Source organism: Chrysemys picta, chromosome 3 (genome assembly GCF_011386835.1).
Source record: "Chrysemys picta bellii isolate R12L10 chromosome 3, ASM1138683v2, whole genome shotgun sequence".
In the NCBI taxonomy this organism is placed as follows: Eukaryota; Metazoa; Chordata; order Testudines; family Emydidae; genus Chrysemys; species Chrysemys picta.
In genome coordinates this window covers 152651267-152779537 of record NC_088793.1, presented here as the reverse complement: position 1 = coordinate 152779537, position 128271 = coordinate 152651267, and the positions used below count along the sequence as shown (strand labels likewise).

Below are 128271 nucleotides of genomic sequence, written 5' to 3'. Positions count from 1 at the left end.
TGAATTACCAGCTATTTCAGTGTAATAATTGTTCACACATTGTTTCTCTGCCTTTCACTGGCTTTTATAATTCATGCTGTGCAGTCGCCCACTTGACATTTCCCAAACCATTCTAAAGCACAGCCTTTTTCTTTTTGTCAACATGAGAGAAGTGTTTTCAATCACCATACAACCTTCATGTTTTCCTGACAAAAGGTTACCTAGGAATTATTCTTAGGGAAAATATTTGCTTGTTTAGAAAGGGTGTGTGTGTGTTGGAGTTCGCATTTACTCTGGTTATTTAAAGGATTCTGAAATAAGAGCTTCGCACCCACTCACAAGGGGACGAACTAGAGCTATAAATGAAAAGACATTATTTCAGGCTGAAGGGAGTTCAGAAATGCCCTACGTTTCTGTGCAAAAGGTGACAGGAATTAAAAGGAAGAATAAGGCCAAATCCAGGATCTCATGAAAAGGGAGTTAAATGGGCAACAATGCTTTCTACCTCATTCAGTGCTAATTTCTAACACTCTTTTATCGACAGAAGAGAATCATTTAACTAGTCCAGAGAGCTGATCATTTAATTAAACCGTAATAACCATCTACTGGTGTCACGGAGTCACAGTCTCGGTGCTCTGGAACCGCTCAGAATGAAGTCAGACAGGACTCTAGTGTACAGGGCCGGCTCTAGGCACCAGCCGACCAAGCACGTGCTTGGGGCAGCACTTCAGAAGGGGCGGCCAATGTTGGGGTGGAGGGGGGCGCTCGAGGGTTTTCTGGGTTTTTTTGTTTTGTTTCGGCTGGGCAGCACGGGGGTGTTTCAGCGGCGCGGTGCTGGAGGGGGGCGGGGGTTTGGGCAGCCCGGCGCTCCGGGGGTTTGGCCGGCCTGGCCTGGCACTTCGGGGAGCGGGGGTTTGGGCGGCCCAGCGCGGCGCTCGGGGGTTTGGGTGGCCCGGCGCAGCGCTTGGAGTTGGGAGGTGTGTGTGCCAGGTTTGGGCAGCCTGGCCCGGCGAGGCACTGGGGGGGGGGGAACGAGGGGGTTTGGGCGGCCCAGCCCGGCGCTTCGGGGGTTTTGGCGGCCCGGTGCGGCGCTGGGGCAGGGGTTTGAGTGACCCGGCGCTCCGGGCAGCCCGGCGCGATGCTGGGGTTTGAGCAGCCCAGTGCTCCGGGGATTTGGGTGGCCCGGAGCGGCGCTGGGACGGGGGGGTTGGGCGGCCTGGCGCGGTGCGGTGCTGGCGGGGGGTGGGTGGGTTGGGCAGCCTGGCGCAGCACTGGGGGGGTTTCGGCGGCCCGGCACAGCGCTGGGGGGGGGCGGCGGTGTTACAGGAGGGTGGTGCTCTTCTTTTTTGCCTGGGGCAGCAAAAAAGTTTGAGCCGGCCCTGCTAGTGTAGTATGTCTCCCCTCAGAGCACACTCTCATGAGGGCAAGAAGCCTCCTCAGCTTCAGTGCCTCCTGGGTCTGACCTTGGAGCATTCAGCACCCCTGGTCACAACATGAGCTTCCCGCAAGGAGTCCACCTGAATGGGACACCTGGGGAAGCATTACACCCCCCCCCAAAGGGCAATGCACCCCACTTCACAGTCAGCAGTGACCCTCAGCCAGCATTGGTTTATTAGTCATCGGGAACACAATGCAGAACAGAGCTTGTTAGCACAGAAAGCAGGATGTTACAGCAAAGTCCATCTTGGGGGAAAGGGGAGAATCCAGAGCGCAGAGCTCTGCCCCTGGGTCCCAAACCAGGAGACTGACCAGCTTCCAGCAGCCCAGCCTCAGTCACGACCCCCTACCCCGTCTCCATCCTTTGTCTCTTTCCCGGGCAAATAGGTCACCTGGCCTGCACCTTCAACACCTCCAGCTGATTCTTGCAGGGGATGGGCCCGAGACATCAGCTGCCAGGATACAGTGTCAGCCATTGTCTGTGCCCAGGCAGCCAGACAGCAATCACACCTGCCCTCTTGGGGTCTCTGCAACAATCACACACCCTTGTCCCACCACCGAGATACTTGAGTAACACATAGGGGAAACTGAGGCATACACAGAGTGTTTTGACAAAACATTAAGAACATTCCCACTTCATCACATCTGGCCAGAAGATTGCACTGAATGATAGAATCACCATGAAAGATTAGTTTGTCCATCCACTCCTACCAGGACAGGATAGCTTCCTACAGGATGTTCTCCCCTGCTTTTTCCAGTCTGCTGTTACATGACTAGCTATGAGCCAGATCTTTCAAACACACAAATGAGTAGCATTACTCACAGGAGTGGCCCCATTGCATTCAGTGGGACTATTTGCATGAGTAATACTACTTAACATGCATGTTACAGGATCAGGACCAATGGGGATTCCACCATTTCCCTGAGGAGACAGTCCAACCAATAGCAGTGGTGCCCAATCTTTTTGGGCTCAGGACCCATTTGTAAATATTCATGGCCTATCACAACCCAGTAAATAAGTCTTGGGGTGGGGTCCTGGGGTGGTTTCAGTGGGTCCTGCCCCTCAGGGGAGTTGGGTCCTGCCTGACACTCACCCCACAGTGGCAACTCCTTCCCTTTGGAGCTGGCAAAGCTTGGCTCTCCACTCTGGGCGTTGCAACCTCTGGGGTTGCAGTGCTGCTCAGGTTTGGCCCTGCCCCCCGACTGGATCAGATTTGTGCGAGTGGAGTTATGACCTGCCTCATGGGGTTGCAGTGTCACTCACTCAAATTTGGCCTACCTTGATTCTTGTTATCATGACGGCTGGGCCAAACCTGAGTGGCGCTGGGATCCCCGATGTTGCAGTGCCCTGCAGCAGGGAGGCAAGCCCAGCCAGCCCCGCGAGCCAGGAGCTGCCACGCGACTCTTCAAAATGTTCTGGCAACCAATTTTGGGTCCTGATCCATTGGTTGAGAAACCCTGGTCTATAGAGTCTGCCTTGCTGTGGATGAATAACTCTGGTGTTTGCCTCTTTCCAGTGTTGCACGGCCCCTCAATTCCTTTGTATTCTTTATTTAGATTTATCTAAAACACGCCCCTTCATGGCTCTGAACACACGGACACTTTTTCAACCCTACAGATATAAAAACAAACTAAACAAATATTCACCGATAAAACCCTCTCTAATCAACTCAGGCCATGTCCACACTGGGATTGTCTTGAAAAACATGTTCACTAACACAATGTTGAGCACATTTTAGCACCTAACACAGACCCAGGCAAGTCATGATTAAAACATGTTAGCTACTCTTGGTTAAAGCCTAGAGCCACCATAGGTTTCTTCCTAACCCCCATCAGTTAGAGGTTGGCTTATGCCCTAGAGCATGACATTTTTTATTCAAATGAGATTGCAAAACTGTTTATAATCCTAATTATATAGTGGTCACCTTCTGAGAACACTACAGATGTGGCAAATGGCAATGACAAGCTATCAGAACATGGTTGCATACAATGCATTAGATAAAGTAGTGTGTGTTCTTGTTTGGGTGGATTTGGGACTAGGTCCCCAAGTGGAATGAAACCTCCTGCTCTTTCCTGAACTGGAACAGAAACTGGAAAACCTGTAGTTTGCCACTCTGATCTCTGAATGAGGAAGGTATCATTCTTGATTTCTGACAGTCTCCGTTCACTGATTGACGCTGGCTCATGTGATCCCAGCTTGTGAATGGAAGATTAGAGAACACCAGGTGGATGGAGTTCCTACACGTGATAGCTGGTTTGGGTGGTAGTTATAATGATGGAGGAATTTCTCCCATGTGCAGGTAGTGGGCTGAATATCCATTTCTCTGCTAGAGGGATTTCTTTGGGTTCAACTGTACTGTATTTTAAAAAATGAACAGAGCTGTAGTCTGTAGAATTTACTTCTGATCCCCAAAAGACAACCTCTATATTTGTTATCAGGGAACTCCATTACCATGGTGCTTGTTACTTTTAGACAGGATACTTGTGGCAGGTGTTTTCGGCAGTGATACTGCAACCCCATTGTGACAGAGACGCCCATTTGTGGTTCACTATTCTGTGTCAGCAACTCTTGTCAGGCTGGACATACTCACTACACCTTACAAACTGGTGTCATGATATACATACCCAAAAGGCAGCATGTAACAGATTACTGGAAAATTAATAACTCATGCCTTGCATGATGTGTGTACGAGGTGTGTACAAAGAACTATGGCTGTGTGCTAGAATTACGTACTTAAAATGTTTGGCAAGCAATGCATAAGCCCAGTCTGCCCTAGAATGTGTATCTGCTTGGCTGAGTAGCCGCTCTCCAGGCAGAGACAATGAAGGTGCACTTACATAAAAGGTAAACAAAGACATCAAGCTAACAAGGAGAGGAGGTAAGGACTCAACTATCACCAGCAGCGAAGGAAGTCTTCACCCGACTACATGGCATCTCTTCCCAGAAGGAGAAAAGGAACTTTAATTGAGAATACATTTCAATGATTTACTGCACTATAAAAAGAGTAAACCAAATGATAATTAATTGAATCAGCTGATTTATACAATGGTACTCTATTATAAAAGTGTATCAGGTAAAATCTTATATGAAAGCTAATGACACACTGGTGATTAATATCATTGTAAAATGTACATCTTAACACTGCATCAGGAACTATGAATACACACTGATGATATGCTTCAAAGCATATGACCAAAGGGATAAACAGCTTTCCTCCTAGACAGGAGGGAAGGAAGCAATTTACCTGTCACCAGTGAAATTAAGCTAGGTGTGACCAAAAACAATGGAAACCCTATTTACATACAAATCAACAGGGGGATGGGCAGTCCACAGGAAGGGAAGAACAGCATGAGGTCAGTCTGAGTCTGGGGACGAAAGACTGAGTTTGGGAAGATTAAAGAGACAGAAGCAGCCATCTTGGCTCCATCACTGACAGGGCCGGCTCCAGGCACCAGCCCAGCAAGAAGCTGCTTGGGGCGGCCAACGGAGAGGGGCGGCACGTCCAGCTCTTTGGTGGTAATTCAGCGGCGGGTCCTTCACTCGCTCTCGGACCGAAGGACCAGCTGCCAAAGACTGAAGTAGCGGGCGGTAGAGCTGCCGCAGATCGCGCTCACGGCTTTTTTTCTTTTTGCTGCTGGGGGTGGCAAAAAACCCTGGAGCCGGCCCTAATCACTGGACAGACACAAGGGACAACAGCTCTTGCAAACTGAGAAAGATGGGTCCTTCAGCCTGGGGGGGTTGAAGTCTCTGGGAAATGAAGATAGGTGACAAACCTGCAAAGATCTCTCACTTAAGATGACAAAGAGAATCAGCACTTTCTACTTATGTGGAAGGTCTTGACTCAGAGAAAGTCAGACATGGCTGCAAAGAAAGGTAGGTGAGATATCAGCTGCAGCTAATTAAGGCTTAGACACTAGAAAGCAGAATTTACTTTTGTTTGCTTGTAACCATTTTGTCTTTTCCCCTTGTGCTCAAACTCACTTAAAATCTCTCTCTTTTTGTTAATAAACTTGTTTTACCTTTAATCCAAACCAACCCAGTGCTGTATTTGAATTGAAGGGATTGTTAACTCCAGTTAAAGCAACAAGCTGCTGTGCTTTTGTCTCTTTAAGGAACAATGGACCTTATTACTCCTCCGAATCTTACAGGAGAGGGCTAGATGTTTCAGTGCAATTGGTTTTGGGGAAATTAGGGACTGAGGGAGCATTGGGGTCACCCTGCAAGTAGTAACCAAGGCTGGGGGAGACCAGAGTGGGGCTGTGGTGTTGTGGGCGGGCTGCTGGGGTCCAAGTGCTGAACCAGGGCTGTGCAGCACACAGCCACTCAGGGAACTGCTTGCTTGCCTGCTCGCTGTTCCCGGACTATGAGCCACAGCAGCAGAGCATTTAAGGCACCCAGGGTTACAGGGCAGGCGGTGGTACAGTCTCTCACTGGTCTGAGTTGAACCCCAAAATGTGACACCCAACCCATTTGGGGTCTACCGTCGGCCCTTCACCGCTTTCCAAGTTCTGCTTTTCACCCTTTTGCTCCCCCTTTGCTAGCCTGCATATTTCTTCCTGTAAGTGGCCCAGCTTGCATTTGTCTAGGCAGATACTCTAGCTCTCATTGGATTAGTTCCCTATTTGCATGGGTGTTCACACCACTTCTAACAATATATGCAGATTTTGGGTGTGATCACGAGGTGCTAGGCCTCCTCATGGTTTGACTTCAGATCTCTAAATAATAATAATGCATTCAGGTTTCTCTTCTTTCTTGCTCTATTCTTCCTAGCATCTCCATGCTCTCCAGCTGCCACATTACTCCTCATGCCACTTCCTTTTTATGCTCTCATCCTAGTCCTCAGTACTGGTTTCTGACGGTAGCTTCAGCTGCTGGTTCACACTCCTCCTCCTTCTAGACAACAGAGATCCATTTGCCCTTCAACCATACTTACCCTCCTCTGCTGCTCTAATAATACATTTGACATAGCACCTTTCAGCAGAGGATGCTAAAGCACTTTCCAAGCATAAGATGAAACCCTGGCCCCATTGAAGTTAATGGGAGTTTTGCCATGGATGTCACAGGGGTCAAGATTTCACCTGTTAAGGGCCTGGCTAGACTAGAGAGTTTACAGCAGTGCAGCTACACCAATGCAGCTGCGCCCTTGTAAGCTCTCGAATGTAGCTGCTCTAAGCTGGTGGGAGAGAGCTTCTCCCGTTGACTTAACTGCTCCAGCCCCTGCTAGCAGAAGCAGCTCTGTCAGCAGAGAAGCTCTCCTGCCAACATAGCACTGTGCACACCGGTGCTTGTCAATGTATTTTATGTCGTGTGTGTGTGTGATATTTATTCACCCCTCCAGAGTGACATAAGTTATTCCAACGCAAACTGTAGTGTAGACATAGCCTTAAACAGAGGTACAGTGATTAAAATGGAGATAAGTAACTTCTTTGCAGAGATGTCGAGAGACTTAACAGGTGGAACGTTGACCCCCTGGACATCAGTGGCAAAACTCCCATTAACTGGGCATTCCTAATGCCTACATTCTGATCTTGACTCCCGTGCCTGAAGTCAGAGAGAGAATAGAAGTCAAGTTCAGAATATAGGAGTTACTAATACCCAGGCCTGAGTTTAAGCCACTGGCTCACACTTAGCACTTATCTGAATGACTTGAAAGACAGAAGAGATACTGCAGCTTATCAACTATCAACACATCACAGTACATTTCCTTGTATGACTGCTTCTCAAAAACAGAAGCCAGAAAACACAGTTTGCAGGCAGAGCTGCTAATTTTCAGAAAGAAAACGGTTGTATCCGTTTTGTGGTGAGAAACACCTGAAGCTAAGGGAGCTGTTTTAGAAGCAAGAACAAAATGGTCTGCGGTGCTTACAGCTGTCGCTTTCAACACTGGAAAATAAATCAGCATTTCAACAGACCCCAGCATAATTACATACAATAGCCTGTAAGAGCTGCTAGGGTGTAATTGGCTTGCTGTTATGAATCTGCCTTGGTTGATGTTTCTTAAAGACTGTTAGGAAGGTTATTTATGGTAGGGGGATCAAAAGGTTGATAAGCAAGTTACAAGCCTTACAGATTCATTGTACCGTTTTGTTCTGACATCAGAGAAACATCACTCACTTCCTATCATGGGCTTATAGCACTGCCAACTACTTTTTGAGGAAATTCCCACGGACAATATGCTGCTGCTTCCAAAACAGAACAGATGCACGACCGTTCTAAAAGGGAACTATTTCGCTAGTAGATCACCATAGCTTCTTGTATTGTTTCACTTCACATTACTACAATTTTATTTATAGAGCAGTGCGCACAGCTCTGTACAAAGACAGACATGGCTCCTCCTATAAGGAGCTTGCACTGAGACTCCAGTCCTGCAACTGACTCCAGGCAGCTGCAGGGCTCTGCCCACACAGTTAGCTCCAGGCCCAGGCCCTAAACCAGACAGACACTACAGATCAGCTGATAGGTTACCATCAGGGTGGGCAGCTTTGAAGGATCACTGATGAAAGGCTTTGTGAAAAGTGCATCCCGAGGATAATTTGAGTGAAGGTGAGGATATACTAAAAGAAAAGGGGTGATATAAAAAGATATAAAACGAATACGCAAAGGGGGAGCAGGAGAAGGGCATGAAAGGAGGAAACCTCAGGAGTTCCGACTGCAAGAGGAAGTAAACACAAAGATATTGGTAAGGTAAAATTGTGCTGTGCCTCAGAGGGGAGGATGAAAAGCTTGAACTTGATCTAAAGACAAGGGGGTGGTGCTGTGACAGGGCAGATCAGGGAGACGAAGCTAGTAGCTGTGCTCTGGAGTTGGCAGGGAGCATGGGATGCAGAGTCAAAGGAAATCAGAAGCTATTTTCAATTAGAGTGCCTAGAGGGTACCCACTTCTATACTGCAGAGTAAAGGCAAGAACATCTTCCCTCTAATAAAGATGTAATAAAGACAGTTCACACAGGCAATGTTCTCTCTTCAGAAACCATCTGTACTATATTTACACAATAATATTGATAACTGTATAGGGGGTGTTAAGGGTTGAGATGTGTCAATTACACCTGTCTCTAGGAGTGTGAACCTGGTACCTATGAAAGTGAGGGGCTAGTCAGATTAGTGCAGATAAGCACTATGCAAGTTTCTCCTGATCTGGAATTTCACAATTGCTGAAGTCCTGGGCTCCCTCCATACAGTTCCGCCAGTGCAGATCAGGTGTGACCTGCAGTTCCACTATTCTAGTCTAGGACATTCTTGAGAAGTTGTGCCAGAGTGGGTCAAAATGTATGATAGTTTGGGAGAACAATCTTATTTTCACTTGCGATCAAAGACTAGATTTGAAGCCAGGCTCCAAGTGAAAGACTAGTCCGCTGAACTACAATTAGGCTGCATTTTTATTGAGTATGTCTAGTGAAAACATGAGACTGAACCTAGGTTTAACAGGTCATCAGAACCCAGAAACAATGCAATATATTCATGGTGGAGAGTATACATACACATGTATATACATATAGGCACACACACGGGGATATCAGAAAAAGAGAACTTTTGACATTTCATTGCACTCAATTTCTCTCATCACAATGCTGAGAGCATCTAACGCTAAATGTCACACTTTTAAATTAGAATGTAAAAGCTTGTAAAAACCTAGGGCATTTATATAACTATATTAAATGTATAATTGTTTGACTTGAAACAGCAGAATGTGTTATGCAAATTATCAAACGAACTGCTTCATGCACAGAGCTCCAAACCAAAAGATCTTGAAGTCAGCTGGCCAGATATTACATGCTTAGAGGGCTTTGGGTATGCCCTATAAATTAAAATATATTTAACAGGTGAATACATAACAGGAAGTTTTGTAGCAAGGGAAAGTGATTATGATAATGAGGTAAACATGTGGCAGAGAATACAATAATCATGTGCTCTGCACAGGAAATGGCAGCTTTGGACAATTGGTCCTTGAATGCTGGAGAAAGCACTGTATCCTGGCCAAATGTTGACACAAGCAGCGAGAACAAGTGTGTGGATACTGTAGCTTACTGCAGAAGCAAAGACCCCTCTCAACAGCTGGGTGGGTATGAAATCACTCTTCTACACCAGGGTTTGATTTTAAAGCCACTGGCATAAGTGTGGGTGAATTTTCAGCTTTATTAAGGGGGGGGGGTTAATTAGGAAGGGAACACTTCAGAGGTCCAGAGGAAAGGAATTCGACATAATACAGCTCATAGATGGAAGAGGCCTATGACATAGCATTTGTCTGTGCTTCGCTAGCTCCATCTGCAGGTATTTTCTCCTTAATTATGATTTTGAAAGAACTGGTAAGAGGACACTGATGTGAGTGGACTTTGGTTACCAGGGAGAAATACTCTCAACTAAGTGGTGGCTTGAATAGGGGAATATGAAACGCATCTGCCCAAACACACGATGCTGAAAAGACAGAAAAGCCGGAACTATTCTAGACATCCTAGAAACATGTCTGATGAAAGAGGAAGGTGAAGAGACATGGTCAGGATAAAATCCATATTTTTAAAGAAGAATTTCCTTATGCAGAATACAAGCACCACTGTAGCATTTTATAGAGCTATTTTACATAGGAAATGTTGGACTGGCTCAGACCTATGGTTGATTTAATCAGGTATCTGGTCTCTTGACAGTGGCCAGCATCAATGCTCTAGAACAGTGGTGGGCAACCTGCGGCCCATCAGGGTAATCTGATGGCGGGCCGTGAGGCATTTTGCTGACGTTGACTGTCCGCAGGCACGGCCCCCTGCAGCTCCCGGTGGCCGCAGTTCGCCAGGTTCCCGGGCCGCAGGTTGTCCACCACTGCTTTAGAAGAAACTACACAGTTGGCAGATGTAGGGTAATCTGCTCCCTTCAAGGCCTCTTCCTAATCTCTTATAATTTGGAATTATTTTAAGCAGCAGGTTTTGTATTATATATAAATTAGGTATTAGATCCTTCCAATACTCTTTTTCAGCATTAATTTTTATAATTCTGGATATTCTTGTTATCTATAGAAAAGTCGAATCCCTCTTTAGTCCTCACTAAATTCTTGGCTCCAACAACATTCTGTAGCAATGAGTTCCACCATCTAATTATGCACTGAGAGAATTATCATCTTTTATCAATTCTGAATGTATCATTTTTCAAATTCATCAAATGTCCCAATGTTCTTGTGTTACGACACAAGGAGAACAGAAACTCTTATCTCCCTTTTCTAGAACATTCATTTTTTAGGGGATTTTATCATGTCCCCTCAAATTTATCTCTTTTGAAAGATAAGCAATCCAAATATTTTCAATTTGTCTTCATAGGAGAGTTTTTCCATGCCTCTAATTATTGCATTTTTCTCAAGGTTTCCAGTCAATTTCATTCTCTGGTTTTCTTGCACTATTCAGTGCTGAAATGCTTGAGTTTCAAAGGTTGCGAAGGATTTTTTTTTTTTTTTTTTGGGTGGTTAAAATAGATTTCCTTTGAAATAAAATGTTTTTATAAAACTTGAACTTTGGGTCACATTTGCCCTGACAATGCCATTTTAAGTATAATTTGGAGGCAAAAAACACTAGTGTTCTCATTTTTATTGGATAAAACCAGCTTGGTCTCACCTCATCAAGCTTATAAACATAAAGCCCATAAACATAAAGCCCTTGCAAGTCTAACATACTCACACTGAATACAACGACCAGGCCAACTGCAGAAGGAAGAGGTGGAAAAATTTGTGTGCAAGGCTCTGGAATCCTTAAAAGTGTTTTAAAAACAAAGAACAAATGCAATGCTTGAGATAACCGTCCGAATTGGTGCTGATGCCATTCAATCTGGAACAACATCCGAGAAGCCAACTCTTTCAACCTTCACTCAACTCTGTGCAGGAAGCTGTCCAAAGTAGCACGCTCCCTTAGACCTCAGAGCCACTGCGTGGGGAAGTAGCACGCTCCCTTAGACCTCAGAGCCACTGCCTGGGGCCTGTGAAGCTTAATAGCCATATTTTTCATTCAGATGAGTCTTGCCATCACCGCTTTGACCTGATTGATAAGAGACAAAAAAACTATATATATATACACACACACACATATATACACACGTGCTCTTCCAAGATCGACTCAGAGCAAAGAATGAAACGGTCTACAACACAGAGCATACGTTCAACAGACGGAAAAGTATACCAACCCACACGATGGATACTAAAATACTAGTCTCCTTTTGATACGTAATTCCTGACAGCTGGGAGTCATAAGCCTTTACAAGACTACATAATATCTTTCCTGTTTATTTGGTTCCTCCAGTGTCCCCATTATGCCAGCTCAGACAGGAGACAAATCCTCCCATTAGCAACTGGAGACAGGAAAAGAGAGCTCCCTCAAAAAAAAAGGAAGCTGGCTAGACACACCCAGGTCAGCCCGTCTTCTGGTCAGCTGAGCCAGGAATTTTGCTCTGGTTTTTACTAGTGCTAATGGAGTGCAGTCCTTTTGTTCACTTAACTCTGGGTTAGAGCTCACCTCCCTCCCTGTGAGGCTCAGCAATGTTTTAAACCTCTAATTATCTGTAATTTTGAGAAAGAGTATCATGAAACCATATGAAATCTAATCTATGCACTTAATATGAAAAGCTATATGCATAAGCCATGCTCTTATTAAAAAAGTATAATTGAAAATTCATTGCATCATTAAAAATAACCAGAGAAGGTTAAATCAAAACGATTTGAAGGTTAATTAGAAAAAAGTTAATCTTTACCTTTCACCCTCCACACAAATTGGATTTGTGCCCCTATTAAAAGTCATTCCATATCTCTGCCACAAGAAGTTAATAAGGCTTGTCTCTCCAAAACATGTGATATGAATTGTAGGAAGGTTTGTGTTTCAAAGTTTTGGTCAAAGAGTCTTCAAGAAGTTTTAGAGAACCATTCCATTTGTTGCTGAATGTCCCAATGACTTCAGTGAAAGTTGAGGCTGCTCAAAACCACACAGGCTTTGATCTCCCTTTCAAATAATAAAACCACCACCATACTTGGTGTAATGAAGCCGATATAGAACTGCAGGAACGAATAGTAGCATATCTAACAGCGTGAAAAGTATGTGTTTGTGTTCCACCCATCCCAAATACCACGTATGTGTGAAATATCCATACTGGTTGATTTTTTTTTTTTTGGCCACACTTCAGTGACCTCAGGACTATTTTGCAAATGGATTCCTGATTTACTGGCGTAAGAAGTTAGAGGAAATTGCTTGGTACCTGCAGGAGGCATCCACACACAGTAGTCTGGGTCATCTTCTGGGTACTGCGAGGAGGAAAGCGCTTGCTGGAGCTGCAAAAAATAAAAATTGAGCTGATATTTTTAAAAATACAGCATTCCTAGCATAAAGGTTTCAAGTGTTTCAAACAGTCAGTTTTAAGCTCACGGAAGTGGTGTGGAAGAAAAAAAAGCTACTGAAAGGTGGGAGCAGTTTTCCTACTGTGAAGAGTCAACGAGGAAACACAACAGGAGTGCAGTGGACAGGTAACGGAGCAGGTCTCAGAGCATAGATCGAAGGAGGACGACACCCTCCGATACAGCCATGAAATCTCCAATGAAGTCAGAAGGAGCTGAGTGTACTAATGAGGGCAGAACTGTTTGTTGCACTTAACAGTATTACAGATAATACAAAACACAGGATTATAATAATAATAATTAATGGAGATATCCCATTTCCTAGAACTGGAAGGGACCTTGAAAGGTCATCGAGTCCAGCCCCCTGCCTTCACTAGCAGGACCAAGTACTGATTTTGCCCCAGATCCCCAAGTGGCCCCCTCAAGGATTGAACTCACAACCCTGGGTTTAGCAGGCCAATGCTCAAACCACTGAGCTATCTCGAGGTCTAAATATGGAGATAGCAAGTTAAGGTCAGGTTGAAAATTTAGGTGCCACCAGACTCCTTGTTGTTTCAGTAATCTTTTAACTGCTTTCATCTTTTACTTCCACAATTATGTAGTCAAAATCTAACAACTCCATAGTGAAATACTGAAATCAGTTAAAAACCTCCCCACCTATATTTAAGTCTTTAAATCATGATCTGAGGACTTCAGTAACTCAACCAGAGGTTAGGGGTCTATTACAGGAGTGGTGGGTGAGGGTCTATGGCCTGCAGTGTGCAGGTCAGACTAGATGATCATGATAGTCCCTTCTGGCCTTAAAGTCTATGAATCTATATTTTATTTACTAAACATTGAATTTATGTACTGGTTATAAGCTAAAACCTTAATACAGATATACCAGCATGACCAAAGCAATTTTTCAGTCCCTCAAATCTGTTTAATTTTCTAAAATTAACCTGGATTAGAGACCTCTAGAAGATCTAGCCTCCTGAAAAGTGTCAGCATGTAAAATTCAGCTATTTTTATTCTTGTGCACAAAAAAGTCAAAATCTTTTCAGAAAGAGAAAAGACTTTTTCCATTTTTGCATGACTCAACAGTGTATAAAAAGATTTGTTCCTCCAACTTTTTAAAAAAATGCTACCTTTGGGCTGAAACCTACTATGGAAAATATCAACCAAAAGGAGACTTTTAAAAAGATAGCATGTGCAACAAGTGATTTGTAATGGGAACGTGAAGATAATCTAAGGTATTTAATATTATGAGAATGCTAGAATAATAGACTGCTTGGAGTGAATTAGTGCTGGTTAGAGGTGCTGGGTTTGACAGCCCTGGAGACTGATACTTTCTAGTTATCCACAGAAGGGGTACAGCATAGATTGTAGCAGTGCAAATTTATTGACACTTCCCTCACTAATATGCTTCAACCTAGCTACGGAGGGACAACCTCTGAAGGATGTTCCCATTCAGTTCTTGGCCCCTCTGCTGGGATTGCTAACAATGGAATCAATTAATGCCAAAGGAAGTATTTTTTTGGATTAGCAGATCCTGCTAGTGCCTGATGGGCATTATGCCTCTTTGCTATGTGATGCAGTGTATTTGCACAGCATTCCATCAATTACAAAACCTACAACCAGAATGTGCTGCGTAGAAATGGCCACACTTGTATTCCATCTAGTCCAGTACCCTGTCTCCAACAATGGTCAGTACCAGATGGTTTAGAGAAAGGTACAAGCGCCCATGATGCTAAATTATGCAGTAATATGCACCCAGGAAAACGTTCTTTCTAACTCCAGGCAGAAGTGGTTATCTTTATGCCCCAAAACATGGAGGGTTTATATCCTTTACAGATTTTTATCCTAGAAACAACTCTGTCCTCCCTGTGAATGCACTGAAGGACACTTACACCTTGGGTCCCCGTTACAGTAAATTCCACAACACTAATAATGGCCCCTTTCCCAAAAGGATGAAGTTATATTAAAGGCAAGACATGTGGACTAGAGAGGTGGTCCCCAAGTTTTCCAGACTAAGACCTTTGCTGTGTAAACCAGTGCGTGCAACATTCCACGCTAATCAACAAGAAAGCTCTACAATCACAGGTCTGGGCCTTGAAGCATGCCAATTTTTAAGGCAAGTTGGAGCACATACAAGTGAATGAGAGACCACATCACTGTGACCCAGCACAAAGTGTTATCAATACAGTTGGAAAGGAAGCTTTGATGAATAGACTGGTGGTCTAGTTTGCTTGTAGCTTTTACAAATCTCTGTCATTCCTGAAATGCTAGCTCATAGCTTCTCAGCAGGCACACTCCTTGGTGACTTGCAATAGCTCTCTATGCCTACTGCAGCAGTAGTGCATTAGAACAGTGGTCTCCAAACTTTTTTGATCCCGCACCCCTATCAGTAAAAATTTTTGGAGCCTGTGCCCCCTGCCACGCCGCAGGGCCAGCTCTACCATTTTTGCCGCCCCAAAGGATGCTCTTGCGCACCCCACTTTGGAGACCACTGCATTAGAAGACTAGTTTCATACACCATGGAAGAGACATCACTGTCACAAAGCAGTACTCCAACCAAGTCACCAGCCCATTTCACTCAGAGGGAATCTTTTAAATTAGATTGTTGACTTCTTGGGGCAGGGACTGTCTTCCTCTGCGTGAGAGAGCTTCAGGTATCATTACTTACCCTGCTTGGGCCATTAACTTTCGTCTTTTTCTTGGGGCTCTCTTCAAATGTCCTGCATGTTCTCTCCGACGCTGGGAAGAAAGAAGATCTGTTTTATAGCACACCGTATTGCTCCTACATCACGAACCGGCAGCTTTATCAGAAATAAGTTTACAAAAGGCCCACTTAAAAATAGACCTGTCAAAGGAAATGATTCATTAACCTTGTTGTACCAAAATTCAGTTCTTTTATCTGTTGAATAGGATCTTATGGTTATTAATTTATTGAGATTAAATACATTTAAGTGACAACTGTAGTTTAATGTATTCAGTCCTCTAGCTGGCACTCCATATATCCACACTTGTAAGGGGTTAGGATCTAATAGGTCTTTTCCATCTACAGTTACTATAATGATAAATTCTAGTAGTCAAGCAATCGTCTCCCTGCAGATTACAAGAGGATATAATACTGAAGCTGGAGCATGGAAATCTTGGACTTTGGCCATCAAGGGTCTATACATTGGGCCACGAAGACCAAAAGCTACTTTAGGAAATACATGGAACCAACATACAAAAATGCCACTTCACTGGGTACAGGAATATCAGTTAGTGAAAGAGAACAGTGACGGAGCATGTGACATGAATAGCCTCGACTTGCCTACCATTTAACCTAAGTGACTCAAGATCTCAATCTCATGCGACATCGAAATTCACCCCATGAGACAATAAGAGGACAGTCTCCCTGAGGAATCTTAGGCTGCCATAGACTGTCAGGTGGGAGAGCAGAGCAAAAGAATTCATACAGATCTCTTCCAAATGTTTTGCTTGCCAAGTCAGGCCTTGATCTTGAGGATCAGATGGATTTTTGTAAAACGCATGGCGACATCTGAGCAGCTCAGTGTGCATGCTACTGCCAGCCATATGTTACTTGAGATTTGTATGGTACAAGTCTTCACACGCACTTCCCCTCTGACCAATTCTTAAGACAAGGAGGAGAAAAAGGGGGCATCATTTTTTACACTTGGTTCTTCCTCACAAGATCCTGCTGTCAACTCTATTGCATTAAAATGATTTTGTATTTACACAGTGTCTTTCATCCAAGGAACTCAAAGCGCCTTACAGATTTGGAGGGGTGAGGAGAATTGAAACAGAGATGAAGTGACTTGCCCAGAAGTCACATATTTAGGCTGTGGCAGAGTTGAGAATAGCCCTTACATCCCCCTGGATTCCTAGTTCCCTGCTTCAGAAACTAGACAATGCTGTTTCCTTTTGCTAATTTGCATAGACAATAGCTCCTTTGGATACATTTTTAAGTCCATAATCTCCTGCACAATTGCTGAGCCCCACATTGCATTGCTCACCTTGAGACTTCTCTTGTGATAGGTCCACCTGATATTCATTCTCTGGTGTCTTTAACTGCTTGCTGATGGGCTGAGACTGAAAACCAATCCCTGTGAAAAACAGCCAAAAAAATCTACAGAATACATTTATCAGGCATCCTAAGAAGTAGAGCACTAGTATCACTGAAACACAAGACACTAGAGAAAACTTAGCTGCATTCATTTCAGCACTGACATTCAAATAAAGGGACAATTCTCTATAAACACCCAAAGAGATTAAAACGTAGAAAGACTATTTCAATGCAACATTGGGAAAGGAGTTTAATTAACCCATAGAGCCAGTTTAAACTAACAACTTGGCCATATTGCACATGATACTATACATTAAGGCAAGGAGGCAGAGTTGCAGATACGAGGGAACAAAATAACTTATTGCAATGTCATGGCTGAGTTTTCACATGCACAGAGTTGGTGAATGCAAAAGGCTTTGAATTTGGATATAAGCTCCATAGAGACAGTCAAGATCTGGCCATTATGGCTTTTAAAATATTTTACCTCCTCAGTTTATAAACCTTCAAAGGTATTCTTACTCTGAAATCTGTTTTCTTTTTAATTATGTTCCCTTACAACAATGCCATGTACTAGTTTGCTAGTAAGACACTCAAGTGCTGCACACCCTGGTTAACAATATGGCCTGTCACAATACAGAAAGATTTCTTTTCTTGTCTCTTTTTTAATCCCAAAAGGATGGGAAATTTGCTGTTGTGCAGAGCTTTAATACAAAACCAGGTGAAACTCAGTTGTGTCTTGGATCTGTTTGTGCCCAGAATGCTGAACTCATAGGCACAAAGCTGTGAAAAGGAAATCTGCAAAGTGTCACATGAACATCTGTGAAGCAAGTCTCCATAGTTTTGTGCAACTCTGAAAAATCCAGTAGTTTATACTCACATAACCTAATGCAGGGAAAAGGAAAAAAAGCGGTCACTGTTTACCATGGGTAGGTTCTAGATTCTTACTAGGAGAACTGGCAGGAAGACTCGTCTCTTGTTCTACTTCTTCTCCTGCCATTTTCGTCTCTGTTTTTTGTGTCCCAATGTTTGCTGCTTTGATTTCCTGCTCCTCATCTTCATCCTCTTCTTCCTCCTCCACTTCAGGCCCATCATCTTTCATTTTTAACAAGCTTTCAGGGATATCTGGACGCCTGACAGGCAACTTCTGTGGCGTAAAAGCAAACTGATGTAGCAGTGCTTAGGCAATCTGGTGATGAGTACTATAAAAAACCCTAAGATATATAGACAGGTTGATACAGAATGGCCACAGACAGACAAGACAGGACAAAGCAGCATGCATGTTCCACTCATAGGAAGAACTAGGAAAGTACCACTAAACGGAGGACGAGCTATTCTGTCCTAAGGAAAGGTGCAGGTGAAAATTAAGAGTGAAAAGAGATACAGTCATTGTCCCCAGGAGAGCAGGTCATAGTTTTTTGATAGTCATATTGGGAATTAAACCAATAATGCATTTGAATTTAACTAAAAAGCCAAGAAGAATAGAAAAGAAAGTGAAGGGGAAGCCAATGACCTAAGGAAACAAAAGCAAGGAATACCTTAAAATTGCTCTCTTCAATCATACTTACCCCTAGGTTTCCAGTTTTCAGTTTGAATTTTCTTCCTCCCTTCATTGCACCAAAGAGAGGCAACGTTAGCTTTTTAGGCTTGCTCTCTAGTTCCAGACCATGACTCCCAGTCCTAACAAAATTAGATACAAAGAAAAGCGATTAGCACATACAAAGCCTACAGTAAATACCTAGGCATCAATCTCTTCTATTTAAGAACAGAAACATTTGCGGAACAAAGGTGATGTTATGGAACAAGAACTCAAACCTGTGCTGTGTGATCCTTCTACATGAAAGGTTATTAAGAAACACCACTGTGCGCGTGCACACATACACAAAGCAGGTGCTGATCTTACTGCTTTAACTCCATTGTTGCTGCATCTCTCTGTAGCATTCCTCTAACATGGCAATGGCACACTGACATGCCAAAGTGACATCTCAGACATAGCATAAGAGATGGTACCCACTGTATATTTTGCTCTTTCTACATTTTGGTAGCATTCCACTCACCAGGACAATTTCATATGGACAATACAGTGATTATTGATGTTGACTCACTGGGGCTTCAGCTCTGGCAGTTCCGCAGGTTTAACAATCTTTATTAACCCTTTCAGTCTCTGCTGTTCTTTCCTCAATTCAAAGGTCCGCAAATGAAGCTTCTTCCTCATTACGCTGTCTAAGGAGCAGCCTGATTTTATTTCAGTCATGAATTCATCCAAGGAATCCTGAGAAGCCGGCTGGGGTTGGGCTGGGCAAGATGATTGCAAAATGCACATGGTAGAAGGGGGAAAAAAGGAAAAAGATGAGTCTTATATCCACCAAATTTAACCTTAAAAGATTGTGAAGTGCGTGATGGGGCCATATAAGTACCCAAGACAGATAACTAGCTAATATACCACCCTTTGTGCAAAACCCTCCTCACTATTCAGCTAAATAATGGGCCAAATTTGTCCCTGGGGAAGAATTCAACGGAGTTCCCTAAAGGATTAATTTGATTCAATACATTTTAATCTGTGTAAACCCATTTCTGAATTTGTGAACGTTAACTCAAGTAATCACCCTCTTGAAGTCTGTAAGTATTTCCTATCTTACCTAAAAATTACTTCATCTGTGACTCCTGTTCAGACAGCCTTACATACTGTTGTTACTTTGCCAATGTTTTCTAATTGGGAAGGCTGATGTATATTTGGGAAAATAAAAGATATGGGTTTTTTTCCTTGGATTTTGACAATGCTACACAATTTGCATCCTCTGAGTTATGTCAGAGGCAGACAATGAAGAGAACTAATTCTGTGTTGTCAGAATTTCTGAGCCCTTTGTTGTCCGGTAAGAACTTCTGCCTTTTTTTTTTTTTATTATACGCTATGCTAAAATTCACACAAATTTAAATCTTTGTAACTGTATGATTAAGTGTGCATGTAGATATGTACGTGTGTCTGTACACAATTATGTAATTTGCAAATTTTTAAATCCCAACCCTAATTATAAGCCAGCCCTAAGTATTTTAAATTCCAGCCCTAATTAACTCAGCCTTAATTATAAATCAGAATTGGTTGAATGTAATTAAAGATGATTTCTTTTTTTGGCTTTGTTTAATTTTTTTGTGATGAGTATCTGTTTGAAAGTGATTGTAAGGAACTATTAAGCATTTCTTCTAGTTATGCAAACATTTATAAAAGGCCTCCGTTTATAAACTGGATATTTCTGATATAGAAGAAAATACAGTTTCACAGTTAACAAACACACAAAAGCTGTAGCAGCATGTAACAGTAATTACTCAAAGATCGCTTAGTTAATAGGATGCAAGGAATTATTATTACTTGGTATGCTATCTGCCCTAATGTCCCTTAGGAAGACGATATATCAGCATTAATAAAATTGTATTGTAAGTAGTCCAGCCAAAGGAGCTCTCATTAAGTCTATTTCTCTCATATATAATTAATAACTTTACACAGAGTGTGAATCAGGACAAAAGCTACCCACAAACTGACTGTTTGAACCTTTTAAAAGATAGAGATACCATATGTCAATATTCTCCCTTATTATTACTATGCCTACAAAATAACCTTGAATTAAAAGTGTGTATATAGACACACACACAGAGCACTTTTACTACGAGACTTACACACATTCTGCACTATAAGATGGATTAGTCCATTCTTAGAGAGATGTTTAGCATACCACCAGATTAAGTATCTGAACTTTAAAGTTAGCCAGCGAATAGGCATGCTCTAGACTCAAAAAGATCCTGACCTGGGAAAAACCTTGAAGAGTCCATGGGAATTAGGTGCTCAGCACCTCACAGGATTGGGCCTGAAGTTGGGCACAATGGACCAGCCCGGAAAATGGATACATATAACCCTGCCCCAAAGTAGAATGGCTTAGTTGTCTCTGCCTAAAGTGCTGCCACCATTTCAACATAGAGACTCAGTAATGTGTAAGTGGATTTGGCAGTTTCAGCATTGGGTGGCAATTACAGAGGGCAGCCGTGTCCCAGGTAAATACAGCTTTGGACAAACCAGTCTCTCCTCTGGTGAGCAGATCCACAGTAGGATCTATTACCTCAGCATCACAAAGAGAATCTCTACCCCACTGCTGGGAGGGACTAGATTTCCCAAGCTCAGGCTACTGAATGCAGTTCACAGTCTTTCTTAGGATGTGATATCTGCAATAGCACAGAAAATTGCTGGGGAGACTAAAATTAGTCATCACTAGGAGCAGGATTAATCATGGATATTGTATTTTATGTTATAGGGACAAACGCTCTAAGGCCATTTACTTCACTATTAGTTTGTCCATGAAGAACATTATTGCTAACAAAAAATAAAACTGAAAATCTCTGTGTATTTGATTTTCATTCAGCTGCACCGAAGTATGAGAGAGTTATCAAGCTTCCTCATCAGTAGTTAGTTCAAAATGAGTTTAGGAAGCAATCTGTAAATCTCTATTGATGTCTCTCTGACAACCACTTAATCTCTACAAGTGCTGGGTAAGAGATGCAGTAATTCAGCCTGTCACTCACTCATCCATCCTTCTGGAGTGCTGCTCTTAGAGGCCAGGCATGTAATCACTTAGAGAAAGCCAAAGCTTGATAAGGTTTCACAACCTTACGTGCTGTAATAGTATTGACAGACTATCAATACAACGATAAAAAAAAAATCACCTGTCATTAGTGTACATGCTCTAAGAAGCTGTAGGCCAGCACCTATGGTTAATGTGAGCTACCAATTTAAATTACAAAGAAAAAAAAAAGCAGCCAATATAAGGATTAAAATAGACTGGCAAGTGATACAAGATTAGTTATAGTCTATCCTGGCCCTATGTGGGGAAGGCATTGTTAAACTGAGGTACCAAAGTAGCCCCACTACTGTTTCAAAGTAAGGTCCGATACCTGGCAGTCTGACAGGTCTAGCAATAAATGCTGGCATTCCCAGTTTTCCAGGGCTATAAAGGATTCACATCCACCTCAGTGAGTCATGACATGCCAGAATTAACAGTACTAAATGCTTTCAGGTTCAGACAGATTTTCCAAGCAATGGTCCTGGACAAATGACCAGAAACAAAATTGTTGATCCAAACTAGCACTGGTATTGGGTTGATTTACCGAAAGGAAATAGCTGACCATATCACGCAGACATAGAAGTACAGCTACCATAAGTTGAAATATATTACCACCTGGAAGACGCTACAATTTTCAGAGAAATCTTACTCACACAGGGACGCCCCATTCTTTGTTTATGCAAACTATTTCTGGTAGAAAATGTATAAACACACGCCTAAGTACATTTCCCCCAGATATCACCTGGCCACACAACACAGCCTACAAGTACATTTTGTCTCAACTTTTTCTGGTGGACTTTTTATGTGCCCAATATTTGTTTTGTTTAAAGAGACAGTCAATTTGAATTTTTTGAAATTCAGCTTACAATTTAAAGGCTGTTCACTAAAGATATTTATTTTTAAATTCCTTTTTGATAAAAAAGAGGGGAGGAGAGTTTGCATTTCCTTGCTGCATTATCAGGGTCTTTGAGTGGGCCCAAGAGCAATGCCACCAAATGTCCTTGGGAATGCACCTGCCTGCTGCCTCTTCACTTTAAGCTGTTGCTAACAATAAATACCTGCTTGCAGAGCCTGTGGAAGAGTATAATCTTCTCCCTCCCAGCTACAACATCTCATGAGAGTGATGCAACTGACCATTAGAAAGCAATGTGACTGACTACTCAACAAGTGCTGTCAAATTCACAAAGTAAATCTGAAAAAAAGACAAAAATATGCTTTCCCCTCTGATCTTTCATTCTAGTAACCATAGCAGTTACTATAACAAAAGTTTATATATATGTATAAAATTTGCAGATGGAAGTAGGATTTTTGAGTGACAGCATCCTTTTAACTACCTCTCTGAAATGCAAGAGCACATGATTGGCAGACAAATTTAACATACTTACATACACCTATATTCAGGGGTCATTCCACAAGGAACCCTGAAGACAGAACCTTTTGTTTCCAAATATGTTTGCAGGGGATGAGGGGATTGGTGAAAGCTCTCTAGGATCCCCTAACCTATTCCCCACAGAGTCTCAAAAGCTTTACCTGACAGTGCTCCTCTCTTTGAGGAAGGTTAGATCTGACTCAAGTTATGGAATATGACCATCTCACCTGACAGTAGCTTTCCCCTACACAATACACACCCAACCCAGAAGAGGCTCCCCACCCACTCCAGAAGAGCAAGTCCGGAACCCAAACTCTGACCTCACATGGCAGCAAGTTGCAAATTCACCAGACAGACACAGGGTCCTAAACTTCAAGTATTGTCACTGTGTACTTTTCAGTTTTTCTTTCCTTTAAACTTTTACATCTGCAGTGACAAAGATGACCTGAATAGAGATCATCTGCAATTGCAGAAGCCTTTGGTCTTTTGTTTCCTGCAAAAGGATTTGGAGGTTGTGGAAGAATTATCTTCAAATAGGGTTGGTCTTACAAACATGGTTAACACCAATGAGCACTAGTTTACCTTGTTAAACTCATCTAGCTAGTACACCCGCCACCCCTTACCTTAGATGTTATGTACTGTTAAGATACTCATTAATAACAAATGCAGGGAAACTACGCCCATATTGTATACTGATGGATCCTGTGTACTGGATTAGGTACTCTCTTTGGGACTGGGGTGAAACAATAGCCAGCAAAATGACCTGCAAGTCCGCCTGCTTCTAGGCTCCACTCCTCCATTTTCATTTAGCAACTGTATGTTAAGACATGTGTACGAACTCTGCCCTCTCCCGCACAGCGCTCTCTAAAGCTCTTCAATCAGGGATACTTGGTGCCTTACCTTTCCCTGAAACCTTCAGCTTCTCGGTTATCTCAGAAAGTTCTTTTTCAGCTGCATTTAACTTTGCAACCTACAAAGAGCCACATAATTAAAAAACATTTTCATTTTAAAGATGTTTTTAAAATAAGTTATTTTTAAAACCAATATTCTACCACATTATCCTGTCTTTACACTACTGATCTTTGGCCAGGAGGTTACTGGCTCAAAGGACTGACTCTGCTCCTAAACAATTTCTCATCTCATTTTCCTCCTGAAGCATCAAGATGTGCACATGCCTGGGTAACCATGTTATATTATTGTCACCCTTGTCTTTCCTTCTCACCCTCCTTGTCTGAGTATGACCCTAACTTGTCAAATCACGTTCAATCCAGTTTGTATGGTCTTTGAAACGGGGATCGGATCATCTTGTTTTGGGAGGTACCACGTGCACTTTTGACACTTGGAAATTATTTTGTGATGGCCTGAAGCTGTTTGTGTGTCTTTGTTCTGATACTCAATTCACCCACCTCTCTGCACTGTCTTGTCAAGCAGAAAAAAAAGCTGCACAGGCAAGCACAATATAGTACATTTCCCTAGAATAGAGAGTGTGCACTACATTCTGGTAACTCATTAGATGAACATTATTTTCACAGCTCTGATCAATGAAGTTGCAAATTCCTCTTGCCTCCCCTAGTTTGCATGTGTGAATTTAGGGCTCATGCTGGATGACTGATTGGCCTGGGGACTGAAGTCCTCTATCCAGAGCAAACTTCCGCAGTACTGCCTTCCCTATATGCCTCAACCTTAAGCAGGAACAGTTCTAGGATGAGAAGGCTTGTTCTCCATGCACAATCAATCCTGCTCCTTTTTGCTGAGGCTGCTAGTAGAAGTTAAGTTATACCAAAAGTGGTGGCAGTTTCTGTGTTCACTCAGTTAGACTGGGACCACCAACTAAGTGCACACACGCTACTGAAGTGCTGGTAGCAGCAGCTTTCTGACGCTTCCACCCTGTGCTGGAGTCAAAAGGTTCCATGCATACACCAACACCAATCTTCAACCCTCCAAGTCTCTTGTTCTATGGACACTGAGCCCTACTGACTCCACTCTAGGCTGATCAATTGGTAATTACAGGCCTGAGATGGTATCAGAGCACTGTCTAATACAGAGACATTTAAAATCCCTTTGATCTTTCTTTCCAGCAACTGTGTATGCAAGACTGATTATAGCCTGAAGCCAACAATGCCCTGTCTGGCTGTTAACCCGAGGTGGTTCTTACCAGTGAATCAAAAGTCTCCGGCTTCTCTTCTATTTTTCCAGCTTTTTTCATTCTGTTCAGTCGTTTCTTTTCAACAACCCCAGTTCGGTCAAGGAAGGTGTCATCATCACTGTCATAAAAGTCCTCCTCTTCCCAGTTCTTTGCTTTCCTTTTCCGGGATACTGAGAAGGGTGAGAGGGAAAGGCGAGGAAGCAAAAAAGAGTTAAAGCTCTTGAAAAAGAGAACGGTTTGAAGCTAGTCATTTACATCATTGATTTAAGCCTACCTGGTCTAGTTAGTATCACACAGTTGACCAAATATGTAACACACACACTGGAGAATGCAAGATTGTTTAAATTAACTCTAGGCTTATGCAGCAGGCTCAAGCTTTCTCAGCAACTAGAAGCCCTCCCTCAGAGAACATCTTCTAAACAGTTACAAAAGAATGTGACCAGTTACTAACCTGCCTCTTGCCGCAGCACACCTCTAGCATCCAGTATTCGGCAAGCTTCCAATGCGCACTGTATCATTGCTTCCTTTTTCTTTCCTGAATGGATAGCTTCTGCCACCAGCTGCTTCCCTGATGCATCATCCACAGGCAACCTGTTCAATTCCGAGTTACACAACAGCTCTGAGACACTACTAGGCTCCTATGTTCTTTGCGTTGGACATCACTCTTTCCATCCCACCCTATTCTCTTTTTTGGTAAATATTTTCATATTACATTTTTTTTTACAACATTAGTCAAACCAGTTAGTTTCCACAAAACATTCAGGCAAATCTTTAACTAGCCTGAGGAACAGGACTTCCTACATTCAATCCCAGGTAACGGCAGAACAGCACTGACAAGCCAAAAGGAACTAATTTAGGCTCCAAAGTACTTTTAAGCACCTGTATCTTGCGAATTACCAATGCTAGAAATTAACATTATGCCATACTGGAGTAGAGATTCTCAAAATGGTATAAGCCATTCCAAGCTATTCTATTTGGTCATAAGATATCAGACCTTAAATGACACGTCATTCCAAGTACTATCTTGCTTTCCCCTCCCCAACACCAACATGATATTAGTGGCCTCTCTGAAGAACCCCTGAAGCTAGAAACCACTGTTTTATACCAACTGAAAGGCAGGAATCAGATTTCAAATAGTATAAAGCATGAATTTCTATCTCCATTGGTTTGTGAGATACTGCTAGCTAAATTCTTCCTCAGATAATATTTCAAATAGTTGCCTTTCTCACAGCAGGGACAATTGAAAGCATTGTCACAATTTGATGTTCCTGAAGGATGGAAAATAGCAAAGCAAGAAAGACTGGGGGAAAAGAGTACAGACAGTAAACTGGGAAGTGATCCATCTATCATCCTTCTATTTCAATTTCAGTGCTTAAGCCTAATCTCATTTTGGTCTCAGCTGCAGATGTACCAATCAAGCAAATTACTTTCTCCACTTCTGCTTGTGAAACTGAAAGGAAAGCCTCTAATTTCAGAAAGTCAATGCACAATATACCTACTTAACCCTGCAGAGCCAGGTATTGTGTCCATGGTCATCATATTCATACTCTAGTTCTTCTCCTGCACAGGAAATAGAGAAAAAAGTTGATGCAGCTGCCCACGTTGTAATAACCAGCAACCACTACTTGTGGTAGGGGACGACAGCGAGAGTTAAAAGGAAAATAACCCCTTTTCTGCTTGATACTCCCCTGCTTATACATCAACAGATTGGATTTGCTCTTAGCCACCACATCATCCTGGGCAGTTGGTTATCCACTGTGACCTTAAGTTCTTTTCTGAGTCATGACTTTCCCAAACACAGTCCCCCCTTCCCCTCGACCCCATCCTAAGAGCAACCTGTATTCTTGGTTCATCGTTTGTGACCTTGCATTTACTTGTATTAAAACATATGCTGTTAAAATAAGCCAAGCTTACAATGAGATCCAGATCTCTCTTTAGAGCCAAGCTGTCATTATTTAACACTCCACCAATATTTGAGTCATCTGCAAACTTTACCAGCAATGATTTTAAATGTACGTCAACTTGTCACTGCTGCTCTATAATACTTTCCCATAAAACCTCATATCACAACCACCATCCCCTAACCAGATGGGTCTGAACTATGATGCCTCTGGATCCCTTAAACTTTACTTTTGAGAGCTGGTTGTAGAAGGAGTGTCACTCAGGAATGATGCAAGGTGCTTACACAATTCCTAGCCTGGGAGCCAGAAACAAAGTTTGAACTCTGAACTAAGGCCCTGGATCCAGAGACAAGAGTTTCAATAATAAGGTAAGAAAAGCCATACTGGGTCAGAACAAAGGTCCATCTAGCCCAGTAGCCTGTCTTCCAACAGTGGGCAATGCCAGGTGCTTCAGAGGAAATGAACAGTACAGGTAATCATCAAATGATCCATCCCCTGTCGCCCATTCCCAGGTTCTGGCAAACAGAGGCTAGGGACACCATCCTTGCCCATCCTGACTAATAGCCATTCATGGACCTATCCTCCATGAACTTATCTAGTTCTTATTAGAACCTTGTTATAGTCTTGGCCTTCACAACATCCTCTGGCAAAGAGTTCCACAGGTTGACTGTGCGTTGTGTGAAGAAATACTTCCTTTTGTTTGTTTTAAATCTGCTGCCTATTAATTTCATTTGGTAACCCCTAGTTCTTGTGTTATGAGAAGGAGTAAATAACACTTCCTTATTTACTTTCTCCAGCCCAGTCATGATTTTAATAGACCTCTATCATATGCCCCCTACGTAGTCTCTTTTCCAAGCTGAAAAGTTCCAGTCTTATTAATCTCTCCTCATATGGATACAATACACTAAAGGAGAACAGAAAAGTTCAGTTCCTACATTCCAAATGCAAGGCAGAGTGTGACAAGTATGGCATCGCCGCATGCACCACTATGGGGAAATCCTCAGCTGATAAAGGACAGACACAATACACATACCTTCCCTGTCAAAGAAACCCTGCAGCGCCTTCCTAGGGTCCTTCAAATAAAAGGCTTCTTGCTCCTCCTGAAACTCAATGGCAATAGGATTTTCTTCAACCTCATCTTCCTCGGCATCTTCCCCTGGACGAAAGCATACACAGAAGTGCAGATGAAATAGGAAAGGAGGTTGGGAAGAGATGCAAGTAAAATTCAGCATTCATCAGTGTGAAAGATATGAGCCACAATTTAGAAAAATCCCCGTGTAACAAGTTTTGCTTAACTTTTACATTCTTTTGATAAGTTACCCTCACAGATTCAACCTTACTAACAAAAGACAGGTAAGTATATAATAGTAGTTTATGTCTTTAAAATGATACTTTAAAGTATTGGAACTTTAGCTATTTAAAACTATGGTCCACTTTGTCAGCTCTGATATGCTGACTTGAGGGGTTCGGTTTTCTCGAGAATTAAACCACAAAAATTAGAAAACCCAACCCTATGGCCAAACACACAGATGCAAAGAAATTCAGTTAGGACTAACTCCACTGTGTAGGGGTCTCAAGCAATTGTACACACTACAACTATTTGTTGAAATAATACGCACAACATAGCAAAAGTTAAGGACAGAGTGTAAACTTCAATTCTTAGTTTCTTGCCTTTTTGGTTTGAAGTCAGACCCTTAAAGTTGTGGGATTTGGGTTTTTTGGGGGGCATAGATCTCCCTTTGTCTTTTCCACACACAAACCTACTTACACCAGCAACCTTTTTGTAAAAAGAAAATGATTATTGTCTTCAAAAAAATCTCTCACTCATAATACACCACTGCAGCTGGAATTGAATGCTTAGTTTTCATCTATCTAGTTTCCGCTCAAAAGACTTTAAGCTCTTATTTTACCAACTTCATTCAGAGGTACAATATCTCTTACCCATTCCCCACGAGCAACTCATATCGTTACTCTGACTGCTCTCATTTCTTTTCGCTTCCTTTTCTTCTTCTTCTTCATCTTCATCTGAGTCCTCGCCTAACATTGTCTTCTCTAACTTTTCCTGTTGCTGCTTGCGCAGAGCCTTCAGCTGAGTCACAGTTAGTTCCGACTCAGACTCCTGATCCTCCTCAGGTCCCTGCAGCACAAGACACAGATAATACCTTTAAAAGTGCATCTGGAAAAGATACCATTTTGTAACAGAAAAGCAAAATTATTATATGATACCGTCAATCTCTCTGTATAGTTTTTTTTAATAAAAAGTTCACTTTACCGATTGTATTCCACATCCCTAAATCCCCTGCTACTGGACACAGTAATTTGCACTTCCTGTCTACAGAAGAGCAACATACAGATGCAGCGTTCAATCCCAGATGTGGCTGTATTTTAATGGTAGGACAGGTGACCCCTATATATCCTTTAATTCACAAGGGTGTGGCGATGTATGAGTAACTAATGCTCATTAAGTGCTTTGAGGGCCTTGAAAGAGCCTGTTATCACAACTTTTAATAAAAATTTTCCTGGGCTGTTAGGCATTAGTATTTTAACTCCTAGAAATACGATACTGCTAAACTAGAATTCAAAATGAAACTGATTGCGTTTGCTCTTTTTTTCTTTAAAGCAAAAAACACAACCTCCCGCCCCAACAAAAACAGATCTGAACTCTTAAATTTGATTCTTTAATTTAGATTACTTTCATAAACTCTGCATTTGCCAAAGCAGCACATGCAAGCTTTTCTGCAAAAATGATATGCATCCAATTCTTCCACTGCAAATTATGTTGCAAGAACTAAACATACGATGAAGACAAGAAAGGCATTCCTCATGTAATTTACACTACAGGACCATATAGCTAAACTTGTCACTTTGGAAAAAACAAATACTAAAACAACAACAACAAAAATGTTCCATCTAGTTTGATGCTGTTTCCCAGCAGTGAGAGGTACATCATGCTTCAAAGAGTGATTTTTTCCCCCAGTTAATAATCAACCAACCCAATTATAGAGCATTTTTACGGGTGGTAAAACAAATTCCTGCCCATTTCCCACAACTCATGAACTTAGTTTCTTAAGTTGCTGAATAAATAAGTTAAGCTACATGAAATAGTGTCCTTAAAAGGATGCTGTCAGTTTGAAAGCTGGTCAATTTCAGGGTTGCTAACTCTTGCAACTTTATCATAGCTTTTACAAGGGTAAACAGCGAGGTGGCAAAATTTGCAGATGATACAAAACTACTGGAAGGTTTGAAAGCTAGAAGCCTCTGGTAAGTGGCTGAGCCTTCATCAGTGGGCGGGGCATTCATACAGGCCAGGGCTTTATAAAGCAGCGCACAAGCGACCAGGGGCTGCTAACAGGGAGTTTTGCAAGGGAGTTCTCCAGGTGAAGGAGGAGCAATACAGCACCCTTTTGGGAAGGACCGTGTGCTGTGGCTGGCAGTTGGAAGGTTTGAAAGCTAGAAGCCTCTGGTAAGTGGCTGAGCCCTCATCAGTGGGCGGGGCATTCATACAGGCCAGGGCTTTATAAAGCAGCGCACAAGCGACCAGGGAGCTTTGCTAACAGGGAGTTTCGCAAGGGAGTTTGGAAGGGGAGCAGGAAGGGGGCGAGGGTCCCTTGCCAGTTCCATTGGTTTTCTCTTGATTCCCCTTAATACCTATAAAGCAACTACATTCATAACTTTTTGCTTAAACAACCCTTTCAGCTGACAGGGGGCTGCAGACGGGAGTTTGACAGAGGGAGGCTTACGATGGTTAGGAAGACCCGCAACACCTGTGCCAGCACTGCTACTGTCTCCTCCACCTGTGCCTGTAGCCAGACAGAGTGCCTAAGCATGGATGCTTCTACCCAGATCCTGGTGTGGTTTTGCAAAGACTGTAACTTGCAATTTCCACTTACTGATATCCAGGCTGGGGGGACCATCCAATGTGAGAGGTGCCTGCTGGTGGAATCTCTCAGGCAGCAGGTGGGAGAGCTACAGGAGGAGGTGGCTAGGTTGAGGAGCATCCGTATCCACGAGCAATTCCTCGACAGTGTCCATGTGGAGACAGCTGAGGTAGCTGTCCCAGTACACAGGATTGCTGATACACCACTGGTGGAGGAGGAGATGGCTCAGGGTGGACACTGGCAGCTGGTTACTTCTGGCAGCAGGCAGTGCTCCACCCTTGCTCCGAGCCCTCCTGCCGTGGTTATAGGTAACCGTTATGCTCTTCTTGATACAGGAAAGAAGGAATCACTCCCTACAGTAAAGGAGGAGAAGCCTCGTACCCCTAAGGCTGGAAAGTCTGCTGCCACCACTGCGAATAGGAAACGTAGGGTAGTGGTGGTCGGAGACTCTCTGCTGAGGGGGACGGAGGCGCCCATCTGTCGCCCTGACATTTCATCTCGGGAGGTATGCTGCCTGCCGGGGGCCCGTATCCGAGACGTTACAGAGGCATTGTCGAGGATTATCCAGCCCTCTGACTACTACCCCATGCTACTCATCCATGTGGGCACAAATGATACTGCGCGGTGTGACACTGAGTGGATCAAGAGTGACTACAGGGCTCTGGGAGTACGGGTGAAGGAGTTTGGAGCGCAGGTGGTATTCTCTTCAATTCTTCCTGTCAAAGGTAGGGGCCCGGGCAGAGACAGATGCATCATGGAGGTGAATGCCTGGCTGCGAAGATGGTGTCGCCAGGAGGGCTTTGGCTTCCTAGACCACGGGATGCTATTTGAGGAAGGACTGCTAGGCAGAGATGGCGTTCACCTTTCGAGGAGAGGAAAGACCCTATTCGGACACAGACTGGCTAACCTAGTGAGGAGGGCTTTAAATTAGGTTCGACGGGGACAGGTGAGCAAAGCCCACAGGTAAGTGGGGAACATGGAGACCGGGGAGATGGGTCGGAAACGAGAGGGAGTGTGGGCTATATTGGCAGAGAGAAAGGAGAGTCAGGACAAAACTGGGAGGAAAGATCAAACCAGTATCTTAGATGCCTATATACAAATGCGAGAAGTATGGGGAATAAGCAGGAAGAACTGGAAGTGCTAATAAATAAATACAACTATGACATTGTTGGCATCACTGAAACTTGGTGGGATAATACACATGATTGGAATGTTGGTGTGGATGGGTACAGCTTGCTCAGGAAGGATAGACAGGGGAAAAAGGGAGGAGGTGTTGCCTTATATATTAAAAATGTACACCCTTGGACTGAGGTAGAGATGGACATAGGAGACGGAAGTGTTGAGAGTCTCTGGGTTAGGCTTAAAGGGGCAAAAAACCAGGGAGATGTCATGCTAGGAGTCTACTACAGGCCACCTAACCAGGTGGAAGAGGTGGATGAGGCTTTTTTCAAGCAACTAACAAAATCATCCAAAGCCCAAGATTTGGTGGTGATGGGGGACTTCAACTATCCGGATATATGTTGGGAAAATAACACAGCGGGGCACAGACTATCCAACAAATTCTTGGACTGCATTGGAGACAACTTTTTATTTCAGAAGGTTGAAAAAGCTACTAGGGGAGAAGCTGTTCTAGACTTGATTTTAACAAATAGGGAGGAACTCGTTGAGAATGTGAAAGTAGAAGGCAGCCTGGGTGAAAGTGATCATGAAATCATAGAGTTTGCAATTCTAACGAAGGGTAGAAGGGAGAACAGCAAAATAGAGACAATGGATTTCAGGAAGGCAGATTTTGGGAAGCTCAGAGAGCTGATAGGTAAGGTCCCATGGGAATCAAGACTGAGGGGAAAAACAACTGAGGAGAGTTGTCAGTTTTTCAAAGGGACACTATTAAGGGCCCAAAAGCAAGCTATTCCGCTGGTTAGGAAAGATAGAAAATGTGGCAAAAGACCACCTTGGCTTAACCATGAGATCTTGCACGATCTAAAAAATAAAAAGGAGTCATATAAAAAATGGAAACTAGGACAGATTACAAAGGATGAATATAGGCAAACAACACAGGAATGCAGGGGCAAGATTAGAAAGGCAAAGGCACAAAATGAGCTCAAACTAGCTACGGGAATAAAAGGAAACAAGACGACTTTTTATCAATACATTAGAAGCAAGAGGAAGACCAAAGACAGGGTAGGCCCACTGCTTAGTGAAGAGGGAGAAACAGTAACAGGAAACTTGGAAATGGCAGAGATGCTTAATGACTTCTTTGTTTCGGTCTTCACCGAGAAGTCTGAAGGAATGCCTAACATAGTGAATGCTAATGGGAAGGGGGTAGGTTTAGCGGATAAAATAAAAAAAGAACAAGTTAAAAATCACTTAGAAAAGTTAGATGCCTGCAAGTCACCCGGGCCTGATGAAATGCATCCTAGAATACTCAAGGAGCTAAGAGAGGAGGTATCTGAGCCTCTAGCTATTATCTTTGGAAAGTCATGGGAGACGGGAGAGATTCCAGAAGACTGGAAAAGGGCAAATATAGTGCCCATCTATAAAAAGGGAAATAAAAACAACCCAGGTAACTACAGACCAGTTAGTTTAACTTCTGTGCCAGGGAAGATAATGGAGCAAGTAATTAAGGAAATCCTCTGCAAACACTTGGAAGGTGGTAAGGTGATAGGGAACAGCCAGCATGGATTTGTGAAGAACAAATCATGTCAAACCAATCTGATAGCTTTCTTTGATAGGATAACGAGCCTTGTGGATAAGGGTGAAGCGGTGGATGTGGTATACCTAGACTTTAGTAAGGCATTTGATACGGTCTCGCACGATATTCTTATCGATAAACTAGGCAAATACAAATTAGATGGGGCTACTATAAGGTGGGTGCATAACTGGCTGGATAACCGTACTCAGAGTTGTTATTAATGGTTCCCAATCCTGCTGGAAAGGCGTAACGAGTGGGGTTCCGCAGGGGTCTGTTTTGGGACCGGCTCTGTTCAATATCTTCATCAACGACTTAGATATTGGCATAGAAAGTACGCTTATTAAGTTTGCGGATGATACCAAACTGGGAGGGATTGCAACTACTTTGGAGGACAGGGCCATAATTCAAAATGATCTGGACAAATTGAAGAAATGGTCTGAGTTAAACAGGATGAAGTTTAACAAAGACAAATGCAAAGTGCTCCACTTAGGAAGGAAAAATCAATTTCACACATACAGAATGGGAAAAGACTGTCTAGGAAGGAGTACGGCAGAAAGGGATCTAGGGGTTATAGTGGACCACAAGCTAAATATGAGTCAACAGTGTGATGCTGTTGCAAAAAAAGCAAACATGATTCTGGGATGCATTAACAGGTGTGTTGTGAGCAAGACACGAGAAGTCATTCTTCCGCTCTACTCTGCTCTGGTTAGGCCTCAGCTGGAGTATTGTGTCCAGTTCTGGGCGCCGCATTTTAAAAAATGTGGAGAAATTGGAAAGGGTCCAAAGAAGAGCAACAAGAATGATTAAAGGTCTTGAGAACATGACCTATGAAGGAAGGCTGAAAGAACTGGGTTTGTTTAGTTTGGAAAAGAGAAGACTGAGAGGGGACATGATAGCAGTTTACAGGTATCTAAAAGGGTGTCATAAGGAGGAGGGAGAGAACTTGTTCACCTTAGCCTCTAAGGATAGAACCAGAAACAATCGGTTTAAACTGCAGCAAGGGAGGTGTAGGTTGGACATTAGGAAAAAGTTCCTAACTGTCAGGGTGGTTAAACACTGGAACAAATTGCCTAGGGAGGTTGTGGAATCTCCGTCTCTGGAGATATTTAAGAGTAGGTTAGATAAATGTCTATCAGGGATGGTCTAGACAGTATTTGGTCCTGCCATGCGGGCAGGGGACTGGACTCTATGACCTCTCGAGGTCCCTTCCAGTCCTATAATCTATGAATCTACTCAAGATAGTTAAGTCCCAAGCAGTCTGTGAAGAGCTACAAAAGGATCTCACAAAACTGGGTGGCTGGGCAACAAAATGGCAGATGAAATTGAATGTTGATAAATGCAAAGTAATGTACATTGGAAAACATAATCCCAACTATACATATAAAATGATGGGGTCTAAATTAGCTGTTACCAGTCAAGAAAGAGATCTTGGAGTCATTGTGGATAGTTCTCTGAAAACATCCATTCAATGTGCAGCGGCAGCCAAAAAACCGAACAGAATGTTGGGAATCATTAAGAAAGGGACAGATAATAAGCAGAAAATATCATACTGCCTGCATATAAATCCATCTTGAATACTGCGTGCATATGTGGTGACCCCATCTCAAAAAAGATATATTAGAATTGGAAAAGGTTCAGAAAAGGGCAACAAAAATGAACAGGGGTACAGACCAGTTACCACATGAGGTGCGATTAATAAGACTGGGATTTTTCAGCTTGGAAAAGACAACTAAGGGGAAATATGATAGAGGTCTATAAAATCATGACTTGTGTGGAGAAAGTAATTAAAGAAGTGTTATTTACTCCTTCTCATAACACAAGAACTAGGGGTCACCAAATGAAATAATAGGCAGCAGATTTAAAACAAACAAGAGGAAGTATTTCTTCACATAACGCAGTCAACCTGTGGAACTCTTTGCCAGAGGATGTTGTGAAGGCCAAGACTATAACAAGGTTCCAATAATAAGAACTAGTTAAGTTCATGGAGGATAGGTTCCATCAATGGCTATTAGCCAGGATGGGCAAGGATGGTGTCCCTAGCCTCTGTTGCCAGAAGCTGGGAACGGGCGACAGGGGATGGATCACTTGATGATTACCTGTTCTGTTCATTCCCTCTGAAGCACCTGGCATTGCCCACTGTCGGAAGACAGGATACTTAGCTAGATGGACCTTTGGTTTGACCCAGTATGGCTGTTCTTATGTTCTTACAATGTCTAGTGCATTTCTTAATGCTCCAGCTCCTGGAATCACGTGAATGTGAGAGACTCTCAGCTCTTTTAAAAAGTGAGTTTCTTGCCATCACGATTGCAAAGCAATGCCTGAAAATGTGACCCAAGTGCACCCACAAAGGCTGAGAAGCCAGAAGACCAAGAGACTCCCAAATATTTTTGCAAAGTCATGAATTTCAAGGGCTTAACTTATGATTTTTGAACACATGGGTTTGACACAGCTGTGACTGCAAAGATAGAGTCAGACTCTGTGTACACTTACGGAAGCATGTAGAGCACAGGAACAACTACCCACAACAGTGAAAGGCAGGCTGCATCCCAGGGTGGATAAAAATCAATGATTTAAAAAAAAACACAGATGTTTTTGATAAAATGCTTTTTGAGGAAAAAACCTATCTAAAGATAGTTTTTAATTAAAATACATTATAGCTCAAAGATATCTCATCATGGAACAGGGATTATAAATTCAAATTCTATAGTATGAAACAATATATTCATGTAATGTTTAAGAAAAGTTTTGTAAATAAGTTCCAATAGTTCATGGATTAGGGATCCAATTTTATAGGGTTCCAGGGGCTTCTATATAGATTTATTTAGGTTAATTTTTCTATCTATTCAATGGGACTCAGTGCTCAGTCTAGAAGATACCTGTGGATTTGTGTCTCTGGAGATAACATGCTTGTTAACAGCAAAAATGTTTTTATATATAATATATGAGAGAGAGAGAGAGAGAGAGAGAGAGAGAGAGATGAAAAATAACAGACCTCAACCCTATTGTCCCTCACAAATTTATGTACACAGAATCAATCCCTTACCTCTGTCTAAAAACGCAAAGTTTCAAAAAGTTCAATGAATAGAAGATTGTTAGGGCAGAATAGATCTGGACAAGAGGAAGTCTGGAGATAAACGTGAGTTCTCAACACTGGCTTAAGAGAAATGTTGAACACATGCTAAGTACCCTGAAGCCTATTTCTGTAGCCTTGAACAAAATGCAGGGAAATAGCTGTTTTATTGCTGACGCTGTTGAAATTTGGAAGGAACTGAGTGAGATCTTAAAAGAGAAATATGCAATGACAGAGTTAAATTACAAGCAAAAAAATAAATGGAACAAGCACTATCTCCAGCTCATTTTCTTGCAAATATTCTCAATATTCGGTATTAGGGTCAAACCTTAACTGCTGAAGAAGAGGAATTGGCTATGACATGGACATCCAGCAATCATTCCTCCATAATGCCAACTATAATAAACTTCAGAGCTAAGGGTGAACCACTCAAGAAATATAGGTTTGCTGATGATGTTTTAAAGAAAGTCACACCAGTGAACTGGCGGAAGTCACTTAAGCACTTGGATTCAGAGATTGTTGAATTGATAATCTCACTTTTAACAGCAGTAGCTTCTTCTGCCAGTGTAGAAAGAATATTTTCTTCCTTTGGACTAATTCATTCCAAATTGAGAAATCGTTTGGCACCCGAAAAAACAGGAAAGCTTGTTTTTCTTTTCCAAATTATGAACAAACAGGAAAATGAAACGACTGAATTAGCTGCAGAAGCCAATATTTTAAGTTTCTCATGTTGACCTGGCTGATGTAGTCGATTTAATTTTTGCTTTGTTTTTTTAAATATTTCATTTAACTATTTTAGTTAAAAACAATTTTAACAAAAACAAACCTGATTTTAAAAAACATGAATGTTAAACTAAATTCAAAAATTCATATGCTTGTTTTGTTAAAATATTATATGTTTGCTGTTGAAGAAAAAAATCCAGAATACATAACATTGTTGTTTTAGTTAAATAAAACAATTTAAATATCTGTCTGATGATGTTCTCCTCCTAATACAGCATGGCAAGAAAATCCTCAAAATATTAATGATTAACCTGTTGAACTGGAGATAGTTCATCTCCCAATGACTTCATAAATATCTGCTTCAAGTACCTTTGGTAAATTAAATAACCAATCATTCATTTTCTGATATAGGTGTAAAACTATTCTGAAAAGTTTTCAAGATAACTCACTTTAAAAATGTATAGTGTGTACCTTCTAAAAATGAAACCTACATCTATCTCGGAGTTGTGAAGAATATGTATTATGGTTATAACAATCAACAAGAATGCACTTTTCTGTAGAAATCCATGATTAAATCGAGTCTTTCTGACTAGGTGCACGGACCCTGCTGCATCCATGTTTGTCAGATGGTGTGTAGCTACAAGGGTGGCAGTAGGATGCTACACAGCAATAATAGCAGCATAGACCTGAGAGGCATGGTTTGGGTGGGTAGAGCCCTGCAGGCAACTTACCTAGGTTCAGGTACATAGGGCACTTTGCTCTACTCCCTTAAGCAGTGCCTACACTGCTGTTTATACCTGTGATAACTGGGCACACAGTCTGTACTCTGCACATCACTGCAAGTGCAGCCCCACTTTCAGAGGCATTTTCAGGTGCTGCCCCTGGACAGTTTTGGGGGTTTACAGTCACATTTCTCCGTTCGGAGACAGGCTGCCCCAACCTGCAGGCAGGGCGCCGCCCCCAGAACCCCGCCTCCCGTACCATAGGGGTTGGTACTAGGGGTGCACCGCACCCCCTGGCTTGAAGTGGTTTCCACCATAGACAGGGTTTACAGTTTGGGTCAATGGCTCTCAGCGCCCCCGCTCCGCACCCACCTGCAGCAGGAAGAGGCGGGAGCTGCCCCCGAAACGCAGCGCGTGCCCCACGCGCACCCGGCAGTAGGTGCGGGGCGGGAGCCGGGCCTTGTTGAGGAAGGTGCCGTGGGTGCTGTCCAGGTCGTAGACGTAGAAGCCGGGCTGGGCCTGGCCGCGGTACTGCAGCACGGCGTGGTGCCGCGACACGGAAGGGTGCTCCAGCGCCAGGGCGCAGCCCGGCAGCCGCCCCACCAGGAACCAGCTCCTGCCCTCCAAGCGCAGGGTGCCCACGATGACGCCGCCCTTCAGGGTCTCCAGGCCGTAGCCAGCCTCGGCTGGGGGAGCGCTGCCCCACGGCGGCTCCTGGTAGCGGGGCTGCGGGGCCGCGGCGGGGAGGGGGCCAGGGGCCGAGCTCGGGGCCTGGGGCTGGGGCGGGCTCTCCGCCGGCGGCTCCCCACCCGCTGCTTCCCCCTCGGGGTCCCGGGGAGCGGCGCCCACCTCCTTGCCGCGGAGCGGGACCGCCGGCGGCAGCGCCGGTCTCTTGAAGGCCCCAAACTCGGGTCCCTCGGCCACCGGCTCCATCCCTCTGGGCTCGGCCGCTACCAGCCTAGCGGGTCCCGCGAAACCAATCCCCCCCGAAACCTGCTCCACGGCAGCTCGGGTTCCGCCCACGTCTCAGTGCCGCAAGGGCTCCGAGCCCCGGAACCAAACAGCGAGGTAGAGGAAGAGCGCGGCGAACACCCCCACCCTCCAGGCAGCGCGGGACTCCGGGGGACCATTTCCGCCAACGGAACATCGTTTACATCCGGGTCAGAGGTCAGCGGCTCAGGGGTGATCGGAGTCCGTCGGTTGCGAGGTGTCAACAGCACGAGGCTGCCGGCGTCTGTTGCGGGCCGGGGCTCGGTAAGGGCGGGGCGGGATCCTCTGCGCCGGTCCCTCCCCCTGTGCTCCCCGCAGGGCTCAGCGTGACCTACGGGCGCTTCCCCCCGAGCCGGTGGTGTCTCCGCTCCCCGACTTCCCTCCAGCCGGGCCGCAGCGCTCACAGCTCCGGGGTCTGCTCCCGGCTTCGCCACCGACTCCTTGCGTGGTCCTGGTCCGTCCCCTCTCAGCAATTGGGGGCTGCTGTCCCCAGCACGGTGCAGCCGCAGGAGGGGCCCAGACTTCCCTAAGGTCTGGAAAGCCTATGGGAGCCTGCTGGGGAAAGCGCTGCACAAGTTCAAGGCGCTGCTGGGAATAATACTTTGTGTCTCTGCACCCAGGCTGGGGTTCCGTCTCCTGGGGGTGTTATGGACCAGTTCAGGCTTGCAGCTGAGTGGGGAGTAAATTAAAGCAGTAAGTCATATGGTTTGTTCTGAGTTCTTACTGCTCTGATTTACTGAAGAAAGATCTGTGTGGAGTGCTCAGATGACTGATCACTGAACACCCCCAGGAGCTAATTCCGTACACACAGTGGACCCATTGGACTTGTAAACTTCTGAAATTTCTCCTAGACAAGGCAAATTGGGTTGTCAGTTCTCCCTCACCTAAAGAAAGAATTCACAGAAGAACTAAAGTCTGCATTATAAATGTGAAACAACCTTACAGCTGTCTTTCTTTTTCTCTAGGGGCAGCAGCCATGTAATCTCTTAAGAACAGCACCCTCTTGCAAGTGTTCTGAAGATCATACTTCTTCTCAGCATGTCCTCGAATGAGAATTTTTTGCTGTTGATAACTGGAAGGGTGCTTGGAGTTTCCTAACTCCTTTGTTTCTTCTATCAAAAGCCCACCGTCTTCTCAAAAACCTTTCTCTGTCACTTTAGGTGCTATACCTTATTTGTGTCAAAATGCTGCGATATTGGGGTGAGATTCCAGTGTCGACCAGTCAGGCCAACCGTAGCTCCTTTGATTTGCTTCAGCGTGAGTTTCGCACTGTGGAAGTCCAAGATCCTCCATTACATCAGCCCTCTGCAAACAAGCCCAGGCCACCCACCATGCTGGACATCCCCTCGGAGCCCTGTAGCCTCACCATTCACACTATTCAGCTCATCCAGCACAACAGACGACTGCGCAGCCTCATTGCCATGGCTCAGGCCCAGAACCAGCAGCAAGTGGAGGGCATAAAGACAGACGAGAGCGAGCCTCTGCCATCCTGTCCTGCCTCCCCACCCCTCCCTGATGACCTGCTTCCTCTGGATAGCAAAACCCCCAAAATGCCATTTCAGCTAAGGCACAGTGATCCAGAGAGCGACTTTTATAGGTGTGTTGATGTCACTTTGGATTAAGTCTCTGCACGCAACTTTATATGTACAGAGGCAGTCAAGGTGGATCCTTTTCCGGGGAGTGGCTGTCTCAGAGGATCATTAAGGAGGGAGGGAGACTAAGGTATAGTGATTAGAGAAGGAGACTAAAGTCGGAAATCTTGAATTCTACTCTTGCCTGTGTATTCATTTGCTATCCGTAAAAATGTGTTTAGCAATTCTGATTGGTCTCTCAGCAGGGTGAGGCTTAGTGTTTGTAAATGTGTTCTGACATCTGCTGGAAGGAGCTGTAGAGGTTCAATGATAGTTTTTGATCTTTAGATTCCTCATTTAAATCCAGTTGCTGATTCAAATCCAGTTTAGAGAATTGTATGGTTATAGACACTGAATTCCCTTCTCCCTAAAACTGGCTTTTCCAACTGAGGGCTAGTGGGACAGTTTGTAGGAAACTTGCATTGCTTCTGCCTCTGCTCCACCTGTTCTTTGGGTAAATAGGGGTCCAATCTCTGGGGTTTTCAAACAGCAATCTTTATTTTGCCAGCACTACATTAACAAGAGAGAGTGCGTTTTCTACAGGATGCCGAGGTGCTTTACCGACTGTATCGTTTTATTTACAGAGATCACTGTCTCACCATTATAATACAGTATGCTCTTAGGTGGAATAAGGTAGACACTCCATATATGTTGTAGGAGAGAAGAATAACTTCTATTGAAATAGGGGGAATTTAGGTCAACATAAAGTGATTAACCAATTGTGTTTGGATAGGACCTTAGGGTTAACACCCTTTCTTCTCCTGCTGTGGGATCTTTAATGACCACAAATGGCTAGGAATTCTACTTTCTGTCTCACTTGAAAGTAGAGCAGGGCGACACTTTTCAGCCAAAACCTTTTCCAGTGAGAAATGCAGATTTGGCAACACCAAAATGTTTTGCTAATTTGTATCAATTTTGCCAAATTGTTTGGTTTAAAAGCAACAACAAAACACATACAAAAATGAGAAAAAATCAAAATGTTTCGGCACTTTCAGAACAATATTGTGTTATTTAAAACAATTAAAACTAAGTCCAATGTTTAAAATGGTCTAAATCAAAACAAAATATTTTGATTTTGTTGAAACCAAACAATTTGAAATGTTTTTTTTGTGTTTGGATTTGCTGAAAATTAAAAATAATAATTTTTTTTTTTTGGTTCAACCCAAACCAATATTTTAAATTGCCAGTGAACCATGTTGGGGCACTGTTTCAATAATCACTTTGAAAGAAAAACATCATCTTGTAAAGAAGAAAAGGTCAGCAGTATAAAGATAAGATTGGGAATGCCAACTATGTCAAGAAAATAGTTGTTTATATCATCAAGTTAAAATAATAATAGTCATGTGTACTTCAGTATGTTGCCTTATACCTCAGGACTTCATAGTGGTTTGTAAATATCAGTGAATCAAGTCTTGTAGTACTCTTGCAAAAACAGGCATCATCCATGTTTTACAAATGGGGAACAGAGGCATATGGGTGAAGTAGCTTTTCCAAGGTCACTCAAAAACTCATGTTCCCTGCTAAGTCATAGAGCCTAGATCAGGGATTGGCAACCTTTGTCATGCGGCTCGCCAGAGTAAGCCCCCTGGCGGGCTGGCCGGTTTGTTTACCTGCTATGTCCACAGGTTCAGCCGATTGCGGCTCCCTGTGGCTGCGGTTTGCCGCTCCAGGCCAATGGGGGCTGTGGGAAGCGGCTTGGGCTGAGGGATGTGCTGGCCGCTGCTTCCCGTAGCCCCCATTGGCCTGGAGTGGCGAACTGCGGCCAGTGGGTTCTGCGATCGGCCAAACCTGTGGATGCAGCAGGTAAACAAACTGGCCTGGCTTACTGTGTGCCAAAGGTTGCAGATCCCTGGCCTAGATCATGACTTGTAGTTATGTAATTTAACCATTAGATGCAATTAATGCATTTGCCCTACTGACTTCCTTTTTCAGACCTCCTCAGGTACCTAAGATGAGAAGTCAAGTGAGGCTTACTTGGATCTTGTTTGCACGCAGTTTGCATAGCTAATTCATTCTAACTTGTTTCATTTCATGGATGTGTTAAGCTTTTTTTTTTTTTTAAGTTGAGCTTTCATTGTAAAGGTTCAAAATGTTTTTGATCAGATTTCACTTTGGTTTAGACAAATGTTGTAAATCCCTTTCATGTTTAGAGGGAATGAGTAATTAAGATAGTTATTGATAAAAACAGAACCTCAACCCTCTCCTTGTCTACTACAGTCATTGAAGATGGTCTAGGGCAGGAGTTCTCAAATTGGGGTCAGGACCCCTCAGGGGGTTGCAAGGCTATGGGGTGGGGGGGGGAAATGTGTGGGTCGCGAACTGTCAGCCTCCATCCCAAACCCCGCTTTGCCTCCAGCATTTATAATGGTGTTAAATATATTAAAAAGTGTTCTTAATTTATAAGAGGGGTCACACTTAGAGGCTTGCTATGTGAAAGGGGTCCCCAGTACAAAAGTTTGAGAACCACTGGTCTAGGGAAACAATATTTATAACAGTTAGCCACCTAGGAAATCTTAAGGTCAGAAATGTGAAAAATTGGTGCAGTGCAACTTGGGAGTGACATGTTTTGTGGGTTACAAAGAGGGAGTTTTTAATGGGCTTTGGTGAATTTGGAGTTTAATGCAAAATATGGTTTAATTGTGTGCCTCACAGATTAAACTGTTTTAAACTCTTGCAGGACAGGAACTTGAAGGTCCATGTAGTGTATGTTTTTATTCAGTTCTAGGATAGAATAGAGAAAATCTCTGTGTTGAATTGACATTTTATGTGACTAAAAATAGCAGCTGCAGTTACACTAGCTAGAATAAAAGTACAAAGGTTGTCAGCCCTCGTTCTTCAGTGATCATAAACAGAGATAGGGAAGACATTTCCTCTTTATGATACGGTTGGCTTTTATATTTTCCTCTGAAGCATCCATTGTGTTCCACTGCCAGATCACAGTATCAGACTAATTGGATGACTGAACTATTCCAGTTCCTTTATTCACTGTAATAACTCCCATTCTAGAGGAAACAGAGTGTGTATATACTTACAAAAAGAAAGACTAGCAGGTTTTCATTGGTGTAGGAACTGAAAACAGAGGGTTAAGTTTTCAGCATTGAAAGTTTAATGTACAGCAGATTTATAATTACCATCTGAGCTGGAGACTTCTACCATAACATGACTGCTAGTTTTCTCTCTGTCTGCCTCCAACGGCTATGGAATCATCTTCAAAAGAGAGACAACCTACTCCCTCACTCTTTTCCCCCCCAAAGCATCTCAAATACTTTTTCTCACTTGCCGATAGAGGTTTCTTAGCTGGCCTCCATTGCTGTTCTCTCTGACTCTGTTAGTGGCCTCCCTGACCTTCTGGTTCAGGTGCAGGCGCCACACTCCTCCCAGGCTGGGGAATGGCAGCAGGCAGGAAGTACCCACTAATGGTTAGGGATTGATTTTTTTTCCAATGGAGTTGCAACTTGCATGGGGAGAATGTGCTGAAGATCAGGATTTCTGATAGTAGAGATTGGGGGATGCAGAGCAGATCAGCTCTCTTTCTCTGGACTAGTACAGCATCTTATCCTCAAATCCCAGCCAGTTTAGGTATAATCCACCTGGGAACTTTTTCCAAGGGTGAAATCAGCACTAATTATACCAGTTCCTGGCTATCCCTGGACAACCGGGCGCAGGCAGATGAAAGACAATGGAGACACTTAAAAAGAGGTGTATTCAGAAAGGAAAAAGAGGATTGGCCTTCACAACACCCTCTGGCAAAGAGTGTTGTGAAGGCCAATACTATAACGGGGTTCAAAAGGGAGCTAGATAGATTCATGGAAGATAGCCATTGATGGACCTATTAGCCAGGATGGGCAGGAATGGTGCCCCTAGCCTCTGTTTGGCAGAAGCTGGGATTGGGTGACAGCGAATGGATCACTTGAGGATAACCTGTCTGTTCATTCCCCTTGGGGCACCTGCCATTGGCCACTGTCAGAGGACAGGATACTGGGCTTGATGGTCCTTTGGTCTGACCCAGTATGGCCGTTCTTATGTTCTTAAGAGTCCCCTTGCCCAGCAAAGCTCTCCTTATTGTAATCATTGTGTTCTCCAGCTCTGTGGCTCTCAACCTTTCCAGACTACTATATCCTTTTCAGATGTCTGATTTGTTTTGTGTACCCCCAAGTTTCACCTCATTTAAAAATGACTTGCTTACAAAATCAGACATAAAAAATACAAAGGTGTCGCAGCGCACTATTACTGAAAATTGCTTACTTTTTCATTTTTACCATAAAATTATAAAATAAATCAATTGGAATATAAATATTGTACTCATATTTCAGTGTATAGTATATAGAGCAGTATAAACAAGTCATCTGTATGAAATTTTAGTTTATACTGACTTTGCTAGTGCTTTTTATGTAGCCTGTTGTAAAATTAGGCAAATATCTAGAGGAGTTGATACACCCCCCTGGAAAACCTCTGGTTGTGAACCACTGCTCCAGCACACTTTGTATCTAATTTAACCTTGTTTTTCCAGCATCATCCTTTGCTCTTTTGCATGGGGGGGAAATGGTTCTCAAGTGATGGGAATTTTTGCACCTCATTTGGTAAAAATCAGCTCAGCGGTGTAATGTTTCATAAAATTGAAGTGCTCATGAGAAAATAATCTTTTCTTTCCCTAGACCTGATGCTAGTTCAGTGCTCACCTTTGGCAGACTATGACTTCCTTCCATTATTTTACATGAGCCAACCTCAGTTGTTGCTCCACGTATTGAATTGGCCCAATTACCTTCACTTTAACATGCTAGTTAAACAGGAAATGGCCCACCAGATTTTCCTTCCTTTAAAGGAAATGGCCTTGCTAGAGAGCGGCTTGGACACAAGAATGCTTCTGATTGCTTCATATGGGGGCAGTAGATAGATGGCATGCTGTCATGTTAAGAGACTGCCACAGAAAATGTGCCATTTTATGAGGCTGGCAACCTCATTTACTCTGAAGGCTAAGTTTGATTGATCTGAGTTGGCAGATTTGTCAATTTGCTAAAGTGATATTCTGTACATTTCGGGCCCATTGACGGGGATGGGGAAAAACCAGCATTTCAGTTTATATATTCTTAGGTTGGGTAGATGGTTTTTCCTCCATATCGTCTACCGCAGTGGTAGTCCATAAAAATGTAGAGGTGTTCATAGATCTTTATGTAGATCTATGATGTAAATGAGGATCTATTATTGTCAAATGGGCCAGTATCTCATAGTATTTATGGTAACTGAAAATAGCCTGGATACTCTTCTGCAGAGATGATCGAAATCTAAGCCACCAAATTACACACTTGCAAGTCTGGGACTTGCCAACCCATGGTGACTAAATCTTAGGGGTAAAGATTCTTCTGTTTATTCATAGCTACATGATACTGATTAAGTGTTAAGCAGGCTCAGGTTTGGTTGGTAGCTGGATGGGAGACTTCTTGGAAAGCATTAGAAGCTGTAGGAAGTGGCATTCTGCTGTCAAAGTCAGTAGGGATAAGTGTTTAGGAGTGCTGTGTTTCTGGAGATGCCAAACTTTGAATGAGGTGTAAAGCCAAGGTTCTTACTAGTTATGGTCATTTAGAAAAAAAAAAATCTTATGGCCTTTTTTGCAAAGGTTTGTTGCTACAAGGACACCTTCAATGTAAAATTCGCTCTTCTGTCTGAAAATGTTTTTCTTTTGATACAAGCACTGGCAAATATGAGGCTAGCTCAAAGGAGTTGAGTGGGGGAATGTTCTCTCTCTCTTCCCCCTCCCCACCCCCCCCAAGTCTGTTTACACGGGGCGTTTGACAGCACTTTGTGTATAGGAAATTTCACTGTTTCCCCTGTATAACTAATTCATTAATCACCTTCTCCTGTTGTTCCTGTGAGGAAAAAACACCAAAACAAAAACAAACAAAAAACCAACCAGGAAACTGTGTTCACGAAACTACAAAAATTGGGATGGAGAGACAGAGAGAGGCACTGTACCTGGGAAACTGTCTGTTTCTGTCTCTTTTTCTCGCTCTCTCTCTCTCTAAATGGATTAGATTTTATATTGACTATATTCCTTTGACCTCAGTGTCCTGGTCACATGGTAATTAGGTTCTTTTCCAGCATTCTTCTTTGCTGCTAAATGTTGCTGTGCATCGTTAATCAGTAGCTGGAGGTGGTGGTGTACCTCAAATGGGCTAACTGAATTATGTCTCTAGTGTTTAAGCTTGCAAAGTGCCTCATTTGACAGCTACTAACTATATTTAACCATGCCTCTCTACCCACCTAAAAAGAAAGGACCAGTCCCTGGCTTTGACAGTGGTTCTCTTCCGCTGTGGAAGAAAGTGGAGAACGAGTCCCCCTGTGCTGATATTGTAAGAGGCATAGGGCTCTCCGTGAGCTACTGAAGAGTATGGCAATACAAAAAGGGTACAAAACAGCATGGATGATGCTTGGGCTACAGAGAAACCAGATGATCTTTCAATTGGTGTATCAGAGCCTGCTTTCTCCATTCTAAGGCAGATGGCATAATTAAATAAAAATCCAGATGAGTCACTTCATAGAGATTAATAACTAGGAGGAGTTAATGACCTGGGGTCCACACAGCTATTCTTATTTCCCCAGGTAATACCCTGATCTGAGGCTTTTCCTGTACTATTAATTGTTTACTTTAACTTTATTATTTAAAAGAATTTCATACGAGTGAAAAATGTGGTGTTGAGAGCCTGGCAAATGAAGCCCTCTACTAGGTATCCACAGAAGGGTTTTGGTACCGATAGCAATAGTGCATGCTTCCCTCTCACTATGTGACACACACATACCATGGCTCAGCCCTGTTTTGCGGGGGGCCTCTTTAAGGATCAGAGGGGAGTTGAAGCTCTGAGGCCATGCATTTTTTTCTGAGACTGAAAGGTGCCAGTTGTGATGGTATGTTCTATGATGTAGACATCTGCATTCTAGGCATTGCAGTGAGACCAACCTCTCCTCTTAAGCAAGCCACTAAGCAGTTAGCAGATGATATCTGTAAGGTATCAAGTGGTGGCAAGTTATTGGAAACATTTGGTGGTGCAAGTGTTTGTGGAGGAGGTGAGGAATTAGGAAGTTGGGTTTGTAAGGAGATCAGAAAAGGAAACTGATCAGAAACTGAAGGTGAAATTAACTGGTCTAGTTTAACTGCTGGAACTGAGTGAAGTATTAAAAAGCAAACAAAAAACATACCAAGTGAACAGAATTTTAAAGTCTGTTGGGCCAGGCATATGCTCTTTTGTCTTTCAAATTCCTCAAAACTTTTCTTTCCCCTGTGAAACTCTCAAATACTAACCCACCTCAGTAAAAAATTATCACCCACTCATTACAAGAATATTGTAAATGTTGTAAGCCAGTGGTTCTCAGCCTCTCCCATACCTCTCCTACCCTCTGCTTCCCATCCAGGACCCCATCACCCTCAATATGAGGAAGGGCAGTGTGGTCACAACCCCTAAGCTATGAATCCCTGTTCTAAGACAGCGCCTTTCTCTGGATCTCCCAGCATGCTTTGTGTTACATTGCAAATTGTACTGTCTCTCTCTTCCTGCTTCTTCTATAGTACCAAGTGCATTGCTTAGAGGTGACCTGGAAAAAATGGGCTTGTACCTTTTTGTGCATACTTCACGATTTAACAAAGTGTGTGTGCTCTGGTTGTTTTTTTTAACATTACAAATTTACATCTTGTCTGTCTTGGAAGCCTCTGTGGATGACTGGAGAGCTAATAGGCCTGTGACATTAGAGATAACAAGGAAGTGAAACCTGATTAACTGAGCGGGGAAGAGATTTGCATTCAGGTTGTTAAAACTCCTTCTTTTGTGTGTGTGTGTTTAGCACCTGTTTAATTCAGACCTCTGGGAGAAAAGCTCTTGGTTTAATTAAGGGCTGAGAAAGCTCAGTCCACATTTGAGTCACTCAAGGAGTCTTCCAGCATAAAAAAGAAAGATGAGATTCTACATTTCTGATATTTGTCAGGAAAAAAAATAAGCAGCCAATAAACCTTCTAGGCCTCCTCCATACATAACAGAGATGCCCTAAAGGACCCAAACCCAACAGCTTTTCCTTTGCAGGTCACCTCTGCAAAATTAATGGCACAGATCTTTTAACAGTCAACAGTTTTTTCCTCTTCCCTATTTTCCTGAGGTGCGCGAAGGCCTGCTCATGTTGTCCTCTCTGCTTTTAGAGGGAAAGGGGAACCAGTAACTGAGCTGAGTTGGACCTCCTGCCGGCAGCTTCTCTACCAGTCCATGGCCACCATCCTGGCCCATGCGGGGTTCGAGTGTGCCAATGAGAGCGTCCTGGAGACCCTGACAGACATTGCTCATGAGTACTGCTTGAAGTTCACCAAGCTGCTGCGCTTCACTGTGGATCGAGAAGCTCGGCTTGGGCAGACGCCTTTCCCAGACGTAATGGAACAGGTGTTCCACGAAGTGGGCATTGGCAGCGTGCTCTCTCTGCAGAAGTTCTGGCAGCACCGCATTAAGGATTATCACAGCTACATGCTGCAGGTAAGGATAGAGATGTAAAAAATGCTGCTTAATGAAAGACACTCCCACTGCAATCTCTTGTTGCTATACAGAGAACTGTCTGGATCAGCGAGTTAATGTCCAACTAGATCTCTTATTTTGGGGGGTCAGGGAGGGTTTTAGTAAAAACTACCAGAAGGCGAGGCTAGGAGTGTTGTGGTAGTAGCATGCCTGGCCTTTAAGGGAGGAAACCCCTTAGCTGTCTGCCCCTTTGCCGATCTAGAAATATGTGGATGGTTGGCCCGGGAGGAAGCTGTGTTTCTGTCCAGAAAAGTGGGTCAGCCCAATAAAGGAGGTAAGAAAGGAAAATTGTTTGGACCTTCCCCATCTTCTTTTCTCCAACAGAAGCTTCCACAACTTGTTTAATATTGAAGAGTTCTATTGTTTGAAAATAGATGATCAAACAAGTAAATTCTTCTACAGAGAGAGCCTATTCAACCAGAGAATTTGTGATTAAATTCCCTGCAGTGATAACATAAATTTATATTGCATTTTTCACTCCAAAGAGCTTTATCAAATCCAGAGTTGTTTCACCCAGAACCAGGAGTTGTTTCAGCATCCTGGATCCATAATTTATCTGATCTTCCATGGATTTGTGTAAACCACCCAACAACAGAAACAGGATACTTTGATTTCCTAATGTTCTCTAGAGTCTAGTTGAATAGAATGGTAATCATGCAGTGAGTGAGGAGATATGCATAGTACTAGAAAGCCCCTGGTATTTGTCAGAATGACTGAGTGAGTTAAACAGTGTTCAGCTTGACATACAAGTGAAACAATTTCCATGTAAGGAAAACAAAATTCAGAAGAAGGAAAAAGTCAGTACTGATTTATCAACTTGATTTCTATTTCTGTGGGTCATTGGGATGTTCCGATGTATTTTAGTAATGTAAAGCAGTGAGCGCACAAACCAACCTAATTGTAACATATAGCTTGTGAAATAAGGTGGTTTGTTGAAACTGTACAGAAAGTTCAGTCTGAGAATACACTGCTGTGTAGTCTTTCTGTGAGCTGTTAAACAGCTGCTGCCTCCTATTCCCAGAAGAGGCTACATTTTTCAGTGAATGCTGAAACAACTCCTGGTTCAGGGTGAAACAACTCTGGATTTGATAAAGCTCTTTGGAGTGAAAAATGCAATTTAAATTTATGTTATCACTGCAGGGAACTGGTTTCTTTTGAACTAGTTTTTCCACAGAGTTAAACGCTGGCATATTGTTTTAGTGACCTAGATATAAAGATATTCTCCCCTTCATGGACTCATGTAAATGCTATGAATGTGAAGGAGAATAATATTGATGCTCATTGAGAATTGTACCTCCTGTAGAGTCCATGACCTGAGGCAAAATCTGCCTCATCTGATCTTCCTAGGGATTTATTCTGTGCTCCCTACCTTGGTTTTTGAGAGACTTTTGGGGCAGCTCAGTTGCACTTCCACACTCTTCCTGCATGGCAGGACTTGCACAGAGTTTGCATAAATCAGAGACCTGCAAATGTCAGTGGCATATAAATTGTGAGTGGTTCTGATCTTTTAAAAAAAAAAAAAAAAAAAAAAAGCTACATCATCTGGATTCCTCTTCACTAAAAGATTTTTTTGTTCAAAAATGAAGATTGTATTGGTTAAAATAGACTCTTTTTGCATTATGAATACTTTTTGTTCAATTTGAATGTTTATAAAACAGACTCTAGCTAGTAATCTCAGTCCCCACCTACAGCACCCCTTGCTGTTTTGAGGTCTGGGTTTCCCGCATAGCTGTACCACTACAGCTCACTCTTGACTTGCAGTAACCTCTGCTATTTTGGGGTGTGTCTAGATGAGAAAGTAGGTTTTGTTTTAAAACAGCTGTGCCACTGCACCTCAGTCTAGACCTGTAACAGTCACTGTAATTCTAACCTGGGCCTTTCCAGAGCAAAAGGCTACTGAACATTACAGAAATGTGCAATACAGACAAGCACTAGTAGCAGCTAGACTTCGACTGCAAAATTCACTTCATTGATGATGTATGGTTGATAAGAACCTAAGTTTCTAGAGGTGAAGGGTTGCTGCTGAATTTCATCCCTATATTCATTTCACTCAAATGGCTGGAGAAAATGTTCACTGTATTTCTGTTGTTGATTGAACAGAAGATAACCAGGTTCTGTAGGTTGTGATTAAAAATGGTGACAGATAGCTCAGAAGTTAAGTAGTTAAAGTTTAGGAGTGGGACTCAGGACACACATGGGTTCTATTTCTTGTTGTGACCCAGACTTGCTATGTGATCTTGGGTGGGTGAGTTTGTTAATTTCTGGGCCCCCGTTTCCCCATCTATGAAATAGGGCTGCTGATACTTATTCACCAGACAGGGGTGCGTTAACCTTATTGAAGCCTTAATGAATTAACCCTGTTGAAGTCCTTTGAAGTCATCAGAAGTTGTGAAAGGACAAAACATCATTATTATTATTAATGTGTATAATTTATATCTGCCTGAGTACCTGTTTCCTTTGATTAGAAACCAGTGATCTGTTGGGGAGAGGGAACACTGCAACTCAGTTGCTTTCACTGCTTTGTCTGAAAATTCCAGCCTTTTTGTCTCCAATGATCACTGGCAGGTTAGCAAGCAGCTCTCCGAAGAGTACGAGAAGCTTGTCAACCCTGAAAAGGCAGCAGAAGACACAAAACCTGTGAAGATTAAGGAGGAGCCAGTCAGCGATATCACCTTTCCCATAAGTGAGGAGCTGGAGGGAGATCTGGCATCTGGTGACCAGTCTTTGCCTGTGGGAGTCCTTGGAGCTCAGAGTGAGCGTTTTTCTGCCAATCTGGAAGTAGAGGCGTCCCCCCAGGCTACAGGTAAGGGGCAGCCTTCTGCTGTAAACTCCCTCAGCTTTTCCAAATGGCCTCATGTATTTTACTTTAGCAAAGCTACAGCTGATGGGGGGTTGGTTTTGGTCACGTGGGAGGAAGGTTCTGTTTTAAATTAAAAAGCAGCAGTGAAGTTTATTTAAAACCTTGCACAAATACAAGACACAAAACAGGGAGCAAAATGTAATGTAGTCAATGAAGTGCTAGAGACTTACCCCATACAAATAGATTGGCGTATTCGGCAGTAATACTGCAAGATGCAGAGTTTGCACTAATGTTACTCTAATGATAGCAGCCATTGTGTTAGCATAAAAAGTATACAGTAGAAAATATTCTACAGCAATGGCTGCAGTCACTGGAAGCATTAAGCCCTTATGATGTTCCATTCTACAGTAATGGTTCAAGCACTGCAGCTTACAATAATATTACTCAAGTGTTTGCTGCTACTAGCATAGAATTATGGTCATATATGTTTGAATAAGGGTAACCTTCTGCCAATCCAGTATAACAAAGGGAAAAGACTTTTGAACACTTGTAAAATGTGTATAAGAGGAGGGCCAACAGACTTTCCTTTTGCATATGAAGCAACAACACACAAAAAAGCTGCTTTTTATTCTGATTCCTAATGAATAAACAGTTACAAAAAGAATCCAGTTGATTTTCTGTTTTTGAGGTGGTGCCAGGAGTTTACCACTTCCTGAAATGATCAGCACAGAAATAGTTTCACTTGCGATGAGGAGCTTGTCTGAGGATGCCTGTTGCTGGATTAGTTTGGGCTTGTTTAGTTCTGCCAGCTGGCTGCTGGGGGACTGTCTAGTTTGTTAGTTTTCTGTGAAGGTTTACAGTGCTGAACACACTAGCATGACTCAAGGCCAGAACTTTCATGTAATCGAAAAATTGTGGTTCACATTCTTTGACCTGGGTATAAGAGCAAGAACCAAATAACGAGGGAAGGGGGAACTGGTTGATGGGACTTAGAGCTCACCTCCAGGATTGAATTTGGCCCAAGCTGGTAGTGATTGATTGTCATCACCTTCTGATTGCTATTTGATCAATTATGTGAAATGGGCTGGCAGCTCTCCGTCCCATTCTAGTAGAATCACAAAACCACCACTAAATTAGCAGCTTCAGCAAGGACTGATTGGGCCATGGAGACTGAACTCCCCTCTTGCTCCTAGAAGTCATCACTCCAGGTCAGAATTGAGGCATGTTGGTTGATGGGGTGGGAGAATCTTGTACCACTACCGCCTGTGTTTGTACCTGTTCTGTATCTACATACAAGTTTCAGTCTCTATGGCTATCAAGTCAGCACCATGCACTGACTCTGAGTTCTCTGGAAAATTATGAAGAACTCCCACATTCAAAGAATGTGTGTTTTGATTCGTATATACAACCACCTGAACTCAGCCATTCCCCGCAGAAATAAGTGTTTCACTCAGAAACCCAGTTAAAAGTGATGAGGTCTCTTCTATTAACCTTAATCCAAGTTACATGTGCACTGAGGGGAGACTAGATGTCAGAGTCTACTAGTTGTTTAAAGAATAACACACTGTTGAGTTTTAAAAAACACAAATCGCTCAGATGTTTTGCTGGGAGCTTGTATTGTTTTCTGCAGTGCCTCTGAAATGTGAAGTACTCTTATTTTGTGTGGGAGGGAATGGTGAACTACTCCTGGGCCATAAGGGATTATGACTGATTCATCCGAAAAGCTTGCTATTAGCATCTACCACTTGAGAGACCCAGAGGATAACATACTAGCTGTATATTAAATGCCCTGTGCGCCTCTGATATCAGACTGATGTTTTCTAATTATGAATAGACGTGTTCTGTTCCTCTCTGAAGATCCCTGTTCACACAAGGGCCTGTGTGTGCTGGAAACCACATCTCTCTCTAAAGGAATCCCACTGTGGAGCTGGGCAATGTTGAGTGCATAACATCAGATGGAGGGAGAGGAAGCTACTTGAATTAGAATATGGGCATCTTCAAAATGGGAATTAGCCTATTAGGGAGACAGCAATGTCCAGTGGTTTGAGCACAAAACTAGGAGCCAGGGGCTCCTGAGTTCTAATCCTGCTTCTGAGTATGTCCTGTGTTGTGGTCATGGGCAAATCACTTCATCTCTTTGCAGATGGGGGAACTTAGACAAACATTGGGATACTATTTCGTTGTCATGTCATGAGAGTGTTGTGAGGATTAATACGTTAATTTGTTACGTGCTTTGATGTTAAAGTGCTCTGAATGAAATAATGAAATGTCCTGTGTAAACGTTAAGTAGTTTTACTCACTGGTGAAAACACTCCATGACAAAGGGAGCTAAAGGGAATAGGCCTTAATGGTGAAGAGAAATTGGTGAAAGAAGGAAACCCTCCAATTATTGTTTAGACTGGGACTGTAGCCTTAAGCCTGATAGCATGTTAATGATGTATCCTCATGGTTGAGAAGAGGATAGATTCACTTGTAATGAACATAATGGGGATTTTTAGTGAGGCTTCTGGACACCAATAGGCCCTGTAGTTCTTCCTGGCTGTCTAGCTCCTAGACCAAAACAGCCTGTGCTGCCTGCTGCCCACCACATAGGGTCTCCCTAAGCCCTGGTTTGGGCTAAGCAGTTGTGGAAGGTTTACAATGCAAACACCGTTGTGATGTTAATGGAAAGATTCTCTTTGTATAATTACTAGTAACAGGGGAAGTACAAAATGTTTGGCTCAGCACCCAGAAGCTTAGATGCTTATTCAAACTTGAGGTAAGCCTCTTGAGTCTGCAGACTAGGTTTGGAAATCTCCCAGGCTGGCTTCTTAGTTTGTATCTGCATTTTATTTTTCATGTGAATTTAACCCTGATCTCCAGGGATCAAATTTCAGGTGTGAGAGAAGATTTCCGTCTCCCTTCAGTTCTTCGTTGTTATGCTAAGACTCTCAACAAGGGGCCCAATTAGTAACAGTTGTGGTAGTGGGTTTTTTCTTTCAAAATAAATTTGCAGAAATAACAAAATCTATAATTATCCCTCTTAAGGACAAAATTAAAACAAAACAAAATCCACCCATCACTGTGTTTGGAAAAAACAACAACAACAACTTGGATATAATCTTACACAAAAGGCACATCGATCCTAGGATAGAAATAAAATAACTAACTTCTTGATAGTGTTGGGCTTTGTGATGTGGACATTTAGCCACTATGAACTGAACTAAGAACCACCCAGTTCCTTTCATATGGGCCACTGAACAGATATCAGATGACTGATGGCTTAATCACTATTTACCTGAATAGGGTTTAAACCAAGTGACCAAGAAGTGAAAGGTTCCATATCTCATGGCCAATCTTCTGAGCCTCTGAGAAGAGACTTGCTTGTAATCTGATGCTTTTTTGCTTCTGGTCAAGTCAGGGATGTGGTGTGAATGGTCCTCTTCTTGATTTCAGACAGGACCAGAAGAGCTGGCATAAAAATGAAAAATGGGCAAAGGTTTGGTGGTCCACTATCCCAGTTTTCATTGACCTCCTAAAGGAGTTCTTGGTTTAAGTTTTGGGAAGAAATTATTACTTTTTTTTTTTTTTTTTTTTTTTTGCATTGTGATAGCACCCAAGAATCCCAAATAGACTCCGGACCCCATTGTGCTAGGTGCTATACAAACACTTAGGACATCACAGTCCCTAACCTGAAGCACTCAGTGTAACTGAAGAGAAGATGCAAGAAATGAGTGTAACAAACAATAAGAGGGAAGGGTGGGAGAGAAGATGAAGGTGACTTTAAGAACATCACACAGTGGCATGGGTGAACAATGTGCATAACCAATAATAATGAAGAAGGTTTATAACTTTTTTTTTATCCAATCACTTTTAAAATTCCTTATGAACTTCTGGGCTCCTTAACAACTGCCCTTCCTCCTCCCTGAAAATATGACCTAGGTTTTGCTGCCTAGTTTGTTGTTTTTTTTCTTTCTATACAGACTATCCCCAGTTGGCACCTACCAGGAATTATCAGTTCCTTTAAAATAAATACAAACTATACCCACAGCCCCCTCAAACAGTGCCTCCCACCATAGAGCACCTGCTGGGAAGCCACTGTGGTGGTGAGGATTTCTCTGCGCCCTGTGGAGAGAAGGGATGGGTCCCTGCAAGTGTCAAGTACTGGAGGGCAGGAAGTCCAGTGATCACTTGTGGAGCTCTGATGTCCCTCCGTTCTGAGACTGTCAGGCTACTATCTGGGAAAAAAGCATCTTAACTGGGAAGTAAGAACTCAGCAGCATCAGCTAGTGCCAAGAGCATCACAGGTTTAGCCAAGATGTCCTGGTCCTGCATGGAGCTAGGACTTGGGGGGCACAGCAGTATCTCCATAGGGTGCTGCCTTTACGGCCTCAGGGAGTCACTGAGGAGAGGATTCCCCCATTTCCCATCTCTTCACAGAACAGGTTGGACCAGAACACTATAGGGCCTACAGAGGCCATAAAGGCATCACCCCATGGTGATACTGCAGTGTCCTCCAAGTTCGGACTCCATGCAGGGCCTGGGCATCTTGGCCTGACCCCTGTGCTCTTGGCACTAGCTGATGCTATTGACTTCTTGGAGGATGCCTGGCCCTTCTAAAACTGACTCATTCTCTTGGGAAATTCCGCAGAGGGCTGCAGTGAAAAGAGGCGAGGGGCAGTGCGGGCTTAGTCAGCCCCTGCCGTAGGAGGGAGGTGATCAAAGGAAATACTGCTTTTATATGCTTTGTCTTTTTGTTTCACAGCTGTTCTGTCTCCAACCTTGTGAGCCCAGCCGTAGGGGTTAGCCTGCTCTTGTTCTTTCTCCACTGATCCTGCTGTTCTTTGCACCTGTACATCTGTTCCCATGCACTCTTTACTTGGTGCTTAATGAGTACTCTTTCTCTCTCCAGGTGCCGAGGTCAATGCTTCCCCTCTCTGGAACTTGGCTCAAGTGAAAATGGAGCCTCAGGAAAGTGAGGAGGGCAATGTTCATGGGCACGGGGTCCTAGGCAGCGATGTCTTCGAGGAGCCCATGTCGGGCATGAGCGAAGCTGGGATGCCGCAGAGCCCCAATGGATCTGAGAGCAGTTATGGTTCTCATTCTCCTGACAGCCTGATGGGCTCCTCGCCTGTCTTCAACCAACGCTGCAAGAAGAAGATGAAGAAGATGTGAAAGGGAAGAGGACTTTTTTTCTTTCGAATCCTGCTAATGTGTGACAGTGACTTGAAATGAGCCAATAGGGCCCTTGGTACCTCGGGGACTATAATAACCAGTGCTGGCCCTGGGTTTTGGGGAACAGTCTGTGAAATTATCATGTGAGGTTCGATCTGCAGTGCACATCAACCCACCCATCTTCATTCTGCCCATGACTCCTCTTCCCATTAGGCTCTGCTTTGCATCCCCATCCACGAGATTGCAGGAGAACTCAAAATGGGAACCATCCCCATCCTACAAACGTGGCAGTGTCACCAGATCTCTGGCGGGATTGGAGTGCGGGAGAGAATGCAGGCTAGTAGTCTTGTTGACAGTGGCTGTTTATACTCACTGAGCCAGGGGAGTCTTGACAGTGAGCTTCTCAAAGTGGAACCAGAAGCAATTAGCCTTACCTAACGCTGGCCCTGGTAATAAATGGTTTCCTTTATTTTGTTGGATTGTATGTGGCAATTTCAACCCAACTGAGTTGCCCTGTTTGAAGCTGCTATCTTGACATTTGAAATAGCTTCTGTTTTGGTTCCTGTTTTCTTTTAATGGTGCAGCTGATTGATAGCAATAATTATTTTTGTTCTGTGGATCCACAGCTAATGTTCAACTCAGAGCTTTTAATTTGATTCATTTGAGTGTCTCTCTTAACAAAAGCTGGAATGATCATGAGTCAAGTAGGAACACTGGCTTAAACCGGCTCTATACCTATAACCCATTGGAAGGTTCAAGGGAGGTTTACTGAGCCTCATATTTGTCCTTACAATTGCACATTAATCTTCTGAAAGAACAAGCTCCAGGCACAGTGTTTTTGTTTGTTCATATAACATTCATGGCCCTAATTCTCTTTCTTGATTGTATTTCATGTTCATTGTACAGAAATAGAAGCCAAACAAATAAAACTCTCCTGTGTTTCTAATAAGACTCAGTGGCCATAGAGTTTCATGGACATCAGTGTTAAAAACTGTTGTCTCAATGTTAAAGGTACTGTCTAGTGGTTAAAGAACTATCCAAATATTTAAAGCATGGTTGGTTAAACAGAGAATTTGGGAAATGGGAAATCTTTGTTCTGTTCCCACCTCTGTCAGTGACTCCTCTAAACTAGGGAAGATGCAACCCCCCCTGATTTTGTTTCCCCACTTATAAAAAGGGAAAAGTAATGTGATGGGTTTGGTCACAGAGACCCCCTTGGGACTGTCACCTGATGTGCTGAAATTACCTCTGAGCTCGTTTCCCCTGCCAGCTTGGGACTTCCAGAACCCTGTCTTGTTGAGCCAGACACACTAGCCTGCTGCAACACAGATCCAGGGTCTGGTCCATGCTCCCAAAACTGCAGACTTAACTGAAAACATCAGCAAGTTACCTGTCTCCAGCACCCAGCTCCCAATGGGATCCAAACCCCAAATAAATACGCTTTACCCTGTATAAGCTTTATACAGAGTAAACTCATGAATTGTCTGCCTTTTATAACACTGATAGAGAGAAATGCACAGCTGTTTGCTCCCCCAGGTATTAATCACTTACTCTGTGTTTATTAATAAACAAAAGTGATTTTATTAAGTATAAAAAGTAGGATTTAAGTGGTTTCAAGTAAAAACAGAACAAAGTAAGTCATAAAGCAAAATAAAACAAAACGTGCAAGTCTAAGCCTAATACATTAAGAAACTGATTACAGGTAACATCTCCCCCTCAGAGATGTTCCAATAAGCTTCTTTCACAGACTAGACTCCTTCCTAGTCTGGGCCCAATCCTTTCCCCTGGTAGAGTTCTTGTTAGTTCGAGCAGACATCTCAGTTGGTAAGCAGAGTCTTTCTCATGACTGGCAGCTTTCTTAATCCTGTTCCACCCCCTTTTACAGCTTTGGTACAAGGCAGGAATCTTTTGTCTCTCTGGGTCCCCACCCCCCTTCTAAATGGAAAAGTACCAGTTTTAAGATGGATTCCAGCATAGGTGACATGGTCACATGTCACTGTAAGACCCCTAGTCTCAATTTTTCTTGGGTTGGCCCACAGGTACACAGGAAGGCTTGCAGGTAAATAAACCATTTACAACCAATTGTTCTAGTCAGTGGGAGCCATCAAGATTCTAAACCACCATTAATGGCCCACACTTTGCATAATTACAATAGGACCTCAGAGTTATACTTCATATTTCTAGCTTCAGATACAAGAATGATACATGCATACAAATAGGAGGAATGTATTCAGTAGGTTATAACCTTTGTTATGATACCTTACAAGAGACCTTTTGCATAAAGCATATCCCAGTTACATCATTCATAAGCATATGTCCATAAACAATATGGAGTGCACAAGTAATCACAAGTAATACCTGCCTTCCAGTGGTGGTGAGGCTTAATTAATATCCATAGAGCACGTCGAGATACTCTGGTGAAACGTATTATGGGAACTATTATAACTGGGTGGGATTGTTGCTGGATGGAATGGGGAAGGAAAGTCCCGGCCACTGAATGTTTTCAGGACTTTTAATTGGCTAAGGATGAAAGAATAGTGTATCTGCCACTCTCTGGAGCTTTAGAAGAATCTCTTAAACCTCAGTCATAAGTGCTTTTTTTAGATTGCCCAAGTACACTTACTTCTCTCATTTTAAATCATGTTTTTGTATTTTGCTTCCCTTCCACACCCATTTCCCCCATAATACACACTTTGTAACAAGTCAGGCCTGCATGCTTCAAATGTATATTTAAATACAGTGGAAATTCACCCTGTATTGATTCTGCAGTGGCAGAGATGTGCTATTGATTCTCTTTTTTGAGGGTTGTTTATGCAGAGATTAGAAATGCACCAGCGTACTTTGTATATTTTAAAATGATGGCAAAGTATATTCATAGAATATCAGGGTTGGAAGGGACCTCAGGAGGTCATCTAGTCTAACCCCCTGCTCAAAGCAGGGCCAATCCCCAGACAGATTTTTGCCCCAGATCCCTAAATGGCCCTCTCAAGGATTGAACTCTCAACCCTGGGTTTAGCAGGCCAGTGCTCAAACCACTGAGCTATTAAAATCTTTATCTTCTACCTCCCCCCCTTATACTAAGTGTCGCTTCTGACATTTGTCTGCTTGGTGCTTCTTTCTCTTTTACAGATGGAAACTTTAAATTCTGGGCAAGTAATTCCCCTGGAACAGTCCATAGATTTACAAAGACATTTATCATGCACAAAATAGTGACATTTCAAGCCTCACTTTGTCCATATTATGATTTGCCATGTGCTCTTTTGAGGAATCAAACAAGATTTCACTATGCATGAATGCATGCTGGGGCTCATAGCAGCTAGTGCTGTGTCTGAGGAGTCCATAGCCCCATGGGTATAGTGAGATTATGGTAGGAGTTAGAATTGGTGCATTAACAACTTGATCATGAAAAGGAGCTCTCCCACTGTTTATTTTTGTTGATTCTTGGGAAAGGGCTGTGCTGAATTAACCTTTTCAGAATCCTCCAGTTTCACTGGCTGCCTGTTCTTCCTCGCTTCTGTTTTTGGCTGCGAGCGATAGTGTGGATGGCCAGTCAAAGTGCAGAATATTGACAAAGCTCTGGTCTCGGCAGGGATCTGCCCTGCTGTCTAAGTCAATAGTGAATATTGCTATTGACTGGGCGAGCCTGCTCCATACTATATTTGTAGGGTGTTTTGATTAGGGATGGAGGAAGGGCAGTTCAGATAAGGTCCCTCTCTCTCTCTATATATATATAATGCATGCTGAGGTCTCAAATCTTTTCTCTCTTGAAAGCTCTCCCTATCCTCCCATCTGGATACCAATGTCAGACGAGGGTTTGCCTGAGGCAATATAAGGTTCCCTGCAAACACCTACACAGGAGCCTTTGTATGCAGCTCAGAATCCCGCTGTAGCTTGAACCGTAACTTCAAGACCAGCCTTGCTGCCTTAGATGTGCCTGATGCTTTACAGAAAGATCGAGATTTCCCCACCTGGAAGAACTTAAAAGTTGCAAAGAGAATGGGTATCAAAACAGAGGGAGGAGGGACAAATCTGATTAGAGGCTCACTGCTGAGGCTAAGGCATGTGTCTAGTGGGTGATGAAGGGTATTTTAGTTAAAATGTTATTTTTTTAAATGTATAAAAGTGAAATATGCAATTTGGGCTGTGTTACAGGGGAGCAAAAGGTGGCTTGAAATGCAAATCCTTTTCTTTTTACTTTATTGAAGGGAGTTCCCAAGAAAATAAAAATTCCATCTCTTGAATTTTCAGAATGGTGGTGGTGGTGGTGGGGGGGGGGGGCGTGAAATGGGGATTGGGTTAAAATGAAAGCTTCCCTGTAAACATCCCTCCAGCTTTTGAACTTGGGTAAGCTGTAATAATAGTGCTGTAGCACAGAGAGCGCCCCAGTGGTTTGTAGCACTTGTCTGTTTGAGAGCTGAGTAGGCATGTGGGCATTAGAAACACCATAGAAAAAGGGGGTGAGGGCAGGGAATATGACTCCAGTGCATTTCCATGGGGTACCACCCAAATTACATTAGTGCCAGAAGAATTAGCCCCTGTGAGCCTAAGATGATGTACTGGGGCTCTGTTGCTTCTGCAGCATAAGCAATTCAGTGCCTCAGAAGCCTTATTATTCTTTATTGTATTAGCACCAAGGAGCCTTAGTCAGGCATGGCTGCCACCTGTCTCACATGCTAGCCTGCTAGTGCTGCCGATTGAGAGAGAGAAGAGAGCACGTTCCTGTCCCATCGTGGAGTAAGTAGTGCTTGGATTGCAGTGACTGATGGGGAGGATGATCCCCCAGTAATTGAGGGATGGAAGAGTTATTGCTCAGACTAGGTGACCTCATCAGACAGTTAAAAATAGAATGTGGAGTAAAGCAGGGAGGTTACAAAAGTGAAGGGCTCTGTCACTTGGCCTAAAGAAGATCTCCTTTAGCCAACAGTAGTAACAAGTCCCATATCTGCTCTTTGGACCAACCACAAGGGGGGCAACATTGCTCAGACACAAAACAAGTGACTCATGCTAAATCTGCAGTCAGCACAAGCCTAAACCTGGGACTGTAGCACTGTATTGACTCAGCAACTCATGGGCCAGCCTCGCAATCTCCTCACTCTGTCCTTGGAAGAAGAAAATAATCACCAGACCAGATCAAGGCCCCAGCTTGAACAGTGGCACCGAAGCAGGAGCTAACTCATGTCCTGATTTTAACGCCCTTCTACTCCAGTAGCTGGACTATTTATAGCAATTTACCCTCAGGTTCAACCTAATACCCTCTCACTTAATGGGGAAAAATGGATGAAAACAGTGAGCCCAGTTGTGCTCCCTTTGAAGTCAATAGGAGTTTTGCTTTTGACTTTGAGCATCATGTCTGGGGGATGCTTGATTGGGAATGGTGGAGTGGGAGCAAAGAGACATTCCCATTATGTACATGCTGAGATCTCAGTTTCCCCCTCCTGAATGTTTCCCCCACGCTGCCCTCGGGGATACCAGTGGCTGAACTGGGGCCAGCCTTGGATTGTAATAGGGAGCCAAAGGTAAATGAAGTTCTCGGCTAACATCAAGATAGTGGCCTTTACATGCAACTCTAGGTCAGAATCCTAGAGGCAAGTGCTTTAATCCTAACACTGGCATTGGATCTGTGGCTGGGATCCTTGCAATACAGGATTCTGCTGCCTTTTAGAATATGTGATGGCCTCAACTATTCAACCTGCTAGAAATGAGAGCATTTAATATCTGATGAGAACTCTGTGATGGGGCTATGCTCTGCCATATAGGAGTGTGGACTCAATGCTCCCCTAAGTCTTCTCCATCTCTTTACGTGATCCTAAAACCTGATGCTAGAGGCACTTGAGTTTTACATTTTTGGGGCTGGGGTGAAATTTTCCCCTTTGGTCACACGGTGGCACTGGCTGCACATGTGTGAATTAGGACAAGCCTGTAGACAGGAGGCAAATTTCAGTGCAGGAATTTGTTTGAAAAAACCAAAACTCTGTCATTTTCAGTGGGGGTTTTAAAGTGGAGATTAGAATCGCCTCCATTTGTTGCTATGGAAACACCCGAAAGAAAGAAAACTACCTTATTATTATTCACACTGATGAAATCTCCTCTGGGGTCTGCTCGGTGCTGTGTTCCTGTTGCTGCTGTTGATGGGGCAGGGGTGGAGGGGATGACTCTCTGCTGGAAAGTCACCCCTTTGAGTGTTGATCGTCTCTGGGCCCAGCGATGTGTGCGGTATGAAGTGCAATAGGATCCCTTGGTGCAAGCGCTTTGTTCTCGTTTGTCTCAGTCCTCTCCTTTTTGGAGGACACAGATTCATTGGACTGCAGACAGCCTCTGTTCACAGAGCCACCCTCCTGATGCAAGATCATCTGCGGGAGCAGCCTGGCTTTGAGTCACTTCTGTGCCAAGGCTGATGATTGATAGTTTTTGCAGAGTTGCGGCGTTGGTGAAATAAACAAGATGCCTGGTATCTGGGGCTAGAACCTGCCCAGTGGGGGAGAGGGGAAGCGAGGAGGAGGATTTGATGTTCTAAAGGGTCTTCCCCTTTTGTTGATGTCCTTTAGGTTTCCAGCCTGTCCATTTCTCCCTCAACTTTTTCTTCCTTTGCTATGACCTCCATGCCAATGATTCTCCAATCTACCTTTCCACCCTTGACCTCTCTTATATCCCCAGCTCTTTCTGCCCTCTCCTTCTGAATGACTGACCCCCTTGAGCTCAACATCTCCAACCCTGAACTACCCATCCTTTCCTGTAGTCCTCCTCTGCTTCCTCTTCTTTTCGTCATGGTTGAGAAGTCCATTCTCTCCTCACCTCAGCTTTGGGGTCCTATTTGACTCTTCTCTTTCCGCCATATCCAGCTTCTCACTAAACCCTGCTGCCTTTTTTCTTTCTCATAAATAAAATAGACCTGGCTAGGAAGCAATTTTTTTTCTGTCAATTATTTTAAAAATGTCATTTTAAAAAAAACTTTTCTTAAATATCAAACTAAAATTTGGAGGTGCTGTGAAACCCTTGAAAGATGCCATATAGAAGGGCTGAGGTTTATGATGATGGTAGTGCTTCATTTAGGGGAATTTGATCAGTGCCATTGGGTCAATTTGTCCCTTCTTTACATGGGACTCCTCTTATAAGAGGGCTTTGGGTGGCACACTGGCTGGTGGGGAGAACTCATGGAGTTTCCAGTTCCCAGTGTGGGGTTTTTCGACCCAGGGGATGCTCTAGCTGTTCCCTATAATTCACTGGTCTGTGTAGATCAAATGCTGATGACTTATGTTCAGCTGAGGGGTGCGTGGAGATTGCATCTCAGGTGAGTTTTGAACTTCTACCATTCATCTGCCAACTTCCCTCCTGATCTGTTCTGCAGATTGCATCCCATCAGGCATACAGCTGGGCAAGCTCACGTCCCAGGAGAAATAGACCATGAAATCCTGGCTTATACATGAGGCTTATTCATCTGTAGTGCAGCCCCCAGAGGAGGACAGAGCTGAAAAAGGGCCTGGTGCAGATCTCGCTTGTCAGAGATTGAACTCCAGGCAGCATTATGTGCCTTTGTGCAAGTAGAGCATGGAGCCTGTTGCTAGACTTGTGAGGAAGATGGCGGTCACCACTGTAGCCCTTGGGCTGGGCCTAAGGACTGTGGTTTTGCTGTAATGAATGAAAATAAACAATTCTCCTCTCAGTTGGATGCGCAGGATACCATGCAGTGTGAAACTGGACGACAGCTGGAATCCCAGAAGGAGTAGGGTCTGGGGATAGTCAACTTTACTACTCTGGGTGAAGGCACATCCTCTTGTGGAGGAAATGCAGCAAAACAAATCCTTCCTGGTCTCCTCTGCCTACTGCTGTTTTAATCAGGAGCAGGCATGGGAAAATTCTTCCTTTTGCAAGCCCTGCATACAAGCACCATTCAGCCTTGAGCTGGCATTCAGACTGCCATCAAAGAGAAGGAGTGCAAGGAAACAGTGATCTTACGGCACCACTGGCCCGCCCTCTGTTGTCTGGTCCTGAGGGTTTGGGAAGGAAGGGTTAAAGTTTGCCAAACAACTTGGCTATGTTACTGTGGACTTAATGAGTGAGACCTTGTTTTCACTTCTAAAAAAGTTTCATGTTTTACCTCCTGGAAACTAATGTGCATGAGCTATCCTGAGAAAAAATGCCATGAAGACAAGACACTTGAGTTTTACCATGAAGTCAGCCCCAAGCAGGTGTATAGGGCTGACCTCAGTGAGTTTGCCTCATGATCAAATGGAAGTGTCTTGCTTTTACCTCAGGATAGCTCGTGTGTGTTTGCCTGAGGTAAAAAAACTATACAATTTTAGCAGTGAAGACAAGGTCTGAGAGTCCTGTTTCCACCCCATTTTCTTTCCAAATGCCATTCAAGGAAGTATCTTAATTTGCAAACAGCTCCATTAGTATCCCCTCAAATGCCTTAGGGGTGTTCCTCTACTTGGGCCTGGTCCTGCTTTTATTGCATCAAAGAAAATGTTGCCATTCAGTGGGAGCAGGACCATGCTGTGTGTGGGCGGAGAGTGAATTTGAGTGTGTATTAGCCAAAATTTGCAAAGCCGGGTACATATTAGAGGTGACCAGGAAAGGACTCCTTAAAAAGTCAGGTTTGTCCTTTTTCTGCCTTTTTTTATGGTGGATAAGGAAGGCCATAAAAGTAATTGTTTTTTAAAACAATAAACCCTACTTTTGTTTTGTTTTTGGTCTTATGTTTTTAACCTTGGAAACAACAGGAATGTCAAGTTTGGTATTTTCTGGCTTTGCCAAAAGAAATCTTGAGGTGATCAGAGCGTGCGTAGTGCAAACTCTTTCCCCTCCACTGAAGGGAGAGTGATGTTGGACCTTTAACAGAAACATCCTCTCTCAATCATTAGTGACTGGAGTCAAATAGGTGTTAACAAAACAGACAGCAGAATTTTAAACGGCCTCTTTTGATATCATTTCACTAATTCTCCAGTAACTATAGAATCTTCCCCTAAGACTTGAAGTAAAAAAGAAACCTATGTACTTGTAACTCTGGACTCTTTATGTAAAACATCTCACCCCTATTGATTTTGTTAATCTTTAATAAAAGGTTCGTGACTTAAAACAAAGCAAAAACAACTTTCAGGACTTTCTTATGCACCATAAAGAACCAAACAAAGGTATGTGCCCTTTGATGCCCCCATTGAGGGTTACATTGAGAGTACAGTATCTCAATCTTTGTTTTGGCCTGAATTTCAGAGGGGCTGAGTATCTACAACACCCACTAACCATAGGTACGCAGCATCTGCAAACCAGACTACTGGCTTAGGTTCCTAAATATGGATTTAGGTGCCTAGCTTTCAGCAGCAAAAGTGTAGAACCAAGGAAGCCTGGCCCCCAGTTCTGACCATTCAGCTGCCACCTCTCAAGTTCATACAGTGTCATTTCAGACAATAATTCGAGACAATACAACTGTGGCTGTCTAGCCATTGACTGAATTTTCCGATGGAAAAGACTGACAAAACCAGTTCACCTCAACAAACCCTAGTCTCCAACAAAGGATGAGACTCATAGAAACTGGAGAAGAAATTAAAATCCTGAATAAAAAAGATCCCCTGCTTTAAATGTTTAGAACAAAATTGCTCTTCTAGCCTCAGCGACTTTTGTGCACTGGCTTCAAGTGTCTTTTAAAAAATGAGCTTTATGAAACAGATCAGCGGGGGCTCTTTAGCTCCTTCAGTGCTGTAACTACAGCTCATTCCAGTGTAATTCCTTTGCCTCTCCCTTCAGTACCTTGCCATTCATTTTAATTTTGCAGGATTGGTGAGCTGCAGTTCTCCTGTGTGGATGCAGCATGTGTTTCCAAGACACATCCCCCATGAGGGTTCCACTGGTACAGAATTCCTAGTGTGAAGGATACTGGCTGAGGGCCTGAGCATGCCAGGTGCTGTGGCTGCCTGAAATGAATGGGAGGTGAGGATGCTCAGATGCAGGTCAGAAGGATATTTGTTTTGTAACTTGGCACTCGGCCCATAGGCATGGATCTGCCATCTGTCTGGATTCATGAATCCTTCATTATCTTGATATTGTCTATGCTCCATGGCAAGTTTGGAGCCTAGACCCAAAAGTGTTCACACATCTCTAACAGGGGGGTAAGTACTAGGGGGGGTAAGTACACATCTGGATGTGGAGGTATTTTTGCTGACTCATGCTGAGGTTAGATGAGATATGTCCAATTAGCTCTACTCTAGGAATTTAGAAGGGCTGAATTCCCCCTCTCTTAATAGCAGAAGGAATGAGAGGCAAAGACAGTGAGGGCCTGTAAGGAAATTCTAAAACAGCAACACTTAAGGAAGATTAGGTTATGAGTTATGTTATTTCAGTTACCAATAAGACCAAACCCCAGGAAGAGGGTAAATATGGACTTTATAAAATGGGGCTGTACTCTTTGGAGGAGGGTGGGAACTGTACCTGTTCAGAGTTGCCTTAAAGCAAGACCTACTCTTATGAAGTCAGGGAATATTTTACATAGCAACAATCTGAAGAAATGGGGATAGATCAGTGATTAAGGCTTATACATATCAAAGATGTGGGTGATCGTAGCAGATGAAGTCACAGAGCTAAATGTGAATACCAGCATGATAAAACCCTTGCTGCCAATTTTCCTCCCAGAATGCTTAAGATTTGATGACTCAGGGCATTGGCAGAGCAGCATAGTTTGGGGGTGTTGAGTATCAGGATTGATAGGCACTGGGACTGCTATTGGGGTAGCTCAAGTATGACATAGGAAAGGCTCCTGCTGCAGGTTGGGTTTGAAGAATCCCATGCACTGCTACAGGCTGGAGACCAACTGGCTAAGCAGCAGTTCTTCAGAAAAGGCCCTGGGGATTACAGTGGACAAGAAGCTGGATATGAGTCAGCAGTGTGCCTTGTTGCCAAGAAGGCTAACGGCATATTGGGCTGTATTAGTAGGAACATTGCCAGCAGATCAAGGGAAGTGATTATTCCCCTCTATTCGGCACTGGTAAGGCCGCATCTGGAGTATTGCATCCAGTTTTGGGCCTTCCACTACAGAAAGGATGTGGACAAATTGGAGAGAGTCCAGCGGAGGGCAACGAAAATGATTAGGGGGCTGGGACACATCACTTACAAGGAGAGGCTGAGGAAACTGGACTTATTTAGTCTGCAGAAGAGAAGAGTGAGGGGGATTTGATAGCAACCTTCAACTACCTGAAGGGGGGTTCCAAAGAGGATGGAGCTCGGCTGTTCTCAGTAGTGGCAGATGACAGAAAAAGGAGCAATGGTCTCAAGTTGCAATGGGGGAGGTTTAGATTGGATATTAGGAAAAACTTTTTCACTAGGAAGGTGGTGAAGCACTGGAATGGGTTACCTAGGGAGGCGGTAACCATCCTTAGAGGTTTTTAAGGCCTGGCTTGACAAAGCCCTGGCTGGGACAATGTACTTGGGGTTGGTACTGCTTTCAGCAGGGGGTTGGACTAGATGACCTCCTGAGGTCTCTTCCAACCCTAATCTCCTATGATTCTATAAAGGGTACTGACAGAAGTGGGAGCGTATCCAAAGCTGGAATAACAAGGGACGGCAGAGGTCAGGAACGTGGTACATTGTGTATGGTGAAAATGTATATAGCACCTGCCAGCACTATAACTGTACCAACTCTTCTTATCCCATTTCACGGTCACAAGTAGTGAATTCAGCCACAAACTCTAGGGATAATAATGGTGGCAAAGATGGTCTTTGATGAGCTATTTACTGGTCACTAGCACTGAGGGGAATGGAGGTGCCCAAGTGATGGCTCTGGTTTTGGCATGCTTTGCCAATGGAAACTTGCTGCCAAGTGGTTCTCATAAATAAGACAGCTGCAGAAGTGGCTGTTTGAGAACCTAAAAGTGCACGATACTTTCATTGCCAGGGCAGCCATCAGAAGAAAAGACACTTCAAGAGCAGTGATTAAGTGCCACTCCCTCCCCTGGGGTAACTGAGTCAGCACCGATAAGTCCAACAGTAAGTCTCTAATTCCATCAAGGTGTTTTGGGGCTCTCATAAATGTTAATGGAGAATTTGGGCTTGGTCTACACTAGGAACTTATGTTGGTAGAAGTACGTCACTCAGGGGTGTGGAAAATCCACACCTCTGAGTGATGTTCTATTGAGCTGACCCTTGGGAGAGCTTCTCTTGTTGATATAGCTACCACTCCTTGGGCAGGAGTATCACCTATGCTAATGGGAGAAGCTCTCCCTTTAGGGTAGGTAGCATCTGCACTAAGCACTACAGTGGTGCAGCTGGACCAGGGCAGCACAGTAAGTGTAGACAAGCCCTAAGTGTGTCTCTTCAGAAACCTGCAAGGAAACGTCTTGCATTGCTGTTATGCATAACAGTGTCTGCTAAAAAGATCCTGATGCATCAATGAAAGGCTGTTAGGAAGGCACTACAATTAGAATCCAATATCTCTGTCATCATCATATCCTGGTGCCAAATATTGATGCAAATATCATTTACAGCAGCCAGAGGAACTCAGGCCTTTTCTTATATTTCGAGAGATTGACAATATGTCTGCTACATGGGGTGCCTGGCCAGGAGAATTGTCAGGAAGTGGCGTATCCATTGCACTTAGATACCACAGTGGAAAGGTTAGCGCTGAGCACTCATAAGGTTTGATCCTGCAGAACAGCTAAGTACATGCTTGACTATAAGCATGTGAGCAGTCTTATTTACTTCAATGAGATTCTGCACATGCTTTGAGTTAAGCATTTAGTTAATGGCATTGCTGGATCAGCACAGTATAACCCAGTGATAGGTACATTAGAAATACTTATTGTGACTGATTAGATAGCAGGAATTTCAATACTTGTCTCTGGACACCAGAATGCCTCTAACTAGCTGGCAGGATTTCACTGCTATGTGAATGATTTTATATGTCGCTGCTCTGACAGTATCCATCAGTTCTTCATACACAAATGTCCACGTCACTGAACCCTCACTGCCATCATTAACATTAATTGGCTCCCTTGCAGGCAGCCTCCTAGAGTAGCCAAGGAATGAATGGAGACTGAATGGCCCTCTCCCCTCAGAGCAGCATTGAGACACACTGTTGAGGCAGCCAGTGTGTGTAGGTTAGCTTACACTGTTCATACTGAACCTGTTTTCTCTGGATACAGAGGAGGTTTCAATAATCAGAGATATCAGTCTGGCTAGTTTTCACCAGCACAGACTCCGCACACACAAACATCAAAAGAAAAAAGTGTTAAGCATTTGTAATATTTACTTGCAGTGATATTATTCAGCCACTACATGGGTCTGTGCACTGTATAGCATAGCAGGCAAACTGTGGTCCCTGGCAAACAAGACAGACAAAGCTGGAATGTGAGCTGAGTGGAAGCCTGTTTGATGGTCTGTATGTAGTAGCTGTTTATTGAAGAAAACACTTCACATTTAAGATGTCCTGTGATTTTTATGCATCATGTTAGGGAGTGGAAAGGAAAAAGTTATCAACTTCTTGTCACAGTGAAATAAGTTAATTTTTAGGAGAGTTTTTATTTTTTTCAAACTCACTTCAGAGTCCTTAGTGAGAAATCTCTGATTGCTATTTCCCATAGGCATTCTCCCTCTTTAGCATTTCACCAGGTGATCTTTAAACACAATTTCAGTGAGTGTCAATGCTACTTTCAGAAATTAAATAAAAGAGTTGCCCTCTGTCTCGTGGAAAGATTATTCTATTTGCTAACAGGAAATGCCCGTTCCTGAACTTAATGAGAGAGATAGGAAGGGAGAAAGGAAGACGCATGGTTATCGCCAATAATCTTTCATCCAGCAAAATTGGATTCCACTATGTTAGCTTACTTGTTAGTATTTATATAAATAATGAGAGAGAGCGTGCACGTGCATGCCTTGAAGTCCATCTTTAAAGAGTGTGAAAATGAGATTGTGGAGGAGGGAGTGGCAGTGTCTTGATTTCATTCCAAGGATCCTGTGGAGGGAAAAGCACAAAGAAAACTCTCGACAAAAAGGTATTGCTGTTTCCCTGGTTCTCTCCAACCATAGTGGGATTACTCAAGAAAATAAAAATGCCCAAGAGGCAGAGAAATTATTTCACATATTTTCAGAGTCAGTTTCCATGCACTGGCTTCTATATTTCCTTTTGATCTTGTCAGTTTCAGGCCTTTTTCCTTTCTGCGTGGGGTGTATGTTAACTGTGACATCCTCTTTGCTCTCTTCCATCCCATTTAAGGTCTCCGTTTGGTTTCCAAGCAAGGTGCATACAGATTTATTATCTAGCACAAAGCAATATCAATATTCCATACTGAACTCTACAGCTTATACTGCGGTCTCCTGCCAGCTTTGTTTTCATAAGTGAATGGAATGCTACTGAAAGGTGCTGCAGGGGGAGCTCTGACAATTGAAATCCTCTGTTCATCTCCAGAGCAGGTACTGCACAGACAGCAGCAAGTAAGTGGGATGGATGCCATCTTGGCCAATGGTGGGGCTTGAACTGGGGACACTCCAGAGCTAGAAGCATGAATGGCTGTACAACCTGGACTGAAGAGCCAGCTTCTGTAACAGGTCCATATTCTCTGTGTATGAAGCACATAAGGGGGTGTGGGGGTCCACACACAACACAGAATGGCCCATGGGTAACATTTCACCCGGACAGAGGAGGCTAATTCCAAGCATCCGAGTTCCATAGCATTTGAAATCCCAGATGGGCCCCCACTTAAGTGATGGCTGTTGTCTTACCAACATGCTAGGCACTACAATTCAGTCGTAACCTAGAGGGAAGATAAGTCACAGTCACGTTCAGTTCTTGGCTTCTCTGCAGAGCCTGCTGAACAGGGGTCCACAGGGAGACTTGTGCTTTAGCGATGTTGATGCTGTTACAGTTACCAAGCTAACTGCACCTCTGACTCCTCCTGGTCTCATTGAGCAGATTCCTCCCCCACCCGCCCACCCATATACACGTCTCAGGCCTTGAGCCATTATCTCTATCTGGGTGACAGGCCCCCATGTATCAACTGTGATTACCTCAGCAGATCTGACTGCCCCTGCGATTCTGTCCTCTCCGGGACCAGTGACAGTGGTACCCAGTGACCAGACAGCCTTCCTAAAGCAAACTCTTATTTATTACAACAAAAGACAGAGAAAAACAGTCTGTTTTATTATTTTAAGAGCTATCTGCTTGTCTGGCTTACCGGCTATCTAACCATCTTCCCAGGGGGGACCCTGGTTTTATAACTTCTTATGGACTCCTCTGCAAAGTCACATTCTGCCTGGGTGACAATCTCTTCCCAGAACACTCAAACCAGTACACTTCCTCCCTGCTTTGTGGGAGGAGGGAAGCATGTCTTTATATCTTGGCCAGTCCTCTTATAACCCCCCTTTCACAGGAATCAAGTCACTTTTTAACTGTTTATAGCCATTTGATTTGGTAACTCCCAGCTCTGGCAAGACAAGGCTGGTGACTTGTTGGAGAGAAGGTAGGATCCTTAAAGCTAGTAGCTTTTACTATGGTCTTCCAGTGTGTATCTGGATGTTCATCTCTGGGGAGTCACTGTGTCACCATTCTGCACAGTCTCCACTGAATTAAAGGATCATAGGCACATAAAAACCATGTCACTACCTCCAATAGGAGTTATACAGTCTATCTTAATAGCGAGGTTACATATCAAGACTTAGATTTTCACATAGAAGCCCAGTGACCATGTCAGATGCTTACCCGCTAGGAAAGGGGTTGAGAAGAAGATTGGATTTAGAACTTAGTTGAGCCCCCAATGAAGTAATTTTTCTGGCACAGTGACCCCATTCATTCAGTCTCTAGTAGCTAGTAAAAACTAGACTGGCCAAACACAGAGAATACTGCAAGGGACTAGCCAGCTTGCTTCTAGAGAGGGGCTAACAGGCAGCCAGTGTGCTCCAGTAGGGCAGGCTGGGAGTTAGAAGCACTGCATTATTTTTCCAGCTCTGCCACTGACTTACTGTGTGACTCTGGGCAAGTCACTTAAGTGCTTTATGTCTCAGTGTCCTCAGCTGTAAAATGGGAGCTAAAGATACTTCCCTTTGTCTGTGAAGTGCTTTAAGAAATACAGATGACAAGTATAATTAACAGAACCTTTCCATTACTCATTTCTAGGATTCCTCTTTCCCCCACCAATAAATCCGCATTCTCTACACTCCCTCCTTCTTCTTGTCTCTGTTCTGCTGTGTGTCTTATACTATGCTCCAAGCACCATTGCATCTGAGCACCTCTACTTACTGTCTCCTTCCCTGTGGTCAGGAGGAGATAGTGGATAGTCTTTTTTTCCTTTCTTGTCCCCTCCCCCACATGATGTGATCAGGCCTTTATTCCAAGTGACCCAGCAGGGAATCCATATATTTACACTCTATTAACCCTGCTTACGCAGCCCCCACAGTCCCATGCAGAATCCAGGACCATGCTGAGAGCTAGACATACCCTACAAACCAGGCCCTGTAATCTACCTGTGCCCATGGGTTTTGTGGGTCCTAAAAGCCAGAGCTGGCAGGAAGACTCCTCTGGCTGGAAAGAGGAAAAGATAGCTGGGCTGGGATGCATTGCACTGGAATGTGTGAGTTGTAATACTTATTACAATTGTTCATTTGCTGCAAAGCAGGTGTTAGCTTGAAAAAAAAAAAAAAAAAAAAGCTGCATTCTGCATTGTTTGTTCCTCGCTAAAATGATCTGGGCCCCTGTGGGCATGTGTTGCCTTAATATTCTGGGGCTGAGAAGTGCCACATTTTCATAATGAAAGCTGTTGTCGGAAAGCAATTCCAGCCTCAGATAAAAAGAGAAGATTACACTTGCCACTTGAGTTACGGTATTAGAACAACTGATTTTATTTGTTTTCATTTAATTTTCCCCGTCAGCTGCTGCTGAACCTCTGTACGACGTTCTTTGGAGACGTTAATTGTATTCTGCATGTCTGGATCCCCCTAAGAAATGACAAACGCTTTCGCTCACAAATTAGATGTCTCTTTTCATTTAAACACCAAAAAGGGAAGCTAATTTAGAAATGTTGGGGCCAGCAAGGGCCCTGGCTTATGATGGAAACTGACAGATAGATGTGGAGCAGTGAACTCCATGCTGGGAATGCAGATCTGGGAGATACTCATTTAATTTTGCCCCCAGCTGGCACGCCAATGGAAAAAAAGACTCAGCTCATTCCTGCCTGCATAGCAATATAACATAATCATAGGGATAACTACCCTTAAGTTAATTTTAAAAGGACACAATCAAGTAATGTAAGCCCAGCATTTAAGGCGCCAAGTACTGCAGCCTGCTGAAGAAGCTCCCTGGAACTCCAATGGGTGCTTTGCCAGAGTAAAGATTGCAGGGTTTGGTCTATGTTTTGGCAAATAAATAAATGAAAGGGAGGAGGAGGGGGAGCAGGCTTTGTACAAACCAAACACAAATAGAAATATTTTCTTGAGAAGGAAAGATCTATCACTACAGATTGAGCAGAATGGGGTGGGTGGATTGTGAACTGCTGCACAGAAACCAGAAAGTGACAGTGGTTTGAAAGTGAAACTGACCGGTCTAGTTTCACTAGGTCCACGCTGAGTAAAAGGCTAATTAAAACGTGCAGAAAGGGGAAAGAACAGAAGGTCTTTTAACCCATGTCAGAGGGCTACTTTTGTAACCTACAGAACATCCAGACTACTGAGCAGGACTTTAGAACAACCAAAGAAGAGATTGTATCAGAGGAGTAGCCGTGTTTGTCGCTTTTTACAGATCCAGACTAAGAGTCCTGTGGCACCTTACAGACTAACAGACATCTTGGAGCATAAGCTTTCGTGGGTGAATACCTACTTCATCAGTGGGGGAAGCGCTGGGAGGGAAGGGGAGGTCGCAGAGAAGAGGAACTTGTGCAATGCTCCCTTGTAAAGTCGCTGCTCTTCCACAGAATCTTACAAGCAGAGGACACAGCAGGCAGCCAAACGACTTTATAAGGGAGCATTGCACAACTTTAAACGAGCATGTTCCCTAATGGAACAGCGACGTAACTGTGAAACAACGTTAAGCGGGAGGACATTAAGTGAGGAGTTACTGTAACTCAAAACCCACTGCTTTATGTGGCAGAAATGCAGTGATGACTTAATTGCAAGAGGTTGATTTGATAGCCAAAGTCATAGGTGAATCTAAGCAAATCTCAGAGGAGTGCAAAATGTCCTGATTATCGGTCTCTTTCCCCAGCAAAGCTTACATTTTTCTCAGTAGGTTTCTACACAAAATGCTTTCTGACTCTCACAGTCAAAAAATCTCTCTTCTCACCCATTAAAATGTTTTTTAAAATCAACTCAAGATTACAAATTCATTTCCAAAGAAGAAACATTTATTACCAAAGCCACTTGCAGGATGTGTTGTGTTCCAAGCACAGTGAATGTAAATGAAACAAGATTGAGAGAAAACAACCAGATGAAAGACAGCTGTTTACTCTCAGTAGGCACTTGTTCCTGATTGTCACATAGACCTTTGAGAGACATGAGCGCTACCTCCATATCAGCTGCACAGTTGTGACTGAGCCAGAGTTTGTGCATGTGCAGAAACTCAGCAGGAGTCCTGAGTTAAGGAAAAGAAAATCTCTGTCCAGGCTCTTTTGAGGTGCTGTTAACTTTGTGTGTGGCATTAGTGAGACCATTACTGAAACACTGTGTCCAGCTCTGAGGCCCACACTTCAAAAAGGATGTTGAAAAATTAGAAAGGGTTCAGAAAAGAGCTTCAAGAAAGATTTGAGGTCTGGAAAACCTGCTGTATAGTGAGACTAAAAAGCAACAGAGGGCCCTGTGGCACCTTTAAGACTAACAGAAGTATTGGGAGCATAAGCTTTCGTGGGTAAAACCTCACTTCTTCAGATGGAAGTAATGGAAATTTCCAGAGGCAGGTATAAATCAGTGTGGAGATAACGAGGTTAGTTCAATCAGGGAGGGTGAGGTGCTCTGCTAGCAGTTGAGGTGTGAACACCAAGGGAGGAGAAACTGCTTCTGTAGTTGGATAGCCATTCACAGTCCTTGTTTAATCCTGATCTGATGGTGTCAAATTTGCAAATAAACTGGAGCTCAGCAGTTTCTCTTTGGAGTCTGGTCCTGAAGTTTTTTTGCTGTAAGATAGTACCTTTACATCTGCTATTGTGTGGCCAGGGAGGCTGAAGTGTTCTCCTACAGGTTTTTGTATATTGCCATTCCTGATATCTGACTTGTGTCCATTTATCCTCTTGCGTAGTGACTGTCCAGTTTGGCCAATGTACATAGCAGAGGGGCATTGCTGGCACATGATGGCATATATAACATTGGTGGACATGCAGGTGAATGAGCCGGTGATGTTGTAGCTGATCTGGTTAGGTCCTGTGATGGTGTTGCTGGTGTAGATATGTGGGCAGAGTTGGCATCGAGGTTTGTTGCATGGGTTGGTTCCTGAGTTAGAGTTGTTATGGTGCGGTGCATGGTTGTTGGTGAGAATATGCTTAAGGTTGGCGGGTTGTCTGTGGGCGAGGACTGGCCTGCCTCCCAAGGTCTGTGAAAGTGAGGGATCATTGTCCAGGATGGGTTGTAGATCACTGATGATGCGTTGGAGAGGTTTAAGCTGAGGACTGTAGGTGATGGCCAGTGGAGTTCTGTTGGTTTCTTTTTTGGGCCTGTCTTGTAGCAGGAGGCTTCTGGGTACACGTCTGGCTCTGTTGATTTGTTTCTCTATTTCCTTGTGTGGGTATCATAGTTTTGAGAATGCTTGGTGAAGATCTTGTAGGTGTTGGTCTCTGTCTGAGGGGTTGGAGCAGATGCAGTTGTGCCTCAGCGCTTGGCTGTAGACGATGGATCGTGTGGTTTGTCTGGGGTGGAAGCTGGAGGCATGAAGGTAGGTGTAGCGGTCGGTGGGTTTTCGGTATAGGGTGGTGTTAACGTGGCCATCGCTTATTTGAACTGTGGTGTCTAGGAAGTGGACCTCCCATGTAGATTGGTCCAGGCTGAGGTTGATGGTGGGGTGGAAGCTGTTGAAATCATGGTTGGAAGCATGGAAGCGGCGCGGGTGAGGGATGTGCTGGCCGCGGCTTCCCGCTGCCCCCATTGGCCCGAGACGGCGAACCTCGGCCAGTGGGGGCTGCAATCGGCTGAACCTGTCGTGTCAGCTGGTAAATAAACTGGCCCGGCCTGCTAGGGTGCTTACCCTGGCGAGCTGCGTGCCAAACGTTGCTGACCCTTGGCCTAGCACAATGGTGCCCTAATTTTCTTTTCTTTTTCTGTGTGTGGGGTCGTTAGGTGTTGCAGCACTCGAAGTTATGCAGTTTCACAGTCCTTAAATACAAAACAAAAGCATATAAATGGATCCACTCATATCTAGAGCGATGCCCTGTGTCTTGATCCCTGGCTTGTTCTGTCCCCCTGAAAGGAACTTAGCTCCTTTTTAAGGTGCTGAGCCTAACTAGCTACATCTCCAATTACTTCCAGCTCAGAAAGCCACTCTTTTTAAAGGAGATAGTCTAGTTCAATCACAGGTTGTTGGCCTTGATGCAAGAATCGCTGGGTGAAATTCTATGGCCAGCCTATATGATCATAAGGGTTCCTTGTGGCCTTAAAATCATGCCACTGTGTGGTATGGCAAAGCCTACCCTGAAGGGCAATACTAGAGCTAGGTACAACATGGTTGTGGGTCCCCTCCACCAAAAGACCTATGCGTAACATCAGGCCCTTGAGTGGGTCAGTGGCTGTGAGGTTTGAAACTGGGACCTTTGGATCTTAAAGCAAGAGCCTCTATTCTGTTATCCAAGGCTATAGCAGGCACATCAACCTCTGTATGTGCCCCAGCCACTGCTAGAGGGGGACAGAGAGCACTCTGAGTGGGTTATATATGCATCCTGTCACAATGCCCCCCAATGGAACCTGGCCACTTATAGGACTTTGAGTTGCATGAAGTGGTTACAGATGTTGGTCCCTATGATTACCCCTGCTGTGTGATATGGAGCCTTACCAATTCACATAGAGGTGCTGAAAGCCATTGAACAAAACTAAAGGATTCAGTTGCTATTTTTACTGCAAGTCAGGGGGTGCTGCTGCTGCACCCACAGCACTCCTCCTTCCAGTGTCCCTGAATTCAGAGAAATCCCACTGAAGTGGGTCTAGTGGTGGGGGCACACAAAAGAGAAATGAGGTTGCACAGAACGTTTCCTCCCTCAAGGTAGCTACCACTTTCCAGCCCTCAAATGCTAGATGGCCGAAGTGCACGTGAAAAAGGGGGAGTGGCCCTGGCAGAAAGGGAGGAATCTCTCTCTAAATGGCACGATACCCTCTGACAGCTCGGCTTCCTGCACAGGTTTCACAGTAGGTGGTCAGGATCCATTGCTTTTCATTCTCATTTTCTCATGTCTGTATAGCTGTGCTCCTAACAGAGACAGCTTTGCAGTGTTTAGTCAGCAGACACCTTCCTCCAACCCTCACATTGCTTGTGAGAGTGCAACAATCCATGACTAGAAACAGACAGATGCTGGGTTCCTCAGTCAGCGGCACACTGGCAGCTCCACGACACAGTTCTGAGCCAAGCTCTGCTTGCTTCAGTGCTTGTGAAATAATTCCACCTTGTTGTTGTTGTTGTTGTTGTTGTGGGATTGCTAGTTACAACAAGCCCCATTAGGATGGAGACTCAATCCGGCCACTTAGAGAACAGAGTTTTTCTTAGCTGTAAGTGGGCCTGTGCAAGAGGCACCAGCCTTCACTCACTCTAGGGATGCAGTAGGCTCAGGATTGGGGGAGTGCAAAGGTGATTTCAAGCTACCTTGGCTCCCTTTTTTTGACTTGGGCTGACAGTAGCCTGAGCCCCACTGGAGAATCTGGCCCCTAATACAGAAACTAAAATTAATTAACTCTTAAGTGCTGAGCTGATGAAGTCAGAGTGTCATGAAAAATTCCACTTCAGATTTCTAATGGCCCCATGGGATGGCTGAGTGCGCTAGAGAGCTGGTATTCTGGGGAGATCAGTGGTGGCATGGTGCATTGTTTATAGTGTATTTTTTGAGCTGATGAACACATGCGTTACCTTCCATTGTAGGCTATATGTTTTATGGGGCAGATCCTGCCAAGCTGAGTAGTACATTACTTCATGTGTGGTCTTATTATATCAGTGGAGTAAGATACTACTCAGTGCGAGTAAGGCGAGCAGAATCAGGTCCTAAATAGTTGGAAGTTAAAAATCTGGCAAACAAGCTAATTAGAGCTCATTTGCATACAAATGGCAATAAGTCAGAGAGGGAAGTACCCTATATGAGTGCAAATGCAAGCAATTAGCACAGCACCATTACTATAATGGCTGTGATGATTTTTTATTATTATTATTGAAATGCATTAGCCATATCTTTAAAAAAAATGTAAATACACAGTGCAATCTTGGGTCTCTGCCAGAGCATAAAGTAACCCCATTTCAATGCTATATGCAAATAGCTTTGTGGAGGAAATGTTAGGCTCTTCACCACTAAATGCAGTGGATATTAATATAGGCAATACTGGGGAACACTGGAGGAAGGCAGCAGTCCTTATTTACTGACAAAGATTTACTGAGGCAGCTATACCAAAAGTCAAACTTTCCAAACACTGTCTAGGAATCCCCACCACTCTTTCCCTAGCTCCATGGCTAGGAAGGGTGTTTCCAGAGCTGCCATTTCTCTCGTTTCCCCAACAGGAAGTTCACTCTGATTGTGTGGATTAGGACTCGGGGAATTTCGTTCCTGTTTGAACATGAGACTGTCAGAATTTTATTTATTTGGGGATGGATCCAAAGCCTGCTGAAAGACTCCCATCAATTTCAGTGGGATCTTGCTGAGGCTTGGTTTTGAAGTTCTATCTAGCCAATTAGCATTTCTAAAATGCTTGCTACTGTACTGAGAAGGTTTGTGATAGGGTTGGTCAAAAAGGAGGAACTCTTCTCTGTGAAAAACGTTGAATGAAATGAAGCATTTTGGTTTTGTTTGATTTTTTTGAGTGGAATTTTCCCTATTTTTGATTAAATGAACAGAATAAAAAATGGTGTTTTGTCTTTTTTAACCCTTCCCCCCCCCCCCATTTTTCCCCCTGGAAAAGGGAGAGAAAGGAGGGGAACCACCCCAAAACTGGAAAAAAAATTGTTTCAGTTTGATTCTAATGGAATCAAAAATAAATTTTGTTGTATTATTATTAGTAGCATCATTACCCTAGCCCCCAGGAGCCCTAATCATGGACCTGGACCTCGTTGTACTGCATACTGTACAAACACAGAACAAAAAAGTTGGAAGTTTTTGAACGATGAGAAGTTTTTATGAGATTTTCAAGCAGCTCAGCCTACTGAAGCTTTGTGAGTCTGAGAACGCCTTTCTCCATTCACCAAAAGTGGTGCCACCCCAATACTTTGTGGCTCTCCCAAAAGTCTTCATGAATTAATTTGAGGGCAGCACTGGCCATCACTCGAGAACTGCTGGCGTAGTAGTTCTCTATCAAAGCAGCCTTAGAGAGACACAAGACATTCTAAGGCCCGTCTATATTAGAGATGCTCCCACCAGTGTAAGTTCCAGCTGTTCAGATGCCTAAGGAAAATACGCTGCACCGATATCAATCAAGGCTAAAGCCTGTGCAATTTAATCCACTAAGTAAGTGTGGTTACACCAGTGCAAATTTCTCTGATGTAGACTGGGACTAAGACCGAGGGAAATGTTCCTTGGCATACCCGGGGAAGTCTCCATCCTCTTTGAGTGCTGAACAGCACTTTTTGATTATAAATTAGGGACCATTTGGGGGGGAGGGATAGCTCAGTGGTTTGAGCATTGGCCTGCTAAACCCAGGGTTGTGAGTTCAATCCTTGAGGGGGCCACTTTGGGATCTGGGGCAAAATCAGTACTTGGTCCTGCTAGTGAAGGCAGGGGGCTGGACTCGATGACCTTTCAAGGTCCCTTCCAGTTCTAGGAGATGGGATATCTCCATTGTGACCAAACCTTGCTTGCTTGCCTTAGGCTATGGCCACACTAGAAGCCTTGTGCTGGCGTAGCTATGTTAGTTAGGGGAGTGTGGCTTTTATTGACATAACTCTGCTGGCAAAAAGACCCTATCAGAAGCAGTTGCACTGGCAAAAAGCACAGTTTTGCAGTATAGCTGTGTCCCCATTAGAAACGGTTTGCTGGATAGCTACATTGGCTAAGCCTTCTAGACACAGCTTATTGATGCTAGTAGCTCTCCTGCGTTCAGTGCATACAGTGGGGCTGTTGGTGTGAGCAGAGGATACTTCCGTAGGGCCTGACTGCAGTTAAGCTATTTAAGATGAGCTGGATTTGGCCTGATGTCAGCAGACAAGCAAAAGATGGTTGCTTTTAAGCCAAATTCTGTCCTTGGATACATGTGCATGGCTCCCAGTGAAGTCAATGGAGCTAAAAGTGCCCCGCAGACATGAGGGAAGGGGGTGAGAAGACTTATTTACTCTTCTGTATAATTAGATGAAGTGATTCCATAGTCCTTTGCATCTGCTCTCACCCCTGGGTGAACCCCTCCCCACCAGTCTCCACTGCTCGCATGGGGGCATGTGTAATTTATAGCTCCCTGGACAGGTTTCAGTGAATCTGAATCTGGCCCATAGCTGGTCTGAGAGATGCTGTCCGGAATAAAGATGTATCATATTTTCAAGCTGCTGTTTGGGATTCAGCGATATGACAAATAAAAGCCTTTTATTGTATTCTTACAACTGCTTATCAGGGGCTATCTGACAAAGACCAGAGAAGCAGCCCTGGATGGTGCACTGCTGTTATTTATATCCAAGGCCATTTTCAGTAAATGTTAATAAAAACCTGAGTGAAGTCCTAGACTCCACCAAGCCAGCCTTCCAGAGATTTCTCTTCCCTAGGAGCTCATGTAACTCAGTGCAGTTTCTGGGGCATCTGCAACCTCCATTGATTTCAGCTGGAGTTGTGGATATCCAGCACCTCAAAAATCAAACCCTACATTTCTCTTTCCAATGCCATTCAGAACTCTTGCACTCAGGATGCTAATGTCTGCCTGCAATTATTAGAGGCTTGGTTCAGCAAAGCACTTAAGCACATGCTTAATTTTAGGCAAGTGAACAATCCCATTCCTATTCACCAAAACACTTGAATTTGTGCTTAAGTTTATGCACATGAATAAACCCACTGAGGTCAATGAAGTCCCATTGCAGGTAAACATAGGGAGCTGACGTGCTTTGCTGAATCAGGGCTTCAGTTTGCTGCATCTGCTTTTACGGATTCTCTTTTGGCTACTGTGGTTTATTTCACATAACCTGTGCAATGTAAAGGTAGATCTATTATGTACATACATACAGGCATAACTTTGTTAAAGATTTAGGTCTCAATTCTCAACTGAATCCAAGCAGAGTTCAGATGCAGGAGACAGGGGCTACAAGGAGCTGGTTGCAGCTCCCTAATCCTGCATCCGCTGGTGAGGAACAAGCTTTTACCAGTGAAGGTTAGGTATAGCAGAGTTCCACTCTACCTCATCTTCTTCCTGCCACTAGTCTACCCCCAGGGACCCTCTCCCAACATGTTTTCTATACTGGAGTTGTGGGGTGGCTGATGGCGGAGGTGACTAAGTCATCTCCACCTGCTTCATGCCAGCAGAGAGTTCCTGTGTGCAAGGGGAATTTTCTGTTGACCACCTTTGGTTAGAATACGGCCATTATGCATTGCCTGAATGGCACAAAGTGTACTTAGCAGACCAAAGAATGCAGCTCTTAATGTCCAATGCACCATAGCTACTAAGAAAAATAAGACAATGCTCAGCTTTTATAATAGCCCCTGGCACAGATAGCCAAGCATTTTACAAAGGTGGTGTTAGTATTGTTATCCCCATCATGTCTTCCTGGCGGAGCAGCGTGGAACCCAATGAGAAGGCTTACTCCAGAAGGCTTACTCCAAGCTGCCTCTTCTGGTAGGGGTTTCCTAGTGCAGCAGGCAGTGCTTTCAAATCCCTCCTCAAAACTCCCTACTTCTGCATGCCCACAATTCACAGCTATAAACGTTCTCCCTTCCGTTCATTACATTTAAAATAAAGCTCTAGGACAGAACCTCCTATCTGGCAAAATAACCCCAAATGCATGATGCAAGGACCATGAATGGAACAGGCAAGAGTGTTCTTTACTAGCCACAATCTTTGCATTAAACCTTGAATAATCGTTTCCCACACAACCAACTGTGACTCTGTACAGACACCACAGGGATCAAACCTGAGCTCTCAGCCACCTCCCTCCGCCACACAAGCCCCAATGCCTTGAGCTCCAGAGGTAAGGTCTTCATCTGTAAGTAGTAGGTTATTACAGCATTTCAGATCAGCCACCAGAGGGAGGCAGGAGAACATGGACTAAGCCAGTGTATTTCAGTTTCACCCTCTATGTTGGATCCTTGCACTTTTACCACTGTAGGCTTCCACTGGGTCTCCCAGTACAAAAATAATGAGTTTGATTTCAGGAGATTTTTAGAAAGCAGCAGCAACAACATTTGGGGTTCTTTTGGTTTTTGAGCCTTTAGAGGTCACCTTTTCAAGCTCTTTTTTCAAATACAAGGGCTAGAAATTTAACTTCTTTAAAAAAAATGAAAGCTGAAATGCTATTGTATCCACATGATTCCAGGAGCTGGGTCTTTAATAAAAAAAACAACAACACTAAATCTCGGAAGACTCCCGATAAAGTCATGAGCATTGGCAACACAGTCTATTTAGACTAGTAGCTTTTTGAGACCATGCCCATAACTTAGTCTCGTACATGGACGAACAAACTGCCAGTGCTCAAAGAATGATAATTAATAATGGATGAACACTTAAAAATAACAAATTGCTACATCGTGAAACCAAATAAAAATCAATCCCTTCTTCTGTTACCAGTCAAAGTGTCTGTGTTAACAACCACATGCAGCAGAGTAGTAAGTGCAGGGAAAAGCTGAGTTAGGACCTATTTATATGCACTTATCCTTTGTTGGGAGATTGAGTCAGAGGACCATCCGGTTATAACCGTTATAAACCATGCTCTAAACATGTCATTGAACCATGGATACAGCCGTGATATTTTCAGGGGGAGGTGGAGTAGGCAATGTGATTTGGCAACAAGGCTATCCCACATTCGGTTCTAATGATACAGTAAAGATCAAAGTGTGTGATAACATTCTGGGGGACTGAGGTATTATAAGATGATGCCCACAGTATGAGCAGGGACTGAGGTGCTCCACATAGGTCACAGGTGGATGCACTAAATCCTAAACTCAGGCTTTGTCCAGTTAATTGGAGGGGGAAAATGTTTTTCCAATTGTTTTGCTCTGAATGATAATCTGTTAATTTTTAAGCCTACATGTGTATTTTCCTAGTGCTCTGGGGCATTAAACAGGTTTTAAACTTCCCAGTTCACATTTAGTATTGATTGCAGAGGGGGAAATAAATAAATAAAAAGAGAAGACTAGAATAAATTAAAGAGATCCCAGGACTGATCCAGCTCCAGACTGGATTTTCTATAAAAATGACAACTTTTTTCACTCTTTCTGGGGCAGAGAAGGGAGTTTGTAAACATCTAAAACTAACCTGACTCCTGCTTGCCACAGGCATAGCTTCTGCTGCTAATTTGCTCAGTTGAACGAATTGGTACCCATATTAGCAGGCCTAGCAAAGAGACAAAATGCCAACAGGGTATGGAGGCTGAGCTTCTGTCCCCCCCTTAGACATGATCCACCCAGGTTAGGAGAGGGGCACAGTGTGGGAGAGGATTTTGTACTGCCAGTGCAAACATCATCCTGGGTATGTGGACTGAGGTCTGCATGTGGTTGTATTTTCCCCATATGCACATACTTTTCCCCTTTTAGGTGACTTTGAGACTAAAGAAAACAAGAAGCAAAGAACAAACAAATAGGTCGCTGTGAGCAAGAGAACATTCTGCACCTGAAATGAAACATTTTGATTTCTCTTAAAGAGCCACTTCTGCTGTCCTGCTTATACTGAACTGAATTGACTTGTACATTGTGATGGGGTGCTGTACTCACTGCTAGGATGGTGCCTCCTCCTGGCTGCTCTGGGGATTAGATCTGTGAGGCCAATAACCCTTCCTGTGGTTGAAGGCCATCTCTCTGTCCTTCCTCTCCAGGTCTGCAGCCTCTCTCTTGCTGCAGGAGCTGCCTCTTCTTGACTTGGTCCTCCAGTCAGGTCACTAGATGCATTTTCCCCTTCCAGAATATCAAAGTCTTTCTACAGCAATCTTGGGCAGTCTTCCCACTTATGGCGCCATGGTGCCACGTCCTCGGTGGCTGGCAGGGGAACATGGGCCCCTCTACTCTGGGTTCTGGCGCAGGGACCCTCCAGTCAGCAGCCCAGGTTTGTTCCTTTTTAGACCTTACTACCTTTCCCTGAGCCCTTTCCTTACCATCTGGCACTCCCTGCTCTCTGGGTTTGCCAGCCTTCCAACTCCCTCCTCCCAGGGAGTAACTAGGTTACCTGTCTCTGCAGCCCCAAACACTCCTCCCAGGATGTGACTGCAGTCTTTCCTAGCAGCCCCTTCTACTGCTAATTTCCTGTCTTTATATAAACTCAGCCCAGGGCTCCCTCCCTCTGTCAGGGGATTGCTTAGCCACCTGATTCTCCTCAGCTGTGGCCTGTAAGGTTAATTAGCCCCCTTCTCAATCTGCTTTAACCCTTTCAGGGCGAGTGTGGGGTAAACACCCTGCCACATACACAAAGGGCCTGATTCAGTTACACTAAGGGGCTGGCTACACTTTAAGCAGCGGATGTGCTTCCCAGCTTGAGGAGACAAACTCGTGCTAGTTCTGATCGAGCTAGGACCCTAAAAACAAAGTTAGGTCCTGCAGCACATGTGGCGGGGTGGGCAAAGCTGTCCTGAGTACCTGCTTAGGGTCTTGGACAGGTACGTACTCGGTGCAGCTAACCCCGCCCTCCTGCTGCTCGCACCACTGCAGCTGTGTTCTAAGTTTAGCACACTGGCTCCATCAGAGCTCCCTCGAGTCTGTCTCCTTGCACTGGGAGTCACATCCCTCACCTTGTAGTGTACATGTACCCTAGCACCCCTTTTCCCCACTCTGGTAGGATAAAGGGGCTTTAAGGTAAGCATAAATTACATTTATGGCCACCTTAGGACCGCTTTACCCTCCCAGAAGGGCAAACATTGGCCTTAGTGCAGATAAGAATCAGATCCAAATTGTCAGTTTTTCCTCTAATCTCGGTCTACTTGCCTGCTTGTCCTTAGAGTGTAAGCTCCTGGGAGCAGCCTTCCTGAGCATGTGGAAAGCACCTAGCCTATAGTCCAGGCTGCTGTGAATAAATCATGACAAATTACAGCTCTTGCTCTTATTTAGGGTCAGTTTTGATGACCAGTGTTCATAACTCCCAAGTTGGGATTCCTCACCCAGACTTTCAAGGGGCTTCTTGTGGGGAGCTACCAAAATGAGAGGGAGCCGAGAACTTTCTGAGGCTAACCAGAAAACCAGAGAGATTATCTGCTTCCATTTGGTTTCTTAGACCAGAGGTTCTCAAACTGAGCTCCATTCAGTTGGTCCGCAGATAGTTCCCTCTAAGGTGCGCGCCTGGGTGGCTGCACACAACAAAATGAAGGGCCACCCACCTAATTAGTGGAGCCACGCCTGCTCCACTAATTAGGTGCCTGGACCCTGGAGAAGACGCATGTGTAAGGTGAGGTGGTGGCCTTGTGGGGAATAGGGGGTAGGTGGGAGGGGGCAGTAGGATGAGAAGAGGGGGTAGGGGGGATTTGGGACATGCAGGGCTATGGTGGCCAGAGAAAGAGGCGACTTTTCCGAGCTCCAGGGCTGCAGCTGCTGAGGAGATACCCTGCTCCTTCACTAGCCCCAGCTCGGGGGCTGCCGCGGCAGGAGAGAGAGGGAGAAACCCCCTCCTTCCCAGCCCCAGCTTCGGGGCTGCTGTGGTGAGGGCACATCCATCGCATTAGAAAGGTAAGACTACTGATATTAAAATATGAGTTGTGTGCTTTTATTTGTAGAACAAAAAACGTTAATTATTACTAAGGTTTTTTTTATATAGTGCTTTTATCCAAAGCGCTTTACAATAGTTAGCTAACTGTACAAACAACATTTGGAAAGATCATTTAGTGCTCCGTCGAGACCCTCAGCAATTTTCAAGCCGTGAAAAAAAAAGTTTGAGAACCACTGTCTTAGACAAAACTCCCCTACCTTTCTACTCAAAAATTCATCTTGGTTACATAATACTTTTTAAGCACTTCTGTAAAGTTCCTATACTCCATTTCACCCATATGGTAACATAAGTCTTTATGCGCTTTAATTATTACTTTTCCTGCTAGTGCTCAACAAAGAGATCTCTTGCCTCAGTTCTCAGTAGTATTTGCATAAAAATACCACACAAGCTTCAAATTCTTCATTCTTTTCATTAAGCTGGAAACCTTTCATATTTCCATTCTACCTCTCCCTCTTTTTAACCAGGAGAGCTCTTCACCCCACTTCATCGCTTTCTCTGACCTCTTTCTTCTTTTTTCAATCCAACCCTAGTCACCAGATTTCTCTATTTGCACAAACACAAAGGAAAAAGACCACCTTGTATTTCCTCCCATCCTTGATGTCTTTTTGGTCAGCTTAATGAAAACAGTGAACAAAGAAAGAATGAATATAAAGTCTCCATTATAATTACAATTTATTATTTGCAGTGTGGTAGAACCTGGGAGCCCCAGTCATGGATCAGAACCCCATTGTGCTAGGTGCTGTACAAACACAGAACAAAGAGATTGGTCCCTGCTCCAAAGAGCTTACAGAAGTATAATACCTTAGATAACAGGTGGATACAGATAGGGCAGCACAAGGAAACAGTGAGACTATATTGGTTAGCATGATAGGGAGTGGTATCAACACATCAGGGGCCAAACACACACAAATGCAGAGTCACATTCTTCATTGGAGCTGAAACACAAAAGACAAGCTGCCCCTTATAGAGAGGAAGGGGGACTCCTCTGTATATTAAAGATGCAGTATACTGAAACCCAAAGGATTCCTTTGGGATGGCCTCTTTCACTTACATCACTACATATGCCACAGCCTTCATTACCCAGGTTTCTTTATTCAAGACCTTTAACTGGCACTTAAATTTACTTGAAAAAAGAAAAGGGGAAAAAAATGTCACGTCCTTCATGGGTGTAACTCCTTTTCTGCAGTTTGAGCCTGACACCAAAGTTATTGGCTGTCCTGGGGGGTTTAGTGGAGGGGAAACAAGGGAAGAAAAAATTTGTGAGGTTTCCAATTACAAATGTAATGGCCTTCACAGAATAGAACGCAATATCTGTCTGTAATGCAGACAGATTGAAATAGAAGACGGAGAAGAGGAATAATAGAAAGGAGAAGGTGACACACACACATGCACAGACGCTTCTGACATCTATCCCCCAAAGATCCTCTGTCATTATTTGCCGAAAAACTCAATTTACTTGTTTGTGGAAAAAAACAGAGCCGGGGGGGGGGGGGGGGGGGGAGGGAGCATTCTGCCTCCCTTCACCCACCACTTCCATGCTTTCTAGGAAGTGGAGCCCTCTCAGACAGTGGATGCTTTATGCCATGTACCTGTTGGCAGCCTTTCTTTCTTTTTTTTAAAAGCGCTCTGATGACAATGACTTTGCTAGAGTCACTGGGCCTGATTCTGCTCTTAGTTCCGCCAGAGAAATTGGGGGGGTTGCTCTGGAGTGACACTGGGGTAACCGAGATCAGAATCTGGCCCCAGGGGGACAGTGAGGTTGTGTGCCAGCTCTCCCATCTCAGAGAACAGAACTTCCTATGGGAAGCGCTTCCCAGCATCTGGGAGGAATCAAATCCATATACTTTGCTGGCTGTGCAGACCATGAGAGTCCTTGTCTGGTTTTTGGTCATATTTCTTGATCCTGATTTGCCGCCCCCCCCCCCCCAATTCTCCCCAAAACAAACACCCTTTTGACCTCCACTGTTTTCCTTTCTCCCAAGAGCTTGTGTAACCGAACAGCTTAAAACATTTGACTCATAGAGTGCATTTGTAGATGCTGCAGAGTAAGAAGGGAAGTTAATACAACAAGCAGACATAACAGTTACACCCTGGGCTTGTCACACAGTTTAGATGCTATTTTCCCCGCTGCTGGAGCATCAAGCCTATTTTACCATTCCTCCTGCATGCTGTCATCTATAAAATATTTGACCCCAGTGCATTAACAGGAAAGGGTTGTTTCTGTCTGTAATGAGGGCAGCAGTTCTGCACTTGGGCTTGGCGTGAAGCCAGTGGAAAGAGAAAGCTGTGGGAGTCTGGGTAGGAGGCTCGACATTGTCCCCTTTGATGAGATGAGCGATTGGATGATTCCAGCTGGCAGTGTTCAAAAGTTGCACTAGTGCACCAGAGATGACAAGGCAACAGGAATGTTTTAAAGCAGTGCTGTAGTGCCATGAGCAAGATGCACCTGAAAAGGGAAAGGCTTTAAATGTAAACGGATAAATAGCAGCCACGTGACACCAGCGGGACTGTCAGCAGCATTAACAGAGACCTCGCATCAGGGAGCTGAAATCGCTGTCCCCATCAGAACATGGTGCTCTTATCCAGCGCCTCTCACCCAAGGGCCCCACAGCACTGTCGCCAGGAAGAAGTTGCCTCTTGCAACACCCCTTGGAGAAAGACAGGGGTTATTTGTCCTGTTTTACTAGTGAGGAAGCTGAGAAGTGGCAAGGCTGAAGATGAGCTGTGAGCGAGTTAGTGCTTTAAGACCACTGGATGATACTGTGTTCTGTAACTCCGAGGCGCAGCACACACAGGTACAGCCACGGGGAAGTGGTGACTAAGATAGCTTTAAGCTACCTGTGCACCCTCCTTATTCAGGGCTGCTGTGAAGGACGGTACAGCCCATGACAGAGTAACTCCCACCTCCCTGGCTGCCTACGGGTTATTTTGCTGCCTACAGCAACCAAGAATTCCATAGCAGTGTAAGCTATGGGGACACACCCTCCATGCCAGGTTGGCAAGGTGGCCTGCACGGGGCAGATGGCAGCAGCATACAGGTGCTGCAATGGATGGGAGAACCCCTCCCATCTTAGTTAGTTTTGCTCCTCTCACCTGTAGAAAGGTGCTCCAAGAGGGTTTCTTCCTTCTTTAAACATTTTTTCTTTTATGTTTTTTGGAATGTCGCAATGGCAGGTTTTTTAATTCCGTTGTGGGGTTTTTTTTTTTTGCTGGAGGACTCCTTGGCTCACTGAGGCTTGGCCTACATTGAAAGTTTTGCTAGCATAGAAAATCACATCCTCATACGGACATAGCAGTGCTGGCAAAAAGCCCAGTGCGGACACAGTTATACCAGCCAAAAAAAAAACCCTTTTGCTGGTGGTGGTTGTTTCATTCAGGGAACTGGCATAGGCTATTCCAGCAAGAAGAGCTCTTTTGCCAGTGTAAGCTGCATCTCCGCTTGGAGGGTTTGCCCTCCGTTCTAGCCCCAAAGAAAGGGAAGGCGGCTGTGTCTTCCTTAAAGCAGTTCATGACCCTCCTGCCAAGGTCATGACCCCTTCCTCCAGATTGAGAACCCATAGTCTAATACATTCAGCTTGGCATGAGGTCTCTTGACCAATAGTACTGTCACAGCATCTGTAAAGCCCATGATGTACCTTTCAGGGGCTGTTTCTCCTTGGGTGTTCCTCAGTCCTGGTCTGGAACATAGCGGGGATACTGGCGGATGGTACAACTAGTTGCACTGAGGTACCATGTTAGTGTAGCAAAGTGGATCTGAAATCCAGGTGTGTTTGGTTCAGGAGATCACTTGGTTAAAACACCACTGTGCACTGAAAGCCTGCAGGTGGCTGAATATGTACAAGGGGCTCCATAGCATGATGGAACACAGCATGGCAGCATAGACAACTCACTCCTAGTGTCCCACTGAAGAGCCTTGTTATCCATTTCATACACTGTAGGCCAGAGGCACCGACAGCTATTAAGTCTCATGTCAGTCAGCTGTTCCATTGTAGGTGATCTTGGTGATCAGCTCTGGCAGGCTTCCTTTACCATGACAGCCAATAGGCTTGCCACTCAGACCATGATGCACTGTGCTTCAAGAGGGGGGCTAGACCATGAACAAACCTGGTGCAAAGATTGAATTGATTTCACCATATAGGTGGAAGGACACAGGGACATAGGACCGGAAGGGACCTCCTGGATCATCAAGTCTTGGCCCCAGCTATCACAAGCAACCATTTCATATAGTCCCTTTCATAAACGTATCAAGCTGTATCTAAAAACTAGTTAGGTTTTTTGCCCCCACTACTCTTACGGGGAAGCTGTTCTAGAACCTCACTCCTCCGATGGTTAGAAACCTTCTAATCTCCAGCCTAAAGTTCTTCATTTATTCTTGTACCCACATTGTCCTTTAGCTTAAATAGCTCTTCTCCCTACTCCGCAATGTACTTACCACAGTCATATCCCCTCGCAGCCTTTGTTTTGCTAGGCTACAGTTTAGAGCCCTGTTCATGAGACTCAATTCAGAACAAGTGCAGTCTGGAGTTAGTGGAGAGGGCACACTGGAAAGCCCTGATGAAGGAATAACTTAAAATGATCTATTTAATGTTGCTTTGGTTCTTGTGGGCATTGTGGCAGCAGTGAATTTTTAAGGGGTCCTTGAATGTGGAGAGGGTGGAGGATGGGTGGACCCCGATGGGAAAGGCATTTTGTACAATGAAGGCAGCATGGAAAAAGACACATAAGCTGAAGGGGAAGAAGAGGAATGGGATCTCAAGGCTGACATCACTGGTAGGGTGGAACTCATGAGTAGAGCCCTGCAAATCCGTGGATATCTGCTTTATATCCATGGACCATTTTTGCGGATAGCCGCTCGGATGTGGATACAAATTTTGTATCTGTGCAGTGCTCTGACGGTAAGAGCCGGGCAGGCAGCTGTGAGGAAATACGGCATGGACCCTCCACGTGCCCTGGGTGGGGAGTCTGGGGGGCAGGGACACGGGCCAGGGGCTGCTCGGGCCCACCACCCATGGCAGGGGGAGGGTCCACCGCGGCTCCCCACAGCTGCCAGCGTGGCTCTGCCTGACCCGGCTCCGACGGGGGCAGTCGGGGGGGAGGAGGGCAAGGAGCTGCAGCCCAGCCATGGTAAGAGCAGGGCGGGCAGCTATGGGGAGAACCACGGTGGACCCTCCACCTGCCCTGGGTGGGGGGCCCGAGCAGCCCCCGGGCAGCTCCACAGGTCACTGCACAGCAGTGACCAGTGATGCTGGAATGAGGAGGACGGGGGGAGGGGCGCTCACCTGTCCACTCTTCACAGGGGTGTACCCCTCTCCCTTCCCCTTTTCTTCTCCTCTGAGGCCCTCCCCTCATCCCTCCGGCCAGGCCAGTGTGCAGCCCAACCGGGGAGCCGTGAGGTGCCACAGCGGACCTTCCACCTGCCTTCGCTGGGGGCGGGGGGCTAAGAGCAGTCCCCAGCCGTGTCCCTGCCCCCCAGGCTCTGTGCCAGGTCAAGGGTAGGTGTAGGATCTGCGACTCCACACCGGCTCCCCACGTGGCTCTCTCCCACCCGGCTCTGGCAGGGGTGTGTGTGTGTGTGTGTGCCTCAGAGCCTCAGCCCGGCCACGGTAAGGAGAGCCCTGCAAATCCGTGGATATCTGTGAATGTGGATGGATATCCACAGACAATTTTTGGGGATTGCGGATTGGGTGTGGATACACATTTTTGTATCCGCACAGGGTTCTATTCATGAGGGGGGACAGAATGATGCAGGATGAAGATGGGAGATGCAGGCTGGACCAGAATTATGAACCGTCTCTCGTCCCAAAGAGGGACTGCAACCTTTCTCCCCTTTCTCCCTGCAATCTCCTTCTTTTCTCTTTCTCTTATGACACTGCAGACTTGACTGGATAGTCTATAGCCACCACCAGTTATAATTCCTAAATACCTAGCAGTTTATATTCTCTCATTCTGCCCTGTGTGTTTCAGGTCATGTAACAAGGTTTTTCTAATGCTATCCCAGTTCCCTGATATTATTACTAAATAAAGTAATGTAACTTTTGTTACCTTAAGCCGTTTAAATTGCTCAGAAAGCGTTTCCCTTTCTTTATCAAACCCTAGCATATCCATGAAAGACTATCAATTATTTCTTCTACCGTACAGAGCACACGTAGTCCATCTTTGTGTCTACTCATTCAAAAAAGTTTTTTTTTTTTTCCAACCAAAATGGCTAGTTAGTACTATAAACTAAATCACTTCATGTTTCCTATCTGGGCACTGAAGTGTGTCATTGTCCTCAACTCTAGGGCACAATTTAAAAAATCTGCTTCCTCCTTTTTTGTTGGTCAATTTATTTATTTATTTATTTTTGCCATTTCTCCTTTAAATTTTCCTGTACTGGGCTTTTGAATTCCTGTTTACTCCAGGGTATTTCTATGTCAGTTCGTCCATTTCTTACAGTGTTTTTAGCTGCTCTGTCCAGCCGTTTCATTCCCTGTTATCCTGATATATGCTGGGATCCTGGCTAATGCTACGTGTATGCCCATCTGTACTAACTCTGTTAGTAGAAATATCATTGTATTGATTAAATCACCTTTACATACTAAGACACCCTTTTTTATTGTCATAAGCTTGATTATGAGTCTGAAAAAATGACCACTGCTGCTGGGTGTACATCCCAGATCCAGCTGAATGCTAGCATTACTGTTACTAGTTCACGACAGCTAAAAAATCAGACATTCTTTTAGATTCACTAATTCCTAATTTTGGTATACAATATGCTGTCCCTATTTGTCCTGTTTTTTTCTTTTTGGACCCATTTGTATATATTTGACAAAAACGACTCCACTTTTCATCTATATCAGGGATCGGCAACCTTTGGCACGCGGCTCACCAGGGAAAGGCCCTGGTGGGCCGAGCCGGTTTGTTTATCTGCCGTGTCTGCAGGTTCGGCCGATCGCGGCTCCCACTGGCCGCGGTTCGCGGGAAGTGGCGTAGGTTGAGGGATGTGCTGGCCGCTGCTTACCGCCGTCCTCATTGGCCTGGAGCGGCGAACTGCACCAGTGGGAGCTGTGATGGCCCGAACCTGCGGATGCGGCAGGTAAACAAACCGGCCCGGCCTGCCAGGGGGCTTACCGCGTGCCAAAGGTTGCCGATCCCTGATCTATATCCTGGTACACTTCATTTTTTATACTTCTTGTCTCCTTTTTACTCTTAAGTTTATAAAGTAAATCAAAATCCACATTTGGACATGTGGCTTTCTCTCCAAAGCTAATTTTCTCATGACAACAGAGTTTGACTTTGTTTAGCTTTTTCTTGTCTTTCAACGCCTTCCTCCACATTTTAACTCAAATGGCATGAGGCGTTCTAACAATGTGTACTATAGGTCACTATTGAATTTCCAGCTATCCTCATATATTTGGTACTTTCATCATTGTACTTCCCATTAAATTTGGCCCAGACAGTTAGATCCAATTGTTTCATCTGTAGTGTAACTGGCATTTCACTAACAGCTATCTATAACATATCGGTGGGTGTTGTAATCAATGCACCCTCACACAGCTTGTGGTGCCTGTGTTTGTATTAAATCTCATTTTGTAAGTTCTCACTTTGATCCTGACCCAAAATCTTGGCAGTCATAGTCAATTACTGGCCTGATTAAGTCTCTGTATACCATGAGCAGTGTTTTCTTATCTGCCTCCTAGTTAGTCTCCGCAATACTTTTAAGCAGGTTGAGTCTTCCTTTGCATTTATCTTTAACATAATCTATATGATCTCTCCAAAGTAATTTAGTGTCAAATATTATCCTTAAACCTTTTAACTAAGTGTATTTGTTCTCCATACAGTTACAGTTTATATTCCTTTGTAGCTTTCCTTTTCATAAAGATCAATCCTTCGGTTTTAGCAATGGAGAACTTGAAACCTCCCCAGTGTGAGTATCTTGTAATGCTTTGCTGATTCTCTGTTCTGCCACCGCAAAATTCACTAACCCATAGAGCACAATCATCTGCAAATAGAGTGATACCTACCCGTGCACTTCTTTGTTTTGGAAGATCATTTATTGTAATATTAAATAAGGTTGGGTGGATAACAATTTCCCTGTGGTGTACCATTTTCAATATTATATATTCAATATAACTTTCCCAACTCTGACCTGCATGGTCCTTTTACTCAAAAATTCTCTAATCCATCCATACATTCCTCCCCTTATCCCTACTCTATCTACTTTGCCATAGCATCTCAGTCGCTTTTTCAATATCTAAAAAGGCAGCTATCATGAAACCTTTGTTTCTCATACTTTTTGTATTTCAGTTTCCAATTTAACAATATGATTGATGGTGCATCTTCCTCTCCTAAATCCACTCTGCACCTTATCAATAACACCAATGTTTTCCAAATAGGCAACCTTCATTCATCATTCTCTCCATAATTTTACCCAGTCAGGACATAAGGGCAATTGGTCTATGGGCATCCACTTTTGTGGATAGTTTGCTTGGTTTCTGCCCTACTGGTACCACTCCGTGTTCCTATCTAGTGTTACATAATTCCAAAATAACCCTCACTCTGATATCTAAACATTATATGGCATATATTATCTTTACCTGGGGACATATTTTTGCTTATGTCAAAAACTTTCTCAAATTCCCGTACATAAAATCTTTCATTCAGTACAGTAGCGTCAAGTTTTCTGCAACTACATAATAGCTCATGCCTCTTTTCAATGTATTATCTTTTAATTTGGCGGAAGACTGCAGGTTTAAGTCCCCTTCTAATCTGTACTTCCAATCTTCCTAGCCACAACCCAGCTCCTTCCCCAGCTGGATTTTATCTTTAATTAAGCCTGGACCACCCACCAGGTGCAGCCAGGCAGCATGATAAGTTTCTCAGGTCTACATTAACCCTTTCCTGTTTGTGTTGGGTACATACCAATTTGTGCCTCCTGATTAGAGTTAAATGAATCTTTTGGTGTTAGGATCTGTCTCTTACTCTGTGCTTGTACAATGCCTAGCACCACAGGGCCATGATCCTATTGGGACATCTAGGTGCTACCATGATCCAACTAAATAATACTAGTTATAAAGAAGTCATTTTGGCTCCAAAATGCAGGTTTTACACTTCCGCTGTGAGTGTTTCGTTTCAGGCTTTCTCCGGCACTACTGTGAGCCCAAATGCAGCAATGCTGTGCTAGTGCGTGGGGTCCAGGAAGTAAAACAAACTACTAAGGGAGCGATTCTCTGTTCACTTATGCCAATTTTCCACTAGAGCTACTCTACTGACATCAGCAGAAGAGCCCCTTATTTATCCCAGCATAAGTCAGAGGAAGCTCGGGTTTTGGATGTGGGCAAACCCACGTGGTGGGGAGGTATGCGGAGATATCCTTTGGATTTTGGCCCCATCTCTGCTAAGCAGAGCACCATAATTTCACCATCCAAGCTGAGTGAAGTCACCTTGATCGATCAGTCCTTCAGCCCTCGTATAGATTGCACCGATCACAAAGTCTTCCATTCTTCTCATATCCTGGCCTTCCTTCTCCATGTGCAGCCATGTCTTTTCACAATAAAATCTTCCCATCTCTTTGGAGTTCGGCCAAGTGGTTGTTTCAGTTCCCGTGGGTACCACTCGGCATCCATCGATTGTCAGTGAGCCTTGCTATATGCCTGGCCCATCGCATTTTACAATGTCTGCTCTCAACAACGACATCCTGCACTCCACTCTGCTCTCTGATCACTTCATTGGGGACTCGGTCACAGATTGAAATTCCCAGAATTCTTCTTTCCAACGCCCTCTCCATGACAGGCAGTTGCTGCTCCTCTGTCTTCATCAGCACCCATGTTTGCTGCCGTACAACATTGCTGGCAGTACTGTTGAGTTGAAGAGACTGGCACGTGTTGCCTTGTTGATTTTTTTCTTGGAGGACACCCTTGATAGAATTGAATGCACACCAACCTGCTTTCCTTCTCTGTGAGAGTGCTTCCTGATTGTGGCACATGGTAATTTCTTGGCCTAAATAGACCTATTGCTCAACTTCTTCTATTTGTTCTCCCTTGATTGTTATTTGGGCTTTTGCTAAGGTATCAGGACCGTTTGGAGCAGTTAATTTTCAGTCCGACTTGGCTGCTTTTTGTGTTGAGTGAAGTACAACATCTAAACCAGCAGCAAAAGTAAATGAGATTTAAAGAATGGTTTAGCTCACAATCAGAAATGTGGGCTGGAAAAGAGTCAGGTCTGAGACTCTAACATGCTTTATTAATAACCCAGGGGAGGAGATGATACATTTTTAAATGTGATTTGTTGTGGCAGTCTCCCTTTAAGAAGTCAGAAGTGTAGTACCAATATTGAAAGGCTTCACTCTCATCAATAGGCCCTTGCTGTGCGGGTTGTTGTTCTGATCTGCTTTGACATCATATAAAATAGCATTTATTCTCCAAGTAATCTTAGAGTCTCTTCAGAACTCATGAGATTTAAATCCAAATAATTACATTCATTGATCTCCGTTGTGCGAAGAACATTTCCAATCTAACACAGACTTGTTTGGCGTGAAGCCCTCAAATTAGGCCATGTCAGGAGTTTCTTTCTTTTTCTGTCTTTTTTTATTTTTTTGGACATGAACTTATTTCACCCAATATTAAAAGTCATCAAATCTGCTATGGATAAGTAGGTTAAATGAGATCTGTGTCACAGTAATAAGACTCTGTAAAAGGCAGTGCAGCCTAGTGATTAGAACACAGGTCTGCCACTCACTCAGGGTTCTTGAGTTCTCATCCCACCACGGCCACCAACTGCCTGTGTGACGTTTGGGAAATAAAATGGGGATAACACTTTCCTGGGGTGTTGTGAAGCAGAATCCATTGCATTGTGTTAAGTGCTTTCAGCTCCTTAGATGGAAAGTATCATAGGTGTCCTAAGCTCTAATAATAATAGTTGGGTGGGTCAAGACATGAACAGAAGGAACCACTTGTTGCAAATATTTTACTAGGTGGAGAGGACATCTGTTCCTGCTCTACTGGCCCACTGATCATAGAATTTGGGGAAGAATTGGAAAACACCCATAAGTGTGGCCTTTTTTTGCACAATCCTTTCACCTCTATGAAAAAGGAATTTAAATTCCTGTTCAAGTCACAACTGAATTGGTCTCAGCTAGTAAATGGTGGATTCTCTGTCACTTGAAGTCTTTAAATCAAGTTTTGAGGACTTCAGTAACTCAGCCAGAGGTTAGGGGTCTATTATAGGAGTGGGTGGGTGGGATTCTGTGGCCTGCATTGTGAGGGAGCTCAGACTGGATGATCACGATGGTCCCTTCTGGCTTTTGAGCCTATGATCCTCCATTCTAATTTGCCCATATCATAAAGCCCCCACACAAGCTGATGTGATTACCATACTCGTGCTGAAAGAAACTCAGTGCTGGAAGAGCAGAGGTTGTTGTGGATCAGGAGGACTGAGTTGTGCCAGTGAAAGAACCATGTGGGAATCTTGGTTGAGAAAGAGCAAAGGTTGCTGCCAGTCTGGATTGAGGTGCATTGGCAGAACTGCATAGGGACATTAGGATTGGAATAGCAGGAGGGGACTGAGGTGCACCAACAGAGCTCTGTGGGTATCCAGGAGAGGAATCTGCAGTGTCAGAGCTGTGTGGGAGAAACCGGCACAGCACCTGTTTGTATGCCTGGCTCTAGCCATCACAGATTCACCCGCCGGTTGTTAAACGGGAGCGTGTATGTGTTTGAGACAATGCCGAGTGTGTATTTCTTTCGTTTGTTCCATCACTATGGACTGCACAAATCACTAAATGAAACTAGCCACACTGTGCTTCACTTGTTACACGCGATGTGCTCATTAAAATCAATAGCTATATTACTCCAGGGGAATGGAGCAATCAGATTAGCCCTGTTGAGGAAGGGGTTCCTTGTGAGAGCTCTGGACCCCATGAGACATTTGTTGCAGCAGAACCAGAGCTACTTTCCTCCAAGGAGCAGGGCAGGACCTGGCAGAGGAATTTGTCACACATTCTATCAGAGCCGCACCCATAGCATCTCACTTCTACCTGCCTGATCAATGATGAGGCATTCTCCAGTAAGGTGCAAGGTGAATACATCATTTAAAAATCGATCATTCTGATCACTTTCAGCAAAGCTCGGGGCCCAAGAGGGAACCTACAGCTTGTTTTGGAGATTCACTCTGTTTCTAGGGGCTTGTCTACATGGGGAATTATACTGGTATAAGGTTAGGGTGTGAAGTTAAATAGCTATAGTTATACCAGTATAACTCTCCATGTGGACACTTGTTCTGGCATAAGCGTGCCCTTTTCTGGGTTATTTTATGTTACTGTGGAAATGGGGTAAGCTAAACTGAAAAAGCCACTCTTATTCCCGAATAAGAGTGTCCACACAGGCAGTTAAACCAGTATAACTATACTGGGCTAATTATACTGGTATAACTGAAAAAATCATCCATGTAGACAAGCTATAAGGCATGTGTCCAATTGGAGTTCCAAACGCAGGCCCTGATCTAGCAAAGCACTTAAGTTTGTGCTTAACTTTTAAGCATAAGAGTAGTCCCACGGACTTCAACGGGATGCACAGTTTCTTAAAGATCAATATGTGCTTAAGTGCCTTACTGGATCAGGGCCACTGATACCTCGATGGATGGGGACATATAAGAGCCTAGGCAAAAATGATGGACAGCAAGTCTACCAAATTATGTATTAAGATATTGTACACATGTTGGATTTTTGTAAGGCAAAGTAGAGACCTTGACGTTGGCTGCTAGCCCTCTCCCAAGCTTTATATTTTTCACAATCCATTGCAAGCACTCCCCACTTCCCAGGGAATGACGCCTAACGAGTACTTCCTGTACGAAGGAGGACTGTCATTAGAACTACCACTAGAGGTCACCCCAAACACTACATTACGCTTCATCTTAGGCAGGCTGGTATGTGGATCTCTGTGCTCTGCAAGTGATTAAGCAAAGCAGGAGAACAATGTTTGTGCTGCGGGCTTCCTTGGAGACTGGAAGGTGTTGGCAACAGCTTAATAAATGATGCCTTCCCCGAATACGCATTTAGATTTAGATCTCAATTTAATAAGGCAGTCGTTGCATGTTCTTTCAGTGCACATGTATTATTTAAAACACATTTATTAAGGATTAATGTAATCTGGAGCCCCACTGACACAAATCCCCATCATCTTCAATGCCACAAGCCAAAACAGCCCAGCTTATGCTGAGAAACCCTTTTTATTTGTGTGTTTATCAGTGAATCTGGCATGGGAACAATATACTAGATTGACAGTCCTTTGTTCATTCACAGACAAGGAACAACGCAGGCAGTGGTAATGCAAGCTACCGCCATGCTGAGTCCTCAGGACTTTGCACTGATTTAGCGTTTTGATCTCGGGATCTTCAGGCACTTTATAGGCATTGATTAATTAGGCCGGCTATCACATGGGCAGGACATCTATGGTCTCTCTGCCTCTGTTAACCATCAGCAAACTGTGTCACTAATGCCTAGCCCTTTGAGATCTATGGATGGTAAGGACTAGGGGGCTACTGAGGTGTGAGCTGTCACCATTTGTAAGTGGTAGATAGCTGTGCTTTTGCAGTAGGAGAATCTGAGCTTGATCCCTGCTGTCACTAGGCGGTTCCCAACAGCGACGTTGCTACCTGACCACAGGTTTGTCACCAGGGGCGGCAGGTTTGTAGAAATTTTGGTGGTGCCCAGAACGCCCAGAGCCCACCCCCCACCTGCCTAAGGCTCTGGGAGGAAGTTTGGGTGGGGGGAGGAGGTCTGGGGTGCAGGCCCTGGGCTGGGGCGGGGGATTGGGGTACAGGAGGGGTGCAGGGTGCAGGCTCTGGGAGGGAATTTGGGTGCAGAAGGGGTGAGAGGTTGGGCTCTGGGAGGGAGTTTGAGTGGGGGAGAAAGTCTGGGGTGCAGGCTCTGGGACGGAGTTTGGGGGCAAGAGATGGTGTGCAGGAAAGGGGAGGAGATGCAGGCTCTGGGAGGGAGCTTGGGGGTGGAGGGGGGTGGGGAGGGGGTGCAGGTTCTGGGAAGGGGTGTGTGTGTGTGGCGCTTACCTGTGGTTCCTAGGCAGGGCGGGCTGGGGGTCTCCGCGTGCTGCTACCCTCAGGCACTGCCCCGCAGCTTCCTATTGGCTGCAGGGACGCTTGGGGCAGGAGCAGCGTGCGGAGATACAGACACCGCCCTCTGTCCAGGGGCCAGCAGCCACGTGGAGCGAGCAGGCAGGAAGGTGCTCAGCTGCGCTGTGCTGCTGGTGAGGGGGCAGGCAGGCCGTTTTAAATCGTGGGGGGAGGAGCACCCGGGGGCGGAAGGCGGGGCCGAGGGATAGACCCGGCCTCAGACATTGTTGGAGCCTGGCCCCGGGCCAGGGATATTCCTGGTACCCAGGCACCATGGGGTCATAGAACTCGCCGCCTATGTTTGTCACAACAGCTCTGATGAGGGTGACAACAATATCGATGTGAAACCCATATTTGGGATCCTTAATTTAAAGCAGTACTGAGCTGTCAGCCTACTGGAGGGGCACATTAGCTCTAGGCTGTGAATCCTACTAGCAGGCATGTGCTGGGAGGTTTCCGTGGCATCCTAACATCTGCTTCTCTTTGACTGACATCCAGAGTGCAGGGACTGTCTCAGGTGATTGGAGTTTGCCCATTACACAGGCTGCGGTGTAAGGTTCATACAGTGCCTTGGGCTACATAAAGAGTAGGGGACTCATTTCAATGTTTCCCATAACAGCCAATGACAGAAATAGCAACTACACATGTTTGTCTTTACCTGCATTATGCCCCAGTGTTCTGTCATTGTTCTGACAGATCAGTGTTCCTCACTAGACAGTTCTGCTGCCGTCTGCCTAATCCAATAAAATGAAAACCAAAAGGCAGGACACACGACCACGTCTGACTGGTGGCTCTGTCACTAGGTATGTTTTCTCACTTATTGTTTCTGTACGGATGTTTCCGTTGTATATGTGACCTTGCACTTATACATCGCCTTTCATCCTCCAACCCCTTCAAAGGGATCACTTCGTCCACTAAAGAAATGCAACCACCTCTGTGGTGGAACATGGCAGCTGAGTAACAGTGCGCAGCAAAACCATGCAACGGTTTGCAACAGAAAGTGAAGATGAATCCAGTCTTTGGTTGAAAATGGGGATGGGTTCAGGCTTGGAATTAACCAGTTTGGTGACACGCTGGGTGGACAATGAGAGTTTGTCTCATCTTAAAGTGGCACCATTCAGCTGTAGAGTGGCACCCTATTGAGGCATAATTTCAGTGCTCAGGGAGGAGTGCCACCAAAACCACTTCCTGCAGTATTTAGGTGTTCCTTGGAAATCTCCCAAGGATACACTGCTGACCCTGATCCCTGCCACAGAGATCCGTTGAAATCACTGGAGGCGGCATGAGAGCACTTTAGCTACACCCTGGGAGGCTGACACCTCAGACCCAGAAACTTCTGGGCTGCTGAACTCCTACGTTAGGCTGCTCAGCTGGGTGGAGGGCAGAAGTGACAGGTATTTCACCCTGTGTCCCCAGGATCTGAGCAGAAGGAAAGATGCAGGATCTGGAAAGCGTGTCAGGATCCAGGAGTCAAGCACAGGACATGCTCACTAGAGAGAGCTCTAGAGCACATCTGAGGAAGAGAGCGATGCCTTCAGCAGCCAGTCTCAGCCCTGCAGTGGGAAGGCACCTGAATGGAGTGGTGCAAGGAACAGCAAAAACTGTCTGGCTCATCCCAGGCAGGAGTTAGCAAGCCAAGCTCACAGCAGAGGAGGCAGCTCTAGGTTGCGTTTAGAGGAATGGCTGGGACCCAAGTTTGAAAGAAGCCCTATATCACTGTGGCATATTGAGATGCACTGTGGGGTAGGATTGGGCCCCCTAGGGGTTCCACTGCTGCTGCATCTGAAAGAGCCAGAACTGCACCAGGACTCATTCAGACTCAGGGGCTGGGTTCTGTGGGTCACTAAGCGCACTTTGTATTGCTTACACAGAGCAAAGTGAAATTGCCCAGAGAATTTCCCCTGCACAGGGTGAATCTCTGCCCAGTGTAAAGCTGTGCCACAACCTCCTATGCCCACTCCACCAACAGAGCATATTGGAGGCAGGGATGGGAGACAGAGGCTGTATCAAGGAGAAGAGGGGAGACGGCATGGCAGAGCAAGGTTCCATTACACCAGATCCTCTCCTGGGAGGAGGTCTTCCATTAGCAGGGTAACTTAAAGCTGCCCGGCTGAAACTTTACCTTATGCAGGGGTTGGGCAGAGCAACATCAGGGAGCCACAAATGAGTCCTTGTCAGTCCCCACCATTCAGCAAAGCTTGGGCACAATGGAGAATTGAGCCCAGGATATGCAGACATGGACTGTGAGCTGAGTTCTGCTAAGCTAAGTAGCAGCTGATGCAGGCAAATGGACCTCATCCCACTGTGCCTCCTTTCCAGCTCTCTTCTATACATATATTTATCAGAGCACAAAACCCTCATTAATGCTCCTCCCCCTTTATGCAAGAAGTACACGAGAGTGTCCAAAGCCATAATCACTAGAGCCGAGTCAGACCTCAGATCGAGGGCCGGCTCTGGCTTTTTTGCTGCCCCAGGCAAAAAAGCCTCCCGCCACACACCCCTAGCGCGGCAGGGGAGGGTGCCGAGCCTGGCTGCGGGCCGCTCTCTCCGACCGGCTGGAGCGCTGGGAGGAGGGCGGCGAGCCCGGCCAGGGCTCCGCTCTCCCCAGTGTCCAGAGTGCCGGGAGGAGGGCGGCGAGCCCGGCCAGGGCTCCGCTCTCCCCAGTGTCCAGAGTGCCGGGAGGAGGGCGGCGAGCCCGGCCGGGGCTCCGCTCTCCCCGGCGGCCAGAGTGCCGGGGGGGAGGGCGGCGAGCCCGCTGTGGCACCGCTCTCCCCCACGGCCAGAGCGCCGGAAGGAGGGTGGCAAGCCTGGCCGGGGCTTTGCTCTCCCCCGTGGTGCTCCGGCTGCCGGGAGGGTGGCGAGCCCAGTCGCGGCCCCGCTCTCCCCGGCGGCCAGAGTGCCAGGGGAGGGCGGCGAGCCCACTGCGGCTCCGCTCTCCCCGGCGGCCGGAGCCAGAGCACCACGCCGTGCCGCCCCCCTCCAGGTGCCGCCCCAAGCACAAGCTTGGTGGGCTGGTGCCTGGAGCCGGCCCTGCTCAGATCAAGCGGCTATTGAAAGCAGCAGGAATCTGGCCCGAGTAAGAGCTGCAGGATTCAGCCCTGCCATTCTCAGGCTACTTTATAGTCCCGGTACAGAGTACTTGTTTCTTTTTCCAGTCTCTCTTGCAATTCTGAGGACAGCAGAATCTCTCTTGCCAATGCTGCTGGCTTCCTCTCCTGAATTTTGTAGAGAAGCTGCCCAGTGATCAGGGAAGTGAGATCCCCTTCTAGTCTCTCCTCTTTACTGAATGATCCACTTCAGTCCTTTAAAGGAAGGTAAGCAGCATCATTGACCACATGTACAGATGGGAAAACTGAGGCACAGAGAAGGCAAGGGACTTGAGCTCAGGCTGCAGAAGCACATAAACCACTATCCACTGGGGAAAATAGAGCACACAGGGCTAGCGTGGGTTACATATGGTCATACATTGAATGGCATGGCAGTCAGGAATAGATCCCAGGTCTGTGGCTAGTAGGCTTCTGTGCTAGCCAGTAGGCCATGCTGGCTTGGTTACAGTGATATTGGACCAGTGGCATGTATTTCTAAGCACTCTCTTTTGACTATGTGTATGTTTTAACCTACGGTACATTCTTGTGCAGTAACTCTCCCAGTGACAGATCCTTCGAGATGCTGAAGGTGCTGAATGCTCACAACTCTTGTGGAATCCAGCTAGGGACCGGGGCACTCAGCACCTCGCAGGATCTGGCCCTAAATTTATTTAATTTAATTGATCTCTGTAGTTTTCCCATTAAATTAAAGATGGTGTCTGGCATCACTTTTCTGAACCCCCCCTCCACTTTCCTTATCTCTGATCTCCAGGGATTTGGATAAAATGAATTGTAGGGTGGGACAAAGATCTTGCAAAATCCAAACAACTCCAGCGTGGTCCATCTCTGTTAAAACAAGTGGTGAGCCCTTTCCAGTTCTACACCTGATTACAAGATTCAGAGCTTCCCTTGCACTGCAATAGGTTGGGCGGTGCTGTTAGAATCAGCAAAACCTCCTACTCAAAAGTGAGTTGGTTTCTCTTATTCTGCTTTGTAGCTCTTGAATATCTGCTTGGTTCCTCACTCAGTGGAGGAGGCAATGAGGTGGGTTCACTTTGTCATTAGCATTTCAGAAAGCAGCTGATCATTAGCAATCAGGCTTCATTTGGACTCAACATCTTTGCAAATTATTGGTGCACTTTTATTTTATTCAATAAATCAAAGTTTGGTGCCAACGCTTGTTAAATTCCTCCTGCCCCACTGTTTTCTCTCTATCATTTGGGAGATGAAAGTTGCGAAATATGTTGAATAATGAGGACAGTGACATGTCTATGGAAGAGAACTGTAATCTAGAAAGATGATCAAAGATAATGCATTAGCTTTGATGAGGGACTATGGTGTTGCTAATAGGGTGGCTGGCTACTGGTATAATATCAAAAACCACTGTAATACTGATACAATCCTATGCTGCACTTCTCGGGAATATGATAGCTTTGCAGAAGGGGTGCCATGGAAACATGTCTATGGTACTTTCATGTCTTACATAACGTGGTAGGAAAATTCAGTTGGATGAGCCAGACTCTTGCCTCTGGATCTAAAGGCTGTTGAGGAGATCAAGTTGGTCAAAAAAATCCAATTTCTTTTTCATGAAAGGTTTGGGGAAAAATGTAAAAAATTCTGTTTCATTCAAAATGTTTCATGATATTTTAATGAAAAAGTTTTGAACTAAAATGAAAATGATTGTTTCTTTGGGATTGTTTTGGTTAATTTTGGTTTCAGAAAACTGAAAACACTTCAGTTTTTGATTTTCAGTTTCAACATTCCATTTTGTTGACGCTTTTCTCCCTTTTTACTCCCCAGCCCTTTTTTCCACTTGTTAAACTTTTTTTATTTTTACTTTCCCCTGCTTTTTCAGTGGAGTGAGGGAAAGCAAAGAAAGGACGGGGGGAGGGAGACAACCCAAAAATGAAAAAAAGATTTGTATTTGTTTTTGATTTTGAAAACTCAAACATTTTTTTTCAACTAAATACAAATTTTTCATTTCATGTTTTAATCAAAATATAAAAATGTTGATGGGATGGAATTTTTTGCTGAAAGTTTTAGATTCTGTCAAAAACCATTTTTGGCAAAAGAGTTTTCAAAAACAACAACGAAGATGTCAACCCAAGTGGTACTGACAGACTTATTCGGTGCAAAATATGTTGAGAGGCACGTTGGGTGAAATTCATCCCTAATGTAACTCCACTGGCACAGCACGTGGTTGTCTGCCTGCTGGGAGGTATTTGCCTCAGGAAACATATTGCAGCTGTATTTTTCAACAGCTGCATTGGCTTCCTGTAGGTTTCTTGGTGCAATTCAGCTTTGCTCCGTGAATTCCTATATGATTTGGGGCCTGGCTACCTGAGAAACAACCTCTTCCTCTATATGCTACCATAGCAGTCAAGGTCAGCTGAGGTAAGAATATCTTGATTTAGGCATCTGGGACCTGATGTCAGGGCTTTGTCACAGTGGAGAGCCCCTGATGCTGGAATTCATTGCCCTAGGCTGGTTTGAATGGGGCTGTGGCTAGGACAGTTAGACCCTAAGTTCAGAACATTGGTGAGGCCTCATCTAGAGTACTGTGTCCAGTTTTGGGCCCCACACTACAAGAAGGATGTGGAAAAATTGGAAAGAGTCCAGCAGAGGGCAACAAAAATGATTAGGGGGCTGGAGCACATGACTTATGAGGAGAGGCTGAGGGAACTGGGATTGTTTAGTCTGCAGAAGAGAAGAATGAGGGGGGATTTGATAGCTGCTTTCAACTACCTGTGTGACGTTGTGCAGTCTATATGGTTTTATAAAAACTTGATAATAAGTCAATATAATGTAACTGAGATAGTTTTAGAGAAAATACGGTAATAAGTGAATGTAAGTAACTGGGATATGCCTCATGCAAAAGGTCTCTTGTAAGGTATCATTACAAAGCTTATAATCTACTGAGTGTGATCATCTGATTTGTATAAATGTACCACTCTTGTATCTAAAACTAGAAATATAAAATGTAACTCTGAGGGCCTATTGTGATTGTGTAAAGTGTGGACCATTAATGATGGTTTGGAATCTTGATGACTCCCATTGTCTGCAGATGGCTGTATTTACCTGTGAGTCTTCCTGTATATGTGTGTGCTGGCAAGTGAGTAATGAAGTCTTGCAGTGACATGTGATCATGTCACCTGAACTGGAATCCATCTTTAACCTGGTGCTTTTCCAGTGAGGGGGGGTGGAAACCCAGAGAGACAAAGAGTTCCCGCCTTATGCAAAAGATATATAAAGGGGGGGAAGAGAACAGAGAAGGGGAGCAGCCATCATGAAGAATCCCCTAGCTACCACCTGAGCTGCAACAAGAGCTGTACCAGGGGAAAGAATTGTGCCCAGGCCTGGAAGGTGTCCAGTCTGAGAAAAACTTACTGAAACATCTCTGAGGGTGAGATTATCTGTATTTAGTTTGATTAGGCATAGATTTGCGCATTTTATTTTATTTTGCTTGGTGACTTACTTTGTTCTGTCTGTTACTACTTTGAACCACTTAAATCCTACTGTCTGTATTTAATAAAATCACTTTTTATTTAGTAATTTACTCAGAGTATGTATTAATACCTGGGGGAGCAAACAACTGTGCATATCTCTCTATCAGTGTTATAGAGGGCGAACAATTTATGAGTTTGCCTTGCATAAGCTTTATGCAGGGTAAAACAGATTTATCTGGGTTTAGACCCCATTGGGAGTTGGGCATCTGAGTGCTAAAGACAAGCTGTGAGCTGTTTTCAGGTAAACTTGCAGCTTTGGGACAGGAGATTCAGATCCTGGGTCTGTGTCTGGAGCCAGACGGGAGTGTCTGGCTCAGCAAGACAGGGTGCTGGAGTCCTGGGCTGGCAGGGAAAACAGGAGCAGAGGTAGTCTTGGCACATCGGGTGGCAGCTCCCAAGGGGGTTTCTGTGATCCAACCCGTCACAGTGGCGTAGTCGAGCAGGGTCTGTGCACAGCTGATTGCTTTGAGATACTGGTAGTGATTTTAAGTGAGTTTTAAGTGTGGTGGCTGGAGAACAGACAAAGTGGTTACTGGTTTGTTATTTTCTGTTTGCTTATTTCGGGAAAGGGAAGTAGGGACAGAAAAAGAAGCAAAATAAGTAAGAATGAAGATCAAAAGAAGTTAAAACTACACAAGTTGCAAATTGCCCAGAAAGACTGAACAATGGGCGCTGGGAATGTCTCTGTTAACTAAGAAGCCCCTGAGCTGAGTGCATCTCAGTTTCAGTGAACTGCAGATGGGTGTGGCCCAACCTCTGTCTGTGCTGAAGCTGACTGGGGTGTCTAATTTAGCAAGACAGGAGTGGAGGGGTGCCTGTTCTGGCAGGAGGGTGTTCTCTGTGGTATCCCAGCTCATCAAGTGATGGTCTCAAGGGAAGACAAATGGAAATTGATGTACAATTTGCCTGGGGAAAGCCTGACCTGGAAAAAGGAAAGGCTGCCCACCAGCCTGGACTTAAGAGACAAAGCAATTAAGACCCAGAAGCATGACCTGGCTGTAATGGAGTGGAAGAGGTGCACAGAGACATGTATCCTGGAGCTGGAAGTTGGGGTCCTGGTGACTGCTGCGGTGGGAACAAACCCCAAGGACTCTAGCTGGAAGCAAACCCAACCTGAGTGAAAGGGGGGGGGGATTTTGCTGGTCAGCGAAAGGTCCCTCATAGCTGGAAGCTGTGAGCCTACAGCTGGGTCAGGGTCTCTTTCCCTTTTGGGGGACACAGGAGTGTCTGCCCCATAGGGGAGCCCAAAAATGAATTTTAGGTATACTGCCTCCGCCATGGTCAGTGTCCAAGTCTCTGGCAGTAAGTTCAGGAGGAGGGTGTGACGTTGTGCAGTCTATATGGTTTTATAAAAACTTGATAATAAGTCAATATAATGTAACTGAGATAGTTTTAGAGAAAATACGGTAATAAGTGAATGTAAGTAACTGGGATATGCCTCATGCAAAAGGTCTCTTGTAAGGTATCATTACAAAGCTTATAATCTACTGAGTGTGATCATCTGATTTGTATAAATGTACCACTCTTGTATCTAAAACTAGAAATATAAAATGTAACTCTGAGGGCCTATTGTGATTGTGTAAAGTGTGGACCATTAATGATGGTTTGGAATCTTGATGACTCCCATTGTCTGCAGATGGCTGTATTTACCTGTGAGTCTTCCTGTATATGTGTGTGCTGGCAAGTGAGTAATGAAGTCTTGCAGTGACATGTGATCATGTCACCTGAACTGGAATCCATCTTTAACCTGGTGCTTTTCCAGTGAGGGGGGGTGGAAACCCAGAGAGACAAAGAGTTCCCGCCTTATGCAAAAGATATATAAAGGGGGGGAAGAGAACAGAGAAGGGGAGCAGCCATCATGAAGAATCCCCTAGCTACCACCTGAGCTGCAACAAGAGCTGTACCAGGGGAAAGAATTGTGCCCAGGCCTGGAAGGTGTCCAGTCTGAGAAAAACTTACTGAAACATCTCTGAGGGTGAGATTATCTGTATTTAGTTTGATTAGGCATAGATTTGCGCATTTTATTTTATTTTGCTTGGTGACTTACTTTGTTCTGTCTGTTACTACTTTGAACCACTTAAATCCTACTGTCTGTATTTAATAAAATCACTTTTTATTTAGTAATTTACTCAGAGTATGTATTAATACCTGGGGGAGCAAACAACTGTGCATATCTCTCTATCAGTGTTATAGAGGGCGAACAATTTATGAGTTTGCCTTGCATAAGCTTTATGCAGGGTAAAACGGATTTATCTGGGTTTAGACCCCATTGGGAGTTGGGCATCTGAGTGCTAAAGACAAGCGCACTACTGTGAGCTGTTTTCGGGTAAACTTGCAGCTTTGGGACAAGTGATTCAGACCCTGGGTCTGTGTCTGGAGCCAGACAGGAGTGTCTGGCTCAGCAAGACAGGGTGCTGGAGTCCTGAGCTGGCAGGGAAAACAGAAGCAGGGGTAGTCTTTGCACATCTGGTGGCAGCTCCCAAGGGGGTTTCTGTGATCCAACCCGTCACAACCTGAAAGGGGGTTCCAAAGAGGATGGATCTAGACTGTTCTCAGTGGTAGCAGATGACAGAACAAGGAGTAATGGTCTCAAGTTGCAGTGGGGGAGGTTTAGGTTGGATATTAGAGAAAACTTTTTCACTAGGAGGGTGGTGAAGCACTGGAATGGGTTACCTAGGGAGGTGGTGGAATCTCCTTCCTTAGAGGTTTTTAAGGTCAGGCTTGACAAAGCCCTGGCTGGGATGATTTAGTTGGGAATTGGTCCTGCTTTGAGCAGGGGGTTGGACTAGATGACCTCCTGAGGTCCCTTCCAACCCTGATATTCTATGATTCTAAGATGGTGGAAGGCCTTTCTCTCATCCCAGGCTTTTGCCTCAGGGAGTGGCAGGTGGGTTGGTGATAGCTTTGCTTTGCCGTGTGTCCATCCATCAGTGCGGCTGATGAATAATGGTGTGTATCTGTAACAGGGAATATCTAATATGGAGCACTTCCAGAAAGCTTGGTGACATGGCTGTGAGTTCTCGTCACCCACAAAGAGCTCACCACCCACTCTGGTGCCTCCAGCCACTTCTTCCTTAAAGAGAAACTTGTCATTTCTTCACTCCTTCCCCATTCCTGGGGTTCCACCCTCCTTCCATTTGCTGTTCTGATTGCTCTGCCCAAGCTGTGCAGAGTGTGATCAGTGCATTTTGGTAGCAGTCCCTGCTGTGGGGCAGTTGCAGCAATGCTCTGAAGCAGGCCTAGTTCCAAAAGTACCAACACTAATTAGCACAGATGTAGTGCTTATTATGGTCAAAGGACATTAATGCTCCATAACTGCACCCCTGGGTGGCAGGTAAAGATTGTGCTCATTTTGCAGATGTGGAAAATGAAGCAAAGAGGTGCAATGATTTGTTCAAGGTCATACAGCAAGTTAGCATCAGTAGTGGGATTAGAACTGAGGAGCTCCTGGCTGTCACTCCTGTGCTCAGGCCACTACACCATCTATTAAAAAATAGCCTTCAGAAAGACTAGGCCAGGAGTGCAGCACTCAGCCATAATCCAGGCAAGGAGTAACTATAATTTCTGCATATAATAGAGCTAGGTGTTTGCGTTTCCCTTACAGGTAGAAAAAGATTTTGCTACCAAATCAGAAAGCAGGTCCCATAAAGAAATATGTAAATATTTACAAGGCATAACAACTGGTCGAATCTGTCAATTGCTTTTCATGGAAAAATTTGAAAGAATGTTTCCCCCCCAGTATTTCCCATGCAAATTTGTTGTTCCTTCAATGAAAATTAGAAATGTTGCAGTTTGCAAAAAATGAAGTTTTTGGATTTTTCCCTCTCCCTTTTGCCAGTGGCAAAATGGAAAACAGAAAAAAAGATTCCCCCCCCCCCCAGCTTTGGATTTTTTTTTAATGAAAGACCCCAAAAATGTCAATAGAAATGAAAATTTTCCATGAAAATGTTTATTTTAGGGGGAAAAGGCCTTCTTTTGTCAAATGTTTTTGATGGAAACTATTCAGCCAGTTCTACTATGTCCCACTACGAAGTACAATCAGTCCCCTAAGAGGGTACTTCCTTGTGCTGAGCATCTCTTCCCTGCTCATTTATCCAATGTTCTGATGGCTGATTTTTTTGAAAAATAAAAAGTCCTGCTAGGCAGAGCATAACCTTCTCTTCCATCTCCCACCTCCAATATGTTGGTACAGACCCAGTGCAGAAGAAATTCCTGGTGTTCCCAAATGGAAGGGAGATGGAACAATAACGCCAGTGCTCCCTACAAAGCAGTACAATGTATGTGGTAATTGTATTATTTCTCCTCCCAATCTACAAAATAGAGAGTCTGCTAAGGCATGGGGGAGAAAGAGGGAAAGAAATGGGGTGAGGGGAGAGGAAAAGTAGGACAGGGACATGAAGAGGGATGGAACAAGCAGAGTAGAGTGACCAGATGTCCCGATTTTATAGGGACAGTCACGATTTTTGGGTCTTTTTCTTATATAGGCTCCTATTACCCCCCACCCCTGTCCCGATTTTTCACACTTGCTGTCTGGTCACCCTAAAGCAGAGGGAGAGAGATTTGAGAAAGAGGCTGAGAGAAAAATGGAAAGAGTGAAAAATTAGACGAGAGAAAGGGAGTAGGAGGCAAAAATCAAGGCAAGATGGGAGATAGAAGGAAGGAGAGGCAAAGTGAGTGCAGCAAAAGTGGGACAAGAAGAAAAGAGAGATTGGGAAAGAGACCAGGGGAGCTAAAAAGAGGGACTGAGAGAGGGAAAGGAAGTGTGGGGAGAAACAGAGAAAGAGCCCAATTCAAGGCAACGGAAAGACTTTGATTCACAACTTCAATGGCCTTTGACTGAGGCCCAGAGGCTGGGGAGAGAAAGGGAGGATGAAAGGAGAGAGGATAGCAAACCCCAGATGGATGTCTCTGATTGCGTCAGGGATGCACTCCAATGACATCTGCTAAAGACAAACCAGTAACAGAGAGCTAGGAAAGCAGGGAGGAGGAAAAGCATCAGTTGCTATAAAAGGGTTATAGGATCACAGAGCACCTGGCATGAGATTTGCAGTCTCGTTCTGACAGTGGTGGAGCCAGACTAAAGCCACAACAGATGCAATAACTGCTTCCCATGCTACTTAAAGCTCACTTTGCTCTTCCCATAGTACTTTAAATGATATGTCTCCTATAAGGATTGAATCTGATTTGATAGGTGGTTGGTTAGTGTATATTGAGCCAGGCTGGTGGGGGCGGCTAGAGTGGGGGTGCTGGGTGAAGAGGATGCTGAGGGCCTGTACGTGACAGCGGAGCGGTGAATGCAGTGTAATGCCACCCACTGCTGCCTCACCTGTGCCAAAGCGTGTCCAGAGCAGGGCCTTCATCTTTTCTAATGGGCGCAACTCTGAAGGTTTTCAGACAAGCAAGAGAGGTCAATGCATCTCACTGACTCAGCCCCAACTGGTTGCTGGGAACATTTTCTCACGTTCAGCTACCCTGCTGCAGAAAGGCTTGAATTATTGGTGGTGACTATCTGATGAATTTTCAGAGGCCCTTTTAAAAAATCGATATCTGCTCATGACTGAGTCACATTCCAATATTACTACTATCCAGCTATCTCAGCAATTCATGCTCCCATCCCCATGGCATCTGAGCACCATTCACCTCAATTGGGTCAGTGATAGTAAAGTCTCTACTGGACTTTACTTGAATGTTAAATTACTGGTGAGGGGCAGCCTTCCCAATGACAGGAGCTTTAGCTTACGAGGCCATCAGCTCTGTTGTCTTGATGTGTCGTCAACTGCTGTCTTTGCTCTGCCAGCATCGCCATCTTTCACTGCCTGCTAGTCCACGTCTCCCATAAGCTTCTCTGCCCTTTCTCCCATCGTGCCACCTCCTTCAAATTCCTCCTTAAGACACCCTGTGATGCTACAGAACAATGTCAGCAGAAGAATGTCTTAAGGTGGAATCTGAAGGGGCATCAGGCAGGTGGTGAGCTACACCTGTCCACAGTTGGTCTATGTGAAAACATCCCAGTATTATTGTTACATCTTCTCTCCCACCCTACCTGTTTGTGTCACCCACCTTTTGCATCTTATTACTAACCAAGATTGCAAGCTCTTTACGCCAGTGTGTTTGCTCCATGTGTTTACAGTGTGTAGTGTAACCTGCTGGTGAGTGTGTGTTACAGGTCCTCCTCTGTGCTAACCTGCAGGGGAGAGGAGTCTGTTACAGCCCCCAGCTACAGAGCTTTCTCATAAGCTGTAGCAGTCAGTGCTTTTATCTTTGGAGGTTCACTCCCGGGTGCGGTGGCCAAGATGGTGACTGTCCCACTAGCAGAATAGGGCCCTGGTCCCTGACTGGATCCTCTAGTTGCTATTGCAACTTGCACAGGAATAGTAATAAAATTTCTGTGTGTAGAAAAACACAAGAATTCTGGCTGCAAGGAGGTGACTGTGGGTATCCGAGATCCAAAGACCACAGTCCTGGTTGGAGCCAAGAAGTGCAGCTGGAACAAGGAAAATGAAGAAAAAAAAAAAAAGTAAGTGAAACTTTTTCCAATCTCAATAATGTCGCTTTTGGGTCCTACAGTTAGTTCTGATTTGATCAATACCAGTTCGCCTATCTCCCTACCTGTGACATTTGCTTATTGCCTCTGAGAGATACCAGCCATAGGGTCACATCCCTTCTAAGCAGTCTGGGGAAAGTTCTGTATTTCTTCGCTTGGAAAATTAAACATGTGGACACTGGTAGCTGCTCCTCTGGCAGTTTCTGTTAATGAAGAAGAATTACCTATTATGTTAGCATCAGGCAGGTTTGACAATTCCATTACATATTACTAATAGTGCTATTAATGCCTAGTAGCTTATCGTTATAGTGGGTGCATGTGCGCGTGTGTGTGTGTGTGCGTGTGTGTGTGCATGTGTGGTGAGGGCTGGGGAAGGATGGACAAATAGAACAGGAGTCTGTGTGTTCTGAATGCAGCAGCCCCTGCTTTCAATAATTCATGTTATCTGATGCTGAGACCAAGCTGACAGGGAATACGCCTGGGCTGAGTAACTGGCTCTCGTCTATTGGTTTTCTCCAGGGAGCCAGATGGGGAAAGAGGAAGCAAAGTGGGAACAGGGAGGCTGATCTTTGATAATTCATGAGGCATAGCTCTTGGGCACTCTGTGTGACAAAGGTCACCCAGAGTACATGCTGATAGGAGATTAGGGAAGCTGATTACCATATTCCCTTCTGTTGTATGCATGGTGTCTCGCCCAGTCAGCTGCTTCGCCCGGCCTCCTCCCTTCTGTCCTGGTCTTTGAACTGCGCACAAGTGAACTAGTGCTTTTTCTGTACTGAAGTCAATAACCCCATAGTTAGGCCAACGCTGTGCGCTTTTGAAAATCTCACACATTCTGTCTAGATAACAAGCAGCTCCACTGTGTGTGTAAAACTGTACAAATTTTGTTCCATTCACCTCCCCCTGCCCTTCACATGCCTGGAGCAAAAGGGGGGCAATTTGAAATTAATGACATGCGTCTGTCGTTATCCTGATCCCTTTGTTTATATACTACTCTTTCTCCCTTTGTCTGTTTAGATTGCAAGATCTTTTGGGCAGAGACTGCTTCCTACGATGTGTGTGTGTGTGTAGGATGGAGTGCCTAACATAATGGCACTCCAATCCTGACTGGGGCCTCTGGTGGCTCCTATAATACAAATAAATAACAACAATAAACTGCTACTGACTTGCTGTGTAGTTACTCACTTATCTGCTCCCTCCTCAGTTTCCCCACAAGTGCAATAGGTGTGATACCATATACCTGCTTGGCATTATGAAGCTTAGTCTTTGCAAAGCACTTTGAGAGCCTCTTGAATGATAGTTTTATATTTTGGCAAAGTATGGTGGCATATTTAATAAACAGGCCTTATTTCATGACTTACATGTTTTGTTGTTACCAAACCTATTAAATGTATATGATTGAAACCACAGGGGAGCTAATGTTGTCTCTGCCTGAGAAGACGCCCAACAAGCTCTGAGTAGGGAAGACCTCCAGAAGGCTTGGCTTTAGGTGCAGGCATCCCAAGGTGTAGATAATTACCTGAAGCTCATCCAAACTATCTGAACATTTTGAGTCTGAGAAACTGAGATGGATGTCACACAAACAGGATTTTATGGCACTTTCGCTTCCAATCCCATCCAGAAACCAGAAGCCAACGCTCTCCAAGAAGATTAATTTTGGCCTCTATGCTCAATAATGGATTTGATGAAGAGCGGCGGTGGTAGAGAGATTCTTTTAGCTGGCTGTATTTTGCCCATTCTTAGGATTAATTCCACTATGTGGAGGGCCATTGCTAGACCACTTGGCTGCTGTCACACACCTCCCTCTACATCAGCTGACTGCCTCCTGCTCTGAGAAGAAGGAGATTAGAAGGGGATCCAATCATAGAAAAGCCAAGGCTGATCTTACAACTTTTGGGCCACTAAGCAAGAATAGGAGAGAGCCAAAGCTGCTGGAGAAGGGGGATCAGGACATGAGTTTTTAATCTTCATCTACTCCCTTTTCTGAATCAATATGCGTGTTGCCAAGACAGTGCAACACAAGAGGGCTCTCAAGTGGTCATTTGTGTTGCTTAGGCCTCAGGCTGGCCGGGAGTGGAGCATTTCACAGGGGGTGAGAGCCAGATAGTCTTCTTCTAGGGGGGACCAGTGAATGGCTTGGGGCAAGACTCTGTGCTGCACGTCGTAGAGACTTGGGGGAGGGGGATAGCTACTGTGGTGTTAAGCCACATTTGCAACCTGCTGATTGTGGGCTGTTCTGGGGACTGGAGAGGCCTGCAGCGTAACTTAGACAGCCCTGGACCTAAGTTACAGCAGCCTCCTCAGGCTGCCCTATGGACTGCAGTACTGAGGGCCTGACCCTGGCACTCCCCACTTTCCCTGGCATGCCTCCTATGAGGGGGTGTACTGAGGACAGGTCTACTGCTGCTTTCTGCAGTGCATGCACTGGGGGAATCCTCCCTGAGTCAGATGCAGGCTTTTAAGGCCACTGTATGCAGTTCCAGCCCATTTGTCTGTTGTAAATGGGTCCAGTTGGGGTGAGGATCTCACCCTAGAGGTTTTATATTAGGGTGACCAGCTGTCCCGATTTTATAGGGACAGTCCTGATTTTTGGGTCTTTTTCTTATATAGGCTCCTATTACCCCCCACCTCCATCCCGGTTTTTCACACTTGCTGTCTGGTCACCCTATTTTATATTAACTGTTTCATCATAAAAAGGGGGGAAGGTGGGTTAATTATGCTTCTGAGGAGATACCTCTCCCTTGATTTTCCCTCTTCTCCTGAACTGTCTGCAGGAGAAATATGGTTGGAAACAACCTATGGAACAACATAGGTGATTTTTTTTTTTTTTTGTCTCTTGAAAAATGGAACAGTACCTTCCCACAGATTTTGGTTGTCATTCCACATCCAAGCTGCCCTCCTACTTTCAAATCAATTTGTACTTCACTGAGCCATTTGGCGTCATCTTATGACAGAACACTAACTTTTGACCCTTCAAGGCCATTTGTCTCTGTCCATTTGTAAAGTCAGCAAAAATCACTGTTCTCCGGCCCCCCCAAAGTAATCTGTCTAGTGAAGGAAATTATAAGGTGGTGTTATGTGTGGCATTCCTTTTAAAAAAGTCCCCAGTAATTTCAAGAGGATTCTGATAAGCTGGGGCGGGGGCGAGAAGGGGGTGTGTGTGAAATTTCAGAGGTGTTGCAAAATTCAAGTCTGAAAGCAATCAAGGAAAAGCTTGAAGTTTGTATTCTGGAAATGTCCCCTCTTTCTGAATCTATTTACCGAATTCTTCCACTGTTACTGAGCAGGGAAAAATTAATAATAATCTAAGCAGGCTCCCAAGTGGTGGTTGGCCATGAATCTGAATTGGAAGGACAATTTATCTCCTTAGCCACTTTGAAGCCTTTTAGCCTGGGGGAGATTCCTTGTCTAATGAAATTAATTGAATGCATCTGTAGTGTGGATACTTCAGCTGAAGTTCAACCTTTCTCCTTATTTAGAAGTTGCAATGGATCCACTCACTGTCCAAAGTATAGCGTGTGAGCCTGGACACACACACACACACACAGCCACAGTACAATCTCACACATGAGCCACACACCCACAACTATCTACACATGCAGAAATGTATACACAACCAGACATGCACCAAACTGCACACTCTACACACCATCACCCAGCATTGTGCACACACAGAGAACCAGATATAGACATGCAACCACATGCCTACACTTGCATGTTCATGCACGCCACATACAATTACACCACCCCAATCATACATTACTCAGATGTAATCACACTTCTACAGTCACTATCATTTGTACACGCTCACACAAACCACTGCTGCTCAGAGGTTTTTGGGCACCCGAGGCCAAAATCTGAAACTAAGGCTCCTCCCCTTCCAAAAAAATTACCATGGAGACAATAGAGTTTAAGAAAAGGGGAGGGCATGCGGGGGCTCAGAGAGGGCCTAGGCCTGTGGAGTCACTGTTGCCCCCATGGGGAATGAAATCCACCAATTTCATTTCACGTTTCCAGTGACCATCGGGGAACAACTTTTGGTCACTGCTGGCAGAGGGGTGGTTTTGGAACCAGTGATCTATCAAATGAAAAGCTTTGCAGCCTGTTCCCAGCTCCATGAGCCTTTCAGGGAGAATTTTCAAACCCTGAGCTAATCAGAACACGATGGAATACAAGAAGAGGCCGGGTTGCTGCTGGCCATCTACATGATGCAGCGTTCATGCCCAAAGCAAACCCCTGCATCGTTTCAGGCACACTAGTACCTTTGTGAGATCCAGGAGCCAGGTATACCGCGAGCTCGGTGGGATTTCAGGATGAGAGGCATCCCCGAGCAAACTAGCTCAAACCTGGAGGAGATTAGTGTCAAAAGCAATCCTATACTAGTGTAGGGCAGGTAGTGGATGACACAGCTGGCCCAATGGGCAATTCTCAGCTCTGCGTCAAGGAGTCCATAAGAATGCTACAAAAATGTAAGTGCATTTATATTTGTCACATTTATGTTTCAGCAGCCCCCCCCCATCCCACCTCAGTCAATTTTCATGTTTTCTTTTGACGGGATTATCTGATTTTGTACAGATTTAGTGTACGTGGCTCCTGGATCTCACAAAAGCACTGGTGTTTGCTTCGGCGGGAACATTGCATTATGTGGATAGCCAGCAGCCAGGCCTCTTTTTGAATAGATGCAAATTTGCTGTGTATAGATTTGTGCTTATGTGCTGAATGATTGTGCCCTCACAGCTCTGGGAGCTTCCACGAGGCAGTTGTGTTTGCATGACAATCTCATTTTTTGCAGAAAAACAAAGAGCTTGTGTAGATGCTTTGGAATCTAGGCAGACGCATAAGGAAGGTTTTACATTTTCACTTAAGGTCGCTCGGATATCAGTGCCAAGGGAAGCAATCTCTGCATAGAGAGTCTGATTTTTTTTCAAAGGGGCCTCAATCTTTGCATTTGCAAAAATATGGGCACAGATACTTGGGAAGTAGCTGACAAAGCTTTTAATAACTAGATTCATAGAATATCAGGGTTGGAAGGGACCTCAAGAGGTCATCTAGTCCAACCCGCTGCTCAAAGCAGGACTAATCCCCAGACAGTTTTTTGCCCCAGATCCCTAAATGGCCCCCTCAAGGACTGAACTCACAACTGAACTGGGTTTAGCAGGCCAATGTGCAAACCACTGATGTGCAGCCCTGATCCAAAACCCAGTGAAGCCAGAGGCATTTAGGCTTTGGCTCAGACCCTCTGTGCAATCAGGTAGCTAGATGTATAAAGGATGCCAGCTGATCCTGCAAATATTTGTGTCCAGGTCCCAGAGAGAAGCCACTTCCTGCAATCAGGCCCTTTGTCTGCAGAGTACCTTAAGCTCGCTTGAAAGAGAAGATGTGATATAAATATACGTTTTTGTTATTCCAAGGCTTGGCAAACAATGAACTGGCTCAAATGCGGTGCATATAAAAGAAAATCTGTATTCTGGAAAGGAAACAAATGGCTTTTATTGGATTTGCACAGGGATCCATTCCACTGGCTTTAATTCATTCGTTGTCGGTTGTGCAGAGACACTGCAGTTCCTGTTTCGCTGGGTTGTTTTTAATACAAAGTAACCCCTCCTTGTATCCTTCTCTTCATACCTCACATATCTGCTTAACAAACCTTTTCTTAGCCTTCTTAAATATGTTGCTCTCCCTCCTGCTTCCCCCTGACAAACGCCGCTGTAACTTACAGTCAATTAAAAAGCAGCTCCATTCTGTTTGTGTTCTTAGCACTGGAGTACTTAATCATATGGCAAATCAATACATATTCCAGATCAGCTTGCCCTACTCTGCCGGGGGTGAAAAGGCCAGTGGTAGAGATGGGGATTTAGAGTGGCTTCTTCTTCTGTAAATATACTGAGATTAGCCTGAATTGAAGCTTGTATGGCAAAGATCCAGCTAATTACTTTTCTTTTTCTCTCTCTCCTTTCCTTAAAACAAAACAAAAGGAAAAAATAAAATGTGGCTGTAACATTTTCTCATTAACTGAGCATCTATTCAAAGCAAACACATTCTTCCCCAGACAATGCCTAAGCACCATAGGGGTCCTGGCAACACATGCTTATATATCAGACATACATGGTGCACTAGCGCCTTCTGTAGGTGAAGATGGAATTGAATGGCAGGGACGTGACATACCGAAGAGGGAAGGTTAGTGACACAGGGCTGTGCCCCCATGTACAGCATCTAGCTTCAGAGCCTTTAACCCTCTGGCTGGAGGGGGCCAATGAAGAGGTAGCACATTCAGAGAGATGTTAGCATCCTCCCTAGTGATCACTCCTCCATCCAAAGCACGAAGCATGGCATTGGTGACCTCCAAAACAAGCCCCGCCCTGCCCTCCTTGTTGTTGCAGTGATGTGGGCCAATGAGGAGGGGAGTGGGAAGTGAAGGGGATGGGCTCTTGGGGGCTCACGTACAGTCATATAAAAGGAGCTGTATGACTTGTTTAGTGGGAGGGAAGCTCAGTGGCAGGAGGGCCGGAGTGGAGGAGGCACATGAGCAAACCGACAGTGACACTCTCGTTTTTCTAACCACATAAAAACCTTCTCTCTGGAAAAAATGACGAAGTAGCAGAAAAGTCTGAAATGCTCATCAAATATCCCCCGCATGTTGTTCCTGGCTGGAGATTCTTGTCCATTTATTCCCTTCCACTGGCTTCCAATAAAAACAGAGCTGGGGAGATTTTGCTTTTCTCTTTCAGTGGCCTTGGATACAGTTATGTCTGCATATGCTTGAGCAGAATACAAATCTGAGCCTTCCTTACGTGCTGAACAACCCTTCCACTCACAACACACACCCCTTCTGAGATTGACTATATTACGCACTGCCTGGCAGGCAATTAATGGTGGTGTATTGTACTATAGCCACTTGTGCTTTTAGCCTGAAAACTCCACAGGGCAGTGCTTATGTTCTTCAGCTGACTAACCGACTGGCTGTAGAGCACCAGCACATCCTACAGTGTTAGGTGAATGATAAATAATAATGATTGTTATCAGTAATACATACTGTGAGGCCTGGACAAAGTCACCTCCAACAGGCAACCCTGTTAGAGTTTCCTCCAGCCTTCAAGTACAGCTTCTTTGCCTTTAACTTAAAGAGCCACCTGATTTCTGCAGCTTCACTTTGTCAGTTAAGATGAGTTTCATGTCCGCATACGTGGCACAAATACAGTACCCCTTTGTGGGACAGAGCCTAGAGCATATGGTTCAGTGGCTGGTCAGGCAGATCTTTCTCGGGAATGGCTCACAGTTTGAAACTTGCTTCTTTCAGAGACCCTGTGGGTGGTATGGGTCAGAGTTCACATACACTCCACATCAGTACCTGGCCTGGGCCGGGGAAGCTAATGATCCAACTAGTGGACCAATTCAGTGATGAAGCCTGGTCATGTGCCACCTGAGGCACATTGCGCATATGCTAAGAAATCAGAGACCCAGTGAAGCCTGAATCTCAAGGCCTTCTGTTGTGATTGTGATGGGTGGCAATGAGTTGAGTGTAAATCAGGAAATCTAACGATTGTATACAAATCACGAATGCCCTAATATGCAGATTTGATGCCTGTGTTTACCATGCTCGCATAAATACTCCCCACCATCAAATCAAAATCCATTAATGTTTGTATCATTCATTTTCATGAATTCATTGATGCAGTAGAAACCTCAATTTGTCAATGTACTGGAGGCTGCTGAAGAATTTTGTGCCTGCTGCATCGGAACGCTGCAGAAACCAGTGGGCCTTTCACAGGATGTAGGTCCATCTTGCAGTGGTACATGGGACCTTGATAATACGTGTGCAGTGGCAGGCACAGTAGAAATATGATGGTCCACCTTTGAATGATGATGCTCATGCCAACTTTAGTTCCTCATCCATGTCTTGGTTATTGACAATGATTCCCTCTGAACAGCTTTCCCTTTATTATTCCAGGGACATGTTTGCATACTTCAGCTCCAAGCCTGGCTTTCAAGGATTCAGGCATTATGCAAAACCCCCTTCGTCTAGTGGCTTCCTCTTTACTAACTACATTATAGGGTTTAGAATGGTCTGTCAGCCAATAGATTTGAATAATCCTTGAGCACAGGTGGATAAAGCTAATTTCCTTTTGAAGGACTCAACTCTTTTCTGTCTCCCTTTTGGATAATTTCAAATTGAGGGCTGAGGAAATGGGAAACAGGTGTTGTATGGGATCAATGCCCTAGCCTTTTACCTTTGCAGACCTGAGTTCAAAATCTGCTGGTAGTCTCAGCCCTAGGACTGGAATAGCAGGGGGTTAAGATTGAGATGCATTGTCAGAGGTGAGGGGGGCAAAGACATGCAATAGTGCTGCATGTCAAGATTTGAGGTGCATTAGCAGAGCCATAGGGGAAATTTGTATGGTGCCCATCTTGCCTAATTCTCACTTTCATAAGCACCAAACACTCTGCAAATTCAGGCCAACAGAGGCATATTTCTTCTTGGCAACCAGGATAAAAGCTTACTTAGCATGTAACGTCTCAATAAGCTAAAGCTGGCATCCAAGTAGCTACTGTAATCTACCAGCACCCAAAGCTGGAATAACAGATAAACAAGACTTTGAAAGAGTCTCGTGGGATAGTATCAACCTGGAATTCCTTCTGGAGAGAAGATCCTTGTCTGTGGGATTCTCCGGGTTCAATAACACCAGTTGGAGCATTCATCTGCCTGGGATTAGAGCTACCCTCTCTTCACCTACCATTATAGCCACTTTCACATCCATATTGTAGAACCTATCACTTGAAATTAGGGGTCCAGATCCTTGCTGGATGTAAATGATGGAGTTTCCCTAAGGTCAATGGAATGATGCTGGTTTGCACCAGTGGAGGGTCTGGCCCAGGAGGGTTTCTTTAAATTAGTGAATGATTTCAATGGAATTCCTGTTCCAGAATCCTTATGAATGGAATCCGACTAAACTGGAAGCCTAGGTAATGCTAACAGGACACACCAGATTCCAGGGGTAACCATTGGACTGGGAGGCAAAGGAATCAAAAGCATGGTTTTATCTGCCATAGCAGGGATTTATGGTGACTCTCAAAAAGCTCAGAGCTCTGGTTCAGGGCAGAGAAGCACATACAAGATGAAATGGGGCTCAGTGCTTCTGTTTGATGAAATAATAATGATAATAATCATTATTTATATAACAGTAACACCCACAGACCTCAACTGAGCTCATGGCTCCATTGTGCTAGGTGCAGTACATAAACTTAGTAAGAGACAGTCTCTGCCCCAAAGAGCTTACAGTCTACATTGAAAAAACAGTCAAAGGGGGGAAACAGAGGCACATAGAGGGGAAGTGACTTGTCCAAGGTCATATGGCAGGTCAGTGACAGAGCTGGGAATAAAACCAGGTCTCCTGAGTCCCAGTCCAGTGTCCGATCCACTGGCCACCAAGACATCATCTCACCAGTCCTTCATGCAAAAGATGGAAATGCTACACTAGTTAAGGGCCTGATTCAAAACCCATTGAAGTCAGAGTCTTTCCATTAACTTTAATGGGCTTTGGATCAGTCCCTTAATGAGCAATTGTGAATGGTGCATAGAACTGAGTTGTCTGCTACTTTAGGCTTTCAGCTTTCTGTGTGGGACTGGAGCCATATTTGTTTTCTCTGTTGTCTCAAATAAAATTCATCTAGGCAGGAAGAATATGGCTTGGTTCTTGGTGCATTGAAAGGCAGCAAGGGGAGATTCAGTCCTAATGAAGACAGAGTGCTGCTGTTAACAAGGAGGAGCAAATAAAACCCCCAGATACTTCATGGGCAGGTGGAGTAAAAAATTTCCCTGATTGCATCAAAGCAAGTTTATTTTAGCCTTGTCTGCTTAATAAAGTCCTACTATACTTTTCTCATCAGCACTACAGGGGAATGGGGGTGGGAAGAAGAGCTGGGTTGTGGGAGGGTCTCTATTTTTTCATATATCCACAGCATGAAGACGCTTGAAAGCCAAAGTATATTGCACATCTGTGAATGGCTGGTCTAATGCACAGTGGTCCTGTCAGTCACAGAGAAGGGGAACATGTGCTGACAAATCCCACAGGAAAAAACTGACAGCTGAGTTGTGAGTTCTAAAGTGAGGTTATTATCCCATATAATCAAACTGTCACTGATTAAGCTGAGTTCCTTGTTTGATTTGCACCCTTTCCCATTCCTCCCATTATTTGGGCTGCGTTATCTCTTGGTAGCTTCCTATTTTACATTCTGTTTCCTCCTGTCTCATCTGTTTGCTTGTGTGGTAGTGTATTCCTACCTGCAGGAGGTTGCAAAGAGACCAAGTAGACCCTTCTTGGCAGTGCTAGCATCTTCCCTTGCACAGCAGTTGCTCTTTAGAACAGCTGCATCAAAGCTCTGGAGTGCAGAAGGCACATCCCAAGCTGGGTTATATGTGAATCCATAACATTTGTGACCTTTTCCTCATCCCCTCCCCAAGCTGAAAGGCTTGAAACAAACATCTGAGGCCAGATTCTGTGCTGCATTTCATGAGAATGCAGCCTAGGGGGAAGAGAGGTCTCTGGAACTTCCTTCCCCCTTAATCTGTCAAAGCCTGAGTTTGTTGACCTGCACGACTCATCTGTTTTCCAGGCAGATTCTGAAGGGGGTCTCTGAGGAGGTTTGGGGGGCATTAGTTTGACAGGGGAGTTGTTTTGTCAGCAACAGGTAACAAGTCTAGCTGACATTTAGCTCCGGTGCCTCATAGTTCATTATTGCAAATGCACCTGGACATTAACACAGAGGCACGTTCTATAAATGGTAAAAAACAATGATGTTCAAACCCTACTGTTGGCTTGTGCTGCCCACAACCCTCTCTACCCTTCCTCAGAAGCAGGCTGCTGAGACAGGGGGAATCTTTTTCGAGCTATCTGCAGTGAGTCGCTGGCAGGAAGCTGAAGAACCATGACCGGCAGAGACCCGTCTCCTAGCAAATGATGATGAGAGAGGTTAGGGGCGGGCATCATTTTTCATACTGTCCCTTAGTGCCTCCCAGCTTTCCAGAGGCTAAGAAAACAAATTGCCTGTGGACACAGCAAAGGTCAGGGGTGCCAGCAGCTAAGCGAGAGAACTGGCAGTAAAAGCACCACTGACATTTCCCTCTGCAGCAGCAGCTGTCAGCCCAAGGGGCTTTCATTAGCAGTGGGCTGGGATGTTGTGGGCACATTTTGTATTTCACCTCAACAAGAGGCAACTCGTACCTGTCACAGGAAAGTTGTTCCCTGGGAGCTAGTGTCCAATGTGCAGCGAGGAGACAGACCGAGCGGCTGAGATACACATGGCAGCGGTTCACTGAAATGAGGGCCACACAGGTCCTGTAAAGGGAGGACAGAAATCTTACCAGTCAGATGGGCAATCAGAAGGCACCTCTGGGGGCTGTCCCATCGTCCCTCTGGAGACATCTCCCAGGAGAGGTGAATCCCCCACCCCCCCTTCTTTCCCTCAGGGTCTGGCTTGTCTTGGAGATCTGCCCACCCACCAATCATGACTTTGGCTGGACCAGATTGTGTGACTATGTTAGACTTAGGGTGAAATCCTGACCCCATTGAAGTCAATGGGACCTTTGCCACTGACTTCAGTGGGACCAGGATTTCACTCCAGAACTCTGACAAACAGCTTCCCATTTTGTGCCTCCAATTTTGTGCTGCCATGGAACTATGGGTACTGGTCATTGTAGGCACAAATGATGGGAGTCTGATGTGTAATTTCCTGCAGCATTGTGTAATTTCTTGACTTTAAAAATCAGGTTCTAAATGTCCCTCTTTCCTGGAACTTCTTACTGGAGACATGTTAGAGTTGAGGTGCTTTGGTGTATTCATTTAAATATCAGCGAGTAATGAATACATCCAGCACCAGATCCCTCTTCCGCTTTCTCTTGTGCTTCCATCTTAAATGAATGGATGTCTAGAGGCGTCTGATCTGCTCAGCAAAGGAACACAGGATTTGCTTAATGTATCAGACCATTGCTCTAACTTATCTTGCCTCCTATAGTGGCCAACACCTACATAATACACTTAGCCAATTGTGAAATAATTCAGGTGGGGAAAATTCCTTCTGGGTCCCTTCAGGGGAGTAGAATGAAGCATGAGATTTGATTACCTTTATAAGCCTCACTTGCATGGCTGCAAATGCCAGTTAAATACATTATCTGCGTGGAAAGTGTATGTGTGGGGGGAGGGGAGTGTCACAAGGGGCTGCAGATCCAGCAAAAAAACAAATTTAAAAATCAAGCTGGATCACTGAAGGGCGCACTTTAAGCACTGTTTTACCAAAACTGCTGCCACTCCCCAGCATCGCCCTAACTCACTTTTTCCAGACCACTTAAAGCACTGATTATCATCTAGCCTTTTTGGAAGCCAAGCCACCATCTCACTGAGTAACTGGGACAGTGAATCACTGAAGCAGACTATCTGCTGGGGAAACTAATTCCTGTTTGTTGGGACTGAAGCTTTAACTTCTCCAAGTGTCTGGGGCAGGTTAACAGGGAGGGACAGATCTGTTTTCATTCGACTCTGCAGAATTGTTCACACTTCAGTCCATGCCCTGCTAAGAAAGCATGTGCCATAAGAACATAAGAATCAGTGGCAGTGATTCTTACCCACCTTTGCAGAGTGCTCTGAGATGTGTGGATCAAAGCCAGTAGAGAAGTGCTACGTAGCAGTAGTAGATGTAGCAAGATCTACTTTTAGCCTTCACTGGTTACGTTATTTAACAAAATACAGCTGTCCTATTACAGCTAAGCTTCCTAAGGATGTGGCTCCCTTAATGCTAGTCATGAATTAATTGCCATTCTTTGCAGTCCAGTGGAGAGGTGTGTGTGTATTTTGTATCTAAATACACCATCATCTCTGCTTTCGTGGCCTCCTCCCATACCTGCCTCAAGTGCAACACCCCCTTTCAAGTCAAGTCTTCTGGTTTCTCCACCAGCTAATTAGAGAACCAACCCAAAGAGATGCCATGGATCGCAGCTGTATTCTACTGCTGTATAAATTCGCCTTGTCATTAAGATGGCCTTGATTTCTCCCTGACTGTAATAGGATTTGGTGAGCAGGAGAAGGGAAAGTCTTTTGCATTATTCAGACAGGACAATGAACACGTGTGAACTGCAGAGCTGCAATCAGCATGGGAGAAGCACATTGTGCAGGGAGTGAGTGGAGGGCTTTAACATCTGGAGGGCGCACTGCTTAGTGGTTAGGCATCGGGAGCCAGGGAATCGGGGTTCTATTTCTGGAACTCTCATGGTCATGCAGTGAGTAGGGGCATGGAGTAGAACCCAGATCATCCAACTCCCAGGACCCTGCTCTGTGCTGCCTTTATTTGGCAGGGACCTTGTGGCTTAATGGTAGCATGTCTGACCCAGCTCAGATGATCATAAGTTTAAAATCATACTGGGGGTCATTGCTTCTGTAGCGAGTCCTGAAGTTCACTTGGTAGCAGTCTGTGCCGCAGTGCTCAAGCTGATAACACATTTGTGCAGGTGTTACAATTGCCCGTAGTTGAATTTGTTTGAGTGAAATTCTATGACCTGTGTTATGCAGGAATTCCAGTTAAATTATCATAACTGTCCCTCGGGGTCTTTAAATCTAGGAATTGATTGATCAACAGATAAAGGAAAATGTGATTACCATTCAGCTGACTTTAGAAATCCCATGAAGACAGCTTTACCTTCTAGATTAATATATAGTTACATTAGGCACAAAACACTATGTTAAAAGAACATAATTGAAATTGCAAAGTCAAGCACTCAAAAGATAACCTTAATTCTGGCATTTCCTTTCTGAGCAACCTTAATTCAGCCCCCTTGGGTCTATGCATTATGGCACAGTCTTTGGTTCCATGATAAAATGTTTTTTTTTCTTTTCTTTTTCTGTTTCTCCACAGGAGTATTCTCTAGTGAGCACGGATTCTTTTACTTGTTCCCCCCATGCTTGACCCTTCTGCCCCATCCCCTCCAGCCTGTCTGGTCCCAGTTCCTGTTTTTTCCCCCTGCCCAACTGTCTGTCCCAGTCACTTTACCTAGACCATCC

General features: G+C 44.5%; 2 protein-coding genes across 6 annotated transcripts; one reads left to right on the top strand and one right to left on the bottom strand.

The window, feature by feature from the left end:
* Positions 1-8775: 8775 nt before the first annotated feature.
* On the bottom strand, positions 8776-38993 carry SLC4A1AP (solute carrier family 4 member 1 adaptor protein). 5 transcript variants are annotated; one of them, XM_042848519.2, is made up of 15 exons: positions 38299-38993; positions 28783-28978; positions 27875-27997; positions 26440-26500; positions 25392-25531; positions 24950-25110; positions 23695-23764; positions 18924-19113; positions 18387-18498; positions 17743-17965; positions 16772-16861; positions 15433-15503; positions 12632-12704; positions 11345-11424; positions 11175-11303 (listed from the first exon to the last, which is right to left on the bottom strand). In XM_042848519.2, exons 1-14 carry the CDS (start codon positions 38857-38859, stop codon positions 11375-11377), a joined length of 2121 nt encoding a protein of 706 aa, XP_042704453.2. In that variant the 5' UTR covers positions 38860-38993; the 3' UTR covers positions 11175-11303; positions 11345-11374. The 5 variants fall into 5 exon arrangements, with proteins under 5 accessions (XP_065445364.1, XP_042704454.2, XP_008173060.2 ...); XM_065589292.1 differs by having other exon boundaries at positions 8776-11424; XM_042848520.2 differs by having other exon boundaries at positions 8776-11424; positions 17767-17965.
* A 48-nt stretch (positions 38994-39041) lies between these two features.
* Positions 39042-57993, top strand: SUPT7L (SPT7 like, STAGA complex subunit gamma). Its single transcript, XM_065589294.1, has 5 exons — positions 39042-39180; positions 39882-40513; positions 48727-49051; positions 51656-51893; positions 56782-57993. The coding sequence occupies exons 2-5, from the start codon at positions 40101-40103 to the stop codon at positions 57042-57044; spliced, it is 1239 nt and encodes a 412-aa protein (XP_065445366.1). The 5' UTR covers positions 39042-39180; positions 39882-40100; the 3' UTR covers positions 57045-57993.
* The last annotated feature ends 70278 nt before the right edge of the window (positions 57994-128271 follow it).

Bases quoted from the DNA above. Each gene is read 5' to 3' on its own strand.
- SLC4A1AP (XM_065589292.1), bottom strand. From the start codon at position 38,859: ATGGAGCCGGTGGCCGAGGGACCCGAGTTTGGGGCCTTCAAGAGACCG. The intron at 26,501-27,874 runs GTATGTGTATTG...TTTCCTGTGCAG, and splicing joins GGGTTTCTTTGACAGGGAAG to GAGAAGAACTAGAGTATGAA. The intron at 12,705-15,432 runs GTAAGTAATGAT...TATTTTTTGCAG, and splicing joins AAGTTAATGGCCCAAGCAGG to CTCCAGCAAGCGCTTTCCTC.
- SUPT7L (XM_065589294.1), top strand. From the start codon at position 40,101: ATGCTGCGATATTGGGGTGAGATTCCAGTGTCGACCAGTCAGGCCAAC. The intron at 40,514-48,726 runs GTGTGTTGATGT...CTCTGCTTTTAG, and splicing joins CCAGAGAGCGACTTTTATAG to AGGGAAAGGGGAACCAGTAA. The intron at 49,052-51,655 runs GTAAGGATAGAG...GATCACTGGCAG, and splicing joins ATCACAGCTACATGCTGCAG to GTTAGCAAGCAGCTCTCCGA.